General features: G+C 44.6%; 2 protein-coding genes and 1 long non-coding RNA gene across 6 annotated transcripts; 1 reads left to right on the top strand and 2 right to left on the bottom strand.

Annotated features, from left to right (window-relative positions):
- Positions 1-30460: 30460 nt before the first annotated feature.
- Positions 30461-83929, top strand: lamb1a (laminin, beta 1a). Of its 2 annotated transcripts, XM_061773017.1 has the most exons (33): positions 30461-30599; positions 30761-30963; positions 42110-42248; positions 43663-43736; positions 47220-47408; positions 47507-47570; positions 47642-47844; positions 48280-48400; positions 52572-52760; positions 54213-54389; positions 55168-55280; positions 55476-55555; positions 55915-56050; positions 59076-59234; positions 60255-60382; positions 60709-60829; positions 60990-61191; positions 61274-61417; positions 64363-64594; positions 65924-66087; positions 66314-66538; positions 66662-66879; positions 68090-68186; positions 70520-70889; positions 70993-71177; positions 71785-72026; positions 76082-76285; positions 76355-76499; positions 76665-76872; positions 78849-78990; positions 80003-80179; positions 80307-80466; positions 83352-83929. In XM_061773017.1, the coding sequence occupies exons 1-33, from the start codon at positions 30569-30571 to the stop codon at positions 83489-83491; spliced, it is 5382 nt and encodes a 1793-aa protein (XP_061629001.1). In that variant the 5' UTR covers positions 30461-30568; the 3' UTR covers positions 83492-83929. The 2 variants fall into 2 exon arrangements, with proteins under 2 accessions (XP_061629001.1, XP_061629002.1); XM_061773018.1 differs by lacking the exons at positions 30461-30599; positions 30761-30963 and adding an exon at positions 39238-40336.
- LOC133478281 (uncharacterized) lies at positions 44098-45378 on the bottom strand. Its single transcript, XR_009788646.1, has 3 exons — positions 45208-45378; positions 44962-45085; positions 44098-44819 (listed from the first exon to the last, which is right to left on the bottom strand). It is a non-coding gene; the product is annotated as an uncharacterized LOC133478281 (long non-coding RNA).
- Positions 83930-85566: 1637 nt separating the features above from the next.
- ska1 (spindle and kinetochore associated complex subunit 1) lies at positions 85567-99083 on the bottom strand. Of its 3 annotated transcripts, none has more exons than XM_061773020.1 (7): positions 98988-99083; positions 98014-98101; positions 97804-97919; positions 91048-91139; positions 90627-90758; positions 89606-89775; positions 85567-85781 (listed from the first exon to the last, which is right to left on the bottom strand). In XM_061773020.1, exons 2-7 carry the CDS (start codon positions 98093-98095, stop codon positions 85633-85635), a joined length of 741 nt encoding a protein of 246 aa, XP_061629004.1. In that variant the 5' UTR covers positions 98096-98101; positions 98988-99083; the 3' UTR covers positions 85567-85632. The 3 variants fall into 3 exon arrangements, with proteins under 3 accessions (XP_061629004.1, XP_061629005.1, XP_061629003.1); XM_061773021.1 differs by having other exon boundaries at positions 98967-99068; XM_061773019.1 differs by lacking the exon at positions 98988-99083 and adding an exon at positions 98714-98925.
- Positions 99084-126002: the final 26919 nt, after the last annotated feature.

Genomic DNA, 126002 nt, shown 5'->3' with positions numbered 1-126002 from the left:
CCACTAAAAAAAGGCTTTGACAAGACCAGCTGGGCAGCTGCAGAGCAAACTATATTCAGTGGTAGGATTCATTCACAAAAGATTAATGGCTAAGTACTTGTGTTTTGCACTGGTAACACATGCACACATATGTATACACACACACGTGCGTGCACACACAGACACACACACACACACACACACAGAGCATTGAGTGCTTTGGTCACTGCGAAGCACCTGCCTCTTTTCTTGTGAAACCTTGCTCACTACTTGAGCTGACTTGGGGTGCTTCTTTGTCAGTTGTGGTCATCACGAAGTCCAGGACCAAATTCAGCCTTTAAATGACTGTTTTATCACTAGTGGAGCACTCAAGGACTATTTCTTGCTTCTTATTTACAACCCCAATTCCAATGAAGTTGGGACGTTGTGTTAAACATAAATAAAAACAGAATACATCCATCCATCCATTTTCTGAGCCGCTTCTCCTCACTAGGGTCGCGGGCGTGCTTGGAGCCTATCCCAGCTGTCATCGGGCAGGAGGCGGGGTACACCCTGAACTGGTTGCCAGCCAATCGCAGGGCACATAGAAACTAACAACCATTCGCACTCACAGTCATGCCTACGGGCAATTTAGAGTCTCCAATTAATGCATGTTTTTGGGATGTGGGAGGAAACCGGAGTGCCCGGAGAAAACCCACGCAGGCACGGGGAGAACATGCAAACTCCACACAGGCGGGGACGGGGATTGATTTGCAAATCATGTTCAACCTATATTTAATTGAATACACTACAAAGACAATACATTTAATGTTCAAACTGATAAACTTGATTGTTTTTAGCAATTAATCATTAACTTGGAATTTTATGGCTGCAACACAGTCCAAAAAATCTGGGACAGGGTCATGTTTACCACTGTCTTACATCACCTTTTCTTTTCACAATATTCAATAAACGTTTGGGAACTGAGTACACTAATTGTTGAAGCTTTGAAGAAGAAGAAGAATCACCTTTTATTGTCATGAATATGCATGCATGCACACAAAATTTGTTCTCTACATTTAACCCATCACAGTGAACACATACACATGTTAGTGGAACACACTGGAGCAGGGGGCAGCTGAAGCGCTCGTTTAAAGTTTGCTGAACAACATTTGGACAAGCCAGTTAAATACTGGGAGAATATAGTCTGGTCAGATGAGAGCAAAACTTAACTGTTCGGATGCCATAATGCACACCACGTTTGAAGGAGAAATGGGACTGCACATCACCCTAAAAACACCACACCAACAGTGAAGTTCTGAAGAAGAAGAAGAAGAAGAAGAAGAAGAAGAAGAAGAAGAAGAAGAAGAAGAAGAAGAAGAAGAAGAAGAAGAAGAAGAACCATCTTTTATTGTCATGAACATGCATGCATGTACACGAAATTTGTTCTCTGCATTTAGAGGGAACATGATGGTGTAGGGCTGCTTTTCAGCAAATGGTACTGGTGAACTTCACATTATTGAAGGAAGGATGAATGGGAAAATGTACCGAGACATTCCTGACAAAAATCTGCTGCCATCTACAAGGATGATGAAAATGTAACAAAGCAGTAGGGTTAACCCGAACGAGTGACCAGGTTGGATAAAATTAGAAATGAGCCTATCAGAGGGACAGCCAAGGTTAGATGTTTTGGAGATCAATTTTGAGAGAGCAGACTTGGATGGTTTGGACACATCCAGAGGAGAGATAGTGAGTATATTGGTAGAAGGAGGATGAGGATGGCGCTGCCAGGCAAGAGCGCTAGAGGAAGACCAAAGAGAAGGTTGATGGATGTCGTGAGGGAAGACATAAGGGCAGTTGGTGTTAGAACGGAAGATGCAGGCGCTAGGCTTACATGGAAAAGGATGACGTGCTGTGGCGACACCTAACGGGACAAGCTGAAAGGAAAAGAAGATTCATTTATTTAAAAAAATGTATTTATTCAACTACCAAAACTCAAACAGTCGTGAAAAATAAACACGTTCATGTCTAAAAACGTGCCAATGCTTTTAGCCATGATTGCATTGTCTATTATAGTTTGTCTAAGAAATCCTGTCACTTTTCTGGCATTTAGCAAAAAATGATTTTGGTAATCCTAATTGACCTAAAAAAGGAAAAATTTAGTCTGATTTCATGTCAAAGTGAGGGAAAATAGTGTCTTTCTATATAGTCAATGACTATATCTGCTGTTCTTGCTGTGTGCGCCTTGGCCTCTTAGTGTAGTCAGTGTGGTGTGATGCATGCAGTTATTCATTTTATGTAAGATAAAAAAAAGAGTAGAATTGAAAGTTGCTAAAACATGAATAAACAAATTTTTCAAATATTATGAGGAATATACAGTATGCCCGTGAGTATTGCTCTATTACCCGTCTGTATACTGTATGTTACTATGGTGTTTGTGCGTGAATATTCGTTATTTGAAGGTAAATCCCTCCCGTGACCAATTGCTAATACTAGCTAGCCCGTCAATAGGATTTTCCATTGACTGTTAGCATTAATCTGGCAATTTCAAAATCAATGTGTCTTGTACTTAAATATAAAATGAGGGTGATCATTTTTGTTGTGCGCTTAGTTTTATGCAAGGGGGGTGTAAAGCAAAAAAATGAAAGAATATGGGTTTGGGCACCATATGGGCTGGAACAAATTGACAGGCAGATGGCAGCATGGTGGACGACTGGTTAGAGCATCTGCCTCACAGTTCTGAGGTCCGGGGTTCAATCCCTGGCCCCGCCTTTGTGGAGTTTGCATGTTCTCCCTGTGCCTGCGTGGCTTTTCTCAGGGCACTCTGGTTTCCTCCCACATCCCAGTGACTATTGATGTCACTAGAGTCTCTTGGTCAGCATTAAAATATGTTGAGCCACACTAATGCTAAAAGATGTGAGAAAATACAATTAAGATCCAATCAATTGTGCACATCAGTTTATCAAGATTAATTGAGCTTGTTTTTTTTATAGGTTTGAATTGATACTCAAATAGATTTTCACACATTCAGTTTCCATGTTCTTGTGTCCACTCTTTGATTGAGGTCACTGCCAGCAAGATACAGTTGCTTGTGCTTTTAATAGACTTTGGTGTAATTCAGTCCTGACTGAAAATACTTCTACTTCATCACTTGAATTGGATCCTTTTCAATTGGATTAGATAAAATGGCATCTGGGTCAGCTTTGGACACAGCCAGAAAGTACAGTACACCGCTGAGTAAAGAAGTTTATGTATCGTTCGAACATGCAAGCATGTTTGTTTGTCTTCTACTGTCCTGTCTTTTTGTTTTTCTTTCTGGACCCTCCTTTTTTTCTTTTCTGTCACTCACCCTTCAAAATCTTATTCTGCCTGACTGAAATCAATAAATGTCCATCATAACTACAGTGGCAGCACAAAAAAAAAAAAGTTGCGTAATGTTTTAGACTAAGGACTACAGCTCTGTTGCCACCACAGACCCTGCCTGCCTGACCACACAGCGGCCTTCTTTTTAATGCTGCTTCCCCAGCACACGACAGCACTTTTATAAAAAGTGCTTTTTTATGATAAAATCTATTGCAGGTGTTAAATGAGTGGAGTCTCCTCAGGAAGGAGGAAGGTCTGCGGTGCTCTGGTGTTGCTGACCACAGTGACAAATGTGCAGCCGCCCATTCTGACATACTGTCAGTGTTGCCACAGTTACGTTGAAAAAGTAACTTACTTTAGTTTTAAAGTAAATTACTTTACTGATTACTTGATGTCAAAAGTAACTAAGTTAGTTTTAGTTACTTGCAGTAGCTGCCGAGTGGCAGTATTATCCACAGTACAAAAAAGCATTAGCTTAACCGTATACATTATTGGGTAATCCACACAGTGATTCCTGAGTAACATCACAAATTAACAAAGTACAAAGTAACACATTACTCCAAAAAGCCGCCATTTTGAGCAACGAGCAAAGTAACGTGTTTCTTCTCCCAGGAAAACGATTTGACAGTTACTTCTTCAATCCAACAATAGTTACTTTTGCATCGTCAATGTCTCTCACCAAACAGTAATTTGGAGCTGGTGATTCAAACAATGATCAGTCCAAGTGTGCAGTAGCATTTAACCAAGACCACCCTTTTTTATTTCCCAACAAATGAAAGAAACCGGTGTGTTAAACGCGCAATGCATTGTGGGTTACTTATTCATACCGAGTGTGCGATCATCAATCGGTCATGGAGGGTAAGTACTGACTCACTGAAGGTCTTAGAATACTTAGCTTAAATAATATTTACGATGAAAAGTGAGAACTCTCAACTTCGTCTGTGAGCTGGTTGAACGCGCTGCACGGCTGACGTCACGGAGTAGGAAAAATGTTTTCTCCCTCTTCATATTCAAATTACTGTGGTGGGAGCAATAGTGTATGTGTGTGTATGTGTCACGCTTTCACGTTTACATGCACGCACGCGCACACACACACACACACACAGTTGCTTTCATGGACCACGATCGGCAGTGTACTGAGAATGGTTTCCGTTTAGGAATTTAAGGTATTGTGTTGACATGTCAAATCTGCCCTAAGTTGCTGATTTAATGTGGCTTCAACTACACTAATATTTAGGTTATTGCTTCATGTTGATGACATCATTCTGTAACTTGTGTGGCGTTTTTTGAACTGTGGAGAAGTGACATTCCTGCCACTTGGCAGCTGCCGAAAGTAATTAAAAAGTTACTTTTTTCAAACGTAGTTACTTTTGAAATCAAGTAATTGGCAAAGTAACGAAGTCAGTAAATTAGTTACTTTTTCAATGTAACACTTTTTTCAACACTGAATACACATCACACGAGTTACGAATGACGTCAACATGAATCAATACCTTAAATATTAGTGTGTAGCTTGAAGCCACATTAAATGACCTACGTACTGCAGACCTGATGTGCTAAATAAGTACTTAAACATGTAAATAAGCGCACCATTCTCAAGTAAACTTCTCTAAAGAAATACAGGGTTGAGAGGGTTATTTTACCTTTTACTTTCCCGTATTTTGGCTATTGAGACCTCGACAAAGTAACTCGCGAACATGGACTTTGGATAAAAGTGTCAATTTCATTTTAAAAAAATACCTTGGTTAAAAGTGTCAATTTCATTTAAAATAAAATACCTAGGTTTTGTCATATGAGTGTCCAGAAAAGTGACAGCTACTTTTGTTTGACCCAGTTTTGTATCCGCTTCGTCCATATTTGCCCAAGACTGCCCCCTTCACTCTGATTGGTTGCCTCCGTGGAGCACTGGCTCAGGAGGGGGAAAATGACGTAGATAAGCTCGTGAAATGCGAATGACCTGATTTCGGTCCTCTTGGCAAAAACCAAAAAACTTTTGGAACTCAGGAATTCAAGTGTGTTGATAGCCAATTGCTGTACCTGATTCCTTCCACCATCACACACAGACACACACACACATACACCCGCTCCCACCATCATAATTTTGATACATTAATGTAAACGACATCCGCAAACAAACTAGTAGTAGTAGTAGTGTGTGTGTGTGTGTGTGTGTGTGTGTGTCAGCGGCGCGTCATGAGTTAAACCAGCTTGCTAGCGTTTCTGTAGCAGTCCGAACAACGTTGAAAGCTCACGGTTTTCAGTATGAACATTCTTTAAGAGTGAGTTCAGTGCGAATAACCACAGTCAGTCCATCCCTCCTCCCGCTTTTGAATGAATAATTAACCCAGCATGACAGCATAACTACTGTTTGTTTGTAATGGCGTCACAGTGAAGCTGTGCATTTTCTTTTTATTAATTTTTTTGCACTTTAACATTTTTTGCACCTTCCCAGTGGACTGTATGATAAACAATAACCTCCCACTCATTTCCCTCTATGTTTAAGGTAGAAAGAGATCTGTCAATCTTGCAAATTACTGCTTGTCACGAGGGCTACTACTTCAAGCTATCAGCAACCTACGATTGCTGATTATGAGACATTGTTGACTCTATAGTAACTGCCATTGATTTGAGTAATCTGACGACTTTTCTGAAGACAGTAACAGGTTACATTGCTCGTTAGTCAAAATGGTGGCCATTTTGGAGTCACGCGTTACCGGCATCACTGCTTACTGTGGTGCCTGGAAAATCAGCGGTCAATCACAGAGCTTACACAAAGACATACAGTACATCCTTACATACATACAGTATGTTGTGTACTGTGGTGCCCCCCACCCAGGGTCGCCAGGAAATACTGAGGTATTATAGTGAAAGCTTAATATGATCAAATTTCCAGGAAGCTACCCAAATACAGTGCCTTGAAAAAGTATTGCCACTTTCTCAGTCTTTTTTTTTTTTGCATAGTTTCCCCACTATAATGTTTAAGATCTACATGCAAATGTAAATCTCAAAGATGATCCAAGTGAAAACAAAATGCATTTTTTTAAATTGTATTTTCATTTATTAAGGGAAAAACAATATTCAAAACTATCTGGCCTTGTGTGAAAAAGTAATTGTCTCCCTAAATTAAGCCCCCAACACTTCTACTATGGTTACCAGGTCCTCGACTGGCAACCATTGTCCCTGTACCATGATTGTGTGTGGTGGGGTGTCGTCGATTAAAATTGGGGAGACTGGTGGACGTGAGGCGAGACGTTCACGGGGCAATGATGACCTACAACCGTCACCCTCACCCAGGCCAACCAGATCCCCAAAGGATCTGTGAATGTATGTGGTGCATTAAAAATCCACGGGGGAAAGACATGGCGAGCCAGAGAACAGGCCAGAGTGCCAGAACACCTGGCCGAGTGTCTTCCCCAGCCCGACACTGCCCTCCCTCCACTGACGTGTGGATGATGGAGGACCAGCAGGGCAGGGAAGGTGGGTCGACCAGACCGGACACCAGCCATGCCCGGCATCCGCCTCAGTATGCCTCGTGCCAGCCCCCCAGGGGCAGTGCAGTGTGTGAAAGAGAAAAGAGGGGCAGCCCCTCCCCACCTTTCAGCTTTTAAAGCTTTTAAACAGACAAAGATTATGAGAAATTGGAATCCTACAAAGCGGCATGGAGGACGACTGGTTAGAGCGTCTGCCTCACAGTTCTGAGGACCTGGGTTCAATCCCCGGCCCCGCCTGTGTGGAGTTTGCGTGGCTTTTCTCCGGGCACTCCGGTTTCCTCCCACATCCCAAAACATGCGTGGTAGGTTAATTGACGACTCTAAATTGCCCGTAGGTGTGAATGTAAGTGCGAATGGTTGTTCGTTTATCTGTGCCCTGCGATTGGCTGGCACCCAGTTCAGGGTGTATCCCGCCTCCTGCCCGATGATAGCTGGGATAGGCTCAGAAAATGGATGGATGGATGGATCATCTGCCTATAGATTTATTTTGTGTTCTGACACAGGAGAGCAGATACCTTTAATACTCGTCTTCTGCTGTATCGCTATTGCCAGTCGTTCGAGAAATAGTGTCCCACCATGTTTTTTGTTCCCAGGTGAAGAAATCGGGTGGGATGGTTGTGTTTAAAATGGATTTTGTCACTTTGAGGTTTAAAGTTGTGTTGTCTTTGTTCGACTTCATCAACATACCAGCTCGTTGGTGTTCGCAGAATGGCAGAATTATTATTCCAAAACGTTCCCACATCGTCGCAGTGGTGTGAAGCTTTGGAACTAATTCCATTTATGCTGCTCATCTTTCTGTAACTGTGCAGCTACCGGCTCGCTGTCAGAAAACTTAGCTTTGAGTACGCAGGTGCCCGCATTTGAAAATCATGCATGCACGCGCGCAGGCACACAGGCGAACACACGGCCAATCAGAGGAAGGGTTGGAGGGGCCTGCCCCGCCCTTCATGATCTCTGATTGGCTTAGAGACCAGATAGATTTCATGTGTCTGCTTTTAAGTCACGGAATTTCTTTTTTGTTCCTCAAATGGCTGGGCGTACAGGTGGACACTGTTTTTTTTTTTTTTTTAGCTGCAATCTAGAGCCCTGTCTTGTCAAAAAAAAAAAATAATTTTAAATCATACGCTGATTTTCCAGCACCACGCCAGAATACTAATCCATAGCCAGTGTTGTTCAATGAATGAAAGTTAATGAACTAGTTCATATTTTGTGCGAACGTGAACTGAAATTAGTTAATTTTTGCCTGATGAACGTAATTGAGAATGCGCTCATTTTGACGTTTTTCGAACAGAAGTTCATTTTCATTCAAGAGTGACAGGTTGTCTGCGTGGGTTTTCTCTAGATACTCTGGTTTCCTCCCACATCCCAAAAACATGCATGGTAGGTTAATTGAAGACTGTAAATTGCCCGTAGGTATGAATGTGAGTGTGAATGTTTCTTTGTCTATATGTGCCCTGCGATTGGCTGGCGGCCGGTTCAGGGTCACGCTGGAGAGACTTCGTCCTTCGGCTGGCCTGGGAACGCCTCGGGATCCCCTCGGAAGAGATGGATGAAGTGGCTGGGGAGGGGGAAGTCTGGGCGTCCCTGCTAAAACTACTGCCCCCGCGACCCGACCTCGGCTAAGCGGTAGAAAATGGATGGATGGATGGATGGATGGGCGATTCAGGGTGTACCCCGCCTCTTGACCGAAGTCAGCTGAGATAGGCCCCAGCACACCTGCGACCCTAGTGAGGATAAGCAGTACGGAAAATGGATGGATATATAATTACTATTTGATTATTCGATCAATAATCAAAAGGAGAATCGATTCTAAAAAGATTCGATAGGGACAGCGCTACATATATACAGTATACACATGACAGAAGTCCAAACACCATCTGTTGTCATCCTTAGTGGCTCTGTGGTAACATCTTGTGTTTTAAAAAAGGCATTTTAGACATTTAAAGTTCCTGTGGGTGCATTGAAACAGTCCCCTTCCCCATTCACCCGAGCGAGGTGGAAATGCATTTACATCATTTGCCGAATGTGGAAGTTGTTTGCGCATATTACGGATTGAGGAAAGGTTTCTGAGGCTTTTTTGCTCCACAATTTATGCTCGATTAAAACAATGAAAAACTACGGTAACACTTACGGTCTTTCTGAAAGAATGACCAAATTAATTCCTTTTTAGAATTGCAATATCCAAAATGGGGTTTCAGTTCCATTAAGACGTAAAAACAAACTGATACCATGGATGGTAAGATTACTTTATAGCAAGTGCCTGAGCTCTTACTCTTAACTTAACTGCCCCTATTTTTCTAGTACTAATGGTTTTGTCTTCATTGTATGTTCGTATTGCGATAGGCAGTATGCCTTTGTAGTAGCGAGGCCTGGTGGAAAATGCTATTTTAACAATGTATGTCAAGACGTGTAGAGACTATCAATACAAGCTCATGTTACACACAGCTGATGGATAACTTTAGGAGCTGTTCTATGGGCTGTGTGGAGTCAGACTCACTATAAATCCAAGCTTCCACTCATACTTCAATTTGATATTATCTTTGGTGTGATGTTTCTGGACAAATGAGAGCGGTTTCATTCTTACTCAGAGACAAAAGCCAGTTCGATACTGCACAACTTTGAATGTCTGAGAAGAAAGATGCACAATTTTGAAGCTAATCTCACAGTGAGACAGTTGAACTATGTACCAAAAAAGATATCAACCTGTCAGATATATATTTTAAAAATCATCTCACAACTTGTCTGCCTCGTGCTGACGTGACACCCTCAAAATTTAAGGTACTGTCTTTGTAACCACCTTTAAACCAACAGAACTGGGACAAAGTGAAGACGTTACACAGTGCGGTACCTGAACGAGGTCAATGAACGAAAGTTCATAAACTACTTCATATTTTGGGCAAACGTTAACTGAACTTAGTTCATTTCTGCCTGATGAACATTCATGAGAATGCGCTCATTCTGGTCTCTGTGAACAGCTTAAGAACGTCAGTTCATTTTCATTCAAGAGTGCCAGTTTTTGTTAGGGACTTCCAGGAAAAAAACCCGACTGAACATACTATGTAGGAGTCTTCCTATGTCGGGGATGAATGGCGTCTTTGGCAGCGGATTCAGTGTGTCCGCCCTTCATGTTTACAAACCCACACATCGGCCTCACAGTTCTGAGGACCGGGGTTCAAATCTGGCATCCCCTGTGTGGAGTTTGCATGTTCTCCTTGTGCCTGCGTTGGTTTTCTCTGGGTACTCCAGTTTCCTCCCACATCGCAAAAACATGCATGGCAGGTTAATTGAAGACTCTAAATTCCTCATAGGTGTGAATGTTCCAGTTGAATGAACCAGTTCAGTGTGTACCCACCTCTCGCCCAAAGATAGCTGGGATAGGCTCCAGCACACCAGCGACCCTAGTGAGGATAAGCGGTATAGAAAATGGATGGATGGATAGTCAACCGGAGCTGCTAGGAATGCAGTTATTAACATCCTTTCAACATCATTCCTCTCCTTCTATGTTGCGTGTGTTGTTGTTGTTGTTTTGCCCATTAAAGACAAAAGTCCTGTTTTTGTTTTAAATCCTCATTTATCCATCCATCCATCCATTTTCTGAGCCGCTTCTCCTCACTAGGGTTGCGGGCGTGCTGGAGTCTATCCCAGCTGTCATCGGGCAGGAGGCGGGGTACACCCTGAACTGGTTGCCAGCCAATCACAGGGCACATAGAAACAAACAACCATTCGCACTCACAGTCATGCCTACGGGCAATTTAGAGTCTCCAATTAATGCATGTTTTTGGGATGTGGGAGGAAACCGGAGTGCCCGGAGAAAACCCAGGCAGGCACGGGGAGAACATGCAAACTCCACACAGGCGGGGACGGGGATTGAACCCCGCACCTCAGAACTGTGAGGCCGACGCTCTAACCAGTCGGCCACCGTGCCACAATCCTCATTTAAATAAAAATAAATAAATAAAAAAGACCCTCAAGTTTTTGAGATGTAGGGTGAAAGCTGCAGCTGGCTACTAGTGTGGACTGAATGGATGGCAACATTGGGGAAATTAAATGTCAGTATTTTGAGGGTAAAAGCCTGTCAGCAACATACAGTATTCAAAAAACAAAAACAAAAAACCTGCTAACGAGTTCATTTTTGGAACAGTGAATTTAGTTCAAAATATTTAATTATGAACTATGAATAGAACTATTTCATCTTTGGAATGGTGAACTGGACTTTGAAGTAGTTCACATAGAAAATGGACTTTCCGAACACTGAAAGGTACATATTTGTACAATTTCAATCCTAAGGGTCTGCACATAAAACATACAATATAGTTCATATTCCAACTTTAACAACAGTATAGCTATAATTAAGATATTTTGAGTTATTATCATTGTTAATTAAAATACAATATTATACAGGGGCTGAAATAACTATTTAACACTTCACCATTTTTCTCATTAAATACATTTCCCAAGATGCTATTGACATGAAAATGTCACCAGATGTTGGGAACAACACAAGTAATCCATACATACAAAGAAAGTAGAACGAATAAGCTCAGAAATTAAGTTGTGTTTCATAATGTGAAATGACATAGGGGAACAGTATTTATTTAACACTTTGTAAAAAAAAACTTTGTTTTCAATGAGGCGGCACAGTGGACGACTGGTTAGGGCGGCTGCCTCACAGTTCTGAGGACCGGGGTTCAATCCCCGGCCCCACCTGTTTGGAGTTTGCAAGTTCTCCCCGTGCCTGCGTGGTTTTTTTTCCGGGCACTCCCGTTTCCTCCCACATCCCAAAAACATGCATTAGGTTAATTGAAGACTCTAAAGGTGTGAATGTGAGTGCGAATGGTTGTTTGTTTGTATGTGCCCTACGATTGGCTGGCAACCAGTTCAGGGTGTACCCTGCCTCCTGCCCGATGATAACTGGGATAGGCTCCAGCACACCCGTGACCCTAGTGAGGAGAAGCGGCTCAGAAAATGCATGGATGGATGGATGTTTGCAATGACAGCTTCAAGACGCCTCCTGTATGGAGAAACTAGTCACAAGCATTGCTCTGGTGTGATCTTGGCCCATTCCTCCACACAAGCTGTCTTCAAATCTTCAAGGTTCCATGGGCTTCTTTTATGGACCTTGAGTTTCAGTTCTTTCCATAGATTTTCAATTGGATTCTAGTCAGGTGATTGGCTGGGCCATTCTAGCAGCTTGATTTTTTTTCTTTGAAAACAATTGAGAGTTTCCTTGGCAGTATCTTTTGGATCATTATCCTGCTGAAATGTCCACCCTCGTTTCATTTTCATCATCCTCATAAAGGGCAGCAGATTTTTGTCAAGAATGTCTCGGTACATTTGCCCATTCATTATTCCTTCAATAATGTGAAGTTTACGCCACCGGGGAGGCGTCCGGGAGGCATCCGAATCAGATGCCCCAGCCACCTCATCTGGCTCGTCTCAATGTGAAGGAGCAGCGGCTCTACTCTGAGATCCTCCCGGATGACCGAGCTTCTCACCCTATCTCTAAGGGAGAGCCCGGACACCCTGCGGAGGAAACTCATTTCGGCCGCTTGTATCCTGGATCTTGTTCTTTCGGTCACGACCCACAGCTCGTGACCATAGGTGAGGGTAGGAACGTAAATCGACCGGTAAATCGAGAGTTTCGCCTTTCGGCTTAGCTCCTTCTATACCACAACAGATCGATACGATCCGCCTCACTGCAGACGCTGCACCGATCCGCCTGTCAATCTCCCATTCCTTTCTTCCCTCACTCGTGAACAAGACCCCAAGATACTTGAACTCCTCCACTTGGGGCAGGATCTCATCCCCGACCTGGAGAGGGCACGCCACCCTTTTCCGACTGAGGACCATGGTCTCAGATTTGGAGGTGCTGATTCTCTTCCCAGCCGCTTCACACTCGGCTGCAAACTGCTCCAGTGAGAGTTGGAGGTCACGGCTTGATGAAGCCAACAGAACCACATCATCAGCAAAAAGCAGAGATGCAATACTGAGGCCACCAAACCGGACCCCCTCAACGCCTATAAATTTTGTCCATAAAAGTTATGAACAGAATCGGTGACAAAGGGCAGCCTTGGCGGAGTCCAACCCTCACCGGGAACGAGTCCGACTTACTGCCGGATATGCGGACCAAACTCTGACTCCGGTCGTACAGGGACCGAACAGCCCGTATCAGGGGGTTCGGTACCCCATACTCCCGAAGCACCCCCCACAAGACCCCCCGAGGGACACGGTCGAACGCCTTCTCCAAGTCCACAAAACACATGTAGACTGGTTGGGCGAACTCCCATGCACTCTGGAGGACCCTGCCGAGGGTGTAGAGCTGGTCCAGCTTCTGTAGCCGGGGATCGGATCGCCAAGGTGCCCGCCTTCGGCCACCGCCCAGCTCGCAATGCACCGACCCCTATGGCCCCTCCCACAGGTGGTGAGCCCATGGGAAGGGGGACCCGCGTTACCCTTTCGGGCTGTGCCCGGCCGGGCCCCATGGGTGCAGGCCCGGCCACCAGGCACTCGCCTTCGAGCCCCAGCTCCGGGCCTGGCTCCAGAGGGAGGCCCCGGTGACCCGCGTCCGGGCAAGGGAAACCTGAATCCATTTATTGTACTCATCATAGGGGTTTTTGGAGCCATGCTTTGTCTGGTCCCTCACCTAGGACCTGTTTGCCATGGGTGACAACTTAGCTCCTAGGATCATTGGGACGCACAAACCCCTCCACCACGATAAGGTGACGGCTCAAGGAGGGGCTGTGGGTTCCTGTTTTCGTTAATTTAAACCCAAATATGCACTAATCTTTACATTAGTAGACCGCAATTTGGACCTACATTGCGTGGAACACAATTTAGGCAGGCTGGTCAATCTCCCGAATGTTTGACCGGTCCGGTCCGCACGGAGAACAGGTGGATTTGGCGGAAAGGAGGAAGGAAAAAAAAGGACCATTAAAAAGACTTCCCAGTCCCAGGTGTCGCTCTTCGCAAGACGTTCGGAGCGGATGTAAGCGTCCACTTCCTTCCCAACGGAGTTTGCCCAGGCACCCAAAAGGGTAGCTTGGGGTGCGCTGGCAGGGTGCCCTGCACGGGGGAAAGGTCCGATGTGTCCTCGCCACCTCGTGGTGGCCAGTCTTCGGGAAGTTGGTCGAACGAGCGCCGCCATATAACAAAGGGGGCTCCGGCCTTTATGCCCAGCCAAAAAGGGGGTAAGTTTGGCATCCAGGAAAGACCGCCTCTTAATGTTACTTTTCCATCCTAGGATTATTTTGTGGTTTATATACATTGGGATCAAATATTAATTGTTGTATTTAAGATAACGAGACCATTTTCCAGCTTTGCATTGTCATACGCACATCCTCTTTAATCCCTGTAACGAATGTTTCAATTGTATGTGGTTGTTGAGAACACTGTAATATTGACAATGTGGCATTTGTGTTGTGTAGGGTGAAACATCTCATCCGGTTCAGTTGACAAACAGATTTGACATCAGACATGCAAATTTTCCGAAATACAATCACTAGTGGCGCTATTGTGATGGTAACACTGGGAACGTTCATGTAATGTTGTTAAAATAGCATACATCATTCAAATTCAGTGCAGAATGTGATTAGTTCCTCCGGAGTTGCAGTAGCTTTCCATCGCCTGTGGGTGTCGCTAGTGTCCCATCCATTGTCCCAGACAGAAGGAACAAATGTCACTGAAAACAGCAGGACAAATAAGTTTTTGTTGATGAGACTCTTCAGGCTGGCTGGGGGTGGAAGTTAATTAATTTAGTGTCCGAGTGAGAAACCAATGTCCGTGTCTCAGCTTTGATGAGCTCCTTCGGACTGGCTGGTAAATCATTCGGCATCATGTGTGCAAAGTTAATTCTCCCGTAGTAGACCAGGCTTTCTTTAGATGTCCTGTGTACGCAGACTGGCTCAACGGGGCAGCCGAAGCAGGTATGCAGAACAGCACGAGACTGGGGTTTGCTGGGTGTCATCTTTTATGGCGTGTCCGTAACAATACAGTGCCACCAAAACGTATTCACACCCATTCACGTTTTCCACATTTTGCTATGTTACAGACTTATTCTAAAACTGATTTGAGTATAGTTTTCTTTTTAAAAAAATCTACATAAAATATATCATAATGACAAAGTAAAAACATAGTTTCAGACAGTTTTATTTTTTATTTTTTTATTGAAAATGTAAACATTTAAACTACGGTTGGGAACGACTGGATATCTGTTCGTAAAGGCGAGAGATACGACTGTATCGGTAGCAGACTAGACTATCGATACAAAATCCGCCAGGAATCCTGATCTGTGCCTTGCCACAATTCTGTCTCTGAGCTCTTCAGGCAGTTCCTTTGACCTCATGATTCTCATTACCTCTGACATGCACTGTGAGCTGTAAGGTCTTATATGGACAGGTGTATGGCTTTCCTAATAAAGTCCAATCAGTATAATCAAACACAGCTGGACTCCAATGAAGGTGTAGCACCATCTCAAGGATGATCAGAAGAAATGGACAGTACCCGAGTTCAATATATGAGTGTCACAGCAAAGGCTCTGAATACTTATGGCTGTGTGATATTTGTTTTTCTTTTTTAATAAATCCGCAAAAATTTCAACAATTCCATTTTTTTCTGTCAATATGGGGTGCTATGTGTAAATTAATGAGGAAAAAATGAACTGAAATGATTTTAGCAAATGGCTGCAATATAACAAAGAGTGAAGGGGGTCTGAATACTTTCCGTACCAACTGTATATGTGTGCGTGTGTGTGTTTATATATATGTATATATATATATATATATATATATATATATATATATATATATAAAATCAGCAGCCAGTTTCTATCCACTGCAGGATGAAGGCCTCTTCTTCACATTTCCAATTACTATGGCAGTTTGCAATTTGTTGCCAGTGTATTCCGGTGTGTTTAATAATTGCATCTATCCATCTACCTTTAGACTTTTTTTTCTTCACCGTGGCCGCTTTGTGTCCAGTGGTATCCAATTGATAGTTTCTGTGCTCCACCTTATTTCAGCTCTTCGGGCAACGTGGCCAGCCCATTTCCAATTAAGGCTTTTTATTTTTTGAATCACGTTGGTAACTCGCGTCTGATGTCTTATCCAACTGCATCTTTTCTTGTTGCGAATGCTTATTTTCAACATTTGGTGTTCTATGTTCCTTTGGGTTACACAGAGCCTTTGTATAACTTTTGCATTCATAGTCCAAGTTTCACTACCGTAAGTGAGGACTGGTAAAATACATTGATAGAAAACTTTTCTTTTCAAGCAAAGGGAAAGATTGTTCTTGAATATAACACAAAGCCTTCCATAAGCCTGCCAGGCAAGCTTTATGCGGTTCAACTTCAACTTTCAACTTTCGTTCAACTTCTCTGCAGCCCTGAAGTGCTTGGACAGGCTCTTCCACAGACGGGGGCCGTAAAACTGGAACAATGCCTCACCATGACTATGTGTCTTGAATTTAGAGATGACTAAAAGGCCAGAGCCTGAGTATCATAGGTTAGGGGTACATCGGGTAAAGGCAACTCTGAAGGACAAGAAGGTTCCAGACCATGATGACACTTAAAAACCTGTATAAGAACCTTTAAGTCGTTCCTGAAACTCACAGGGATTGTGAGTGCACCGATTTTAAAATTGATGTAATATGCTCCAACCTTCTGGTCTTCATCGAGACATTGCTTAATTCTGTAATTGTAAAGCTGAAATACTCTTTTTATCTGTCTGGTTATAAAACCATGCATTTGCTTCTATGTATTAAATATTTTTGCTTTTGTTATATGAGTTTAGTGTCTAAAATAATACCTAGATTTTTCACCTGTGAGAAAGGATTGAGAGACAGCTTTTATAATTTAGTTCAAAGTTTCTCTCATCGGGCCTCATGACCAATTACTAAAATTCTGTTTTGCGTGAGTTGAGCTGCAGAAAGTTCTCTCCCATCCAGGACTCGATGTCTAAAATACAGTTAAAAAGAGCCTCCATTGGTGTGGTGTCATCAGGAGAATATTCATATGAAATGAAAAGGTCAATACACTAAAATAACCTCAAACATAATCAGACGCTAATGTCTTCTGTCTGAACGGGTATCTTTGTCAGTACATTGCCAAAGTGCCTAAACATGTGTCTCATAGTTCAACAATTTCCAAAGGCTTAACAGATTACAACAGTCAGCCACAGGATTTAAAACGATCATTCGTGGAAAGAAGACACTGGCTTCTTTTAGGTAAGCACTGTTGGGTCTATATGTGTGTTGCTTAAAATAAACAACCTTTCTTTTAATCCACTGTGCCTGTACTGATATATTCAGAGAATCTCAAGGGTTAAGAATAGAGATAAAAACACTTAATCTCGCAATGAGATAATTTCCTGTCATGAATGGATCCTTCGTGCTAAATAGATCACTTTGAAATTAGATCATCTTAAATAGCTAATGATTGCCTGGAATGAGCTCTCGTATTCTTCACAAGGAGTTGATCATTTCTCAGTCCTTAATTACTTGGGAGTCGGGACTATTCATAGTGGGCAAAACAACAAAATATATCCATTAATTAACTTCACAAATCCAAAACAAGTACCTGTCATGTTATAAAACACAATATTACATTAAATCTTAAATCTAATACACCAAGTGAGGGGCTATGATTTAGAAAGTACAGCACAACTGGTCTTTAGCCGCTTCGTATCACAGCTATGACTTCAGCACATTTTCAGTTTAGGGCTGTATTTAGAAATAACGATTGTCAAACTCTGACATATCATAACAGATGACAAAAAGGGGTTGGTGGATTGTTCTAGCATGATAAGTAGACATCCAAGCTTTCAACACCTCAATAACTCCAAACTCAGCACTATGGTCTAGTGCTTAGCATACCTGCCTCAAAGTCACAAGGCCCTGGATCTGAATCTCGCAAGTTGGCTGACCATATATGTGAATTTGAGTGTGAGTGGTCGGTTGTATGTGCCCTGTGATTCGCTGGCGACCAATCCAGTGTGTACCTTATTTTTGCCAAAAGTCAAGTGGATTGACTCACCACTATGAGGACAAGCTCTATAGAAAATTAATAAATCTTTCAGCCATAAAATCTCATTTTGTCGACTAAACAAAACTCTATATGTATTAATGTAGCAATTTAAGAACAACCGCAGCTAAAACAAAGATGTGTACATCAATACAAATGAACCATGAAACTATTTAACATAACAATTCAGAAACAATAAAACAATATCAAAGTTAAAACAATAAAAATAAATAAAACACTAAAAAAGAGCCAGATTCTCAAACTGCATTTAACGCTTCTTCTTTTCTTTTCGGTTTATCGCATTAGGGGTCGTCACAGTGTGTCAACCTTTCCCATGTATACCTATCTCCTGCATCCTCCTGTCCAACACCAACTGCCCTCATGTCTTCCCTCATGACGTCCATCAACCTTCTCTTTGGTCTTCCTCTCGCTCTCTTGCCTGGCAGCTCCATCCTCATCACCCTTCTACCAATATACTCACTCTTTCCCCTCTGGACATGTCCAAACCATCAAAATCAGCTCTCTCTAACTCTGTCTCCAAAACATCTAACCTTGGCTGTCCCTCTGATGAGCTCATTTCCAATCCTATCCAACCAGTTCACTCCTAGAGGGAACCTCAACATCTTCATTTCTGCCACCTTCAGCTATGTTTCCTGTTGTCTCGTCAGCGCCACTGTCTCTAATCATACTTTAGAGCAGGCCTCACCACTTTTATATAAACTTTGCCCTTCATCCTAACAGATACACTTCTGTCACACAACACACCTGACACCTTCCTCCACCCGGTCCAATCTGCTTGGACCCATTTCTTCACTTCCTTACCACGCTCACCATTGTTCTGGACTGTTGACTGTATTTTAATGTTGGTCATTATGGTGGTACTTAGAACTTACTTATGTACCGTAATTTCTCATGTATTGTCATGGTCTGTGTTTTGGTTTGGGTTGTTTAGTTTTGTTCCATGTTTCCCTGTGTTCCATGTTTGTCGTGTGCTCATTAGGTTGTTGTGTCCACCTGTTATCGTCTACTTTGTCGACCAATCAGCTCTCTCCAGCCACTCGTGTCTTGTCCAGGTGTTCCTCGTTGTCTCGTCAATTTGTTTGTATTTAGTTCCCTGGTTTCTTTCAGTTCTTGTCGGTTAATTGTCGTTGTCACATGTCTTGCCATGTCATAGTCGCCAGTTGTTTTTATCATTGTGATTAAATATTATTATTTTGAGATTCCCGCACTCCTGCCTTGCCTCCCTGCTTCCCTGCAATTGGGTCCACCATGTTCTTGCCTTGCGTTCCTCGCCTTCGCCCTAACCACGTACGTGACAGAATGAACCGACCAGAACAGGACCCAGCGGGAAGAACGTGGCATCACCCTGGACACCACCAAACTGCCTCCCACCGTCCTCAGCCTGCCATCCATACCTACCCTCCTCCAGTAAGCCCTATCGTTCAGTCTTTTCTGTCCTTTTCATCGGGTCCCCCCACTTGTCCTAGTTATTCACCATGCCCTACTATTTTACATCCACATGTTTCTTTAGATTCTGATTTTTCTGATGGTGAAGATGGCCCCGATTTAGTTAACCTCCTGTCTGATTCTGAATCTGACACAGATTTAGATTTTTCTGGTTCCTTCCCTAGTTTATCCCGTCCTCGTCATTTTTTGTCACGTCTCCCCGTTTCCAACCCCAGTGAGTCCAAATCCTTTCCCTCGGACCTTTTCTTGGGCACCCGTTTGGCCATCTACCCGGGACCGCCGCGTGGTGGCCAACGGAGGCGCCCAAGTAAAGGTCAAATTTTGCCCACTCGTTGTTTTTCCCCTGTTCACAAGTCACTTCATTTTTCACCTGTTCCCACACGTTGTTCCACGGCTCCAATTAAGTCACGTCTAGTCAAACCTGCCCCCAAGCCACCATGTTCAGTACCAGGCATTTTTCCTAGTTCACCTTCCCGAGACCTTGTGCACTCTTCCACTCCCGTACCCTCTACTCCCAAACCTCAATGGCGGCAGGCTGAGGAAGCGACTGCAGGCCCCGTTCCTGCTCCTCAGCAGCTGCGCCAGGCTCCCGTTCCTGCTCCTCGGCAGCTGCGCCAGGCTCCCGTTCCTGCTCCTCGGCAGCTGCGCCAGGCTCCCGTTCCTGCTCCTCGGCAGCTGCGGCAGGCTCCCGTTCCTGCTCCTCGGCAGCTGCGGCAGGCTCCCGTTCCTGCTCCTCGGCAGCTGCGGCAGGCTCCCGTTCCTGCTCCTCGGCAGCTGCGCCAGGCTCCCGTTCCTGCTCCTCGGCAGCTGCGGCAGGCTCCCGTTCCGGCTCCTCGGCAGCTGCGGCAGGCTCCCGTTCCGGCTCCTCGGCAGCTGCGGCAGGCTCCCGTTCCGGCTCCTCGGCAGCTGCGGCAGGCTCCCGTTCCGGCTCCTCGGCAGCTGCGCCAGGCTCCCGTTCCGGCTCCTCGGCAGCTGCGGCAGGCTCCCGTTCCGGCTCCTCGGCAGCTGCGGCAGGCTCCCGTTCCGGCTCCTCGGCAGCTGCGGCAGGCTCCCGTTCCGGCTCCTCGGCAGCTGCGGCAGGCTCCCGTTCCGGCTCCTCGGCAGCTGCGCCAGGCTCCCGTTCCGGCTCCTCGGCAGCTGCGCCTGGCTCCCGTTCCGGCTCCTCGGCAGCTGCGCCAGGCTCCCGCTCCGGCGGCGCTCGTCCAGCGGCCGCCACCCGTCCGTGCTCCGGCGGCGCTCGTCCAGCGGCCGCCACCCGTCCCCGCACCGGCGGCGCTCGTCCAGCGGCCGCCACCCATCCTTGCTCCGGCGGCGCTCGTCCAGCGGCCGCCACCCGTCCCCGCTCCGGCGGCGCTCATCCAGCGGCCGCCACCCGTCCTTGCACCCAACCCTATTGCCTGGCCCCTGCATTACCATTGGGTTCGGCACCGTGGCCGTCCGCCTGAATGGCCCTGTAAAGACCCTGGTGCTTGGCGTCCTGGACGACCTCCTGAACCGCTCAGCCAAGCACCTCACCTCGGGTGGCCTGGCCACCAGACTGACCTGAGGTTGGTGACCCAGTCACCCTGGGTTGGTGACTTTTTGGTTGTTGTTTGGGGAACGTCTGGGATCCGTTCCTTTAGAGGGGGGGTACTGTCATGGTATGTGTTTTGGTTTGGGTTGTTTAGTTTTGTTCCATGTTTTCCCTGTGTTCCATATGTCGTGTGATCATTAGGTTGTTGTGTCCACCTGTTATCGTCTACTTTGTCGACCAATCAGCTCTCTCAAGCCACTCGTGTCTTGTCCAGATGTTCCTCGTTGTCTCGTCAATTTGTTTCTATTTAGTTCCCTGGTTTCTTTCAGTTCTTGTCGGTTCATTGTCGTTGTCACATGTCTTGCCATGTCATAGTCGCCAGTTGTTTTTATCATTGTGATTAAATATTATTATTTTGAGATTCCCGCACTCCTGCCTTGCCTCCCTGCTTCCCTGCAATTGGGTCCCATGTTCTTGCCTTGCGTTCCTCGCCTTCGCCCTAACCACGTACGTGACATGTATAATGTGAACCCATATATAATACGCACCCCCTAAGTTGACCTCAAAATTCTGGAAAACCCTTCCACCTATGTATCATGCATTTTTACAATGCATGATTTTGCTTCTACCCATATGATGAAAACATGAAGTATTACCTGTATTTGGTTATTTTTTATATATTATTCTGAAGTTAAGCACTTTATTTGAACACATAATACTTACTTTTTATTTACTTGCTCTTATTTTGAAAGTCACAGCCCTACATTTTAGTAAATGAGAAAACATAATTGTGCTCATATGTTTGATTACCCAGCCAGAATTTGTAAGATGAGTACAATTCTTTAAAGAAAACATGAAGGGCCAGGTGAAACACATTTAATTTTATTTTAATGGGATTCAAATTAAATGGTCAAGCATTTCAGAAAAGCATTATCATTAAACAAAACATAACCATAAAGAAATTAATGATGGTTATTGTTGAGTTATCAGTCGTATTTAAAAAAATAAAAATAAAAATAAAAAATATTTCACAAATTCTGCCAGGATATGTAAACTTATGAGCACAACTGTACATATATGCAGTCATATGTAACTCTGTCATATTGGAATGAAAGTGTAGGCTATACCTTTTTAATAACCTCTAGGTAGCTGTGGCATATTGTAATGAAAGTGTATAGCCTTTTCATAACCTCTAGATGGCGGCAGACATTTATAAAATGTTTTTTTCTCCATTTTCCTCTATACCTATGTATAATGCGCACTATTGACTTGACAATTTTTTGGGGGGAAAATGGCATTGTATGCGAGAAATTACGGTACTTATTTTGGAGGTGGTATTGGGGTAAAATGTTTGAAAAGCACTGGCCTAGAGGCTTTTAAATACAAAAAGGTTGTAGCCAGTTATTTTACAGAACAGTCGTTGCACACTGCACTGCATACTGCATTTGGTGGGCAGGGGAAACGCTAATCTTAATTCGTGGTTAAAATGTCTAAGTGAAGTGATTAGGCCAAACAAGTGTCCTTTACAGTACTATAAGTTGTAATTGGCATTAGAGCCGCCATGGCAATGACGTCAACAAAAGTACAGCACAACACGGATCTTTAGCCATTTTATATCACAGCTAATAACTTCAGCACCTCATTAAAACATGGCAGCTCGCTATCAGAGATTTACGCAGATTTATGCTCGCTATCAGAGATTTATGCAGAAGCCAAAGCAATATTGTTGTTTTTAAAATGCTGTTTTATGAAAGTTAAACAACTAATTCCATAAATATTTGTAATAATGTGAACATTAATAGAGTTTCTGTCTGTTTCTGCAGCATTTATTGTGTTTTAACTTTTATTTTTTTCCAAATCTTGCACCATGAGTCAGAGGCGTATCTCGGCAGATGACTTCACAAGCATATTGACCAATGTAAACAAGTCAGCTAATATGACAATAGTCACATGGGAGGGAGAACAATGCCTTTTATAAGTTCCATCTATTTTGTGTACCACTTATCCTCACAAGGGTCGTGGGCGTGCTGGACCCTATCCCAGCTATCTTTGGATGAGAGCCAGGGTATACCCTGAACTGTTTGCCAGCCAATCGCAGGCCACATATAAACAAACAACCATTTGCACTCACATTCACAACTACAGGCAATTTAGAGTCTTCAATTAACCTACCGTGCATGTTTTTGGGATGTTGGAGGAAACCGGATCGCCGGACTAAAACCCACGCAGACACGGGGAGAACATGCAAACTCCACACAGGCAAGGAGTAGCTGGATCCAAGAGCAGGCGGAGGCAGATGCAAAATGATGAACAATTTATTGAGGAAAGGTAATGGCGGTGGTCCTAGGTGGGTTGGCAGGCGGTGCTGTGGACAGGTGGAAGGCAGTGGTGAGGACAGGTGGCTGGCTTGGCGGCAGAAATGACGTGGATCAGGAACACGGGGGGAAACACAGGAGTCAAAAGAGACCGCTCCTCCGGCCCATACCCTTTCCAGTCGACCAGGTACTGGAACCCCCTCCCCCTAGGCCTCACTTTGAGGATGAGTGACACCGTGAAGGCCAGATGGTCGTCAATAATCCGGGGGGGGGGGGGACAGGCTTAGGGCGCAGGTGGAGACAGGCTTGAGCAACGAGACATGGAAGGTTGGGTGAATCTTTAAGGACTGTGGAAGCTTCAACTGGACGGAAGTGGGATTGATGATTTTGGTAATTGGGAAAGGGCCAATGAAACGGAGAGTGAGTTTACGGGATTCAGTATGAGAAGTATGAGTATGAGAAGAAAGCCAGACAGATTGGCCCACCTTGTATTCGGGCGTTGTGGAGCGATGACGGTCCACGAGCTGTTTATTGGGTGCGGCGGACCGGGTCAACGCCGCACGGACGTCTTTCCTCACAGCCTGGATTCTCTGGAGATGATCCTTGACTGCGGGGACTGCCACTGCCTGCTCCTGTTCTTCAAATAATGGGGACATACCAGTACCGGAACTGGTGAGGGAATTGTGGGAATACTCAATCCACGGGAGGAATGGACTCCTGGAGGAGGGGTTGCATGTGGCAACACAACGGAGGGCTGATTCTAGGGATTGGTATGCCCGCTCCGTCTGGCCGTTGGTCTGCGAATGATATGCTGACGACAAGCTGGCTGCTGCGCCCACCGCTTTACAGAATTACTTCCTTACCAGGGATGAGAACTGAGGACCTCTGTCAGAGACAATATTGATGAGAATTCCGTGGAGTCTAAAGACATGCTGGACAAGGAGGTTAGCAGTTTCAAAGGCAGATGGTAGTTTGGGGAGGGGTACGTAATGGACAGATTTGGAAAAGCGATTGACAATAGTGAGAATGATAGAGTTACATTCAGAAGGAGGTAGACCGGTAACGAAGTCCAGAGCGATATGGGACCAAGGACGGCAAGGGATAGGCAATGGACGCAGCAGCCCAGCTGGGGGCAGGGGTGAAGACTTCCCTCGGGCACAGACGGAGCAGGCTTGGACGAACAAGGCACAAGGCTGGGACACAAGAAATGCTGCTGGATGAACTGTATGGTGCGGGTGATGCCAGGATGACAGGTGAGTTTGGAGTTGTGAGCCCACTGAAGAACGTCAGAGTGTGCAGAATCTGGTATGAACAGGTGGTTTGGAGGCCCAGTCTTGGGATCCGGGTGTGTCTTTTGGGCCTCCTTAACCACCTGTTCGATCTGCCAAGTGGCTGCTCCAACAAAGCACGAGGAAGGAAGAATGGGTTCCGGTTTGTCAGGGCTGGTGAGGGGTGAGTAAAGTTGAGACAGGGCATCTGGTTTGCTGTTTGTGGAGCCAGGACGGAAGGAGAGATTGAAATTAAACCTGCTCAACAAGAGAGCCCAGCGAGCTTGTCGAGGGTTAAGGCGTTTGGCGGAATGGCGGTAAGAGAGATTCTTGTGGTCTGTCCAAATGATGAATGGTAGTTCAGTCCCCTCCAGCCAGTGCCTCCACTCTTCAAAAGCCCATACAATGGCCAGTAGCTCTCGGTTGCCGACATCATAATTCCTCTCCACAGGGAACAGATGACGGGAAAAAAAGGCACGGGGTGAAGTTTCTGGGTCGTGGGGTCTCGCCTGCGACAGGACAGCCCCTGCCCCCGTGTCCAAGGCGTGCTGGTGGCTGTGAGGCTAGTGAGGGGGAATAGCGACCTTGCTGTAATTACGGATGAACCGACAGAAGAAATTGGCGAATCCAAGGAAACGTAGTTCTTTGCGGCTGGTGGGAGTGGGTCAGTTAACGACTGCTTGGATCTTGGTAGGGTCGGGTTGTAGTTGTCCTCTGGAGATGACGTAGCCCAGAAAGTGTACGGATGAGAGGTGCAATTCGCACTTTTCAGGTTTAACATACAGACGGTTTTCAAGGAGATGCTGAATGACTTAACATACATGGCTGCGGTGTTCTTCGGGGGAGCGGGAGTAAATGTCTGTCAAACTGCAGGGGCGTTGGTTAAACCGAATGGCATGATCAGATACTCGAAGTGTCCAAGAGGGGTATTGAAGGCGGTCTTCCATTCGTCCAACTCTTGGATACGAATGAGGTAGTAGGCGTTTCGTAGATCCAATTTCCCGTAGATCCTGGACGTCACAGAGGGGTTCAAACGAGGGGAAGCGGAGATTTATTCTTCACGGTGATATCATTGAGACCACGGTAGTCGATACATGGGCAGAGAGAGGTGTCTTTCTTTTCAACAAAAAGAAGGTGGCCCCAACTGGAGAAGAGGAAGGTCGAATGAGTCCGGAAGCCAGAGAGTCATGGATATAGTCCTCCATTGCCCTTTTCTCAGGTCGGGAAAGGTTGTAGAGACAGCTGGAGGGAATAGGGGCCCCCGGCAGCAGATTGCACAGTCATACGGGTGGTGAGGGGTAGAGAAATGGCCAGGTCTTTACGAAACACCGGCGAGAGATCATGATATTCTTCAGGGACAATGGGTGTGGAAGAGGGTGGCGGTTTATCAGAGGGCGGTATAGCTATGCGCAGGCAGTGTGAGTGGCAGTGAGGGCTCCATCCGGTGATGGGTAAGTGTGTCCAGTCTATCGTGGGGTTATGTTTTTTGACCCTAGTGAGGAAAAGCGGTACAGAAAATGGATGGATAGATGGATGAAACCAATTGAGAGTTTCCTTGCCAGTATGTCAGTCATTATCCTGCTGAAATGTCCACCCTCGTTTCATTTTCATCATCCTCGTAGATGGCAGCAGATTTTTGTCAAGAATGTCTCGGTACATTTGCCCATTCATTATTCCTTCAATAATGTGAAGTTTACCAGTACCATTTTCTGTAAAGCACCCCCACACCATCATGTTCCCACCTCCGAACTTCACTGTTGGTAAGGTGTTTTTAGCGTGATGTGCAGTGCCATTTCCCCTCTAAACGTGGTGTGCATCATGGCATCCAAAGAGTAAAATTTTGCTCTCATCAGACCGGACTATATTTTCCCAGTATTGAACTGGCTTGTCCAAATGTTGTTCAGCAAACTTTAAGCAAGCTTTGACATGTTTTTTTTTTTTTTCAGCAATGGACACAACCCAAAACAAACTTTGAGCAATCAATTTGAATTTATTAAACCAATAGTGGAAGTGAGCATGAAGTACGAAATCCAAATACAAAAACAAAAAACGGCGATGATGGAAGGTTGTCTTAAAAACTACTAGAGAGGTCACTTGGAACAAAAAGAGGTGAATGGCGCCACAACAGGGGGAACGACACAATGCCACTAAATCAAAAACAGAATTTAACCTACACAAGGCAGAAACCGGAAAAATAGGAGGCTCGGTTGCCAACACATTTTCCAGCATACTCCAGAACTTCGCCACATGATTAACACGTTAAAGCCGACTTCACCTAACAAAACACATCTCTAGTAATCTGTAGACAGTGCCGCCGACTGGTCAAATTTGAAGAGAACACTCCCTACCGTTGACGAGTATACTCGCCAATTACGTTTTTTAACGGGGTTGGGCGGATCAGAGTCTGGTGCAGCTGCACTGCAATTATCAAGCTGACATGCATTTGGTTTTCTACCGAAAATTGCCAGCAGATGGCAGCAGTGCCTTGGATAAGCCATCAGTCAATGTCAGCCAGCTGAAGAACAGAGTGGAAAGAGAAAGCATCAAGGAGAAATCTGGACAGCTGACGCTTGAATAGAATATGTTTAGAAACAAAACAAATAAAAATAAATCAAATAAATCGTCACCTTTGAATGATGATTGTGGATGGTATGGGCGCACACATGCACATGCACACATTCATAGTAGTTATATATACATATATATATTATAAGGTTCACACAAAAGGTTATATATACATATATATATTATAAGGTTCACACAACTAAATAGTTATATACTTGTCAATGTTTTTTTTATTTTGCCATCAAAGGTTCTTTCTCAGTGTTTTGTTATGTTGTTTTATAGAAGGAAAGCAGTGTTTATATGTTAGAGGTGCCACAAAAGCAAAAAATATATTGCCAAAATAGCAACATTTCTGCTTGAATTTTATCTTTGCCACCTCCAGAGGGTGGCCACGGTGACCCACGTCTGGGCAAGGGAAATCTAGAGCCATTTGTTTCTTTCTTCATAGGGGTTTTTGGAGCCTTGCTTTGTCTGGTCCCTCACGTAGGACCTGTTAACCATGGGTGACCCTACCAGGGGCGTGAAGCCCCAAACAACTTAGCTCCTAGGATCATTGGGTCACACAAACCCCTCCACCACGATAAGGTGACGGCTTCCAGGAGGGGGCGTCATGGAGATGTCGCCTGAAAGTAGCGCATATGTCTGCAATGTCTCCTCAATCTTCTTGTTCTCTGGGAGATTTCCCAGAGACGTAGCGGAGATGTCTCCCCTCTCGCGGAGAGAATTAGTTTCTGCGACGTCCCCAAGATGTCGTCGACACCTTTTGAAGACTTGAAAAAGTCTTTTGGAGACTTGAAAGAGTCTCCAAAAGGTCTCCGATTTTTCGATTTCAATGCAACTCCTTGGCGACACGACTAATCTCCAGGAGACTTCAGGAGACATCATGCAGATGTCTCCGCAACCAGCGGAGACTCAAGTCGCCATTAGGTCAGCAACTAGTCTCGAGGCCAGTGAGATAGGGGTCTTACATAGAACAGAAAAAAATATTGCAAAAGGCAAGTCACTCGGTGGGTTTAATAAACAAACAACCATACCGGCGGCACGACTGGTTAGCACATCTGCCTCACAGTTCCCAGGACCGGTGTGCAAATTGCATGTTCTCCCCTGTGTGGGTTTTCTCCAGGTACTCCGGTTTCCTCCCACATCCCCAAAACATGTACAGTAAAGTTAATTGAAGACTCTAAAATTGCCCGTAGGTGTAAATGTGAGTGCTGTTTATTTGTACTGTATGTGCCCTGCAGTTGGCTGGCAACCAGTTCAGGATTTTGCCCGCCTCTCGCCCAAAGATAGCTAGGATAGGATCCAGCACGCCTGCGACCCTAGTCAGGATAAGCGATACGGAAAATGGAGGGATGAATGAAATTCAACTGTAATTGTAATAAAAGTCATTTCTAAATACACTGGAAAATAGCTCTTGCCCTGCCCTCTTGATCACTAACTTACATATCAAATATGAAACACAAAATAAGTTTTAAAGGAGCTTTTTTAGGTATGATTTTGTTGATATTTCTTCCTTGTAATTGTTTGAGCATTTTGCTTTATAACAGACATACTGTATTTTAAATAGTTGGTTAGAGCGTCAGCCTCACCGTGCCTGCGTGGGTTTTCTCCGGGCACTCCGGTTTCCGCCCACATCCCAAAAACATGCATTAATTGGAGACTCTAAATTGCCCGTAGGTGTGAATGTGAGTATGAATGGTTGTTTGTTTGTATGTGCCCTGCGATTGGCTGGCAACCAGTTCAGGGTGTACCCTGCCTCCTGCCCGATGATAACTGGGATGGGCTCCAGCACGCCCGCGACCCTAGTGAGGAGAAGCGGCTCAGAAAATGGATGGATGGATGTTATTATGCTCTGAAGTTGTGTCTCTCAACATACACACAACCCAGTTACTAAAACCTTTCAGCCCTCTAGAGGAGGAGAAAAAAAGGTGCGCTCCGTGACTCAGCAAAAATTACACCAATCTATTCTATATTTCGTATTTTTTATGTGCGCTGTTGTGATGGAGTGTGTCACTCAAACCATCTTACAGTATGGTCAGAAAATACATTAATATCAAAGTTTTTCTTTTAGCTAAGTTTATTCTTGACCAGTTAGAGGCAGCGAGCAGAGCTTGCCTAAATTGTCCCCGAATTCTGGAATGACCCATATACTTTTTATGACATTTTTGTTTGGTGGCACATTGTGTGATTTTTCTATACCCTCCCATAAAGGGTACGGAAATGCTGCACTCGAACTTTTCTTTTTATATTGGGATTGTTCCGTATTGTGCTTTGAAAGAGTTGCAAACAAATGTATTTGAAAGAAAATAAAAGTTTAAGAGAGAATAAATGCTCTTTAACTGTTCAACATTGTCATGGTTTTCAAAACTTGTCTTGTCTCGGTCTCGACTCCCGAAAATCGCGGTCTCGTCACGGTCTCTGTGAGTTCTGGTCTCGGGCAAGTGTTGATCTCAGCTAGTGTGGTCTTGAGCAAAACATTACCATTCAGTGCTGAACATTATTTAGTGCTAAAAAAAATTTGCTGATTCCAGTTTGCTAACAGATAAGCTGCTCTCTGTCGCAAAGCTCCACTGTGCATGCCACTACAGGTTCCGAGTCATTATAATTACCTCCTACACAGCAAGGCAGCGGCCACTGAATGAGAGTCTTCAGATGTTCAGGTGGGGGGTCACATTCTCAAACATCCCCCACTCAGACAGACACTCTTCCTTTGTTCTTGTAGGTGAGATGACTGAGGGGAGGGAGACAAGGCATTGAGGAATGCAGTGGGGTGTTCTGAACTCAGTTGCACAACAAACACTGGGGAAACAAAACAAAAGGTGAAAAGATGCAAATATAGTGAAAGTTTCAGTTTCAGCAAAAAAACCCAATTGCATATTTACTTGTTTGTGGAGCGTCAATCACATTAGGATCACCAACACGAGCCGACCAAGAAGAAAACCTTACACCGGGAAAGCTAAACTGAAAATGGATGCAGCATTTTCATTCATTCATTCATTCATTCGAATGTGTGTGAAATAAACGATCACAGCAAACTGACATAAATGCCTGGCCTCATAAAGATGAGGCGGGAGCTCATGGGCAAATGGAGGGCTACTCATTAAATTAATGTAATAATCAAATCATTACTTCACACCTTCTTGTGCTTTCACAATACACACACACACACACGCACACACAGAAAGTGTGCTAAAGAAGCACTGGTAAAGTTAATACAATTGATGAACAAACACAAGCACTAAAACGTCAAACAAATTCGTTCTCTTTTCGTTTACGCTACATTTATACTGATTTCCGCATTACTCTTCTCCCATTTAAATTGAAAGAACCAGGTTGAAAGGTTTCAGTTGAAGAAGCAAGGGAAGAAGAGCTTGTGAAGTTACAGACATAAGTCTCAAAACAGCAATCGGAACTTTATCAGGTTAATAGCGATACGTTCCAGTGAACAGGAAGTACATTTATTTTTGAAGGCGCGACCGGATGCTTGCTTTCCGTGTTGATGTTAACTTGCCTCCATGTAGGCGGGGGAGGTTTGGAAGGCTCAGGTCTGAGGACTTGGCAGACTTTGGAGGCGAAGAAGTTCGTGTTCGGTCGGTTCACATGCGAATACGAAGATGCTGCGTGTTCAAGTCGTGCTGCTTCTCGGTAAGAAACTTCATCTTATTTTCACCAATTCTGAGCAAATCGGCTACTCTTCAACATGTTGTACTAAACAGGCTATACGCCGTAAATCATTTCAAGAAGTGAATCCTTCTCCTCGCCTTTGTTAGACTGACCAATGTCGGGGCGGGGCTATTGCTCTTCAGGTTTTCAGGTGTTCACCTCGGCCCAGCAAGTTAGACCTGGCCAGGATCACATCAGCCTCCCAGAGCTCAGTGACGTCTGCACTGAGGGCAGCTGTTACCCAGCAACGGGCGATCTTCTTATTGGCCGAGCGCACCAGCTCTCGGCGACCTCGACCTGTGGGCTAAACCGTCCCGAACCCTTCTGCATTGTCAGCCATCTGCAGGTCATCAAACACTCAGTCCGGTTGCGGTCGGCCAGGTTGATTGTCAGCCAGCCCTGTCCTATATCTAAGAGACTTTGAAGAATAAGACAAGATATCGAAATGTATTAAACACCACCGGCATGCAAATAGAAAGACTAATTCATATACAAGCCAACCTCAAACATTTCTCAAAATTTAGACAGAAGCCTATTTTGTACAGCGCTATGTGTTGGGGAGTGACTAATTACATCTAATGAGATTCTGTAATTTAATTGCAATATGCTTGTAATTGGAATCCATTGCATTACTGGGGGAATGTGAAATTGCATCACAGTTCCTTTTGGAAATTTCCATGGCTACAATTTTAGTCGCATTTAAAAAAAATTGCCACAACAGCCGACACTTGTGATTGGCTCTCCCTGGTCATGTGCCATTCCAAATATGACCTCGAAGCGCCACCCGGGGTTCGAGACGGCGTCCAAATCGTTCGCACATGCGGCTTTTTTTTCAGCTTGTGCGATTAAAAATGTCCTCTTTTCGCACTTGCGCGAAAGTCACCTTTTTTCCCACTTCAATCTCCTTCTCCTGCATGCTCTGCAGAGAGAGAGAGAGAGAGAGAGAAACATATCAATCATTGTTATGAATTCCATTTGAGCTCAAAGCGACCCGCAGCAATATTATTGGCTGCCTGCTGCAACATAATTGCCTGCTTCTTCCAGATAGGACACGCTATTATCAACAGCGTACATGCGCGTCACACACAGGCTAGTACGCCATTGTGTCTGGCCAGTGGCCACCACGTTCCTGTATTGACGCTGGCCCACGACTTTTTCATTTTAAATTTGCTGTCAACTGATCTGGACGACTGGTGAGCAAGCCAGTTATCCTGAACCCAGCTTGTAAACTCCCCCCGTCGCCCGCAGCTTTTCTTTTGTCACAAAAAGCAAACGTTTTTCCTCGAGCGACCTGATGATCGTACGTACAATATGCTGGCACGTGTGTGCTGACTCACATTTAACATGAGTTTGAATGAGATTGGTTAATTCTGAACACAGCTACAGTAGATCCCAGTTATAGAAGGGTGTGCACACTTCTGCAACCATTTTATTCCAGCCGTTTAGTTTTACTTCCCCTACTGAAAATGTTTTTTTTTTTAAATCATTTCAGTTGTACAGGTCATAGAACACATTAATAGTGGAAAATCTTTTGAAATGATTTTACATCACCAACACCTTTGGGTATGTAGACCTTTTACGTGCACTCACTGTACCTTTACTTCATTGTTTCCCCAACTGATGTTCATTGTTCTCGCTAGCTTTGTTGCAATGCCGATATATAAATGCTCTCTGGCGGCGGGTCACACATGATTGAAAGATCTCATCACGCCCATAACGTGCCATGTGCTGGTTACTCTGGCTGTGATAGTCTTTCTCAAGGAGGAATGTTGGCAGAGCAACTCAAGCCCCCCAATCAACGTCACAGTTCGGGGTAGCAAGCTTGAGAACAGGCTGGGGAAAGCAGGCTGATGTTAACATACTGCTTTGTAACTAAGTTCCTCCCTGCCCGCTTTTCCTTTTATTAGCATTGCACCTCTTAATTTGCAAAGATCAAATGAAGGATAAGACTCATTCCATAGAGCTTCATAGTCCAGTAAGTTAAAAAAGACTACCATAAGTAGACTTGCTACATTCGCTTTGTTAGAAGGGCCCCTGTCCACTGATGGAATGGAATGTTTGTAAGAAAATAAAACTCCCTGATGAGTCTTACTCTGTGTGTGACTCTCGGGGTGGGGTGGGGTGGGGGGGTTGTTATAGTCTGGAACACTTCCTGTGTTGACCATAACCACCCTCCCCAAAACACACACACACACACACACAGACACATGGAGGTGCTGATATAACAGGAGACTGATGTTTGTCCAGCTGCTTTAGGACACTGCAGCGGAGTTCTCTCACTAAAAGAAATCCATTGCTTTCCACCTGTCTCAGCTTATTTGCCGTCATTAGCCAGTTAAAAGTGTATCACTGAAAGAAAGGAAATAGCTTCAATAACATTACGTTGCTTCATCCATCCATCCATCAATTTTCTACCGCTTATCCGAGGTCGGGTCGCGGGGGCAGTAGCTTTAGCAGGGATGCCCAGACTTTCCTCTCCCCAGCCACTTCATCCAGCTCTTCCAGGGGGACCCCGAGGCGTTCCCAGGCCAGCCGAAGGACGTAGTCTCTCCAGCGTATCCTGGGTCATCCCCGGGAACACCTCACCTGGGAGGCGTCCGGGAGGCATCCGAATCAGATCCCCCAGCCACCTCATCTGGCTCCTCTCGATGTGAAGGAGCAGCGGCTCTACTCTGAGATCCTCCCGGATGACCGAGCTTCTCACCCTATCTCTAAGGGAGAGCCTGGACACCCTGCGGAGGAAAGTCATTTCGGCCGCTTGTATCCTGGATCTTGTTCTTTCGGTCACGACCCACAGCTCGTGACCGTAGGTGAGGGTAGGAACGTAGATCGACCGGTAAATCGAGAGCTTTGCCTTTTGGCTTAGCTCCTTCTTTACCACAACAGATCGATACAAAGTCCGCATCACTGCAGACGCTGCGCCTGTCGAGCTCCCGTTCCATTCTTCCCTCACTCGTGAACAAGACCCCAAGATACTTGAACTCCTCCACTTGGGGCAAGATCTCATCCCCGACCTGGAGAGGGCACGCCATCCTTTTCCGACTGAGGACCATGGTCTCAGATTTGGAGGTGCTCATTCTCATCCCAGCCGCTTCACACTCGGCTGCAAACTGCTCCAGTGAGAGTTGGAGGTCACGGCTTGATGAAGCCAACAGAACCACATCATCAGCAAAAAGCAGAGATGCAATACTGAGGCCACCAAACCGGACCCCCTCTACGCCTCGGCTGTGCCTAGAAATTCTGTCCATAAATGTTATGAACAGAATCGGTGACAAAGGGCAGCCTTGGCGGAGTCCAACCCTCACCGGAAACGAGTCCGACTTACTGCCGGATATGCGGACCAAACTCTGACTCCGGTCGTACAGGGACCGAACAGCCCATATCAGGAGGTTCGGTACCCCATACTCCCGAAGCACCCCCCTCAGGACCCCCCGAGGGACACGAACGCCTTCTCCAAGTCCACAAAACACATGGAGACTGGTTGGGCGAACTCACATGCACCCTCCAGGACCCTGCCAAGAGTGTAAAGCTGGTCCACTGTTCCACGGCCAGGACGAAAACCACACTGCTCCTCCTGAATCTGAGATTCAACTTCCTGACGGACCCTCCTCTCCAGCACCCTGAATAAACCTTACCAGGGAGGCTGAGGAGTGTGATCCCCCTGTAGTTGGAACACACCCTCCGGTCCCCCTTCTTAAAAAGGGAGACCACCACCCCAGTTTGCCAATCCAGAGGCACTGTCCCCGATGTCCACGCGATGTTGCAGAGGCGTGTCAACCAGGACAGCCCTACAACATCCAGAGCCTTGAGGAACTCCTGGCGAATCTCATCCATCCCCGGGGTCTTGACACCGAGGAGCTTTTTAACCACCTCGGTGGCCTCAACCCCAGAGATAGGAGAGCCTGCCTCAGACAACCCATACTCTGCTCCCTCATGGGAAGGCGTGTCGGAGGAATTGAGGAGGTCTTCAAAGTATTCTCCCCACCGGCTCACAACGTCCTGAGTCGAGGTCAGCAGCGCCCCATCCCCACTATACACAGTGTTGATGGTGCACTGCTTCCCCCTCCTGAGACGCCGGATGATGGACCAGAATTTCCTCGAAGCCGTACGGAAGTCTTTCTCCATGGCCTCACCGAACTCCTCCCATGCCAGAGTTTTTGCTTCAGCGACCACCAAAGGTGCATTCCGCTTGGCCAGCCGGTACCCATCAGCTGCCTCCGGAGTCCCACATGGCAAAAAGGCCCGATAGGACTCCTTCTTCAGCTTGACGGCATCCCTCACCGTTGGTGTCCACCAACGGGTTCGGGGATTGCCGCCACAACAGGCACCAACCACCTTACGGCCACAGCTCCGGTCGGCCGCCTCAGCAATGGAGGCGCGGAACATGGTCCACTCGGACTCGATGTCCCCCGCCTCCCCCGGAACATGAGCAAAGTTCTGTTGGAGGTGGGAGTTGAAACTCCTTCTGACAGGGGATTCCAGACATTCCAGACATTCCCAGCAGACCCTCACAATACATTTGGGCCTGCCACGTCGGACCGGCATCTTCCCCCACCATCGGAGCCAACTCACCACCAGGTGGTGATCAGTTGACAGCTCCGCCCCTCTCTTTACCCGAGGGTCCAAGACATGCGGCCGCAAGTCTGATGACACGACCACAAAGTCGATCATCGAACTGCGACCTAGGGTGTCCTGGTGCCAAGTGCACGTGTGGACACCCTTATGCTTGAACATAGTGTTCGTTATGGACAATCGGTGACGAGCAAGGAAGTCCAATAACAGAACACCGCTCGGGTTCTGATCGGGGGGGCTGTTCCTCCCAATCACGCCCTTCCAGGTCTCGCTGTCATTGCCCACGTGAGCATTGAAGTCCCACAGCAGAACGATGGAGTCCCCAGCGGGAGCGCTCTCCAGCACCCCCTCCAAGGACTCCAAAAAGGGTGGGTACTCTGAACTGCTGTTTGGTGCATAGGCACAAACAAAAGTCAGGACCCGTCCCCCCACCCGAAGGGGGAGGGAGGCTACCCTCTCGTCCACCGGGGTGAACCCCAACGTACAGGCGCCGAGCCGGGGAGCAATAAGTATACCCACACTTGCTCGGCGCCTCTCACCGTGGGCAACTCCAGAGTGGAAGAGAGTCCAACCCCTCTCGAGAGGACTGGTACCAGAGCCCAAGCTGTGCATGGGCGCCATGGGTGCAGGCACGCCTTCGAGCCCCACCTCCAGGCCTGGCTCCAGAAGGGGGCCCCGGTGACCCGCGTCCGGGCAAGGGAAACCTGAATCCATTTATTGTACTCGTCATAGGGGTTTTTGGAGCCGTGCTTTGTCTGGTCCCTCACCTAGGACCTGTTAGCCATGGGTGACCCTGCCAGGGGCATAAAGACCCAGACAACTTAGCTCCTAGGATCATTGGGACACAGAAAACCCCTCCACTACGATAAGGTGACGGCTCAAGGAGGGGCTTCATTACACTTCATTACCCTAATATTTAATTGGACTACTTTGTTGGACTGTAGCGGCTTAATTACGGTGGTCCTGAAGTGCAAAACACAACGTCAAATAACTAAGCACAACGGCAAGTTAAAAAACGCAACAACAAATAACGAAACACAACGGCAAGTAAAAAAGCACAGCAAATAACTAAACACAATGGCAAATAAAAAAACACAACAGCAAATTCCAAAACACAACAACATTAAGCTACCGGAAGAGGTAGGTACTAGTCGGGGATAAGACTCATCGCTGACACTTTGACCAGGAAGTTATTCCGCACCTGGCGGGGTCATTTTTAAATGAGCATTACCGGTGATTCAAACGTAGCTGGTGCTATCAAATAATATTAAATAGGACATATGTAACCAGTCTGATTTTGTGGCTCTGCGTTACATAACTACCACGACGCTTCCTGAGCGGTCGACCACACCGGGGTTAGAATCCACGCTTTCACCGTGTCATGTTTTGGGAGATGTGTGCTCGGAGCGCTAACTCAGCGGCCAGCAACCTCTTTTAAGGTTTGGGGAGTTGGGTTTCTAAATGTACATCTGCACCTGCTAGCTCGCTCCCGTTATACATATGAGGTGATAGTGGATAGATACTGTGCTCTGGACTAAATCACGACATTCAAATAAAGTCTGCGCTCACTGACAACGCATTTAAAAATGGTTGGGCTGCACAGATGGCGTCGTCCAATCAAGTCGTCCCTCTCATACAATCAGCGATGAATGAGTCTTAGCTCCTTCACAAGTCCCTACCTCTTCCTGTAGATTCGTCCAACCAGCGATGAGTCTTACACCCGACCAGTACCAACCTTTTCTGGTAGCTTAATGTCATGTTTTTTCATTTGCTGTTGTGTTTGGTTACTTGTTGTAATTCGTTATTTGCTGTTGTGTTTTTTGATTTGCTGTTGTTTCTAAGTTATTTGCAGCTGTGTTTTTTGATTTACTGTTGTCTTTTAATTTGGGGTTTGTTTAGTTATTTGCTGTTGTTTTTTGATTCGCTGTTGTGTTTATTATTTATGTGTTGTGCTTTTTTTATTAGCTGTTGTGTTTAGAAATTTGATGTTGTGTTTAGTTATTTGCTGTTGTGTTTAGTTACTCACTAGGGTGGCGAGGGTGCTGGAGTCTATCCCAGCTGACTCGGCGAGAGGCGGGGTACACCCTGAACATTCGGACTCACATTCACACCAACGGGCAATTTAGAGTCTTCAATTAACCTACCGTGCATGTTTTTGGAGAGGAAACTGGAGTACCTAGAGAAAACCCAAGCAGGCATGGAGAGAACATAAAAAGTCCACACAGGCGAGGCCGGCTTTGAACCCAGTCCTCAGAACTGTTGTCAGCTATTTAGCTATAATGGCTTATGTTTTAAGAACATTTCAGTGGTAAATTTACCCTGCTATATATTGATGATTTATTTATGTTTCCTAGTTTCATTTCTATAGTATTGTCCCTTGATGTGTTTGCTGAAATGTGAGGGGTGGACTCAAGTTTGTGATGCTGTTCGTGGCACAAAGGCAGTACTGACCAAGACATGACTTAGTGAAGTAAGCACAGATCATAACCTCTCTTGGCCTGTAGTTTGGTACTACGTATTGTGGGTGAATCATTCAATCTGCCTCTCTTATTACCTTGCTGCGCCCATTGTTCTAGAACTCGGTCAGTCTGGACAGCTGTTTTACCATTGCTGTGGAATTCAGTCGATGTTTATTAGCAGTATGAAGCCATCTTTGACCTCACTGAGAAGTTTTTTTAAGGCTCCACAGTGGGGGTGCAACGGATCAAACAATCACGGTTTGGATCAGATCACGGGTTTGAGTCACGGATCGGATCGTTTTTCGGATAAGCAAAAAAAAAAAAGGAAAAAAACTAAAGAAATTGAACTTTGTCCTCCATTCATTTTGTAAAACACTTGCTCTTGAAATAAAAACATTCAACTCAAAATGTCAAATATGGCCATTTAAATTATATGACAACAACTTAAAGTGCAATATAAGGCATGAGAACATCTTTTAAACATGGACAATGAATGAAAAACATCTCAAAGTGCAATTTAAGGACTATGCTCTTCCTTTAAACATGGATAATGAGTTAAACACTAGCCTATGTCCACATCATTAAAAAAGAAGACATTTAAGGAAGGAAAGTATATCCTACCAATAATTTTGCATTATCTGTGATGACTGGGATATTAGTATTTGATTGTGGTGGATTTCCAGCTGTTCGTGATGCGCCATACATCCGGATGAATGGGGCTTCCGTCGAGCAGCAACAAAGGAATACTTTGAGACGCAGGCTTTTAGGCTACATGAGGTTTATGAAGAAGAGTCAAATTAGCAAAAACCCCAACGGCAATTCTCGGTCACAAGCGTATAAAGTCTCGTATCTCTGGGCTTAAGGCTTCTTTATACTCGCGCTGACATTGCGGCTGTCCCGGGCGTAGTTTGCCTTTTATACTCGAGTGCAACCCACGTGCGCAGTTTTGAAAATGTACTGCAGTTCAGCTCCAAGTCGGCGGTGTCGCTACGGCTGGTATTGGCGAGGACAACACAGGGTTGAGTTTCCTCTGCATTTGTTTGGCCATTTCCGCTAGCCGTCTTTACTTACCTTTCAGTAACAAGGAACAAAGCAACAACAATGGCGACTGTGGAACAGTGTCTGCTAGAACAAATGTACCTAGATGACCAGATGATACGTTCAATTATGCTGCAAAATCGATCGAGAAGGAGGCGGCGTAGATTGTACGTAGAACCAAGGGTCACGCTGAGTACATCATTACAGCATGTGACTAAAACGGACCAATCACAAGAGATGATCTCCGCGGCGTTCGACGCGCAGCAACAATTTTTGCCGTGTGCACATCAAGCTACGCAGAGGGGCAATTCGTCAGTTACGTGATGCAATGCGGGCGTTGTCGGCCGCGCGACCGCGGCATTATAAAGAGGCCTTTACTCTCCAAGACCACCCCGAGGCTGCATTGGTTCGCCGGGTGGGTTTGAATGGCAGGGCTCCTCTTCTTACCGATAATTGGTGTCACCTCTGTCCACAGGGGTTCATGTGGTGCCAAAAAGACATCTCTGTCTCGACTGTCACGGCGATGCATGGTTTATCTCACACGGACGCTAAATGAATTACCAGCCAGTCTGAAGGAGCGCATCAAAAGCGGAGACCAGAGAACCTGGTTTCTCACCCGGACCTTAAATTAATTAACAGTTACCCCAGTCATCAGAAGACCCCCTGTGTGTGCAGGGCTCAAGATGCTGACCCAAAAAGTTTGAAAATCCCCTGGTCCCGCATGCCAAGATAAAAGTTCAAAGGCCCTTTTCCCTTTGAAATGCAACTCAAGACCTCTGGGACAATTGAAGGAGCCCAGCGACACCCCCTGGCGGTGGAGGGTTACTGCCAACAGCGACAACACTTCAGCTTCACTGAAAATGAATGTTGTGTGACATTTTAAGAACTTTGCATGAATGCTCCAAGTGTCTACCACCACACCAATGTCACTCGTGATTGTATTTCTCCGAATTTGAATGTCCGCTGGTTAAATTAGTTTGTCAACCGAATATGCTTGTGTTTATCTCAAAATGAACACAGAAATGTTATCCAAATAATCGGTAAGTGTTGTTAGCCACTACATAAGGTTGAAACATTCATTGCATAGATTAAAGGGTGCATGTAAACAGTGCATTAGTTGGGAATTAATGTTATGATATTCCACTGGTTTTAAACCACAAATCATCCTAAAATGAAATGAGATTCTAAAGGCGCAGTCTGCCTTCCGTTTGGGCCCGCCTCACTCTCTGAGGCACATAAAAGGCCGAAGCTCCTTTGTCATTTGCTCTGGTTTGGCACTCGTTCTCTGGCTCTTGTTTTTTCAACTGGCCGAAAATCTGGCTCAGCCCGGGAGCCCCACCTCTCACCACAAGGTGGCTGAGGCTGAGAGACACCAACTTCCCTGTGTGGACCGCAGGGAGCACCTGCCAACTCCCTGAAGCTACCCTTTTGGGTGTGGAGCAGTCTACGGACAAGTCTCAGTTGGGAAGTTTTTCCCTGAACGCTTGGCTAACAACGCCACTGCAAGCGCTCCGGCCATCCACTTTTTTTTGTTCTTTTCTTCCTTTTTCTTCAAACCATCCCTCGTGAGTGCGCTTGCCAACCACCCGGAAGCTTGACCCGCCTGCCTGAATTGGTCTACGCAACGGAAGTCCAACATGCTGTTGCTAGGTACAAATTAGTGCGTATTTGGGTCAAAGAAATAACAGTCACAGAGTTTCACAACTCTCGCACTGTCACCGCGCATGATCATTCCACCCTCGCATCACAAGTTCAGCCTCCTCTACCAATGTTCGTCTGTCCTTTGTTTTGCTTTTCTCTGCATTGTTCCCCTGGAGATTCCCCTGTTAGATTTCATAAAATTGTATATAAAACCCACTACCTGTATCGTTTGTGTTTGGATATGATAAGAGACCTCTGGGATCTAGAACTCTTATTTAGTTCCTGAAGCAACCTTCAGATTATGAGACAGGTTTTTCGTCACGTTTCCTAGTTTCACACATCTAAAGAGACGTGGTTCCCCTTTACGAGATAAAATAGTCTGATTTTAATGTTAAAACGTAAATCGGACTAACGCTGATGTGAACGCAGGCGTTCACCTTCGATGGATTTATTTACAGTGGGTACGGAAAGTATTCAGACCCCCTTAAATTGTTCACTCTTTATGTTGCAATTTGCTAAAACCATTTAAGTTAATTTTTTTCCTCATTAATGTACACACAGCACCCCATATTGACGGAAAAAAACGGAATGGTTGAAATTTTTGCAGATTTATTAAAGGGAAACTGAAATATCACACAGCCATAAGTATGTAAGACCCTTTGCTGTGACATATATTTAACTTGGGTGCTGTCCATTTCTTCTGATCATCCTTGAGATGGTTCTACACCTTAATTGGAGTCCCGCAGTTTGATTATACTGATTGGACTTGATTAGGAAAGCCACACACCTGTCTATGCAAGACCTTACAGCTCACAGTGCATGTCAGAGCAGACCTCAAGCTGAAGCACACTTTCTACAGCAGGATAACGATCCAAAACACAACACAAGTCAACCTCTGAATGGGTTAAAAAAAACAAAATGAAGGTTGTGGAGTGGCCTTGTCAAAGTACAGACTTGAATCCAATTGAAATGCACTGGCATGACTGTAAAAATGCCGTTCATGCTTGAAAACACTAAATTTTTGATGAATTCAAACAATTCTGCAAGGAAGAGTGGGCCAAAATATCTCCACAGAGATGTAAGAGACTGATTGCCAATTGCCAAGAAAATGCTTGATTTCATTGCTGCTGCTGAGGATGGCCCAACAAGTTGTTAGGTTTAGGGGGCCATTACTTTTTCACACAGGGTCGGGTAATAAATGCAATCACCATTTAAAAACAGCATTTTAAATTCCCTTGGGTTATATTTGTCTGATATTTACATTTGTTTGATGATGTTAAATATTAAAGTGGGGAAACTATGCAAAAATACAAGAATTTGAGGAAGGGGGCCAATACTTTTTTCACGGCACTGTATCTGCAAATGTAGAGATTAGCTCACATAAGATAACGTTAGCTAGTTGTGGGCTGTGGGATCTTTTCATGCTCATGCTTCCGAGAGGTTTGGAGGTGACACCACACTGCACGCAAATACTCTTGGACCAATCCACGGACCACGTGTGCCAAACTGGAGAGTGATCCGTACGAATCACGATCTGTTGCACCGCTACTCCACAGCTATTTTGTCAAGTTCTCCTGTATATGTGAAAACTCGTCTACTGTTGATTTATTTTTTGGGTTGGTTTCACAAAATGTTAATCTTTTAATCAAAATCATGTCTAATGCTTTCATCATCTCATCCAGACAAACAGCAGGAAGACAGGAATCTGTGGAATTCCACCCTTCATAAACCCCCATTTTTCCTTCTCTCTTTCTGTCTTTCTGTTCTGTTTTTTTATGTCAGGAGGAAAAAAAATGTTTCATGTGTGACTCAGCAACCCCCTACAGTGAACAATCCAATCAGACGGGCAGCCATCGTATTGAGAATGTTGTTACCACATTTGCTCCGAACAGACTGAAGACCTGGTGGCAATCTGAGAACGGTGAGGAAAAACAATGAAACAATGAAAACATCAACACCAGTCACACATATTGTTGCGTGTTTTAGCTGACTAAAGGCTATATATTTACCATCTATTAGCAGTTCCCAAATGGTTAAAGTGGATGTCCAGCGGTTGGAGTTTCTTGGTCAAGCCTCCCGGAATGATGGCAGGCTCCGAGTTATTGCCCTCAGTCGAATGGTGACTGTAGAGATGCTTCTCCCGGCTGTTCTTTGCTCATTAATCCATTGCTCGAGTTGGTCTTCCAACTCGGGGCACCTCGCCTTGGTTCCACGGAAACTCTTGACTTGGCGAGGCTCGTTTTCCTGCTTCCTCCACTTGCGAACCGTGGATTCGTTGCTCTTGAATTCTCTCGTGGCTGCTCGATTTCCATGTTCCTCCGCGTAACTGATAGCTTGCAGTTTAAACTGTGCTTCGTAAGCGTGAACCTTCGTAGGTGCCATTTTGGGGGTCCTTAGCCAAACCGATGCACATACTGGACCTATATACCTACTGGGGGCGTGTCTTTAGCGTCCTCCTTCACATGCACCCTTTACATCCGCATGCTGTCCTCAGTCACGTCCGCCTTCCTCTATATAAGCAGCGTGTCTGCAGGAAATGCTCCCAGTCAGTCAAGCGGAGCGCTCATTAAAGTCACACAACAACATTTAGAGATTTTGGAACTCGGTGCGCACATAATGTGCGCCGCATTATAAGGCCATTTTGGAGGGAATTTAAAACTTTTAAGTTCGCCTTATGGTCGTGAAAATACGGTATTTAAGTAAGTGTGATACAACCAGCCTGGCTCCAGTGCTGAAAAAAAGATATACAGTATATTGGGTAACTCAGACTGTAGCAGGGCTGTATTTTTGTGCTATTGAGATGTGACTAAATGTCTCTCCTAAATATAGTTAGAGTAAATAGGAATCTCTGGAATATATTTTGCCTATTGGTTTTGCAGGATGTTGGATGGATGACAGAAACACTTCGATGTTTCAATTAGTCACTTAGTGTAGTTAACTCTAGAGGGCAGACAGCATTGCACAATCTTTAGTAAGTTATATGTTTAAGTGGAGTGCAGAGGAGCCTTGGATTACATCTCTGCTTCCTGGTCTCAGTTCTCAATGGCATGTTTGGGACTTCCACAGCACTAGAAATAAAATCTCCTTTGCGCAAAAATGGTAGGATACAGTAATTTATATACTCCTATAAATCCCAATTATCTTTGAATCTGAGCACAAGGGGAACCAACAATGGAATCATGACATCCCATATGGAATGGAATCTCTGGTTAGATTTGGCTCAAAGCGACAGCGTCTGATGTTTTGCCAAAGATCATAAATCGGATGGTGATCATACAAACAAGATGTTGATCTAATGATGAAAATAGTTGAGATTATTGATCCTCTGTATACAGGTGTGGAAAATGTCAGAATCCAACTGAACCTGGAGGCGGAGTTCCACTTCACTCACCTCATCATGACGGTCAAAGTAAGTGATAGCAAATTGAAATATATCACACATTCAATAAATTGAACAGGTGTATATGTTTAAAGAGAGCCCTGGATCTTTAAAACCATGGGTTCTTGTGAAGAGTGTCTAGTTCAGTGTAACCTATATCATAAACAGTTTGAGGATTTATGTACTTAATGTCCAATTACAGTATGTACATAGGGAGGAAAAAGTATGTGAACCCTGTAGAATTTCTGCATAAATTGGTCAACAACTGTAGGCTGACCTTCATCTAAATAACAAGAATAAACAAAAACAGTATGCTAAAAGCTAACAACTCACAATTATGTTTTTATATTTTTATTGAAATCAAAATGTAAACATTCACAGGATAGGGAGGAAAAAGTCAATGAACCCTGGGATTTAACTACTGGTTGACCCTTTGGCAGCAATAACCTCAACCAAACGTTTCCTGTAGTTGCACAGCACAACAATCAGGATGACTTGTGGACCAAAACTCTTTACAAAACTGTTGCAGTTCAGCAAGATTCCTGGGATGTCTGGTGTGAATAGCTCTCTTGAGGTCATGCCACAGCATCTCAATCGAGTTGAGGTCAGGACTTTATATATAAACTTGTTGAAAGCTGAAAAAGGTTACCCAACCATCTATAAAAGTCTTGATGTTCATCAATCCACATTTAGACAACTTATCTATAAATGGAGAAAGCTCAGCACTTCTCTTTCAAGGAGATGCCGTCCTGTAAAAATGACTGCAGAGCACTGTGCAGAATAGTGATGGGATGATGATACCTCAAGGAGTGTATTGACACACTACACAAACTGTGTTGGCCTGTATTGACACTGTGTTGGTCACTCAATAGTGACCCCTGCAGTAGTTCTAAAATCTTTGCAGGTAAACAAAATGAAAATAAGATGGAAAGGCTTACATGCTCCAAACCCAACATCAGCCTGTGAAAATATTTAATCGCTAAGTCCTTTACTTAAAATATGATCTCACCATTGTATAATTTCATTTGCTCAATTTGTTCGCTGAGTTGTTTATGAGAAGAGTTTAAATTTTGCTTAAAACCTCAGCCTCATCCACTGCTTGCTTGTTTGGCACTGCAACCCAAAAGGAAATATTTTGTTAAAAGCTTATTAAAGGACTGTCATTTTTACAAACAATATTACAGTCACACAAAGCATTTGGTGTGTAATTAACTATTTTTGAAAATTAAATTTTTTTGTGAGAATTTCAACATACCTGGGGAACTTACACAAGTATTTCCCAATTGTTCATTGCCAGGCTTAGCTCTCTCATGCCTCAGCATTAATGAAGTGCTCTTATTGATGTAGGATAGCTCTGTGGAGCAGAGCCGACAATTCACCTACAATAAAATAAAAAGTTAATTTATCTGAAAACAATTCAAACCTCTTACCAGAAAAGAGTACAAACATATTTAATTAAAAAACTAACAGTAAACAATGCCCAAAGGAGAAAGATATTTACCTTATTTGGCGTCAAAAGATCAAAATTATTCCAGACTGGGGAAATCTTCTTTGAACGATCCATGAAGTCAGTGGAACAAGGTGAGGGCAAGCAAAAAGCAAAAATCCAAAATCCAAAAGCAAGAGCAAAACTCAAGCCAACAAATCCGCAACATGTCAATACAGTTCGTTTCCTTATGAACACAATTTGGCGCAGCACATCTAAACGACACACTTCCTGTATCGGTCACATGATTTTTTTTTTCTTGAAGCGATAGACGCACCAATACGGGGTATCGCTCTTGTGTGCTCGGCACAGTGCTGACGCACCAGTGTTGTTCGTCCCATCACTAGTGCAGAATGCTTAATGAGGTAGAAAAGAACCAGCTGAGTGTCAGGTCAAGATTTACAGAAATTGCTGGCACATGCCAAAAATCTCTGTTGACAAATCTACCACATGTAAAACATTAAGGGTCCCGTATTTTGGCTAGTTAGACCGCCATAGAGTGACTCTCTAACATGGACTTGAATTTCATAAAATGCATTGGTTTTGTCAAACGAATGTCCAGAAAAGGCCCCTCTGACAGCTACTTCTGTTTGACCCAGTTTTGTATCTACTATGTCCATATTTGGCTAAGACCCCCCCCCCCCCCCCCCCCCCCCCCTTCCTTTGATTGGTTGCATCAATGTAGAAGACCCACTTGTGAGAGCACACGTGTATGTTATGTTGACAGCGCTGGCTGGGGAGTGGAAAGCGAAGGCGGAGATCTTCGCTAGTGACGTAGATAAGCTCGAGAAATTCACGTGACCTGATTTCAGGCCTCTCGGCAGAAAAACGTCCTGAACTCAGGAATGCATGGAAGATTTTAATTCATATTTCACGTTTACTGAGGCACCATAGAGCCAATATTACATCCCAAATACTAGAAAAAGTTGGTTTGGCAAACTGCAATATGTCCCACTTAAACAACAATGGGGTTCATGGGAGAACACCAACAAGGAGGAAGCTGTTTCTTTCTAAAAAAAAAACAAAAAAACATCGCTGCACCTTTGAAGTTTGTTAAAGAGCACTTGGATGTTCCACAGCACTACTGGCAAAACATTCTGGAGAAAGATGAAACCAAAGTTGAATTATTGGGGAAGAACACACAATTCCATGTGTGGAGGAAAAATGGCACAGCACACGAACATCAAAACCACTTAGCGGGACTGAGTCGGCCAGCGGTGGAACTTGCCGCCGGGGCGGCAGCAGAGCCCGTTGCGGTGGCGGACGTCCCGGTGGCGGACTGAGCCATGGAGTTCGCCGCCGCGGCTCTTTGCCCAGCCTGCTCCTTGTCCCCCAAGTGCGACTCAGCGGGAAAACAAAGATTTGTGTTCGGAAGCCTCACGCCCCTCACCTCCGGCCGAGGAAGACGCACATACCTGCTTGGGCTCAGACCTCTGCTCTTTAGCGGTACAGAGTCAGCCAGTGGTGGACCTTGCCGCCGGGGAAGCGGCAGATCTCCCTGCGAGCCCATGGGGATCGATTGGTCGATTGCTCGATTGGTGATTCGAAGTTTTGCTCTTTCAATGTATTTTAATTCTCTTATTTCGAGCCTTGCATAACGCCGCATAATGGCGATTTTGTGAATTACAAAGTAAATGCCTACAGAGGTCTGTCAACCAATCATCATCATTCGTCAGCACAGCTCACCCCCTCAAAGAGTTGCTGGTAGCTCTCTGAAGACCCTACCCATCAGGAGGAATGAAATAATCCAGGGGGAAACTTCCGTACCCTTGGTCTTTTTTTTAGGTGGGGACACAGTGGGAAGTAAAGTTATCAGGGTAGCGAGGGAAGTTCCTGCAAAGTTTCCTGCGGTGGGTAAACCCCAAATGACAAATCTCATTTGGAGTCCGTCAGACTTCAAATGTTGGACATTGCTGTTCAAGAAGTTCCAATTGCTTTAATATGTTCATTTTGTTCGGATGATTCTGTGCTATTTGATAGATTTGGACGTATGAATGACTGTTTTTTACTGGCTCTCATCCCTGAAGACGTTTCGACCTGCTGCCATGGTAATTGAGCGCTCAGCAGACTTTGGGAAAACCTGGAATGTGTATCGCTACTTTGCCTATGACTGTGAAACGTCCTTCCCTGACGTTTCTGCGGGTCCCATGATGAAGGTTGATGATGTCATCTGTGACTCACGCTATTCCGACATTGAGCCATCGACTGAGGGAGAGGTAATGTAAATTAACTCAACTCACATCTATGATCACTTTCACAACGATCACAATTTTTGGTGTTCAGATCAAGTCAACAATCTGCTCAATCTTTTCAGGTAATTTTCAGAGTTTTGGACCCAGCTTTCCGGATCAACGACCCATATAGCCCTCGAATCCAGAGTATGCACCAACTGACTTTTTAGTTATTTGAGATCCGCTGGTTTTTAAATAGTCATGGATATCTTTTACAGATATGCTAAAGATCACAAATCTCAGGGTGACGTTCACAAAACTTCACACGCTTGGGGACAACCTGCTTGACTCGCGCATGGAGATTAAAGAGAAGTATTACTATGCTGTCTATGACATGGTGGTTCGAGGAAACTGCTTTTGCTATGGACATGCGTCAGAGTGTGCCCCAGTCCAGGCAACTGGCCCTGTTAGGGAGGGCATGGTAAGTTGTCAGGGGGGTTAATTTGGGGAGATTTATTGCAATTTCTTCTTGCACTTTAAAACAGGTTATCAACCCTCAAATAAATGATACAAATAACAACACAAATACCTACATTGCTGTAGGCCAAGTAACAAATACGATTATTATAAGTTATTATAAAGTATACACAAACATGAATGTCTTTTGGCATTAACTGCTAAACAAAAGAGCCAAACATTCCCTGCCGGCTGCCCATGTGAATGATACCTTTGTCTGAAATAAACAGTTTCACCCATTTAAATGTGGCATATGGCATTTAAATAAGTCCCAACAAACAAACTGGTTTCCCACCTAACTGAAACCTATAGAATATCAGATAAACCAAAGTCTCTCCACAGGTAATATTGAGACATTCTGTTAAGATTGATAATGTTTTTTATGGTTTCATTTTTCCAGGTTCATGGTCACTGCATGTGTAATCATAATACCAAAGGACTGAACTGTGAACAGTGTCAGGATTTCTATCATGACCTACCATGGAGACCAGCTGAGGGACGCAACACCAATGCCTGCAAGAGTGCGTATGTACTGGTTCACAGGACAGCATTCTTACTGGCAAGAAGCTGGTTCTTCAAATGAAATCAAACTTTATTTATAAAGCACTTTTCATACAATGACATGCAACTCAAAGTGCTTTACATAGTTAAAATCAATCCCCTCTCGCCACTCATCCATACAGACACACGTGCACACACACACACATGCAGGTAAAAATGAAAAAAAAACCTGATAATAATGTAATGCCCAACGGCTGACTTATGGCTGGGCACAGAGAATCCAGGTGAGGAAACATCATCTCAGGGAGCCATCTGCACCAAGTGCAGAGAACAGACCGTGGCCACAGGACACCGGCATGGAGCCCCAGTGTAGTGGTGTAAGAGGAGCCACACATGGTTACTAAGGAGCCCATGAGGGAGGACCTTGGCCACAGCCCTTACAGCTCCCATCACAGAGGGCTCCCTCTGAGGAAAAAAAAAACATAGGTACAGTAGAATCTCAATAAAACAGATATCGGATCAAACGGACCGTCGGACTGAACTGTGTTCAAAAATAGTTTACATTTGTCACTTAAACTGCCGTTGACAAAGTCTGTTAGTTCTTGCATTGGCCACTGTTGTTTACTGGCGCTGAAGTGTAATGCAGACAGAGAATGGGGGGAGAGAGAGAGAGAGAGAAAGAGAGAGAGAGCGGCATGGTGGCATTGTTAACTCTGAGAAATACAAAACACAAGTCTCATCTGGAACATACTATTTTTGGTACAGTAACATTTTTTTGCCAAGATGTTCGCCTTTGGCAACTGATTTGGAACTAGGAAGCACATGAATTCCTCGTGGCTCAAACAAACCCCCTACGATGAGTAGTGTATGTCATCATGACCAAGCACACTAGCGTGGTAGGTTTGGATAAAACGTGAAACTTTCAAACATCCATCCATCCATTTTCTTTACCGCTTATCCTCACTAAGGTCGTGGGCTGCAGGCGGTGTACACCTTGAACCGGTTGCCAACCAATCGCAGGGCACATATAAACAAACAACCATGCACACTCACATTCATACCTACGGACAATTTAGAGTCTTCAATTAACCTACCATGCATGTTTTTGGGATGTGGGAGGAAACCGGAGAACCCATAGAAAACCCACGCAGGCACGAGCAGAACATGGAAACTGCACACAGCCGAGGCTGGATTTGAACCCGGGTCCTCAGAACTGTGAGCCGGATGTGCTAACGTAGCGGATTACAATAGTCTTTAGATGATAGATAAAAAAAACTGTTAATATTTTTAATGTGTGGAATAAAAGTGAGCCCAGAGTCTAAAATAAGGCCCTGTTTTTTCACCACTGCGGAAGGTTTTAAGGACAATGCTTAAAACAACTCTTGTAATTTATTAAGTAAGTTTCTCTCTCAGGGCTGATGACTATAACTTTAGTTTTGTCCTGGTCAAGCTGAAGAAAGTTCTCTGCCATACAGGATTTGAGGTCTTAAATACCAGTTAAATGTGTTTGGACGAGTGTCATATTGTGACATGGCACATGACATGACATGTACAGCTGCATTTCATCAGCGTAGCTCTGGAAGTTCATTCCATGCCTCATGATGACACTACCAAAAGGGAGCACGTACAAATCGAATAAAGTAAAAATAAAAATGGATCCATGCTGCACAGAGGAAGCATAATTCCTCGTGTTGCCCCTGTATGAAGATACAGTACTAGATGAGCATATAAAGCTAAGTTTCCACTGTGCTGTATAATTCAGCTCAGTTCACCACTTTGAGTTTGAGAATCCCTATTGTCTGAACCAAATGCTCAGTGCCCTGAACCCACTCATTGAATTGGTCTAACTTTTTGTAGCACCCTAAGCACTTTTCACCTAGTTAGACACAACTTGCAAAAATATTTGTCACGGTTGGTAATTGTATAATATAGAACTGGACCCAAAAGCAGGCGAAGGAAGTAGCTCTGAATGGTTTATTAGGTAATTGCTCAGGGGGTAGGATATCTGAGGAGTAGTGGAGGTCCGTCAGAACAGGGAAGGTGCAGGCAGCGAAGCAGGAGACACGGAGGAGGTATAATTGTGGGTAGCCAAGTAATCAATATGAAATACATGAGAAGGAATCATGAGAGTCGGCCTGTGTACCACGAACAAGCGTTAATACTCTGGTGCTGGATTCCTGGATCTGGCAGGCTTATATACAGGCAGTGATGAGTGCTGATTGATAACAGGTGCGCGGCCGAGGTGGTGCTGATTGCTGGGGAGAGCGAGAGAGGGAGAGGCGAGGCACAAAGTGCCACGCAAGCTCCAAAGAGGGAACTGCAGGGCACAGACCATAACAGCACCCCCCCACCCCCCTCCAACAAACACCTCCTGGCGTCCTCCCAGACTTCTCAGGTTGCGCCTCATAAAAGTCCCTAATCAATGAGTCATCCAAAATAAGCTTGCGAGAGATCCAGGAGCGCGCCTCCGGACCCTACCCTTCCCAGTCAACCAGGAACTGGAAACCCCTGACCCTGGGTCTCACATCGAGGATGCATGACACCATGAAGGCAGGATGGTCGTCGATGACACAGGGAGGAGCGGGTATGGCCGGAGGGCTCAGGGTGCTGTTGGAGACAGGTTTGAGCAGAGACACATGAAATGTAGAGTGGATCTTGGGCTTACGTGATTCGGTCTAGAGAGGAAGGTCGCGGGAGGAGAGCCAAACCGACTGACCTACCTTGTACACAGGCGAAGGGGAGCGATGCAGATCCACAACCGCCTGTTCTTTTCAGTTGACCACACCAGGGCAGCCCTTTAACTTCCAAATGGAATCGACACGTAGGTGCTCCCTCACAGATGGTACCACCACAACGTGCTTCTTTTCCTTAAAGAGGAGTGGTTGGAAACCATAACATGCTATAAAGAGAGACATACCTGTGGCAGAGCTGGTGAGGGAGTTGTAGGCATATTCCACCCACGGGAGAAAGGTGCTCCAGAAGGTGGGGTTGCGTGCAACCACGCAGCACAGAGCAGACTGCAGATTTTGATTCGCCCGCTCCGTCTGGCCGTTAGACTGCGGATGGTAAACAGAGGAAAGACTGGCTGCTGCGCCCACCGCCTTACAGAACTCCTTCCATAACTGGGAGGAAAACTGAGGACCTCTGTCCGAGACGATGTCAACAGCGATGCCATGGAGCTTGAACACGTGAAGGACTAGGAGATTAGCAGTTTTAAAGGCAGAGGGTAACTTGGGAAGGGGTACGTAATCGACACACTTGGAGAAATGATCAATAATAGTAAGAATGATAGTGTTACCTTCAGAGGGAACTAGGCCGGTAACGAAGTCCAAGGCGACCAAGGGCAGCTTGGGATAGGTAAGGGGGCGCAGCAGACTAGCTGGGGGGAGATGTGAAGTCCTTCCTCTGGCTGATGAAGCAGGCTCGGACGAACACCCGGGTGTCTTTAACCAGGCTGGGCCACCAGAAGTGTTGTTGTTTTTACAGTATGACTCTATACAGTGCTGTACACGCAAAAAGGTGCCTCAATACATCAATTTTCCATTATACTTGTAGCCCTAGTAAATGTATTTTTTATTGCAAGTGTTTTGTACCCCTAGTACTTTTTTATTTTTTTTATTACGTTTTTTTTTTTTTTTTGTAAAATGTATTTCTATTTTGAACTATAAATATTATTGCTACAGCTTTATGATTAGATTACATTAGATTGTTTTCCTTTTTTTTATATAAAATAAGAATATTATTTAGTTATTATTATTTTATTTATAATATTAATTTGAGGGCGACAGGGTAGATGACTGGTTAGGACATCTGCCTCACAGTTATGAGGACCCGGTTTCAAATCCGGCCTGGCCTGTGTGGAGTTTGCATTTTCTCCCCGTGCCTCCATGGGTTTTCTCCGGGCACTCCGGTTTCCTCCCACATCCCCAAAACATGCATGGAAGGTTAATTGGAAGACTCTAAATTGCCCGTAGGTGTGAATGTGAGTGTGAATGGTTGTTTGTTTATACTGTATGTGCCCTGCGATTGGGTGGCAACCAGTTCAGGGTGTACCCCGCCTCTCGCCCAGAGTCAGCTGGGATGGGTTCCAGAACGCCCACGACCCTGGTGAGGATTGGCAGTACAGAAGATGAATGACTATTAATTTGAAGATATGTGTGTTTTGACTGTGGATTTCTCTCATGTTCTCAGAGTGTAACTGCAACCAGCACTCAGACTTATGTCACTTTGACGTGGCTGTCTACATGGCTTCAGGAAATGTAAGTGGCGGTGTTTGCGATAACTGTCAACACAATACAGCTGGATACCACTGTGAGCAGTGCAAACCATTCTACTTCCAACATCCTGAGAAAGATGTTAGAGATCCGAACATCTGCCAGCGTGAGTAATGAATAATCATCTTTGGTCATTTAAAATAAGCTTTAAAGCTCCAAATAGTTTGTCAGTTCCTGGAAACGGAACTAAAAATTAACTAATTACAGTAAATATTAAAGGAAACATACAGAAAAAGGCTTCAGTGTGAGAATTTTAAGTTGCAGCATTCTTTCTTAAACTACAGTAAATTACATTATTGTATATATATCCATTTTCTACCGCTTATCCGAGGTTGGGTCGCGGGGTCAGTGGCTTTAGCAGGGACGCCCAGAGTTCCCTCTCCCCAGCCACTTCATCCAGCTCTTCCGGGGGGGATCCTGAGGCGTTCCCAGGCCCACGTGAGCATTGAAGTCCCCCAGCAGAACGATGGAGTCCCCAGCGGGAGCGCTCTCCAGCACCCCCTCCAAGGACTCCAAAAAGCATGGGTACTCTGAACTGCTGTTTGGTGCATAGGCACAAACAACAGTCAGGACCCGTCCCCCCACCCGAAGGCGGAAGGAGGCTACCCTCTCATCCACCGGGGTGAACCCTAACGTACAGGCGCCGAGCCGGGGGGCAATAAGTATACCCACACCTGCTCGGCGCCTCTCAACGTGGGCAACTCCAGAGTGGAAGAGAATCCAACTCCTCTCGAGAGGACTGGTACCAGAGCCCAAGCTGTGTGTGGAGGCCAGCCTGACTATATCTAGTCGGAACATCTCAACCTCACACACCAGCTCAGGCTCCTTCCCTGCCAGAGAGGTGACATTCCACGTCCCTAGAGCCAGCTTCTGTATCTGGGTCGCCAAGGTCCCTGCCTTCCGCCCCCGCCCAGCTCGCACTTCACCCGACCCTTATGGCCACTCCCACAGGTGGTGAGCCCTTGGGAAGGGGGACCCACGTTACCCTTTCGGGCTGTGCCCGGCCGGGCCCCATGGGTGTAAGCCCGGCCACCAGACGCTCGCCGTCAAGCCCCAACCCCAGGCCTGGCTCCAGAGGGGGGCCCCAGTGACCCGCGTCCGGGCAAGGGAAACCTAGATCCATTAATAGTTTTCATCATAGGGGTCTTTTAGCCTTTCTTTGTCTGGTCGCTCACCTAGGACCTGTTTGCCATGGGTTACCCTACCAGCGGCGTGAAGCCCCAGACAACTTAGCTCCTAGGATCATTGGGACACACGAACCCCTCCACCACGATAAGGTGACGGCTTCCATGAGGGGAACACAGAACATTTTGAGAGATTTTTAAACAATATTGGAGAAGAAGAGGCCTTTTGCATACATAGAAAAAGGCTTAAGTCTGACTTCAACTCATGAAAAATAGGAACAAAAACAACGATGTTGTGTTTATTTATTGTTCAGTGCGGTAGGTTCAACAAAATGAAAACATCTCATTTAGCTGATTTTCCTTATTCTGCTTCATTGAAAACAATGTGAAGCCAGTTATTAAAGCAAAGTTATTTCTGCCTTTTATCTCTGTAGCATGCAGTTGTGACCCTTTGGGCTCTCTGAATGGAGGACTCTGTGATGGGAGGACAGACATTAGAGTAGGACTAATTTCTGGTCAATGTCGCTGCAAAGTCAATGTGGAGGGAGAACGCTGCGACAGCTGCAAACAGGCGTATTACGGGCTCACTGATATGCCAGAAGGCTGCAAAGGTATGTGACATGATATGTAACAGCATGGATGGATAGACAGACAGATGCATGCACTTGCTCAAGCTTTAACTGAAAAGATAATGCATGTCCAAACATTTGACAAGGTACTGAACATAGTCTAGTTTTTTTTTTTTTTTTTTTTAGTTTTTTTTTATATCAGAATCAGATTACTCAAGTCACAATGTAAATGTTTGGGAATACATGAGAGGTTTTAATTGTCCACTATAAACGTGTATAAATCATAAGAAGTACGGAATGTTAAAGAGCTGCCTCACAGTCAAGGGTTGTGGGTTTAAAATCTCTGTTCTGAACTTTGGATGTGGTGTTTGTTTGTCCTCCTGGGCTTCCGTTTCTCACACCACTTTCCTTCCACACTCCAAAAACATAGAATATGAAGATCTATCTTCGGGCAGGAGGCGGGGTACACCCTGAACTGGTCGCCAGCCAATCGCAGGCCACATATACAACAAACAACCATGCGCACTCACATTCACACCTAGAAGCAATTTAGACCATGCATGTTTTTGGAATGTACAAGTAGGAGGAAACCGGGGTACCCAGAGAAAACCCACGCAGGCACCTGGATAACATGCAAGCTCCACACAGGCGAGGCCGGATTTGAACCTGGGTCCTCAGACCTGTGCTAACCGTTATTATGCTCATATATTCTTACACCATGCGGTGTATGTAGGGACTGTCATAAAGAGAGTGCCCATTTGCAACTGAAATGTGAAACGAGAGTATACAATAATGGAAATACCTTTCCTTTCTTTTTTAGCATGCACTTGCAGCGTTCTGGGAACAGTTCCTGGTCGAAATCCTTGCGACAGTGAAACAGGAAACTGTTTTTGTAAACGATTGGTGACTGGAAAGGACTGTAACCTCTGTGTGGTGAGTTAGCCATGTACAAACAACACTCAACATACTAAAACCTGGGAAAATGAGGTAGTTGATTATACATATTGTAAAATATGATGGCGTGTGAAGAAATGAAAGCTTGGATTATGTCCTCTTTTATTTTTGCAAGTGACCAGGTGGGATGTCATAAAATGCTAACATCTGTTCTCTCTTTGTGTCTCTTAAAAGTCTGAACACTGGGGTCTCAGCAATGATATGGATGGCTGCCGACCATGTGACTGTGACTTGGGGGGAGCGATCAACAACCAGTGAGTTCATACACAGTATCTAACAACCCTGCAACTGTTGCATAAACTGCAATAACTAACTACGAGGTGCAGCTCCAGCTAAGTGCTCAATGTTAATTATGATTGTAATTTGATGATCTTATTCAATTACACAGTGTTCAGCCACTATTTTTGCTGCGATTCGAAATGTTAATCTCCAGTGAACAGCGTCGCAATGTTGAAGATGTAACAGCCAATCAAAAATGAGAATATTCACAGGCCTGTGGCTAGAAAGCAAAGCGATGCTCCACTTCAGCTGCGCTCGGCCATGTCACTTGGCGTGCGAGGTCTGATTGAATCAAAAGCAATTCACACTTTCATTCTTACTGCTGTTCACTTAGGTGCGATCAGCTGACCGGTCAGTGCGTCTGCAGAGATCACACGTTCGGCCGTCGCTGTGATCAAGTTGAGTCAGGATTTTACTTCATTGCTCTGGACCACTACACCTATGAGGCAGAGGATGCCAAGTTAGGACCTGTGAGTTACCTTTTAACATTTGTTCTCTGAACTTCTCAATTGACAAACCAATTGTAGATAGATATTTCATTCATCCAAAAGGGAAATTCTCTCGTAATTCACTCATAGTTGTGATCGTCATCAGCTTGATTCTTTTGGGTCATGCTCGAGCTCCACTCACCTGTCTGCAACCAGTGTGATCTGTTGCCACTCAGTCACTGTGTAAACGATAGTGTGAATGCTTGTTGTCTATACATGCTCAATGATTGACTGGCAAAAAAACAAATCCACTGCGGCCATTTTTAGTTCTAAAGTCAGCAGAGATAAGATCCAGCTCTTGAGTTGAAGTGGCAGAGTAAAAACATCTAACAAAATGTTTATCTTTTCAAAGTCCTTTTCTGTAGGCCACATACTGTACATGAAATATAACTAAAAAGCCACTTTGATACCGTATATTGTAACTTTAGTGTACCAAAACTCAGTAAACTAATCCAGTGTAAATTAAGCTCTGCTTTGCAATTGATATAACTAATAATAAGAACAATGTACATTTTTCTGAATCAGAACCATCTTTATTTTGCCAAGTGTGTCTAAAAAACACAAGGAATTTGTCTCCGGTAGTTGGAGCCGCTCTAGTACGACAACCGACAGTCAATTGACAGAGAACACTTTTGAGACATAAAGACATTGACAAAAAAAGAAAACAGTCACTTAGTAATAAAGGGTTGCTAGTTATCTAGTAATGCCGGTGCAAATTTATTTATTTATTTATTTTGACAATTGTGCAAAAAGTCCTCTAGCACTTAGAGCAGTTTGAATAGTCCGGTGCAATGACCATTGTGCAAAGGGCGCCAAGACTTCAAGGAATGTATGCAGTTTAAAGTGACGACGAGTAGCGCCATAATCTGGGACAATGTGAATTGTGCAAATGTTGCAGATACTCCTCAATCAGTGTGCAAATGGGGCAGATGCTACTCTGGCACATGAGTGGCCAGTATTGGTCAACAACAGATATGCAAATAGTGTAGCGTGGCGAGACTACGACAGTGAGTGCACGAGTAATGTATACAGTAATTGGCCCGACAGAAATGTGACAACAAACTCAAGACAAAAAGACAAAAAATTGGCAGCATGTGGCAATGGAATTGTAGGTTAGGTGTTTAAGAAGTTGATGGAAAGAGGGAAGAAGCTGTTGGAATGTCTGCTAGTTCTAGTTTGCATTGATCGGTAGCGGCTACCTGAGGGAATGAGCCGGAAGAGCCGGTGACCGGGATGTGGAGGGTCCGAGAGGATTTTCCACGCTCTTGTCTTAGTTCTGGCAGCGTGCAAGTCCTCAAGGGTGGGTAGGGGGGTACCGACAACCTTCTCAGCAGTTTTGATTGTCCGTTGCAGTCGGAGTTTGTCCTTTTTTGTAGTAGCACCAAACCAGACAGTGACGGAAGAACACAGGAGTGATTCGATGACCGCTGTGTAGAACTGCCTCAGCAGTTCCTGTGGCAGGCCGTGCTTCCTCAGAAGCCGCAGGAAGTACATCCTCTGCTGGGCCTCTTTGAGGACGGAGTTGATGTTGATCGGCCACTTAAGGTCCTGAGAGACTGTAATTCCCAGGAACTTGAATGTCTCGACGGTTGACACAAGGCAGTTGGACAGCGTGAGGGGCAGCTGTGGCGAAGGATGCCTCCTGAAGTCCACGATCATCTCTACAGTCTTGAGCGTGTTCAGCTCCAGGTTGTGTCGGCACGAGGCGTTCAAAGGACTTCGTGACGTACATTTCAGCTTTCCGTTAGTGGCTAAAAAGGTGTATTTTTAGAATTTTGGTGTGATCAGTCACCCAGGATGACACCTTGTCCATCAGCAGCACATCTGCATAGTTTAGAATTGTGAATTAGGGCCACAAAGAAAAACATATTTTAGGAATTAATACATGAGGAAAGGCTTGTAATATTATGATAATAAAGTCATGATTTTAATGAGTGACCTCAAAATTCTTCCAAACATAAATGCTCCTTAGACCAGTCTTAGACCTGTCTATCTCTATGAAATATTTGTTATTTTTGGTTAAATAAGTGAACAAAACTAACAAAATGTCCATGCAGTTATTTCTCAGATCACTTTAAAATGATCCCAGTAATGATGATGAATTACAGAACATTGGGTGTTTTACTTGTCTGAAAATTATACCAAATTATAGCCAGAGAAGAGCTTCATCAGTCCTCAGCAAAATAAACTTTACCCAAGATAACAAACTATAGAAGGTTTTATCAGTGTTTCAATAAATCATTCATTTGTGTTTCTGTTTTAAGCAGGGTCGGCACGGTGTACGAATTATGAATTAGAATTCAAATGAATAAATAAATCATGAGGACGACTGGTTAGCACATCGGCCTCACAGTTCTGAGGACCCGGGTTCAAATCCGGCCTCGCCTGTGTGGAATTTGCATGTTCTCCAAGTGCCTGCGTAGGTTTTCTCCGGGTACTCTGGTTTCCTCCGCCATCCCCAAAAATTGAAAAGATAAAATTGCCCGTACGTGTACATCTGAGTGTGAATGTTTATATGTGCCCTGCGATTGGCTGGCAACGGGTTCAGGGTGTACCCGGCTTCTGGGATAGGCTCCAGCTCGCCCGCGACCCCAGTGAGGATAAGTGGTACGGACAATAGATGGATGGTTTTAGGCAGGTCTCCAAATTTATCCTTAAAAGAAAATACATCAATAATATTAATATTTTTACTGGTTCTGGAAAATTTCTGCACTCGCGATTGATTCTGTCATGTTTTCATTATCACTATTTAAGAAAAACACTACAGTCAAACATAAGACTTGTTTTCTAATAATACAAGATTATCTTCACTTCAATATTCATATCGAAATCACACAGGTTGATTTGGAAAAAAAAAAAAAGAGATGTTTTGGGCAGAGTGAGCTACTGTTGGCCTGTAGGACATACGGCACATGCTCATACTACAGTATGTCATACAGTATATCAGACAGGGAAATATTAGCAATTGAAAAGATGGTTTAGCTGCTTTCCTGTTTGTTCCCTTTAGGGTGTAATGGTGGTTACAAGGCCCCACCCTCAGGACCACAGCCCCACCTGGACAGGTATGGGCCTGGTCAATGTCCCAGAGGGAGCCTTCCTTGAATTCACTGTTGACAACATTCCTCACTCAATGGAGTATGACATTCTCATCCGCTATGAGCCTCAGGTAGGACGCAGTATGAAAGGATTTCATTTTGTCTTTGTAAACCAGTTAATACCAGGACACATTTACCATGAAAACTAAAAAGCCTATTTCCACAAAAGTTTGGAGATGGTTGGTGTGAGTGTGAATGGTTGGCTGTCTCTACATGTGCCCTGCAATTGACTGCCGACCTGTGCAGTGTGTAGTCTTCCTTTTGTCCAAGTCGCAACCCGAAACAGTATAAGTGCATAGAAAATCAGGGGAAAGATGGCCCTGAGTCACATAGCCACGTTTCCTTTCGCTTTTAAAAAACAACTATTTTTCCATGAGGGATACTTTTGACGGCGGCACGGTGGGCGACTGGTTAGCGCGTCTGCCTCACAGTTCTGCGGACCGGGTTTCAATCCCCTGCCCCACCTGTGTGGAGTTTGCATGTTCTCCCCGTGCCTGCGTGGGTTTTCTCCGGGCACTCCGGTTTCCTCCCACATCCCAAAAACATGCATGGTAGGTTAATCTAAATTGCCCGTAGATGTGAATGTGAGTGCGAATGGTTGTTTGTTTGTATGTGCCCTGCGATTGGCTGGCAACCAGTTCAAGGCGTACCCCGCCTCCTGCCCGATGATAGCTGGGTGATTCCATTCAGTAAGTTGACTCAAAATATTTTTCCGTATGAAAAAGTAGTTTGTGAATAACCACACTACATAAGCCCTATCTACTGCTGCGTTCCCCCCCAACCCACCGTCCCAAAATAAATAACTAACAAAATAAAATGCTTGGTGGTACGCAAATACGCTCTGATTCAATCAAATCTGGTACACTTTTAATATTTTCACTGCGGATGTGCACCTGCGCACCGCTGATGTGCACACCTGATCATAGGGTTTTTTGTCTGGTCTCTCACCTAGGATCCGTTTGACCCTACTAGGGTCTTAAAGCCCTAACTTCGCCCCTAGGTTCATTGGGACACACAAGCCCCTCTGCCACGATAAGGTGACGGCTCAGGGAGGAATGTTTTATTTAACAAGGAATAACGTGTTCTTTCAGCTGCCTGACCAATGGGAGGAGGTTCTGATGACGGTGATGAGACTGAAACCTATCAGAGCAGATAGCCGTTGTATAAATACTGTGCCAGATGACGACCACCAAATGATTTCTCTCCACCCTGGGTCACGGTAATATTCGTTAACTATCTCTTTTTGTTTTTCACCGATACAACCACCTTTCGGCTATCTATCCAAAATGTTACTGAGTGTACCTCGTTACTACCCACCTCTAAACATCTTTTACATTTTTATGATCTCATTTAATCTCTGCATTTAGCAAACATAGGTTCTAAAACATGCATTCTGTACTTGGCATCGGTGACGATGTATTTTCCTGGGATTGTTTTCCCACATTATTCCAATGTGTTGGCATTATTTTTATTTTTTGGTCATGTGTTCAAAATAGCCTGGTTAAAACTTTGCAGATGTTTCACATTGCCTATGTGCTTTCTTAGACATGTGGCTCTTCCCAGACCAGTTTGTTTTGAATCTGGTCTGAACTATACCATCCGCCTCAGTCTGCCTTTGTATTCAGCCCTCAGTGACGTCCAGTCTCCATACACGCTCATTGATTCGGTGAGTGTGCATTTAAAGCGCTGATCCAATTTTAAAAGTAGAAGACAACACATGGACTCACAGCTGGAATGTGTTATTTGTAAATGTTTAGCTGAGTTTCTCAGGACAAACAAAGCTGTTTTTCATCCTAGAACTGGAAACATGTTCTTCTTATTATCAGATTGTGCTGATGCCTCACTGTAAGAACTTGGACCTCTTTACCACCTTACAAGGAGGGGAATCTGGTGAAAACCATGGATGGGAAACTTTTAAACATTATCGTTGTCTGGAAAATAGCCAGAGCGTTATTAAGACACCGATGACCGACATTTGCCAAAACTTCATCTTCAGCATTTCTGCTCTGCTCCACCAGGGAGCCAAAGGTACCACTATTGCAAGAAATTGATGTCAAGTTGAGAAAGAGAGAAACAATACACTCCCTTTGTCATGATCTGTTCCTTTCAGAATGCCAGTGTGACCCCCAAGGATCTCTGAGTACAGTCTGTAATGTGAGTGGAGGTCAGTGTCTGTGTCGACCTCATGTTGTTGGTAGAAACTGCGACAGATGTGCGCCAGCCACTTTCCAGTTTGGACCAAGTGGCTGCAAAGGTATAAACTCAAACTTCATGTTACAATAGAAATAACAGAACAACAGATCTATAAATCTCTGAATGCCAAAATGATTACCATTTTCTCTGTTTTGATTACGGGAAACTCGGACTGACTTTTCTCCCTGCCTTAAAACCCTGCATCTTATATGCAATTCCAGGAGTGTAATGTTCTCATTTATTCTTTAGTGTTTATCATTAATGAACTTTCAATCAGCTCCATTTGAAGTGTAAAGAGTTCAAGTTATCAAGTCAAATCCGCACGCATTGAAGCACTGAGATTGATATTCATATTGGCTCTCCTCAAGCCCACAGTCTCATCAGAAAACACAGTGGACCGCATTCGTTAACCATGCGTATGCACGAATTTGTGCCTCAGTCGTTCATACGCACCTTTGTCGCACAAATCTCTGGCTCATTGTTGGATTAATCTTACCCAACATTATAATAGACACAAAAGGAATACAATCCTGTCTTATAAATTCATACTTTTACACATACACACGATATTAATAACGTTTTTATAAACACACGAAAACACGGAAACACAGAAACACAGAAATACAAAAATACAGAAATACGGAATTTAAGTACGTACAGGACTCCGCCGTCCCCACGGATTTTATCGGATTCCGTCCTCCATCTAACTTGCCAGGGACTAGTATTACACAAGGTTTATTCTGCCGCAGACTTCTTCGTCGCGCAATTCATTCACTCTTTTATTCCTTTTTCCTAAAAAAATTTTTTTAAAATTTAACTCACCAAAGTCGTCTTCAATCCTTGGATTGTCGTCAACCTCCAGATCCCAGTTGAGAAGTCCGAAGACCAGTCCCGGAAAGGGTCTCAAATGCCGTGGCCACGGTCTCTTAACTGGATGTCAGCTCCACAACTGGAATCTTCGGGTGTGTTGACATCCGGCTCGAAGGACCAATTTATGTTGGATTAATCTTACCCAACATTATAATAGACACAAAAGGAATGAAGACGCTTGTTACTTTTTCTCATGAGGAGGGCGTATGGGAGATTGTTCAGATCACAGTCTCTCAACACGCTCTAAACAATCCCCCCCCCTCGCTCCTGCATTTATTTGAAATAGGAGGGATTTACAATCATAATGTTCTAAGCAATAAGACACAACACAGAATATTGGATCAACACCTGTCACGACCCGACCACATCCGATCACGTCCTTGGTCCAAGCGTCCTTCCATGGATGATGCTGAGTCTTCTTTTTGAAGGCGAAACATCTAAAATTGTCCATCATACTAATGCAAGCTAAGCAAATAAATGATAACTTCTATAATATATTTAACACTCATCAATATTTTCCTTATACTTTTTTTTTTGTTTGTACTCTGCAAACAAAGAACCTCGGACCTGGTGTATGCACAAATAGTGATCAGCTTTTGGAAAAAAAAAAACCCTCAAACACACATCTTTTATCCAAGATACACAATGTATTGATCCGACAATCATTCATAAAAACTATAATGAGAATTTTTATGATAATTTAAATCAGGAATTTGCTAATGGGTTGACTAATGTCCTAAATAACCATGAAAAGGAAACTTTTCATCACTTTTAGCTCGTTCCCTTCAAGTGCTTGTAAGTGCTGTATGTATGTGTATCCTCCGTTGTTTGTGTGTCGGCAGTTGTCACGCGACGAGCAGATGGCTCGAGTTCATGCTTTGATTGCGCAACCGGAAAAGCCATCGAAGCGCTTGCTTTAATCCAAGGCTTCAGCGTTTTCATATCGATCAAGTACACATGCACGGGACAAATCTCGAACAACATTTTTTTCCGAAATCTACAGTTGACAAACGACTGTCCAAAAGATCAGAGGCACACACGTCGGATGCGCTTGTGACGTAACTCCTGTCGGCATGGCTCATATAAAGTACTTTTTGTATCACTTCCAATGCTAATTTCATGACTACAAATGCCTCTTTGCTGTGCTGTGCTGTATTCATTCCTTGCTACCTATTTTAACAACTTGTGCTGTGTTTGTTCATTCTTAGCTCTTAATTTACTGCTTCTATGCAGGTTTTCTGTGCAGCATTCTTTAATTTAACTTCGGAATTAGTGAAAAATTGGCTGGCGTCCAGTTCAGGGTGTAACCCGCCTCTCGCCCGAAGATTGCTGCCATAGGCTCCAGCACGCCCGCGACCCTAGTGAGGAGAAGCGGAATGGAAGATGATGATGAAGATATCATTATTATATGTTGTCAGTTTCTGTGTTTTGAAAATAGGATACAAATCAAGAAAGTTATGAACGTTTTGTCTCGCAACTTTAAATCTTCACGCAACCTTTTACAGGAAAAATTGGAGATTGGAGTGCCCATCATTTAGAATGGATTCTGATTCATTAACATAAGCACAGCGGTGCGAAGAAAATTGGCTGGTATGCACGTGTCATGCATTCAATGGTGACTTGGCTTATACTCAACTTGTGCAGAGACTAAGAACATTTCTATGCATTTATTAGTGAATGAGGCCCAATTTAATCCCGATGATATCCCGCCTTTAAATTGAAGGCGATAGACGTAGCCTTTGCGAAGGCAATAGAGACACTGCCCATCGAGTAAATGAATCGATGATACAACTAAGGTTGGCAGATTTCTTTTAGCTCGTATTTGTATGTCTGATATGTGGAGGTTCTCAACCAATGTTATTTTTATACTGGTTAACTATGGACCAAAGTTTACTGTATTTTACACTGACGTGAAGAATCTTTATTTCGTTTTGGAAAAACAATTTGCTCACAGAAATGTTGCAAATCCCATTCTTTTATTGCGTTATAAAAAAAGGAAACAAATCAAATTTGAACAGACAACACTATGGTACATAATTTACTAATACAGTTATCTGGTATTTTGCAAGATAACCAATACGATCAGATAAATCATTTGTGATGAACAGATTAAACTGCATGTTTTTGTACCTGCAGAATGCAACTGCGATGCTCAGGGCTCACAGAGCCCTCTTTGCGACCAGGTCACTGGTCAGTGTGAGTGTGTTTCGGGGGCATATGGACGTCAGTGTCATCGCTGTCTGCCGGGCTACTGGGGTTTCCCTACATGCCGTCCATGCTCTTGTAATGGACACACAGAGGACTGTGATGCTCACACGGGACAGTGCCTCAACTGCAGGGACTACAGCACAGGGCACAACTGTGACAGGTGAATTAATTTAGAATTGATCTTTTAATAACACTGATACAAGCCAAAAGAGTTGCCAAGGTTGTGGTACTGGGTTTTATATTTTTAGGCTATTATAACCGGAAGAAGTTACATAATTTAGAGAGAAATTGCTGCAATACAGAAGAATTTGTAAATAGGTGGAAAGATTAGTCACAAAGATCGACAAGACAAAGAGGTCGTGGAACAAGTTGCAAAAGTACTCATGAAGAACTACAAGTATGTACAGTGGTATACAGACTAGGGGTTGTACCTGTACAGACCAGACGACGAGTTGACTTGTCGATTTTACTAATTCATAATGACATTAAGAGTGTGACGTCGACTAGTTGCTAATCACTTGTTGTTGGCTTGAAGATTAGGCATAGCTACTTGCAGCAATAGATGAGTGGGCTGAATGAAATGAGTCTGTCACCTCAATTAATTTAAATTGTCTTTTATTTTGAAATGGGAAGCTTTGTTTAAGTGAGGGAGAACCAGGAAAGGGGAAAAAAGTCAGGCTTGGAGCAGGATTTTCAACTTTTCGACTCACACTATCAAATTGGAAAAAGAGTGGGGAATTACTCCACTGCACACGGAAAGGTCTGTGATTTATTTATTATTTTTTTTTGCATCTGTCATGTCATTTTCTGTCATGCTTATCCTTGTGGGTGTGCTGGAGAAATTAATTACAGCATGAAGAACCCGCTGCTGTGGTGGGCCCAGAACGAGGAAAGGTTTCCCTGTTGGGTCAAGTTGTGCAAACGTTACCATTCCCCCTAACTATGATTTATTATTAGTATTATTTTTGTCGTTTAACTACTACACTGAAAAAAATAATGACGTCATCAGCGACAAGGCGAGGTCGACTGGACTTTTATCACAATAGTGTAGAAAAATCTCAAGCCATCCACCTAATACAGACTAGTATTGGGAATGCTTACAGATATAGAAAGGGTAGTACCGAAATTGTGCAAAACAAATGTAGTATAGCTAGTCACTCAGGTAAAGGTAGACCTAATTGTTAATGTCTCATCTGTACAATGATGATGAAACGACAAGGGGCTCACTATCATGTTGAAAGGTGCATTGACAGGACTGATGGAGGTGGTTGAACAAGCAATCTTACATTGCTATACAGCCGCAATTCCTCCTGAGCTATACTGCCTACCTGATACCTAAAGGGACCACTGACAAAAAGTAGAGATGCAAGTAATCTAGGTAAAGCGCAGCATCAAAGTCAGAGGGACATGTTACACAATGAGGAGGACAAGTTCAAGATATAATTTATATAATGGACAGAGAATCTCATGCTTTATCTTTTGTTTTCAGGTGCTTGGATGGCTACTATGGCAACCTCACATTGGGCTCTGGTGACCATTGTCACCCCTGTATGTGTCCCGATGGTCCTGGCAGCCTGCGGCAGTTTGCAGGAAGTTGTTTCCGTGGTGATGATTCCCAACAAGCTATCTGTGTCTGTAACACTGGATACAAGGGTATTACATTATTACGGTACCACTGATGCACAAAAACAGATTTTTTTTTTCATTCAGAAAATAATAATAGGAACCCAAAAGCTGAAGAAAAGTTTAAAAATGTTTAATTAAAAAAGAATTTCAGATAAAATCACAGTCAATGCTTGGTTACACATTAGATTTTCGACAGAAATATGGTATGATGGCAGAAAAGTAGTTGGAATCTGGTCCAATTTTTTTTCACCAGGTGCTCGCTGCAATGAGTGCTCACCTGGTTACTATGGAAACCCTCATGTGATGGGGGGGTCGTGCCAGCCCTGTCAGTGCAACAACAACATTGATATGTTGGATCCACAATCCTGCAACGCTCAAACTGGTCAATGCCTGCGCTGCCAATACCACAGCGAGGGGCATTCCTGCGAAAACTGCATGATGGGTTACTATGGCAATGCCTTACTCCAAGACTGCAGGGGTAAGTTTACTTAACTACTTACATGCAGCCCATCTAAAAAAACAACTCATAGTGAAATTCAAACATTGATTTAGGAATCCAAAAGCTTTGCAGTTACTGATGAGGTATTGCTGTGGTCCACAGAGTGCGTTTGTAACCAGCTGGGCAGTGACGGTGCCAGCTGTCAGTCGCCAGGTGACTGTCACTGTGACCGCAACAGTGGCCAGTGTCATTGTCTTCCGAATGTGATTGGCCAGCACTGTGATCGTTGTGCACCTGACACCTGGAACATGGCAAGCAGTAAGGGCTGTCAGGACTGTGATTGTGACACCAAACATTCGTATGGGACCTCGTGCAATGAGGTGAAGAGTTTTGGTATCTGTAATATGTAGTACAACCCCAATTCCAATGAAGTTGGAATGTTGTGTTAAACATAAATAAAAACAGAATACAATGATATTTGCAAATCATGTTCAACCTATATTTAATTTAATACACTACAAAGACATCCATCCATCCATCAATTTTCTGAGCCGCTTATCCTCACAAGGGTCGCGGGCGTGCTGGAGCCTATCCCAGCTATCATCGGGCAGGAGGCGGGGTACACCCTGAACTGGTTGCCAGCCAATCGCAGGGCACATACAAACAAACAACCATTCGCACTCACATTCACACCTACGGGAAATTTAGAGTCTCCAATTCATGCATGTTTTTGGGCTGTGGGAGGAAACCGGAGTGCCCGGAGAAAACCCACGCAGGCACGGGGAGAACATGCAAACTCCACACTTTTTTGGAACGTGTTGCAGTCATAAAATTCTAAGTTAATGATTATTTGCTAAAAACAATAAAGTTTATCAGTTTGAACATTAAATATCTTGTCTTTGTAGTTTCTTCAATTAAATATAAGTTGCACATGATTTGCAAATAATTGTATTCTGTTAGTTGGCACGGTGGCCGACTGGTTAGAGCGTCAGCCTAACAGTTCTGAGGAGCAGGTTCTGAGGAGCAATCCCCGGCCCCGCCTGTGTGGAGTTTGCATGTTCTCCCCGTGCCTGCATGTTCTCCCCGTGCCTGCATGGGTTTTCTCCAGGCACTCCGGTTTCCTCCCACGTCTCAAAAACATGCATTAATTGGAGACTCTAAATTGCCCGTAGTTGTGAATGTGAGTGCGAATGGTTGTTTGTTTGTATGTGCCCTGCGATTGGCTGGCAACCAGTTCAGGGTGTACCCCGCCTCCTGCCCGATGATAGCTGGGATAGGCTATCCACGCCTATAGTGAGGAGAAGCGGCTCAGAAATTGGATGGATGGATGTATTCCATTCCATGTATGTATTGTGTGATGGATGTATTCTGTTATTTATGTTTAACACAACGTCCCAACTTCCCTGGAATTGGGGTTGTATAATGTAACGTAAGTATAGCCAGATATTGTACAGTATTTCATAGCTTCACATCTCAGCATACCTTTTGTTTGCACTGTATTTTAACACCTATTTTTGCAACTATATGTGTTTAAGGGAAAGCATATTCACTGAAAAAAATTTCTTGATAGTGTATATGTTATTCCTACAGATCAGTGGTCAATGTTCATGTGCGCCAGGCTTTGGAGGCAGGACATGCAGAGAGTGTAGAGCACTCTTTTGGGGAGAACCAGAGGTCGAATGTCACGGTAGGGGATTTGTCTTTGTTGGTTGGTGAACATGTGGACTATATAAGAGCTGTCTTATTTTCAAGATCATTTTAGACAAGGACAGACACAGTTGTTGAACAAATTCTGGATATTGTCATGTCATTAAAATGTTTGTCACACAGACAATTATGGACTTTGTCAAGAAATACACTTATTCGGGTTGAGGGTGAGCTACATCCTATCCCAGCTGACTTTTGGCGAGAGGCAGGGTACACCCTGGATTAGTCGACACCCAATTGCATACAGACAATTAACCATTCGCACTCACATTCAGACCTGTGGAGAATTTAGTCTTGAACTACCCAGACCTGTTGGGAGTGTGGACGCCAGAGTATACAGGGAAAAAGAAGTAGAGGGAGATCATGCAAACTCCACACAGGAAGGCCGGAGCCGAGATTCAAACACAGAGACTCAGAACTGTGAGGCAGACGTTCATATCACTCACCACCATGGTGCCACAAATAAAATAAATGTACATTTTTATGTCTACCCATATTATTGGATGATTTTTTTTTAAATTTGTGATGGAAAAATAGGCGGCACGGTGGTCCCCTGCGGATTTCTGATGCACTACATACATTCGCACATCCTTTGGGGAGTTGGTTGGCCTGGGTGGGAGTGACGGTTGTGGGTCATCATTGCCCTGTGACTTTCTCGCCTGACCCCCACCGGTCTTCTCATTGTTAATACACGACACCCCATGACAGACTATCACGGTACAGACATAATGGTTGCCAGTTGGAGACCTGGTAACCATAGTAATAGGGCGGGTGGTGGGTATTCACATTTCTCTTGGCTTGAAGTCGCTCCCTCTCCCGGCGCCCTTTCCCATCATTGCTTGCGACAGGCACTTGACATGGGCTCACTTTTGGCGGGCTGTGACTTTTTTCGGGTGGCAGCTGGCTCCTGTGTTGGACCCTGTTGGTGGTTGGGGCCACCATGCTCTCTGGGGGTGGCAGGGGAGATGGTAGCGGTGGGGCGCTCTGGGAGGGGAGTGGGGTGTGGGTGTGTGGTTGTCCGGGACCCTTTCCCCTCCCTTTGGGACTGGTGTGGGCGCTTCTGTTGGGCTGGGGGGGACCACCCTTGGTCCTGGGGAGTGGGTGTCATCCCCCTGCCTGGGTCCCTGACCAGATGGGCTCGCTGGTTTGGCCCCCCATTGCAGGTGGAGTCAAATATATAAACTAACTATTGTTCTGCTGTGGTTCGCACCCCTATTTACCTTGTGCATTCTGTCCCTCTGTCTGTCCCCTAAAACCCCTTTCTGTCTGGCTGCATTTTCAATAAACAGCAGAATAATTAAAAAAATTGAAAACTAAGCAGAGGGAGTATTTCAAACTCCCCTGTTGCACAGCAAAACTGTTCCATCACAAAAGGCATATGGATCAACCATTTTGCATGGCCATGCAGCGGAACAGGACAGGTTGTAAAAAAAAAATATATCTTGGGGTCTTGGAGAGATTGACAGGCGGATCGGTGCAGCATCTGCAGTGATGCGCACTCTCTATCGGTCTGTCGTGGTTTAGAAGGAGTTGAGCCAAAAAGGCAAAGCTCTCAATTTACCGGTCAATCTACGTTCCTGCCCTCACCTATGGTCACGAACTGTGTGTGGTGACCAAAAGAACAAGATCGCGGATACAAGTGGCCAGAATGAGTATCCTCCGCAGGGTGTCTGGGCTCTCCGTTAGAGATAGGGTGAGAAGCTCGGTCATCCGGGAGGGCCTTAGAATCGAGCTGCTGCTCCTCCGCATTGAGAGGAGCCAGATGAGGTGGCTCGGGCATCTGTCTGCCTCCCGGATGCCTCCCTGGTGAGGTGTTCCGGGCACGTTCCGCCGGGAGGAGAAGGCCTAGGGGGGCGATCCAGGACAGGCTGGAGAGACTACGTCTCTCGGCTGGCCTAGGAACGCCACGGGATCCCTCCAGAAGACCTGGACATAATGACGAAGGAGAAGCAAGTCTGGGCTTCCCTGCTTTTAAGCTGCTGCTCCCGCGACCCGACCTCGGATAAGTGGAAGGAAATGACTGGATGGGTGGTTGAATGGATGGATGGATGAAACTGTCTTTCCTGTGTCACTATAATAAACCCTCAATGCATTCATGTGGGCAAATATCTATGTCGTTGAAAAATGAGCGCTGACATTTCAGTCTAATATATAAACTGTGATTGACTGGCGACCAGTCCAGGGTGTACGCCGCCTCTCACTCAAAGTCACCTGGGACATGCTCCAGCTTTCTTGCGACCCTAGTGAGGACAAGCTGTATAGAAAATGGATGGATGGACATCTGTCTAAATGTATATGTGCTTCTTCCATCAGAATGTGACTGTGAACCTTATGGTACCACTCAGCTGCAGTGCAACAAAGACAACGGTCACTGCGTTTGTATAGAAGGAGTGTCTGGTCCACGTTGTGATACCTGTGCCCGTGGGTTTTCTGGCACCTTCCCCAACTGCCACCGCTGCCACCAATGCTTCGCTGAGTGGGATGCTGTCATTGGGAAATTAACAAATCAGACACATCGCCTTGCAAACAAAGTAAATGCTATCAAAGCTAGTGGAGTTGGTGGGCCCTACAGAAAGTCTATTGACAGTCTGGAAAGGAGTGCATCAGACATCCATGCCATCCTAAACCAAAATCCAGCCTCACAACCTCTAAGTGAGATCCAACAGCTTTTACAAGAGGCCAGGTAAGATTGGATTTCATACATGTAGTGACAAGTGCTGTCTCTTAAATGGTGAGTTTAGATTTAATCTGTCAAATCTAACCAGTGACCTCTGTGTGTCCTTCAGTGACTTGATGGGGTCTCTGAGCCAGTCACTGAACCACACGGGAAATATTCTACTCAGCGTGCAAGAGGAGGAGAGCAGCATGGAGGGCAAACTAAAATTACTGATGGCAGATGCTCAGAAACTCGAGCAGACCGTTCAGGACATTATGGATCAGGTTGAGTTCATCAGGAACTCCGACGTCAGAGGTTAAGAGAGCTACGATCTACTGTATCTTGCTTGAGAGAGATGTTTAGCTGTTCGTTATGAGAAGGTTCTCATGGCGTTATATAGTTGTGTGTATTATTGTTATAACCTCAGCCAACAAGAGTTTTTAATTCATCGATGAAGATTTATCCCTTTCTATGAAACTCTTATGTACAATTACTTTCCTCAAGCTCATTTTATTATGGATAGTTCTTCTTGTTAATGGTGTCAATCCACATATTGATACAATAAACAATGATCTTTCAATACGGGCTAAAATCTAATGAAACACAGCTCTATCAAAGATAATCCAATTTGAATAAAACATTTATTGCAGGCTAGATGCTGTGATGTCAGACCAAGTTCCATCTTGAGATGATCCATTTTGTGCATTGAGCAGCAAGTTAGATTCCAATAAAATAGGTGGTGTGTTTTCATACCACTTCTTTTTTCGGGTCATCTAAACATTAAAGAAGAAAACTGAACAGTTACCCTGATCATTACAATATGTTATGTTAATTAATTGAACTTGAATTGTTTCACTTTGTAAATAATTTGGTTTATCAAATATAGATAAAACTGATAATTTTTTTATTACTGTGTTACCAGGGGCAGCTAACAGTGTTACTAAGTACTTCTTGCAGTCTCACGGAGCTGAAGAACGAGCAAATGCATCCACCATTGATGCAAACAGCCCTGTGGAGAACTCGGCTAACCTACGGAAACTCACAGAGGATAAGATGAACCTAACCAGAGATGAGTTCCTCAGAAGACACACTGAGCATGCACAGAAACTGGATGACCTGGCAGGTCAAATCCAGACTCTGGACCTGACAGAGCTCAGCCACAAGGTACAAATGTATGCTCGGGTTGTCTTCGACAAATATTTGTGAGAATAAAAGAAGTAACAGTATAGCAGACATTTCATCATACGTGTACAGCTTGTGGGACTCCAAAATCAACAAACAAGTCAAATTCAGGACAGTTTCATTTGGGCCAAAGAAAAAACACGGCATCCGAGAGTCCAGTGAGACCCTACAGCAGGGGCGACACTTGGTTTTATGGACAGGAGGCGGGCTAAACCCTTAGGATGTGATCGATTGTAGCAGGCGAGCACAAATTTCACAAACAACAAACTGAGAAATTGTTTTTTAATGTTTTAAACAGATTTAACAAAGCTACATCTATCCATCCAGTCTCATATTCTTCCGCTAATCCTGAGTCAGGTTGCAGGGGCAGCAACCTAAGCAGGGAAGCTCAGACTTCCTCTCCCCTCTCACTTCGCCTAGCTCTTTCTGGGGGATCTGAAGCATTCCCAGATCAGCCAAGAGAGATGGTCTATCCAGCATGTCCTGGGTACACCTCACCACGCAGGTATCCAAGAGACATGTTAACCAGATGCCCAACCCACCTCATTTGGATCCTCTCAATGCAGAGGATCAGCCTCTCTACTCTGAGTGCCTCCCGGATGACCAAGCTTCTCACACTATCTCTAAGGGAGCGCCACGAAACCTGTCGGAGGAAACTCATTTCATCCGCTTGTATCCGTGATCTTGTTCTTTCGGTCACAACCAACCGACCACATTTCCAACAACTTCTTCCCTCTTGCAATCAACTTCTTAAACAACTAACCTACAATTCCATTACAACATGCTGGCAATTTTTTGTCTTGAGTTTGTTGTCACATTTCTGTCGGGCCAGGTATACATTACTCGTGCACTCACTGTAGTAGTCTCGCCACGCTGCACTATTTGCATATCTCTTGTTGACCAATACTGGCCACTCATGCCAGAGTAGCATCTGCTCCATTTGCACACTGATTGAGGAGTATCTGCAACATTTGCACAATCAACATTGTCCCAGATTATTGCACTACTCGCTTGAAGTCTCGGCGCCCTTTGCACAATGGTCATTGCACCGGACTATTGCAATATTAGTCATACGAACTGCTCTAAGTGCTAGAGGACTCTGAATCTTTTTGCACAATTGTCAAAAAAGAGAAATCCCCCCCCCCCCCCCCCATTCATTCGGTTTTAAGCAAACGTGCCCATGCTGAGACCCAGGAGCGGAGTGAATGCTCTTTTCCTCCAGTCTCTTTGGAGGCAAGAGAAAAGGAAAACCACAACAATATATTGAGGTCGAGAAAATTAGGGTTGCAGGACATGTTCAATGTTATTGTTAGTAGATGCCGTAAGCCACAAAAAAAAAATGGCCGGCGGGGCGCACATGGCCCACTGACCGTACTTTGGATACCCCCGGTCTAAAGGGCAGCCTTGGCAGAATGCAAACCCCACTGGAAACAAATGTGACTTGCTGCCGGCCCAACATCTGTTGAACTGGGACTGAACTGCCTTATTAAGGGATACAGTACCCTATACTCCCGGAGCACCCCCACAATACCCTACAAGGGTCACAGCCTTCTCCAAGTTTAGTGTGTAAATAGGGTGGATGGCCTTGACACAAAAAACACACTGCTCCTCCTGAATCTGAGATTCTTCACCTCTACAGACTCTCCTCTCTGGGACCCTCAAAAATAGATCTTACCTGGGAGGCTGGGGAGTGTGACCGTTAGTAGTTGGAACACAGCCTCTGGGACCACATGATGTTGCAGAAGCATGTCAAGCAAGACAGCCCCATAACGTCCAGAGCCTTGAGGAACTCAGGGTGGATCTCATCCACACCCAGGGCCCTGCCACAGAGGAGCTTTTTAACCACCTTGGTGACCTCAACCCCAGAAATAGGAGAACCCACTTCACAGTCCCCAGACTGTGCTTCATCATAGGGAGGCCTGTTGGTGGAATTGAGGAGGTCTTCAAAATATTCTCCCTACCAACTCACAATGTCCCAAGGTCAGCAGAGCCGCATCACCACTACACACAGTGTTGATGGTGTACTGCTTCCCCTTCCTAACACACCAGATGGTGGACCAAAATTTTGTCACAGCAGTCGGGTGAAGTCGGTTTTGCCTCAGAAACCACTAATGCTTAATTCTGCTTGGCCTGCTGGTACCCATCAGTTGGCTCCGGAATCCCATAGCCCAAAAAGGCCTGAAGTCCTTCTTCAGTTTGAAAGCTTCCCTCATCGTCGGTGTCCGCCAACGGGTTCCGGGATCACTGTCACGACAGGCACCCCGCACTTTACGGCTACAGCTCTGATTGGTCACCCCGACAATGGAGGCATGAAACATGGCCCATTCAGACTCAAATGTCCCCTGCCCCATCTGGAAAGTTGTTGAAATTTTGCCGGAGGTGTGAGTTGAAATTCCTTCTGACAGGGGACTCAGCAAGATGTTTCCAACAGACTAGGGCTGCACAAATATTTTTATCAATATTGTAATCATGATTATTAATCACAAATATTGTTAGGGAGAATATCTGTACTTTTTATTGCGCTACAGTTTTCAGTGCAAAATACAAAGAAAGGCTCCATTGTTGTGCTTGAGTCATGGGTGCAAAGAACTCAACTGTCGTGATTTCCCTCTCTATTTAATCCCATGTGTGATATGAACAAAGTTGTATATCCCGATAACGATATATATCACAATATTGTAATTTTCCTGTACGCCCCTGTGCTTGGTGTAAGCATATTAATAAACGGAGGAAAATAAACTACAGGATTGCCTCGTAGCAGCGAAGCAAAACTAAAATCACAATATAAATGATAGAGGTTTCTATTGTATGCTGCTTGTTATTTAGGCAGCTTAATGAAGCCTGGTAATTGGCTAACTACTGATTAAGAAAGTGCTTCATATGCAGCAGAGCCCTTATTTGAAATGTAAAAATTGCCAACGATCAGGTTAATAGTAGCAGCCAAAATCATGGTAAAAATGTCATTAATTGTGCAGCCCTATAACAGACATCCACAATGCATTTAGGTCTGCCTGATCAGACACTATCTTCCCTTACTCAGAGCCAACAAACCAACAGGCGTTAACAGCCACTCCTCTCTCTTCACCCGAGTATCCAAGACAAGCATCTGCAAGTCTGATGACACGACCACAAACTCGATCGTTGAACTGCAGCCTCGGGTGTCCTGGTGCCAAGTGCACCTTTAGCTTGAACATGGTGTTTGTTATGGACAATCCGTGACCTGCAGTGAAGTCCAATAACAAAGCACCACTTGGGTTCATACATAGGGGGTGGGTTGTTTCTGCCTATCACGCCTTTCCAGATCTCACTGTATTCCTCCAAGTGAGCATTGAAGTCCCCTAGCAGAGGATGTTTGGTGCATAGGCACAAACAACAGTCAGGACCTGTCCCCCGGCCCAAAGACAGAGGGAGGATACCCTTTCGTCCACCGGGGGGAACCCCGGTAGACAACCGCCAAGCCATGGGGCAATAATTATGCCCCCGCCTGCTCAGCACCATTCATCGTGGTAAACTCCAGAGTGGAAGAGAGTCCAACCTGCTCAAGAAGACGCTATATGTCGAGGTGAGCCCGACTATATCGAATCAGAACTTCTCAACCTAGCCCACCAGCTCAGGCTCCTTCCCTGCCAGAGAGGTGACGCTCCACGTACCGAGAGCGAGCTTCTGTAACCGGGGATAGGACCGCCAATCTTCGGCTGCTGTCCAGCTCACGAAGCATTTGACCCCTTTGGCCCCTACCATAGGTGGTGAGCCCATGTGAAGAGGAATCCATGTTGTCCCTCCGTGCTGTGCCCTGCCGGGATCGTGCTCGCCATCGAGCCACACCTCCAGGCCTGGCACCGGCATCGGGACGAGGGAAAATGACATCCAACAATGTTTTTCTTCATAAGGCGTTCTGAGCCCTGCTCCCTCACATATGACCTGTTTGACGCTACCAAGGGTATAAATCCCCGATACCATCATAAAGTGAAGGCTCAAGAAGGGGTTAGTTTACTGTATGTTCATGGTAACGATTGTAATTTGATGTGTCTCTACAGACATGCGGGAATCCAGCAGGTCAGGACTCATGTTCGTCTTCCTGTGGGGGATTAGGATGCGTAAATGCGGAGGGTGGACCCATGTGTGGAGGGGACGAATGTGATGGTGTGTTGTCAAAGGTTCATTCCAGCTGGCAGAAAGCTCTTGACTCTGAACGGGAAATATTAAATGCCATAGAGGAAGTGGATAAACTCGCCAAGATGGTAAAACCTTCATCTTTGGGGATTCGGATTATCTTTTAAGACTCAGTCTAACCTGCACTGTCTGTTTAGGTGTCAGAGGCAAAACAAAAGGCCGATCAAGCAAAAATGAGCGCTCATGATGTTTTTATGAAGACTAACAGGACAAAACAGAATTTTGATCAGAGCAACGAGGAGCTAAGGACCCTTATCCGGGAGATTCGAGACTTCCTCACAGGTAACTCATCCTTTTTTGGTTTGTCTTCTGTCATATTTTAAAAGCCACAGATTGTAAAATATTCACCATACCTCTGAATGTTGTAATATAAGTGCTGTGGAAAACCGATGTGTCCTTTTCTAATCAAACTAAATATTTCAATCTGTAAATGTGTTTCTTTTTTAGAGGATGGGGCAGACTTGGAGAGTATCAAAAAAGTTGCTAATGAGGTGCTGGCCATGCAGATGCCAACCACACGAGAACAGCTTCAGAACCTCACTGATGAAATTCGCCAGAAGGTGGGGGAACTGGGCAACGTGGAGACGATCCTGCAGCAAAGCACAGATGACATTGAAAGAGCTGAAAGTCTACTTGAGCGGGCTCGCCAAGTTAGGTGTGTTACCTGTTGTGTTACCGTGTTAATTGATGTACTTTGATGGAGCAGCTCTTCCACTCACTGACACATACTCAATATTTCACACCAGCAATCACAAAACAAACTCCCTCATTAGGTCTGAACGATTTGAAGAAAAAAATAATAATAATAATCTAATCGAATCAAGTCTGCCCCATCCTCTAAAAAATGTAAAAATAAATAAATCATTTTTTTTTTTCCAATTCAAGTCACGATTTTCTTAAAATCAAGATCAAAAGCACATACATTATTTATCATCTAATATAGATGATAAATAATCTGTTATCAATATTAATTATTCAAACTATGTATTTGTAAGGGCTTAAAAGAAAAACAACATTGAGAAAAATTACTGACTATACTGACAATATGCGCACATCACATTAAATCCGTATACAGGAATCCCTCGCTAAATCGCAGATCATTTATTGCGGATTCAATGCATTGGAGATTTTTTTTTTTTTTATAGGTCGGTGTAATGCAGTTACTCACCTGCACATCTCTGACACTCAGCTTTATCAGAATCAGAATCAGAATCATCTTTATTTGCCAAGTATGTCCAAAACACACAAGGAATTTGTCTCCGGTAGTTGGAGCCGCTCTAGTACAACAGACAATTTACAGAACACTTTGGAGACATAAAGACATTGACAAAAAACAATTGTGCAAAAAGATGCAGTCCTCTAGTCCTTTATTGGTTGGTATATGATTTTAATGTGGCAGGAGTGACTCACGTAAGGTCAATCAGGCTATTTTTCTTAACAAAAAAAAAGACATCTTCCTAAGTAACCCTAACTCATACATCTGGTAAGTCACCAAATTGCTTGAGGATACAAAGAACATGACCACGACCAGAAAATCACTCTTTAAAATACAAGCCGCAGTTAAAGTTTTATGAAATAAATTCACAAATACCAACTTTAGCCTGACGAATAGCTAATGCACACACTCCTAATAATACAGACAGGAACAAATGCAAGAGCAACGTTTAGCTTGATTTTCTACAACTACAGTACTGTAGTTAAAAACTTAACCGCAATGAATTATGGGTTCCCATAATGCTATGAACTGACTACATTGCCATCAGTGTGAGTCACGGTGCAAAATGCTTAAGGCAGAAAATCACGTGTTCACACCAAGTTGAGTTGGGCTGTTGTTCAAGTCCCTGAAGCAGAGCACAAATACATTTGCTTGTGTAGAGTGTGTGGACGTTGACAAATAAAATACCTTCACCTCGATAAAGCGTCGCATATTTTCATCGGATTGCATGAAACCTCGGTGGGCGACTGGTTGGCGCATCTGCCTCGCAGTTCTGAGGACCGGGGTTCAAATCACGGCCCAGCCGGTGTGGAGTCTGGTCAACCCATTATGTTCCATGGCTATGATGATGTTTCTTGCATTGTCTCTTCTTTCGCTGGTGCACGTGTGTGACCTTAACCCGAAATACTCCTGAATGATCGATGTGCCGTTTCTCTTGGGGATTAAATCCCCTAAAACCGTTCAGCCCTACCTTCCGGATGGATGCTCACCGGTCGTCATAACGTTCATCTGTGCATCCAACACTGCAGCTGTGCTTTTCTTTTTGCTTGAAAATATAGTGTTTCCATATATGTATGCGTCTCTTGAAAATAGCAGCTCTTCAACCAGGCGAGCTGCCAAGATTTGGATGGAGAAACTCTGCGTATGGGCAGTATTGTTTAAATTAGGGTGATTGGACATCACCATCGGGCCAAAATCTGAACGACTCGCTTACAGACACATTTTCAGAAATGGGCACCTCATAAAATAGGTACTTGGTGGTGTACTTCCACACTTGGATGAGTGGCCCAAATATTTGTATACGTAAAAAGTCAGTTTCTCATATTGAAGTTGAAGATTTTGTGATACTTCTCATTCCCCTGGTGAAATAATGTCAAGACTGTGTAATCCTAAAATTAACTCGCTATATTCAACAGTCAGGAGGCAGTTGATGTGAAGGACTCTGCGGAGATGGTCAAAGAAGCTCTGGAAGAAGCTCAGAGAGCTCAGGCAGCTGCCGACAGTGCGATCCAGCAGGCCACAGACGATATCAAGAACACCAACAAGCTGCTGCTCTCAGTCAGTCCTCTGTGTTTAAATATTTCAAGCGCAAGTAAAGCCAAGCATGTTTTGTCTGCGACCCCGCTAGTCTAAACAAAGTATTCTGATTATGATGGTGTTTGTGGACTAATAATGAAACAGATAAATTCATAAATATTCACCTATTCCAGGAGGCATCCCTGTTGGGTTGACTCCAGTCAAAAAGTTGAAGTCGAGTCAGACACAACAAGATTGCTCCTATTAAAAACCACGGCAACTACGGAGGCCAACTTCAAAATAAAAGCCCCGCCATTGGGCATCAATGCCTGGTTAGCCTTTTGCGGGTAAATCTTCTCATTCATTCAGGTCATTCCATTCTCAGGGATTGGATGAAACGATCACAACTAAACAAACAGAGCAGTCCAGTTGCCATCGATTCAATTGCCTGAGATTTGATTTTGAAGTTGGTCTCCGCAGCGACGTTGCCACGCTGGCCGACCACGACTACTTGTCCCCCACCGCAGTTTATAATACCAACATATACTGTTCCCAGCAAAATCAACACAACACCATCCTGAAATCATGTTGAGTCGGTCATTTAAGATGCAAATATTATTACACTGTCATTGATTAAATGCTGTTAGCGTCTAGCAGCTAGCTACCCCAGTGCCCGCCCGGTAGGGTCGCGACAGCCGGCACAGTACTTTTCCGACGGTCGCAGGTCCTACTGATCTATTTTTTTAAATAAAAAAAAAACAACAACTATGCTTGCTCAAATGTAAGGGAACACGTTAGCTAGTAGCTACATTAGCTGTGACGTCACTTTCTCTCCTTCGCCCGAGGGAGGGACGTTGTTACATCACATTCTTGTGACTAAAAATGGCTGCTTGCGATGCGATGTTTTAAAATAAGTTTTGGCAGTAATTACTTACATAAAATAAAGATATGTACATTTCCAATTTAACAGGAAGTTTTGACCTCCTGATTTACCTTCGCGTTAATAGTGTGTACGTTTTTTAAATCACAAATGTGTTAACTGTGTTGTGTGCAGGTAAAGTCAGATACATCAGACGTAGAACTAAAACTGAACAACGCCACGAGACGGCTGCAGCAGCTTGATGAGGACGTGACACTGCTTAGAAACAGAACTCTGAATGCCACACTGATCAGTGAACGCACTATTCACGATGCAACAAGCATAAGACAAATGGTCAAAGAGGCGAAAAGGGTAAGTTGAACAGTTAGAAAGTTGACCTGAGCTTGGGTTCCTTGGAAAAATTGCTATCCTAGAATAAAAGGATCACAAGGTTACATCTGCAAATGGTCATTAATCCTCTTTTCTTAACATCACGAAGGACATCGACTCTGAACTTAAGGACAAGTACGCCACTGTAGAGCAACTCATTGATCAAAAGGGGGACGGTGTGGCCGATGCAAAGAAGAGGGCCGAATTACTGCAGCAAGAAGCCAAGGAGCTGCTGTTGCGAGCCAGTGACAAGCTGCAGGTTCTCAAAGGTGACATCGCTCTCCCGTTTACTTTTTAGCGATCGAACGCTCGTCAGTACACTTATCGCTACACGGTTCTTTTAGCATCGCATTAGCATTTATTGCAGTTCCTGTGCAGCAACAGGACTGCATTTGTTACCAGACACAATTAGTTATTCGGACTTGCACCCTAAACTGAACATTATTAGTGTGAGGCACAAGCGCTAATGACATTAGAGGATTGAACGACTACAATTATGTCGGCTTTGAAATTTCGAATGGTGGCACCACTTGAAGAGCATTGCAGGAAAATTGACCTCTCCATACAAAGCACGTAGCCACGCCCTGCCAGAGGTCATGACCTTTCGATTGCATCCCAAAAAGTATGTGAACCCTTAGGAATTTCTTAACTTTCTGCCTAAATTGGTCATAGAATGTGATCTGATCTTGATATAAATGACAAGAATAAACAAGAGTAAAAAATATTTTTTTTTTTAAAAATGCGCCAGTACACCAAAATGACTTCCAGTCTCCTGAAAAGTTAGAAAAAGCTTCTAAGCGTGGCATGAGGGACGAATGAGGGTTCTGTATATGCGCGCACCTGTGTGGGAACCGGGAGAATGAAATGACTTCAAAGTGCCAACTAGCTCCTGCCTCCCGCAGACACGTTAGCACGCATTAACGCCAGCCACGGGACGCAACCTCAGAGTCCGCGGCTCACGAGGCTCTGTGAGCAAAGTCGGATTTATATGCAGTGGATTTTCCCGTGCTGTTAGGCAAACTCGGCATCGATAGCACGGGATGGCACAGCACGGGTGCGTGCCGCACAGAAGCCCAGCTTGAACCGCTCCAACCCGGATACAGGCGACACCCACGCCGGAAATCGGGGAGTTCAAGAAAACGAAAAATCCACCCGAATGCAAAAGGAAAACCACTTAGTATCCAAGTGGAACCAAAACGTGAAGTTTTCGAGTCGAGTGGCTACGTACGTAATTAATAATAGCACGGCCGGCCACTGAGTGGCTGCACATGTACAGTATTGTTTACAATGGGAGAAATCAAATGCAGTGAAATACAAGAATAATGCACACCAAAAGCTTATACAGTATTACATATGAGTAAAATACCTGTAAATAGAAATAATGAATGTAGTCATGCAAAAAATATTAGACCCATTGTTAGTTTCATGTTCCGTTTTAAAAGTAGATTTGTTTGGACAAATATAATAATGACCACGAAAATAGCTCACGAGTTTAATATGAGAGGCTGATATCAAGCTCCAGCAATTTTCATTGGTTTTCTTGCTAATTACCAAAATCATATTTAATAATACAATTAAGCTCATGAATTGTTCAGATGAAATGCATTTAGTGGTACCAGGCATTAAAATGAACAGGAAATTGAAGAAGCAAGGGTGGTGTAATATTTTTCTATGACTGTATATATCATACATATACTGTATATAGTTATACAATTTTATATACATACAAACCCACATATTCGTCATATAATATATATACTTTACATGATCGTGCAGGCATTGCTCTGAGCTATAATGACTAATGTTAAGAATGGACTAATTCAATTATTACATAATATTAAGTTTATAAAAAAAAATGTAAGTATTTGAAGTTGTTTTGTCAGTTTTCATTCCAATGCTGCTACTAAGGTTTGGGATTCCCAGCACTAATGGCAAAGTGTTCTGTGGACTGATAAAACCAAAGATGAATTGTTTTGGAGGAATACACAACATCATGTGTGGAGGAAAAATGGCAGAACTCACCAACATCAAAACCTTATCCCAAATGTGAATCATGTTGGAGGGAGAATCATTGTATGGGCGTGCTTATTAACTCAGGGCCTGGACAGCTTACAGTCATCAATGGAAAAATTAATTCACAAGTTTATTAAGATATTTTGTAGAACTTGTGGCTATCTGTCCAACAGTTGAAGCGCAAAAGATGATGGGTGTTGGAACAGGACAATGATCCAAAACGGAAGCGAATCAACAACAGAATGGTTTCAGAAGAACACACCAGACGTAGTTTGCCTTTATACTCGAGTGTAACCCACGCGTGCTGTTTTGAAAGTGTGCTGCAGTTCTCCTCCAAGTCGGGGATGCCGCTACGGCTGGTATTGGCGAGGATGCCACAGGGCGGAGTTTCCTCTGCCTTTTTTGGGCCGTTTCCAGTAGCCGTTTTTACTTTCCTTTCAAGGGAAAAGCAACAACAATGGCGACCGCGGAACAGAGTCTGCTAGAACAAATTGACCTAGCTGACCAGATGACACGTTTAATTATGCTGCAAAATCAGTCGAGAAGGCGGCGGGCATAGGTGCTATGTGGAACCGGGAGGAACGCTGATTACATCATCACAGTATGTGACTAAAACGGACCCATCACGAGAGATGATCTCCGCGGCATTCTGTGTGTCGCAACAATTTTTGCCGTGTGCGCGTCAAGCTACGCAATTCGTCAGTCACGTGATGCAATGTGGCCGTTGTCAGCCGTGCGAGCGCGGGAGTATCAAGAGGCCTTTGGGGTGCCCGAAGGTGTGAAAATGACCTCTCCAAAATAAGGGGAGTCTCTAAATCTGACATAAGAAAAACTGCCTTTCACAGTCAAATAATTCTCATGGTAGACAACGCACCAACCGTGTGTGTGGCGCTGGCGCATCTTACAATATCTACATGGGTGGACTGCAGTATACGTCGAAACACCAATTCTTGAATCAGCAACTGAGGTTCAGGCACAAACTATACATGTATTCACAATGGATGTGAGACTTGGTCAAGTGATATCGAAGACTGAAAAAAAGCTATTCACGTTAAATAGCATTGAATATTTAGGAAAAAATACAAAAATTGCATATGCCTAATAATTTGAAGCTCACTAAAGCTATCGTTTCACATTTCAGAGCTAGAAAAGTCGTTTGAGGTCAACCATCGTGCCCTAGAGGTCAAGGCAGAACAGCTGGTGGAGCTGGAGGCCTCAGTGAAGGAGCTGCTGCAGCAGATAAGCCACAAAGTCACAGTGTACAGCACCTGTTTATTCTAAAATCAAAGGTCCCTGCTTGCAAAAGGAGGATCCCTTTTGTTTTTGGATTTCAAAATAAAGACCAAAAATGGAAATTCCAATTTCCAATTTGTATTTGTAACTACTGAATGTAATTGTTTTCTCTATGTTAATGTGTCAATATGGCTACTGTACAGGTCATGCAGTAGATCGTTTCTTTGTTTTCATAACAGCAAAGCCAAATAAGAATGTAATTGTAGTGTCATTGACTGTTTATTTCACTAATGTTTTAATTTGAATGTTAAATCATTGGACTGCAAGAATTGTTAAGTTCTTCACATATGGCCAAAAGTTAGGAATCAACATTACTGTTATTATAATGTTCTATTTGAAATATAGTATAGTATATTTCTTCTTCTTGATTTTGCCATCATATTAAATGATTTTGAAGAAAGCCTGTAATAAATACTTTGAACTTGAGGTTGTTATTGTTAGAACATTTACATGGCTGCACAGAGGTAGCTAACAATTTCCCGCGTTGAAAATAATATACAAACAGATACCTCCTTGGCTGCTGCATCAAAACAGGAAATTTAAATGTCTTGGAATCGGAAGTTGATTGTCCTTAGTGTCTTTTGCTGTCCCTTATCTACTGTAACTTAAAAGCTTTTCTACTAGTGATGTTACGCGTTGTACCGAGTGTTCGAGGCGTGTGTCGAGTAATGGAGGGGGCGTGTCCGCAAAGCGCGTATCGAGGCTTGCTTCCTTTAGGGGAGGATCCGTAAGTGATGACGAATGATGAAGCCTCCCTGCCCGGCCGTACCACGTGGTCTAATAGCCCAGCCGTTGGGGTATGGTGGTCGCCTGAGTTCGAGCCACAAACAGCGCCGCAAACATTATACAACTTGCCATACCAGTGTTGAGGAACATTTAAAGCACACAGAATATGTTCACAAATAATATATTTTATGTGATTATGCACATGGCCAGCAGGTGGTTTCGTGTGCAATGAAGCATCAATAAATGAACCAATAGCTGAAGCGTTACAATGCTTCATGAAGCTTCATCTCGCCATCATTATTTTCTAAGTTGCCAGAAATGACCGCGAAGTCAAGACAGCCGTCCGTCATCCTGTCGTGTTCAGGACTCATGTGCCTCTGCTGTGCCCAGTGTTGTTTCGTTCGTGAATGAATCTTTTGAGTGAATGAACTGAACTGAATCAGTTTATGAAATAATTCGTTCTTTTAGCTTGGCCGCCGTAAGGATGTTCGGTAGCTGAGCTCGCTGCATGCATGTTCACGAGTCACAACCGAAGCCGGGTGTTCTAGAGCTTGCTGACAGAGAGAAGTAGGTGATAATTTAACTTCAAAAGGTTCCGTTTTTAAAAAAAAAAATTTTTTTTTAAATAAATCTCCCCGCCTTTCCTAGTTTACGTGACAACAACAATGCGTAGTCCTTCAGAGATGGATAATTATCTGAATGAGGAAGTACTTGAATGATTTTGTGAAAAAGAACTGAACGATTTGGTGAATTATCTTTTTAAAGAACTGATTCGAATGATTCAGTAACACTCAAAAGAACTGCCGTGCCCATCACTAACTGTGCCAGTCTTATGCTTGCTACTTCAAAGAGACAACAGACAAAGGTCCCCACAACAACACAACACACTAATCACCCCAAAGGCACACAAACATAATGAACTATACAGCATCATGGATGCATTTAGGAAAGGCATGGTTCTTAAGGACCACAATGTATCCCACATTTCTCATGTAATCATTTTTTTAATTTATTAAAGGGTTTTACAAAATGTCATTACAATTGACCTTTTTGTTGTTGCTTTTGCATGTTCTTTATCTACTCGTGGCTCTCTTTATAAAAAGTCCAACAGCATGAATTAAAAAACTAAACTGTTGGCATGTGTAAATGGTCATGTCAATGGTTGCTGTCTGTGTCAGCTCTGCGACTGGTGATCAGGCCAGGCTGTACCCTACCACTCGCCTCAGCTGCCAAAGGCTTCAGCTGTGGAAGGTTTTTAAATGGATGGAACATTCGGACAGCTCACTAGTGTACAAAACCCTCCCAAAAACAGGCAGAAAATACAAATTCAAGGAATCTCAGGTAGACAGTATTGTTTATTCATAACAACAATTGAAAAAATCTCAAGCCTAGGTGTTGCTTATTCATAATAACATGTAACGGGTAATGCCTCCTCCTCGCAGCTCTCGCAGGCGCTGGCAGTGCCGCAACATGTTCAGAATTCCCTGCAGTCGCTTGTCCACTTTCATCTGAGTGAATTCGCGAAAATCGTCTTCCACCACAAAATATTCACCTGAAACAAAAACAACTGTGAGGCCATTCTCATTCAGATCTGGCAGAACAGCCAGTATCTCATCAGGAGCATGCAAGTAACTGTAGTGAGTGCATACAGGTACAACCCCAATTCCAATGAAGTTGGGACGTTGTGTTAAACATAAATAAAAAGAGAATACAATTATTTGCAAATCATGTTAAACCTATATTTAATTGAATACACTACAAAGACAAGATATTTAATGTTCAAAACTGATCAAATGTATTGTTTTTCAGCAAATAATCATTAACTTAGAATTTTATGGCTGCAACACGTTCCAAAAAAGCTGGGACAGGGTCATGTTTACCACTGTGTTACATCACCTTTTCTTTTAACAACATTCAATGAAGGTTTGGGAACTGAGGACACTAATTGAAGTTGAAGCTTTGTCGGTGGAATTCTTTCCCATTCTAGCTTGATGTACAGCTTCAGCTGTTCAACAGTCCGGGGTCTCCGTTGTCGTATTTTACGCTTCATAATGCGCCACACATTTTCAATGGGATACGGGTCTGGACTGCAGGCAGGCCAGTCTAGTACCCACACTCTTTTACTACGAAGCCACGCTGTTGTAACACGTGCAGAATGTGGTTTGGCATTGTCTTGCTGAAATAAGCAGGGACGTCCATGAAAAAGATGTTGCTTGGATGGCAGCATATGTTTATGATTTAAAAAACATACAATGTGATTTCCTGGATTTTTTTTCACATTCTGTCTCTCACAGTTGAAGTGGACCTATTATGAAAAGTACAGTTCTCTCTCATATTTTTAAGTGGGACTACTTCCACAATCAGTAGCTGTCCAAATACTCCCCCCAGCCCCGATGTATGAAATAAGGTCAATAACTGACTCACATTGTGGAGCTCACATCTCAGTAATCAGGTGATGAGGAACTGATGTGAATGTTAAGAGTGAGCTGAAGGATTTAAAGGGAAGAAATCAGGTTGAGGGGAGAGGAGAATGTGGCAGGGAAGGCATAAGAGGTCTTTGACCTCACAGGCTCACCAATTTACCAACTACCAACTCTTTGAAAACATAGTTTTGACTGTTGTGGCATAAATTGACAAAAAAACAACAACTGAAGAGAGTAATTTGTCTCAAGTTTTGTGGTTGAGTGCAGGTCAAGAGGATCCTGCTAAAACGGCCCAGTGTTTGGTAATTCATTAATTTATTTTAATCTGAGTGCAAAAAAAAGAGGTTTCTGCTTAATTGCTCAATTTTTTTTCACTTCACTGGAGCAGTAGAGGGTCTGAAGCATCGTAACTCAAATCCAATGATTTGAGCTACGATTGCAAAACAAGCCAAAAGTAATCAGCCGAGCAACAGCTTGTACTATATTTTGAAAAAGTCAAAAGTTGGCTCACTTATAAGTCGAGGTGCCACTCTATATGGTAATGAATAAGAAAGTGTTTCTTAACCTTGTCGGGGCGCTGAACCTGTAAGTTTCATATGCGCATTCACCAAACCCTTCATAATTGGATTTATTTATTTATTTATTATTATTTTTTTAAATTCAAAAGAGGTACTGTATATATTTTATATTTTAGCAGCAAACCAGGAAGGAGCCCTGGTGGTGGGGCTCGAAGGCGAGCGCCTGATGACCGGGCCTGCACCCATGGGGCCCGGCCGGGCACAGCCCGAAAGGGTAACGTGGGTCCCCCTTCCCATGGGCTCTGTGGGAGGGGCCATAGGGGTCGGGTGCAGTGTGAGCTGGGCGGTGGCCAAAGGCGGGGACCTTGGCGATCCGATCCCCGGCTACAGAAGCTGGCTCTAGGGACGTGGAATGTCACCTCTCTGGCAGGGAAGGAGCCCGAGCTGGTGTGTGAGGTCGAGAAGTTCCGACGAGATATAGTCGGACTCGCCTCCACACACAGCTTGGGCTCTGGTACCAGTCCTCTCGAGAGGGGTTGGACTCTCCTCCACTCTGGAGTTGCCCACGGTGAGAGGTGCCGAGCAGGTGTGGGTATACTTATTGCCCCCCGGCTCGGCGCCTGTACATTGGGGTTCACCCCGGTGGACGAGAGGGTAGCCTCCCTCCGCCTTCGGGTGGGGGGACGGGTCCTGACTGTTGTTTGTGCCTATGCACCAAACAGCAGTTCAGAGTACCCACCCTTTTTGGAGTCCTTGGATGGGGTGCTGGAGAGCGCTCCCGCTGGGGACTCCATTGTTCTGTTGGGGGACTTCAATGCTCACGTGGGCAATGACAGTGAGACCTGGAAGGGCGTGATTGGGAGGAACGGCCCCCCCGATCAGAACCCGAGCGGTGTTCTGTTATTGGACTTCTGTGCTCGTCACGGATTGTCCATAACGAACACCATGTTCAAGCATAAGGGTGTCCACACGTGCACTTGGCACCCTAGGTCGCAGTTCAATGATCGACTTTGTGGTCGTGTCATCGGACTTGCGGCCGCATGTCTTGGACACTCGGGTAAAGAGAGGGGCGGAGCTGTCAACTGATCACCACCTGGTGGTGAGTTGGCTCCGATGATGGGGGAAGATTCCGGTCCGACGTGGCAGGCCCAAACGTATTGTGAGGGTCTGCTGGGAACGTCTGGCAGAATCCCCTGTCAGAAGGAGTTTCAACTCCCACCTCCGACAGAACTTTGCTCATGTTCCGGGGGAGGCGGGGGACATCGAGTCCGAGTGGACCATGTTCCACGCCTCCATTGCTGAGGCGGCCGACCGGAGCTGTGGCCGTAAGGTGGTCGGTGCCTGTCGTGGCGGCAATCCCCGAACCCGTTGGTGGACACCAACGGTGAGGGATACCGTCAAGCTGAAGAAGGAGTCTTATTGGGCCTTTTTGGCCTGTGGGACTCCTGAGGCAGCTGATGGGAGGAATACATTCGCCCCCGAATCTCATCCACCCCCGGGGCCTTGCCACCGAGGAGCTTTTTAACTACCTCAGTGACCTCAACCCCAGAGATAGGAGAGCCCGCCTCAGAGAACCCACACTATGCTTCCTCATGGGAAGGCGTGTCGGTGGAATTGAGGAGGTCTTTGAAGTATTCTCCCCTCCGACTCACAGTGTCCCAAGTCAAGGTCAGCAGCGCCCCATCCCCACTATACACAGTGTTGATGGTGCACTGCTTCCCCCTCCTGAGACGCCGGATGGTGGACCAGAATTTCCTTGAAGCCGTCCGGAAGACTTTTTCCATGGCCTCTACGAACTCCTCCCATACCAGAGTTTTTCCTTCAGCGACCACCAAAGCTGCATTCCGCTTGGCCAGCCGGTACCCATCAGCTGCTTCAGGAGTCCCACAGGCCAAAAAGGCCCGATAGGACTCCTTCTTCAGCTTGACGGCATCCCTCACCGTTGGTGTCCACCAATGGGTTTGTGGATTACCGCCACGACAGGCACCGACCACTAGGCTTCACATGATCAGGATTTTTGGGGCCGATCAGAGTTTAAAAAACCAATAACCGATCCGATCACAAGATGGAGGAATGTGTGATATTTAAATGACCTCTTCATCAAACGCCCACCTTGAGCATCGCTTCACAACGCGACACGTTAGTCCATCGCACTTACACAATGAATGGGCTTGTCGACGGCACATTGCATCCTGCTAAGTGCGGTGTGAAAAAGCTTTTACGGACGGGCGCGTCCGTCTGACGCACGCACACGCAGACACACGACCCCAGTGTGTCATGACTTCGCCAAACTCCTGAGAGCGACTCACTGAACCCCTGAGATTCAACCGAACCCAGGTTAAGAACCACTTGAATAAGCATGTCATACATAAAAGACTCCTACAATAAAAGAGAGGCTTTTGCCCATGATGTCATTTACTTGGATAGTTTTGTACCTTTAGTGTCTTTAGTCTCCTGATTCTTGAAACGCTGGTACAGCTTGCGTGCATGGTTGTTGAGCGTTTTCACAGGCTGGTGGAAAATTTTATACTTGGCTCCAACAGCTGTATTAATGTTTTCCACTGCTTTGTTGAGTTGATCGTATGACAGCCGTCCTTTCATATACCTGAGTAAGGCAGAAGTTTAGTGATTCAGAATGTTTAAATATTATATGCACATATACATATATTAAGCTATTACCAGTGTTTTTTTATTTTTATGACAATGATATAAAAGACAAAATACTAACAATCTAGCATCCATCCATCCTCTGTACCGCTTATCCTCACTGGGATGTCAGGTGTCCTGGAACCTATCCCCACTGATTTTGGACAAGAGGCAGGGTACACCCTGAACTGGCGGCCAGCCAATCACAGTGCCCATAATAGACAAATATTTTAGTGGGATACAGGGTGAGAGGGAACCCCAAAACCTCAAAAAATCTTAAACTATTTGCTTTTATCACCTTTAACAGAAAGCAATGATCAAGCAGTTTTTCAAAATAACTATAAAACATACATAAATAATATATAATTGATGGATTGGTTTTGTGTTGAAATTAAAGTTGAAGTATTTCAAAGTGGCCCTTGTATCCTCCAATTCTTCTGTATGTGTATTATCAAAGAGTTTGGACACCCCTGCGTTTCGTGCAAGTAAAAATGTACTTAAACTGTACTTCACATTATGTGATGAACACCCCAAAACCTGCTAAATTCAAAGATATGTCCACATTTATCTCGAGTCTTTCATTGGGTGTGCCTCTGAGAAGGTGACCAACTCACAATTCAGTGACATGACATCACAAACCAAGTGAGCGAACGCTTCCTTGTGAGTGGTATGTGAATTGATCATAGTGTGCCAAGACCGTGAGAGAGCCTAATTAAAATGTTCATCACGACAAACGCTGTTTTGTTGTTTATTGTTTTGCCAATAATTTGAATACCCACAGCTCGTCAGCTAAATTAAAGGTATACTTACCGAGGGATACATTCAAACTCTGTCAGAGTGATAAACTCTATCTCTCTGACATGGCTCTTGATTTTGACAGTTTGGTGCTGGGTGGATTCCACATCTGGCACTTGGCTCTTGTGTGTTATTGGTTCATTTTCTCTAAAATAAGATGACAAAACATCCAAACCACATTACTTTAGTAATCTTGGCATCATTATTTTTGTAAAAAGATAGTAGTTAAATGTATGATAGCAAAAACCAAACACATATTCTTATTTAACTCGACTGCTTCATCACGAATAGTCTTGTGCCACTGATTTACATTAAGGCCACTTTAGCTAGGTAAAAGCAGCCTCTTCGTTCACAGTTGTGTGATGTATAATTGGCATGGCATTCAGAATGAGCAGTTTTCTGTTGAAAAAGGAAAATTAGCCAATGGTTTCCTCACTTATTGGGACATATGTTGGGCATATGAGCAGGTACGTTGTCTTTAAGGTGTTGAAGACTCTCCAGATTATTTTGGAATAACTCTTCAACAGCCTGAAAAAAAAACCAGAATGCACATTTCAAACAATAAAAACTGTTATTAATGCTCTCTGTGAATTGTGTATTATCATACCATTAATATCCTGAATAAATTGTGACATTTTACAGCCGTGTTTAAGAATGAAATACCCAACGATAAGGGTATTTGCAGGTTTAAGGAAAACAAAATGAGATTTTGCATGAAAAAGGTGACCAAAAGAATAATTAAAAAATAAATAAATAAATAAAACATTGTAGAGGGAGGGGGATCTTGGGGGGATCCCCGGGCCCCAGCAGAGATTTTTATTTTAACATAAATTAAGCAATCTGAGGGACTCTAGACCACAACCCGGGCCACGACCCGCAGCATCTCAACGCAAAAATACAAAAGACCAGTGCAACCAATGCAACACTGGCTGATCTGATGAGCAAAAATGTTGCTTAAACGTAAGCGTAGTAATAGAGGATGTCCGCTCCAGAGGTGGGTAGAGTAGCCAAATATTGTACTCAGTAAGAATTCCGTTAAATGACAACAATGTGACTCAAGTAAAGGTAAAAAGTAGTCCTCCAAAAAATTTCCCTAGTGCTTAAATTGGATTGGCGCAAACAGCGGCCATTGCGGAAGTTGAAGTCGTAGTCTCGCACATGAAATAGTTGATAAATAAGCAGTAATCGATCAATAAAAGTAGCGAGCGACATTTAGATAATTGTAACGGAGTAAAAGTACTGTTACTTCTTCACAGCAGAAGCGTTTTTTTCTGGTCTCGTCAACGCCTGTGACTTTTCCAAAGCAGGTCCCGAGCGCACAGGCGGAACCTCAGGCCAATGCGCATATTAGTCCGCCACGGAATAATGTGTGTGGATGGTGAATGTGTGAAATGGATCTAGCTGCCAGCGTTCAAGGAGTACGAAATGGCCTATGACTACAGCGACGGCTACTAGAGTACTACAAGGATAGACAACACAAACGTTGGTAAGCAACATTCTAGTTAAAAAAAAAAGTGACAGCAACAAAAGAAAGAAAATATGAACACATTTTGATTTTGTTGATGATTCAAAGGCAGAGTGGACCGCCTGCAAAAAAAAAAGATCTACAAGGCAGGCTTCATAATAACATACACAGGAATTAAAGACTGTCCAGCCATCAGTGCAATGGGAAGAAAAATAACAGGCAAATGAAACTTTCTAAAAAGAAGATGCCAGTGTTTCTGCTGGAGCTGTTGCTACTGATGCTGCAGTGGCTACAGCATCATGCGTTACACCACTCCAAGAAGAACAAAAACAAAAAGTTTAAAATCGTTAAATGTGCAATTGTAAATCATTTATATTTTGTTCCTGATCATTTCTTTTTGTAGTATTATCGTGAGTAAATAATTAAACATATTTACATAACAAACATACATAAATTAAAAAACCCAACATTTGTTTTTCTTTTGTTTGTTTTTTTTACATTAGTACCGTATTTTTCGCACCGGATTGTAAGGCGCAGTCTCAATTACGGAGTCTATTTCTGTACTTACGCCATACATAAGGCGCACCGTATTATTCGGCGCATGCTAAAACAAGGTAACGGAAGCAACACAGTGAGTTTGGTTGAAATGTATTCTACTATGTATTTAAAAATACACTCACATTCTTTTTTTATCAATCTTTTTTCACAAATCCATCTAAGTCCTCATCTTCTGTATCTGAATTGAACAGCTGGGCAATTTCACCATCAAAGTCCGTCTCGTTGCCGGGTGGCTGTTCAGCAATGATGCCGGCTTTTGCAAAAGCTCGGACAACAGTCAAAGCAGATACCTTAGCCCAGGCATCCACATATGGTGGTGTAACTCGCCTGGCGCTGCCTTCCAGTCTTAGTAAAGGTGTGTTCGCCGTCTCTCATCCATCGCTCCCACGCCGCTCGCAACTTCACTTCGAACGCCCTGTTTACACCAATGTCCAGCAGTTGGAGTTCGCTGGCAGTTGCTGCGCCACGGTAGTCCTTGCGCGGATGGCGAGATGGCGCCTTTTCATCAAACGAACGCACCAAGACGGACCTCCTTGAAAGTGTTCGTTCTTCATGTCTTGCGCTATAGTTATTGCCTTCAGTCGAATGGTGACTGTAGAGGCGCTTCTCCCGGCTGTTGTTGTGCTTGATTTTGAATTTTTTTGCAGCTGCTCTATTCCCATTTACAACTGCGTAACTAATATCCTGGAGTTTGAATTGTGCCTCGTAAGCATGTCTCTTCGCTGATGCCCTTTTCGGGTGTCCTTAGCCAAACAAATGTTGATTAGCAGCATACCGGTAGTACAGTATATCTACCGGAGGCGTGGCGGAGGTAAGTGTACGTACTGTACGTAGCTTCACGTAATGTTCTTGTCATGAAGGGAACAAAGGACAGGACCCAAAATGCCTGACTCCAATTCAAATGGACAGTTTCAAAAAGAGAGGTTTAATAAACGAGCAGAGGTCGGTACACAGGCAGGGAATCCGAAAAGGCAACAGTATCCAAAAAACATGACGCAAAAATGCAAAGTCAAGTCAGAACAGGGTCTAGGTCTACTATGAGTCAGTGACGTGGAAACAAAGAATGCTGGAACGTTACAAGGTACAACAAATTGGCGACCAGAAAGAATGAGACATGGTTAAATGCATGGGCTAATTAGGGTAAACGAGGCACAGGCGGGGAAGATGCTGTCAGGAGCAGGTGTGTACGAGACAAGGGGAAGACAACAACCATAACACACACCCATGACAGTACCCCCCCCCCCCCCCCCTTAACGGCCGGCCCCAGGATGCGCAATGAGGAAGTCCCGAATGAGTGAGTCATCCAAATCCAGACGGCACCCATGAACGTTCCTCAGGCCCGTAGCCCTCCCAGTCCACCAGATATTGAAACCCCCTTCCGACGAGACGATAACAGCCGTCTCACTGTGAAGACAGTGCCCCTGTCCTCTCATCTCCACCGCCTTTGAGTTCCTGGAGGGAGCCAAGGTTTTCACCAAACTAGACTTAAGAAATGCGTATCATCCAGTCAGGATAAGGGAGGGGGTGAATGGAAAACAGCATTCAACACACCAACGGGAAATTATGAGTATTTGGTGATGCCTTTTGGACTCACTAACGCTCCAGCTGTTTTCTAAAACTTTGTCAATGATGTCTTGCGTGACATGTTGAATGTGTATGTTTTTGTCTATTTGGACGATATCTTGATATTCTCCCCGGATGAGGAGACTCACATCATTCATGTCCGCTCTGTGTTGCAGCAGTTACTGCAGAACGAACTTTATGTCAAGGCTGAGGAATGTGAGTTCCACAAGGCGTCCGTTTCTTTTCTGGGGTTCGTGCTGGCTCAAGGTGAAATCAAAATGAACCCTTGCAAAGTTGATGCCATGACTATTTGGCCCACTCCCACGTCACGCAAGGATGTACAAAGGTTCTTAGGGTTCGCAAATTTCTACAGAAAGTCCATTAGAAATTTCAGTTCAATAACCTCACCTTTGCATGATCTTACCTCGCCACACAGACCCTTTGTGTGGAACCCGGTTTGTTAGTAAGCTTAACAGAAACTAAAATCGAGCTTTACCTCCGCTCCAGTCCTCACTTTGCCAGATCCCAAACAGCAGTTTGTTGTAGAAGTTGATGCGTCTGATGCCGGAATAGGAGCAGTGCTTTCCCAGAAATGTCTCAAGGATGGTAAGTTACATCCTTGTGCTTATCTTTCTAAAAAACTGACTCCAGCCGAGAGAAATTATGACATAGGTGACCGTGAACTGCTGGCGGTCAAGGTGGCTTTGTTGGAGTGGAGGCACTGGCTTGAGGGGGCACAGACTCCGTTTTTAGTATGGACAGATCACAAGAACCTTGAGTATCTTAAGTCTGCTAAAATATTAAATGCTAGGCAGGCTAGATGGGCTCTATTCTTCACGAGATTCAATTTCATGTTATCCTACCGACCTGGTTCTAAAAATGGTAAACCAGATGCTTTATCACGTATTTTCTGCGAAGAGAATTCTTTGTCCGACCCTAAAACCATTTTGCTCAAGTCATGTTTTATTTCTGCCTTTGTTTGGGACATTGAAACTGTGGTAAAAGAGGCTCTGAATAACACTCTTAGCCCCGAAGATTGCCCTGAAAACAGGCTCTATGTGGTCCCGACCTTAAGGGGAAGAGTCATCCACTAGGCTCACACTAACCGGACTGTATGTCACCCAGGCATTGCCAAAACGCAATCTGTGGTCGAACAGCGCTTTTGGTGGCCTAATGTTAGAAGGGATGTTATCAATTACATCAATGCTTGCCAGGTATGCGCTGCTAACAAGCCCTCTCGTCAGCGTCCTTCTGGGGAGTTGCGACCCCTGCCAATACCACAACGTCCTTGGTCAGACATTTCCGTAGACTTTGTGACAGGATTACCAGCCTCTGAAGGAAATACCACCATTCTCATAGTTGTTGACAGGTTCTCTAAGATGGCACACTTCATTGCATTGCCGAAACTCCCCTCAGCTAAAGAAACTGCCGAATTGATGACAAACCAGGTATTCAAGTTTCATGGTTTTCCCAAGAATGTGGTATCTGATAGGGGCCCCCAATTCGTTTCACAATTTTGGAAGGAGTTTGGCAATTTAATAGGTGCTACTGTCAGTCTGTCATCTGGGTTTCATCCTGAAACCAACGGACAAACTGAGAGGCTGAACCACGACCTGGAGACTGGGCTCCGTTGTCTCGCTTCACGGGAGCCACAATCCTGGACTCAGAAGCTGGTTTGGGTCGAGTTCTCTCACAATTCCCTCCCCTCTGCATCCACTGGTCTATCGCCTTTTCACATTGTGCATGGTTACCAACCATCTCTGTTTCCTGCCATAGCCCCCAAGTCTACGGTTCCATCTGCATTGACCTTGGTGAGACGCTGCAGGAGGACCTGGGAGCGAGCGCGCCAAATGCTGCTACGCCAAGGACGGTCCTACAAGACCGAAGCTGACTGTAGGAGGACACCGGCGCCGAACTACAAAGTGGGTCAGCAAGTTTGGCTCTCCACGAAGCATATTCCACTCCGGGTGGAGTTCCAGAAGCTCACTCCCAGGTTCGTTGGACCCTTCCCCGTCACAAAGGTCATCAACCCTGTCACCGTGAAGCTTAGGCTTCCAAGGTCGATGCGGGTCCACCCTACATTTCACGTCAGCCTGCTCAAGCCTGCTCGGGAGTCCCCTCTGGTCCCGCCTTCCAGGCCCCCTCCTCCCCTCCGTATCGTGGACGGGGGCCCTGTCTTCACAGTGAGGCGGCTATTGTTGTCTCATCGGAGGGGGAGGGGGTTTCTATATCTGGTGGACTGGGAGGGCTACGGGCCTGAGGAACGTTTATGGGTTGCCGTCTGGGTTTATTGTTGATGACTCACTCATTCCGGACTTCCACATTGCGCATCCTGAGCCTCCGAGGCCGTCTGGGGCCGACCGTTAAGGGGGCGGGGGTACTGTCATGGGTGTGTGTTCTGGTTGTTGTCTTCCCCGTCTCGTACACACCTGCTCCTGAGAGCATCTTCCCCACCTGTGCCTCGTTTACCCTAATTACCCCTTGCATTTAACCTCGTGTCTCATTCTTTCTGGTCGCCAGTTCGTTTTACCTTGTTGTCACATTGCAGCATTCCTTGTTTCCACGTCACTGACTCACAGTAAGCCTAGACCCTGTTCTGATTGTTGACCTTGCCATTTTGCCTCACATTTTTTGGATACTGTTGCCTTTTCAGATTTCCTGCCTGTGTACAGACCTCTGCCCGTTTATTAAACCTATCTTTTTGAAACTGTCCATCCTGCGCTGGGAAATGTTTTTCTTGCTTTTTCCTTTTTCTCTTCTTCCTTTTTCCGTCAAATCCACCTGTTCCCCGTACGGACCGGACCGGCCAAACATTCTGGATATCGGCCAGCCTACCTAAATTGTGTTCCACGCAACTTAAGTCCAATTTGCAGTCTACTAAAGTACAGACTGGTGCATATTTGGGTTTAAATTAATGAGAAGAGGAACCCCCAGCTCTATGCATTGTCATCGCATGCTCATTCTACCCTCACATCACAAGTTCAGCCTGCCTCTACCAATGTTTGTCTGTCCTTTGTTTTGCTTTTTCTCTGCATTGTTCCCCTGTAGATTCCCCTGCTAGAGCTCATTAAATTTTCTATAAAAATCCACTACCTGTATCATTTGTGTGTTTGGATTTGACAAAAGACCTCTGGTTATTGACTCTTATCTAACTCTTATCTAATTCCTGTAGCAACCTTCAGATTACGAGACATAGATGTTTTTCGTCACTTTTATCTAAAAAGAGATGTGGTGCCCCTTTTACGAGATAAAATAATATGATTTTAACGCTTAAACTTAAAATCACGCTAGACCGAAGTAACGCAGGCGTCGCTTCCGGCTTATTCTTTTCTCCTAAACTAGTTTTTATCCAAACCAATATACGCTACACTGTATATGATGGCGACGAGGAGTAAATGTCTTTTGCAGAGCCGAACAATGACGCCATTGATCGGATCGGCGAATGACGACATTAAAGCCGATCAGCATAAAATGTTAATTATCCGCTGATACCGATCAAGCCGATCAGATCGGTGTAAAGTCTAGTACATGCATTTACGTATTTTTTACTTGTATTTTGCTGAGAAGAGTAACATTAGCTGAGCCAATTACACAACTCCAGTTTACCTTCAAATGCTGGAGCTGGTCTTTCTGTTGACCAACATTTTTTTCAAACTCCATTAGAAGTCTCTCAAGTGCATCAAGTTCTTGTTTAAGTTTTTTCATCTTATTTTGAGGTACTTCTAGATGTGAAGAGAGAGAAGCGAAACAATTATTACTATAGACTTAAGTATAGACTACTTAAGGACAACAAATGTCTCAAATAAACAATCTTACCTGCAATTGACAAATCCAATAAGCACTGGATGGATGAAATCCTGTCATTAATATGACAGCTGATTGTCTCCAGGTCACCCATTTTTTTCTGACAAAAAGGAGTGGACAAAATAGATCGGCAGTTTATTCATTCTATCTATTGATTACCTAAAAAAATCTCAAACTCAATTAGAGATTGTCATAAAAAAAAGACTGACACCAAAACTAGGTATTACACACAAATAAGCATCTATCAATTATTTTGTCATACACTATGGTAAAAGCTTTATTGAAAACAAAAGTGCATATGGGCCATTCCACCCAATTGGTGTCATTTGCTTGCCGTAACTCTCCTAAGATAAACTTTTTCAACTCTAAATCTGATAATATTCTCTAAATATTGAACTGCTGTTGAATGAACGCAAAATGCTTCCCATGCTCTCATGGGAAGAATTTGGGGTTAATGTCACTGTTTTTTGTTTCGTTATGCAAAACTCTTTCCTGCTTTCTTGGTTTGCTTCTTAAGCAGACCGTGCGGTGCTTGAATTTGTTTTCTTAAGTTTCTGTCAATAAAGTTAATTTAATCTCCGCGCTACGTCATATTGACCAAAACACACATGCACAGCTCAATGAATAACACATTGCAGGAGTTAAAATGCACTGTAACATTGCTAGATTTTATTGGTTTATCGTGCATTGGAATATGCTTATTTTAATGTACCTGTATTTTATTAGTCCAGTAGTAGCTAAAAGGCTTTCTAATTCTTAGTACAGTATGTTCATTCAAATATGAAGAAACAAAACGCTCAGGAATGAAGGCGATCATTTTACTCGTTACTTTAATGTCGACTAGCCGTGAATTGGTTAAAAAAAACAAAACTTTACGCTAGCCGGTGGGATCGATCAGTGTGAGCACCGCCCTTGCATTGTCTACAAACGACAGCCAAGCCAATAAAGCCGACGGGTTTTCATACTTTGTAGAATCATGTTCTTACTTCGTGCTGTTTCGCTGTTCCTGACGGGGAACTTTGGCGCGCTAAACTGCAACTTCTTCGTTGGTGTTTTCTTCTTCGAATCGGATTCCCACGGGCGGTAACTTGGCGAAAGTAAAATGCTGCCCCCCGCAGGCAATATGTCCCCTGCGCTGTCTATTTTCTTGCAATTCAATGGATTGAAAATACTGCCTGTACATTATTTCAAACTGCCGCCTTTCAAATGAAGTTGTTGTTTAGTCATCTATCAAATGGAATGATATAATATTTACTCATGAGATATACATTATTATAAACTGCACGGTAAATAAACAAATTATGGACTGACAAAAATATAACTATAATGGTGTGTTTTCCTGAATGGTAATAAAAAATACAATCCTTATTCGCAGTCCGGCCCTGTCCCTGTCCACTGTTTTGGTGCGTAAAAAATAAAAAGTTGACTCATCCCTGACCTGACACCTTTGAAAAAAATTCTCTCCTGTAATAACATTAATAGCCTTAAGATGGCAGCCACGTAGTTTTCCCAACATTGCTATACAAGCTCTTGTTATTTACTCATCTATTTCTGTTTTGCACCATTGACCGGTTCCCAGTAAAACAATATTTTGACGGACTGGCATCGAAGCAAATAAAAACAAGTAATTAAAAACACAACGCTGAATGTAATTGTAATTAGTGCTCATTGTTTCTTTTGAATGAGCTGGTCTAATCTTGGGATAATAGGAGTCAATGACCCGAAGTGTGTTACTTCATGTGCAGTCTTTTGGTCCATGTCGTTGCACAACGATAGGATGTTTTAAATGGAAATGGAAGGTATTCGGTGCTTTTTTGGGGTTGGGTAATTTTAAAGGCTTCACTGCCTCATTTGTGAGCCTATCGCCACATAATAGGCAAGGCTTTGTACATAAGAATCACCTGTGGCAATAATAGGACTGCTGATATTGTCTCTTAAATGCTGCTTTCTTTTTCTTGGAAGTTGGAGGCTTGTAATTTATCTCATCATTCGGCCTTTTCCCCAGTGGCGGTTGTTGGGAGGGTGGCCAGAGACCCCCTCACACTGGGTCGATCAGCATATTTACGTCAGATGAACTTCCCGATGCAACCGCCCCGTTTATCAGAACTTGAAAACAGCACTTAAAGATTATCCAGTGACTGGATGTCGCGGTATTGTTCTGCAACCGAATGCATCGAGCTGGCTGACAGGCAGCAACATGTACCACCACAATACCTGCACAATCTAGACATTCATAAAGGGCCGTATTCTCCCGAATGTTTAAGTCAGAAAAGACGTGCAGTTCCATGCTTTTCTGACGTCCCCCTTTACGCCATCCACTTAGTTCTATCATTTGCACACCTTCAAATCATATGCACACTTTGGGTGGAGTAACCCTGAAGTGTGGCTGTTCCTGCTCATAGCTGGTCAAGCGCGTTTTCTCATCTACACTCCATAGACTGTAGTAAGTGTAGTGCCCCAGGAAGGTAAAAGGTAAAACATCATATTGCACCTTTTGATACAGTCAACTGCTCTCTTGCTACAGTGATAGTCTTGGTGGAAAAACTTCTGGAACTCAGGAATGCGTGGACAATTTTAAATCATATTTTACATGTTTACTGAGGCACCACAGAGCCAATATTGCATCCCAAATACTAGAAAAAAGTTGGTTTGGTAAAATATGGCACCTTTAAGTGACGCTAGCATGGTTGCTGGGTAACGCTGATCAACAACTTGCTTTTCTGCCGACGGGCCGGCTCGAAACATGCATTCAGTCATGAGCACACTATTCTGATTTATGATTCAATTACTTTTATTGGATTTATTAAATACAGAATACAAAATCACATGATCCTTCTAAATAGCCTGTTACATGAGCGGCGCACGCGTCTCACTGGTGACGATTAACTTCAGTATCTGCTGCAGGAGTTAAATTCCCATTTAAAGTGGTACATATTTCCCAAATGGATTTCAATGACATTTATGCGTCTCAAGAAAACTCCACTATTCAGGAATTCCAGCGATACTCAGATTTCAATGAGTCACGCCTTTTGTGTCGTTACGCACATATTGGCCTGATACACGCGGTGGGTGTGTTCGAGTCCTTACAGGAGAATTGGGGCACCTTGACCACACACAAGCCAGGCGTGTATAATACAGATTTACGCACCAGCGGCAGACTATGGCCCAAAGTGAGTCCACTCAGTTATAGGACTAACTCATCGGTTTTCCTCTCTGATCGGCCACATCCCATTTATTACTGTTCCACCTATGTATGACATGTACATCTGTTTCAATTTTCTATTTATATAACTAGCATAGTGCAACTTCTGACTCTTTTACAAGAACTTTTTGCAAACCATTGTACACTGAAACACGCAACTTGGCGTCATTTTCCATTTGCCAATCGAAAGGTCCCAAGTTAGAATTCTAGTATCTTAGTTCCAATCCTATAACGTGATAATGAACATCACACTTAAAGTGGGGCTAACGTTTTTTTTTTTACGAGAATCAATAAAAAGTGGTGCAGTTATTGCACAGAATATAAACTTCAATCCTCATTCTAGCGTATTGTCATAAATATACAGCAGTATTAGAGGAACAACTGGAAATATTGTTTTTTTGTTGTTGTTTTTTTAGCCCTTGGTAAACACTGAAGAAAACAATAAACAGCACAGAAGGAAATGCACCACACCTGCTCATTCAATCACCCATCATCGCAGGACGTTCATCGCTGCATCTCTCTTGTTAGTTTTGTTTGTTTGTTCTCAGCCTTATTTGGGTTCTTCTCATTATTTGTATTGTTATTGTATTGTTCATCAGAGAGTGATCAGATGACAGTATTTGTTGGCACTCCGCCTTGCAACAAAATGCTTCAAGGCACCTTTTCAAATCCATAACAGCTCTAATCTACCCCTGGCAAACAAACACACATATTGACATCATAATTACACTGTAGAGCCACACAAACACAAATACACATATTTTCACATGAGGATGGAAAAGGGTCAGAGGTGCACTTGGAGACATCAGGTCTTTGATTGGATGTTTACAAAGAAGTGGGAGTCACCATCTGTCACCTCGCTAAATATCGACCTAAGAAGCCGCCATCACAAATGGACAGACGTGGACCAGATGTGAGAATACGGCAATGCGAAGAAAGTGACACAAAGTCAGACCAGTAGAAGATGCAGTATTATATCCAAAACCTTTCAATCATACAAGTGTTCTGTAAATTGACTGTCTGTTGTCGCACTAGAGCGGCTCCAACTACCGGAGACAAATTCCTTGTGTGTTTTTGGACATACTTGGCAAATAAAGATGATTCTGATTCTGATTCTGATGCTTTATATCTTTATATGTGTATGTGTACATGCATTCCCAGATGAAAAAAGTTATTATTGGTAGGCACTTAGCTGTTAAAGTCATTTAAAAAACAATCACTATTGTGCTATTTATTATGAAAGTAATCAATTAAGATGTGAAGACGTGTTTCAGTGTTGTGTGGTCAAGGGAGGATGGTGATTCGTTATTCTGCTTGGGCACCACTTTAAAGATGTCACTCTTATTGGAGGGAAAACCCATCGATTTACAAACCCGAATTCCAATGACGTTGAGGCATTGTGTAAAGTGTAAATAAAAACAGAATACAATTATTTGCAAAACCTTTTCAACCTACAGTATATTCAATTGAATACACCACAAAGTGATTTAATGTTCAAACTGATGGAAGTTATTTTTTTGTTGTTGCAAATATTCACTAATTTTGAATTTGATACCTGCAACACATTCTACAAAAAGCTAGGACAAAGCATCATGTTCTCGTCTATTTTTAGCTTCTCTTTAACTCACCAAAATCGTGGTTTCACCTGTGCGCACGCCAGTACGCACCAAAACAGTGGACAGGGACAGGGCCGGACTGCGAATAACAAAATTCAAAGGATAATTGACCCCCACTATAATATATAGATTTTTTTAAACCCAAATATTCTACCAATAAGCGTTTTCGGTATTGATTCCCTCCCAAAGAAAAAAAATATAATAAAATAGACGAGAAAATCTGCGAATAAGTGATTCCGCGGGTACCAAATGCGGGGGCCTACGCAAGGATCCCGTTCGTGGACTGCAGCTCTGCGTTCAACACCATCATGCCCAAACTCCTCTCGTCTACGCCAGCTCAGCCTCTCACCTTCCATCTGCCGGTGGATTCACAGCTTCCTGACGGGCAGGACACAGCAGGTGAGGCTCACCCACACACACCATCAGCACTGGGGCGCCGCAAGGATGTGTTCTCTCTCCGCTGCTCTTCTCTCTCTACATGAACGACTGCACCTCAACGCGCCCAGCTGTCAAGCTCTTGAAGTTTGCAGACGACACCACAGTCATCGGCCTCGTCAACGACGGCGATGAGTCTGCATATCGACAGGAAGTGGAGGGGCTGGAGCTTTGGTGCGGCCGACACAACAGACTAGAGAAATGTTCGTGGACTTCACGAAGCATCCTTCGCCACAACTGCCCTTCACGCTGTCCAACTGCCTGTGTCAACCAAAACCTTCAAGTTCCTGGGAATTACAGTCTCTCAGGACCTGAAGTGGGTGTTCAAGGCCACCGCTCTCAATTCTGCCAATTGTGCTGATTGCTTCCCTTCCATCTTCTCTGTTTCCTTCACCTCAACTTGACCGCTAGCATCTTTCTGCACCACTGCATATGGTGCCTGGAGGCTTCTCTCCGGATCCCTGAAACAACAACCATCTGTATACATGGTTGGCATCAGGGTAGGGCCTACCTTGCAAATCCTGTCTGATTCGAGATTGCGCCACTGTCCATGCAGCACATTCATGGGGTTCCCCCTCCTGGATGGTATCTGCGATGCTAATTCCTGCATGTGTATATGTGATTTGTAGTGCATTCAGGATGTTCTCCAAGCGGGTCTGTCTTCAAGATGAATGCTGACGAACTCACATATGCCATTACAGCATATGTAGTGAGTATTGTCAAGGGGTGTGACATCACAACGTGTGCGGTTTTCTGCAGTATCTTGGCCATTCCGGCCATGTACCGAGTACATGGTGGATGTCGTTTTTCAGTTTGGTCCAATGTCACGGAGTTTCTCAGCCAATGGCAGACAAATGAAAGCATTGGCTAAATCAATAACAGTGAAATATTTGTGTGTATGATCAATCACACACAAGCAGTAAACGGATTTGGGACCGGAATGTTGTACGTTGTAACAATTGAATTAATGCATCAGAGATTGTGTGCCATGCGGTACATCCCCACAACTTTCCCCACTGGCAAGATCGGTGTGTTCCTAGATGACGACGAGGGTTCCAAGACCCCCGACTCCTTGAGACCTGCAATGGTGTCGTGGATGCCATTCTCATCCTCCACACTGCTTCGATAGTGGTTCTGCCAGATGGTGTTTGGGGAGGAGACAGAGAAGGTAATGGAACAGAAGGGAACATCCGCTGGGTCCTGAGTCCACAGTGCCTCAGGCAACTGACTGAGAACCATCTCAGCCTCAGGGTGATCCATTCTCTCTACTGTGATCTCGAGAAATTTGGTGATGTTCTAGAATCGAGGAATTTGTAAAGTGGGCCAAAATGTGATATCCTAACATAGCAGATAAAAATTCAACATCAGGAATGGCGGTCTGGACAGTGGCTTCTACACACTGTTTAATCATGTGACCCAGATCCTTCGCCTGATGCTGTGCTCCAATAGCCAATGTGATGTGGGGCACGGCCGTCTCGACCATCTCGTACCAGTCCCACTGCTCCTGCGTAAGACAAACATGTGAGGCAATGCCAGTTGAAGTGACATACAAATAGTAAGGTAATAGTGACCAATGGTGACCTTCAATTTGAGCTGAAAAGTGGTCCTGCTCGACCAAATCATGGGATCGATCATAACACCTTGTACAATGCAACGGGTCAATTGGCGGAGTGTAAGGGTGCAGGCTAGTAAGCCATGGAGAGCAGAGTTGACAGAGGGTGTGCACACCGTGAGGAGGAGGGAGACTCAGGGTTCAGAGCTGCCCAATAGATGTCAGCATATTGATCTTGATCTGCTGTGGGGGCAGTCGAGAGCACAACGTGTGGTGCCCCTGGTGTACATTCACAGTCAATTTCAGTCCCATCCCGGAAGCTCAGTTGGAGCCCATCTGTCCCACAAAAGATGCTGGCCCCGCCCTTGATGAGCATGTTTTGCCCATGAAGTTCACTGGGCAGTTAGGGGAGCAAATGGATGAATGAGTTGACGCCTATTTTCCATCCTGCACGGGAGTGGGATGAGACATCGGCAGAGCCTCTGGCACCCTGGAGAAGCCGACCAAGGTTACTTTTCTCTCGCTCACTGGAACACGTGGAGGCGATTTGCTGAGAGTGGCGTAGCGAGCACCAGTGTCAACCATCATGGAAAGATGATGTCCATCTACAGTCACAAGAATGCAGCAGTCTGCCAAGCCCTGCACGTCAATGCTCTCTGGGCACCCCTATTGGCGAGCGGGTTACTGGCCCGGAGGTGGTGGCGCCAAGTTGGCGTTCGGAGCCATGTGCAGTGGTGGCTGGGGTAGTCGTTGAAGATGCAGAAGCTGTAGAGGTTGCGATGTGCCAGGCCACTGTGGCGTTGTCGGCACGGCATCACAGGAACACCCAGGCCAAGTCATTCCCTTGTGCAGATAATTATTTGCCCAGTGCCCCCATAGTGAAAACACAATCCATCTGACACCCCCGGTCTCACTCCAACCCTACCTCTCGCTCTATGTCCATGCCCCCGCTGGCTGGTCTGGTGTGGTGGTTCCGATTGGTAATACTGCGCCTCACAGGGAGTCTGATCCGGAGCAGGTGGAGTGGCGGTTGTGAGTTACTCCTGCACAAGTTGTTTCTCCTTCTTGACAGACTGCGAATTTGCCCTTTTTCCCTCCAAAACCCATAGATGTAACAGTCCTTTTTTAGAACAGCATTTTCATCCGTATTAATCTTTTCTTTCTCTATATGTCTGGCAAAGTAATGCAAAAAGTGTGTTTCCCAATCAGCAGGTGTCGCTGTTGTCTCTCATGGTGTCTGCCACTAGTTGGGGTGCTCCTCTAAGCACCGCGTCACGATAAAGTTAAGACATTACTGGACCAATTGACGGATCCCCCCCTGAGGCCTCGGTCCAGTCTCGGCGCGTGCGTGACAAGTAAGCAAGGCCTGTCTCCTCCTCGCCGATCTGAAAGACAAGACAAAGGCCCCAATGGGGCAGGAAACATTTCATGCATTGCAACTCTGTTCTCACCCAAAATACGGCCATCCAATGGATGGTCATGCCGACATTCTGCAGTGCCAGCAATTCCTTCCAGCGTTTGCAACCCCTGAGAGGTGAGTTTTGGCTCTCAAGTCGCCCATGGCGAGTGCCATCCACTGTGTGGTGTCAGTGAAACGTTGAACGTTGAATCGCACCTCCCCCATAGGGGGTGGTAGTTTCTCACTCAAACATGCATGGTCGGAAAGAGTAAAGGGAGTGTACACGAGTTGCTGTGGTCGGGCAGGATTAACCAGGAGGGGCCTCTGAAACTTCCTGTTTCTGTTCTCTTATGCTTTGTCTTATCAGACCTCTTCACCTCCATCTGGGGAGTCCCCTCGGGGCACTCATCTGCCTTCTCCTCACCATCTGCCGCCTCATTCAACTGCTCACAGTTCCCCTCTGAGCGCTGTGCTTCCTCCAGCAACAGCTGCACTTCCTTTAAGTGATGCTGAAACCAGGTTAACTTCAGCCTCGCTCTTCTTGCGTTCCTCCTCTATCCTCAACTGGGTCACACTCAACTGCATACGTAAATCATCCAAGTCTGAAATATCATTACCAGATCTGACTTTGTCCAACTCCCTTTTCACAGAGTCATACACTGAGGTTGACTCCTTTGGCAAGCTGCGTGTTCTCCTTTTGTCACAGAAAGACACCATGTTGGCTTCCTGTGTTGTCAATCCAGTCGTGTTCCCATGGTTCTCCTTCCCCGCGCCTGAGGAAGAAGCCATGCAAACTCCACACAGGCGGGGCCGGGGATTGAACCCAAGTCCTCAGAACTGTAAGGCAGACGCTCTAACCAGTCGGCCATGTCCGCCATGTTTTCACCTTTCCACATGAAATTCCTTTTCACATACAATGTCAAAACACAAGTCCAAGGTAAAATGTTTTTCTTTTATTTTATCCAGTTTTTATAGAGATATATATTTTTCTCTGTTTTTTGCAGGGTTCCAAACCCTGTTCAACCTGGCGGTCCAACAGCCCCAGTCCTTAATACGGAGTATTGCTTTCAACGTGCGCCGAGACGAGATTCAACCCACATGGACTAACTCAACGTGAGGGAGTCACGATTCGATGTGTCACGGAATCACAAACTGCCACGTGCCCCAGGCACCTACGATTGGGGTGGACTCGGCAGTCGGCTGTCCCACTGCGTCCCTTTGTGCCCCTTGCACGAGGTCCCGGACCTCCAAGGTCATTGTTGGCCTACAATGAAACCTCCACGTGTTCGCCGACACGTTCAAACTCAACGGATGCCAAATCCGCCGTGATCCAAGACACGCTTTTACACAATTACTGAAGTCCGGATTAATCTTAAGAAAATTCGGACCACTCTTCATTCCCCAATATTCCAATTTGAATCAACAACAAATCAGAAGAATTTGAATAAACAGGTTTCTCCTTTACCTTGTTGAGATGGCCGGCCTGGATATTGAGGAGAAGTGTGGGCCATGGATTGTCCAGAAAACACCCTTTCCTGGAGAGCATGACAGGGTCACCAAGTTTGTTGGAGAATTTGCGCCAGTTGCCTGTCACCCAAGGCCAGAGGCCCAAATTAATAAACCTTGGCCAAACTCACCACTGCGTGTTCATTTTTCTTCAAAAGGGTCACCAAAAAAGAAACTCACACAAGAGTTGCCATTTGTTCAGTCTTTTTATCTCAGGAGTCCAGTCAGATTCCAGAGTCACAGAATTCTGGGCTGTTTCTCTCTCCCTGAAACCAACCTCGCACCCGCACTGCAGATGGAGAGAAAAAAAGCACCTTTCCCTTGCAGCCCTCACAACTTATAGATAACAGTAAAGGTACGGGATGGGCGAGTCACCCTCGCGTGGCTCCATCTCGTCCTTGTTCTGCGGCCTTCGCCCTATCTGGTTCCTGTTGATGGTGCCAGGTGATGGTGATAAACAAGTTACACAAGCACACAGCTACCAGCGGCCAAGGTTACTTTCAGGCCACATCTAGTTTTAAGCAAAGCAGCACCAATTAAAAAAATATATGGACAATATGACAGGACTGCAGAATTGTCAAAAAAATAAAAAAATTGTACCGGCATTACCACATTACTGGTAACCTTTTATTGCTCAGTGACTGTGTTTTTATGTTTCAAACGTATTCTCTGTCAATCGACTGTCTCTTGTCATACTAGAGCGGCTCCAACTACCGGAGGCAAATTCCTCGTGTGTTTTTGACATACTTGGCAAATAAAGATGATTCCGATTCCGATTCTGAAGTGACATCAGTGGTTGTGCATTGTCAGGAATGAAAGATTAGTTTGCATGAAGAGGCTGTCTCTATACTGTATAAGCATGACTAAACATTAGTTTAATAAACAAGCAAATCCTGCCTATCAGTAGATATCACTCTTAGTTCTTTATCATCTGACAGAACATTTGTGAGAATTACAATTTCTTTTCCATTTCTACAGACAATGTTATTGTGGCTGAACCATGTCCCATCTGTGGCTTTGATGGGATTGTGACGACAGTGATGAAGAAGATGATGATTACGATGGAGGGGAATTAGTTTTCGATCAGCAGCGCTGTCAGGTCATTGTGCTGCATCTCACCTCTATGTCTGTGTGCCTGATCAATACCAACAGCTCACAGTCCATTAGCAACTTTTCCTCTCCTCCCTCTCTGTGTCCTTCTCTCTCTTGCCATAAAAAACAGTTATCAATACTAGTGCCCTCTTACAACTACAAAACTACTATACATCTCTTTGATACCTCACTTTTATTTCAGTATTTGCCCTCATTTTTGGCACACAGTATTGTAAATAGCTTAAATCTGTTGGTATACTTATTCTGCATGGTTCCTTTTTTCAGACAGACATTAAGTAAGCTCCTTTCACGTTGTTTTTCTATCAACACAGTCATTTCCACACTCCTTAAGTGTATTCTATTCACAAATAATGATGTTGTGATATTACGATTGTTATGTCCACAGATATGAATAAGGAGATACAACAGACCTTTTCATGCCTACAGTGACGCTAAACTAGGAAGGGCAAAGTCGTCAGCGCTTCCCATGTATGTGGATGGCAAGAAAACCAAAAGAACAATGAGGCCAGCACATTGTGCTGCATACGGTTGTACACAATGCTGTACAATCACAAGGGAACTGGTAAAAACTTTTATTTGTTTTATTTTATTTTTTTAAATGTACTGTATTGATGGAACATGCTTTGACGTTGACAAAAAAAAGTAAACCTTGTGAAAATCGGTTTAGAAATAAACAAGTTAACGGTTATTTTCAATATCCATGCTTTGCCTTTGAGGGGAACATTAACACGAAGGCACGCTAGTTAGCCAAGCTAACTAGTCTTCATATTTATGGTTATTTATGCCTGTCTGCGTTGAAATTTACTCTTCAAGGACAGGACATAAGTCAAAACCTTGACACAGGAAGTTGCAGAACACTGCGGAAACAATCGCAGTACACATGATTGAATTGGCATTATAAAATATATTTTTAAAACATTTTTCACACAAATACTGTGAGTCAAAAAATTCACTTACCTAATGTTGTCTTTGTTGTTTTTCAGGCTAAAAAACAAACAACTTATTTTTAATGTCAAATATATCATATGGTGGAAAAGCGAAGAAATAAACCCAAAACACTATAGTTTACTGAAGACTTGCGAAGGCAAAAATGGGTGGCTTGCTCATAGTAGGGATGGGCAAGTACGACCAGCCTTATTTCAAGGTGTGGAGTTGAAGGCTGCTGATAGCGGCCACCAGCACTTAAAGCAAAACAAATCTGACATCAGGTAAGTCCTCCTTGCCAGTATTTGGTGCTACACTGTGGCGGTTTGACACATCGGCGAATAATCATGTGTGTCAGAAAGGAAGAAATGTCTCTCGTCACAATTCTATCTCATTGTGTTAATTGAAAATGTATCTATCAAAAGTGCTAGTAGTATTGGTACTCAGTATAAGTATCGGTGAGTACTCGAGTACTCATACTGGTATCGGTCTGAAAAAAAGTGTCTAAAAAGTGTTCTATTTGAGTAAAACATGTTGAGTATGCCATGTTCAAGAAAAGTTTGCTTTTTGTGTATTTGAACAATACAGAACTTCATTAAATTAAAAGACATTTTTAACATGACAACTAAGTATCGGTACTTAGTATTCGTGAGTACTCGAATGTAAGTACTTATTCTTGTACAAAGTCTGAAATAAATCCCTACCAGTAACTAAAAATATTCAGACATATTGTCTATTCGGCCACTCGAAGCCAGTCACAAGAAGGAGTCATGCCATATCACCTCTGAAAAAAAAAATCCTTTTAACTATGCATTTCATTGCGCCTGCATGGGTCATTACCACATTAAAAGGCGCAGTCTCAGTTACGGGGCCTATTTCTGTATTTAACACATATATAAGGCGCACCATATTATAGGGCACAGGCATGTTGTAAAACATATGCTATCTTAAAACATGATACGAGGCATTTCAAATAAACCTTTAACCAGCCCAAAGCCAGTGTTTCTGTCACCGTTTGCAACCAAACGGTATTGGACTGGACAGACTGAGATGGATGAAGCAGTCGGTTAGGGTTTTATTAGGGAAAGCACGAGGTCTAGAATTCCAAGGCATGATGGTGGTACGTAGGAGCAGGGAGCGTGCTGGAGGCGGGAGCGTGAGCAAGTGAGGGAGCTTGGTGGGGTGGTTGGGGCTGGCGGTGGAGCAGGAGACGTGACGGCACTGGAGGAGGAGGAGAACACAAGAGGATAAGTATGTACGCAGGGAACCAAGTAATCTATTTTCACAAGCAAGAGTTGGATCAAAAAGAGTCAGCCGGTGTACCATGGAGGTGCACGAATACTCTGGTGTGGGAACACTGCAACTGCCAGGCTTAAATGCAGATAGTGATGAGTGCTGATTGAACCCAGGTGCGCAGGCGAGGAGCTGATCAGTGCTGGAGAGGGAGGGAAAGGAGATTCCGCAAAGGAGATTCAGATCATGATCATGACAGTTTCAAAGTCTTCATTTGTTCCTCTTCAATGGAGGCTGCTGTCTACCGGGAAGAATGGCTGCCCAAAACTTCAAAACACAGTCACTGAGCACAATTTTCCCTCGTTTGCCGCTGTTGAAACTCAGCGGACATTTGGTGGAATCATAGTTACCCTTGGTGTACCGTGAGGCAGCCACAGAAGCGCGATGAACCGATCTCCTGAATTGTTTGTTTCTCCTCCTCCTCGCCCCACGATGTCCCGACCGGCTAACAAGTACTCTGAGGCTGATGGCCCTAACCCCATTGCGCCGCTACTAACGGCTACTAACTCTAGCCGCTGGTGGGCTGGATTGGGGCGTCTGAGCCATCCGGGTGGCCACTGTCTCACAATGTGTGCCACGTGGGTGCACATGGCAGACACTGGAGCACAAAACACATAACACTTAAGCGAAGTGAAGATCTATTTTTTCAGGTTGTAGGCATTGCTTCATGGCTAACTGCACGCAGTAGTGGTAGAAATGGGCCAAGTTATTATTACGAAGGAAGTGGCCCTTGCGCCGAATAGCCACTGTTGGAATAAAAGGCGTTCGATACTTATTTAGTAGAGGGAAGCTTACTGATGCCAGAAGCCCAAGTGCATAACTGGGAATTCATTTTAGCCCCGCCCAAAAAATCCATACAACTGAGATGGTGAAATAGAGTTTGCACGTTGTCAGCACTTATCTTCAAACATATTTATATTTAGAAATAAATCACGAAAATGACTCTCTTGTTCTTAAATAAATTATCACTTTTAAGTTGCATCCATCCATCCATTTTCTGAGCCGCTTATGCTCACATGGGTCGCGGGCGTGCCGGATCCTATCCCAGCTATCATCGGGCAGGAGGCGGTGTACACACTGAACTAGTTGCTAGCCAATCGTAGGGCACATATAAACAAATAACAATTTGCATCCACATCTATGGGCAATATTAGAATCTTCAATTAACCTAATGCATGTTTTTGGGATATGGGAGGAAACCAGAGTGCCCGGAGAAACCGCACCTAGCCACGGGGAGAACATGCAAACTCCACACAGGCGGAGCCGGGGATTGAACCCCGGTCCTCAGAACTGTGAGGCAGACGCTCTGTAACCAGTCGCCCACCGTGCCGCCACTTTTAAGTTGATTGGAAAAATAATTCAACATCAGTCTTCTTGTCTGCATGTTTCGAACAGAGACCTCATTAGAGAGACAAATACAATGTAATGTTAAATGACATGGAAACTGAATCATCTAACAATACATGCCCACACATACGGTGCAGCTGGTAAGTGTGTGATGGAGGGGTTTGGGGGTATGTCTGTGTGCGCGTGTGAGATGGTGAAATAGAGTTTGCACGTTTTCAGCAATTATCTTCAAACATATTTATATTTAGAAATAAATCATGAAAATGACTCTCTTGTTCTTAAAGAAATGATCACTTTTAAGTTGCAATGGAATTGTAAATTAACTGTTAAAGAAGTTAATGGCAAGAGGTAAGCAGCTGTTGGAATGTCTGCTTGTTTTAGTTTGCTTTGATCGATAGTGCCGACCTGAAGAAAGGGAAGCTGGAAGCCAGAATGTAAAGGGTCCAAGAGGATTTTGCATGCTCTTGCCATAGTTCTGGCAACATGTAAGTCCTCAAGGGTAGATAGGCAGGTACCGACAATTTTTTCAGCAGTTTTCATTGCCCGTTGCAGTCAGAGTTTGTCCTTTTTTGTAGCAGCACCAAACCAGATTGTGATGGAAGAACAGGACTGATTCAATGGCCGCTGTGTAGAACTTCCTCAACAGCTCCTGTGGCAGGCCGTGCTTCCTCACAAACCGCAGGAAGTACATCCTCTGCTGGGCCTTTTAGAGGATGGAGTTGATGTTGGTATCTACCAGTGCAGTGTTATCAAGAATCAGTCTTGTATTATGTTTTGAACTTTATTTACCGAGCAGCACATAGCTAGGCTCTATTTGACATGGTTACATTCTTCTTCGGGTCATGTTCTTCTTCCTCGCCTCTTTTTGACTTGATATTTTTACGCAGTGCCCCCTAGTTTTCCGACTGAGATACCACATTTGGAAAATTGTGCATTTATAACAAGATGACAAACTTGTGTTCCTCTTTTTTTTCAATTCGTACCTTATGTTTTTGATAGGCAGCACAGTAGTCGACTGTTTAGAGCATCTGCCTCACAGTTCTGAGGACCTGGGTTCAATCCCCGGCCTCGCCTGTGTGGAGTTTGCATGTTCTCCCCGTGCCTGCGTGGGTTTTCTCCGGGCACTCCGGTTTCCTCCCACATCCCAAAAACATGCGTGGTAGGTTAATTGAAGACTCTAAATTGCCCGTAGGTGTGAATGTGAGTGCGAATGGTTGTTTGTTACGATGTGCCCTGCGATTGGCTGGCAACCAATTTAGGGTGTACCACCCGCCTCCTGCCCAATGATAGCTGGGATAGGCTCCAGCACGCCCGCGACCCTAGTGAGGACAAGCGGCTCAGAAAATGAATGGATGGATGGATGGACTTGCAAAGCTATTACTTGGTCCCACCTGTGTTAAAAACCCAATTCAAGAGTTTATGGGAATACCTTGTTTTAACATATTGATGGGGTATTTTTTTCCGATTTTGTGGCACTCCCTGGAGGCCACGGCATGAGCTGGCCATGGTTGCACCTGTCACTGCTGTCTTTTAGTTCTGATACAGTATACAGCACAATGACCACTATCAGGTAGTGTGAAAGAATTTATAGTTATCATGTTTAAAGCATATTCACATGTTGTAGAAATTCGCCCACGCAGATTTGTGGACGAGACAAAGAAGCTGTCTGGTTCACACTTTCTCAAGCAGATGTGTAACTATGCTGACTGTTAAAAAACTGTTAAAATAACAGGAAACGATCTAAGCATTTTTCCGGTGCACCTGCACATTTCGGTAAAGTTCCACTGTGTTGCATAATGCTTTGCTTGAAATAAATAGCAGACGAGGCCAGCAATTCGTTGACAGTCTTGGTGAGCGCTCAGCCAGTGAGTTGCTCTGCTGTCCCTCGCGAGCAGAAAGGACAATCTTGGTTGGTGTGAGTTCACTTCGATACAGTCCTCAGGCTTGTCTCAGTTGTTTTAAAGAAACTTCTCTGACAGGTAGTATACTTAGTAAAATAGTATTAAATACACAATTGTGGTCTAATACAGATAATTTGTGTTATGCAGTAAGTATTTCAGCGCATTATGGAGCAGCAGCTGGACTACTGTATCTTCTGTCAACCAATTCTAACCCTTACATAAACTGGGGTTGTCCAGTGAGGCAGTTATGGTATTTTGGCTGAACTCTCCAAACAGTGTGGAAGATGGGTAAAATAATTAGCTAAATTGCTTTCTCTCACCTCCTGCCGTGGTATGATGGTTTGTATGTGTCCAAGGGCCTTAATTCACGACAAAGACAAAACACCATGTATCTGGGCAGGCAAATAAAAAGCGCACACACATACACACACACACGCACACACACACACATGCAAACACACTAACACACACACGCGCACACAGACATACCCCCAAACCCCTCCATCACACACTTACCAGCTGCACCGTATGTGTGGGCATGTATTGTTAGATGATTCAGTTTCCATGTCATTTAACATTACATTGTATTTGTCTCTCTAATGAGGTCTCTGTTCGAAACATGCAGACAAGAAGACTGATGTTGAATTATTTTTCCAATCATCTTAAAAGTGGCGGCACGGTGGGCGACTGGTTACAGAGCGTCTGCCTCACAGTTCTGAGGACCGGGGTTCAATCCCCGGCTCCGCCTGTGTGGAGTTTGCATGTTCTCCCCGTGGCTAGGTGCGGTTTCTCCGGGCACTCTGGTTTCCTCCCATATCCCAAAAACATGCATTAGGTTAATTGAAGATTCTAATATTGCCCATAGATGTGGATGCAAATTGTTATTTGTTTATATGTGCCCTACGATTGGCTAGCAACTAGTTCAGTGTGTACCCCGCCTCCTGCCCGATGATAGCTGGGATAGGATCCGGCACGCCCGCGACCCATGTGAGCATAAGCGGCTCAGAAAATGGATGGATGGATGCAACTTAAAAGTGATAATTTATTTAAGAACAAGAGAGTCATTTTCGTGATTTATTTCTAAATATAAATATGTTTGAAGATAAGTGCTGACAACGTGCAAACTCTATTTCACCATCTCAGTTGTATGGATTTTTTGGGCGGTGCTAAAACGAATTCCCTGTTATGCACTTGGGCTTCTGGCATCAGTAAGCTTCCCTCTACTAAATAAGTATCGAACGCCTTTTATTCCAACAGTGGCTATTCGGCGCAAGGGCCACTTCCTTCGTAATAATAACTTGGCCCATTTCTACCACTAGAGCGTGCAGTTAGCCATGAAGCAATGCCTACAACCTGGAAAAATACATCTTCACTTGGTTTTATCAGTTTATCAGTTTATTTTTGAAAGGGGACAATGCAATTTCATAAAACACATGAAGTACACATGGTTAAAAAAGCCAGAATTAGCCAGAAGGCTAGTTTTCATCTGTAGTCCCCTGGCCATGATGTAAAAAAGCAGTAAAATACATCTACAAGACAATATAATACAGGATACATAATCAAACTATACTATTAAGAGAGAATAAAACCATAATTTTTTTGATCATAACAAAAAGACAACATAACATACTTGTCTTTTAGTGTTGGCAGCTATAGGTGTTAACTAGCCACATTTTCAGTTTTTTTGTGAAGGCCTTGTATGTTGTAAGCAGTTTAACCTCCTCAGGTACTGAGTTCCACTCACCAGCGCTCCTCACTGACTTCGCTTAAGTGTTATGTGTTTTGTGTTATTTGGGCTCCAGTCTCTGCCATGTGCACCCACGTGGCGCACATTGTGAGACAGTGGCCACCCGGATGGCTCAGACGCCCCACGCCAGCCCACCAGCGGCTAGAGTTAGTAGCCGTTAGTAGCGGCGCAATGGCGTTAGGGCCATCAGCCTCAGAGTGCTTTTTGGCCGGTCGGGACGTCGTGGGGCGAGGAGGAGGAGAAAGAAACAATTCAGGGGATCGGTTCATCGAGCTTCTGTGGCCGCCTCAGAGTACACCAAGGGTGACTATGATTCCACCAAATGTACACTGGGTTTCAACGGCGGCAAATTCTGCCAGTGCCACTGCCTGGCCACCACAGAGTGGCAGTATGTGGCCCGTGAGAACATGTACATCGCTGGGGAGGAGCCTGGAGAGAACGCGCATATTTGATTGACATCAGAAAGTTCTTCGGGGCGGCATTTTCAGAGCATTCAGCAACACGCCCACAGCCTCTGAAAGCTGAGAGAACGTTTCAGTTCTTCACCTTTCTGAAGCTTGATTTTACCAATATGTGGCCAATTTTCAACTTATTCAAATATGGCCGGCTTGTAAACAATACTCTTCTCTGTAGTGTGTCAGATTTGTGACATTTTTTTTACTTTACAGGCTCTTTAAATAAAGTTCAATGTCAACAGGGCTGGATTTATTTCACTCAATAAAAGTTACAGATGAGATCTATTTGGTTATATTCAAGGCCAAGTAGACATTTGATGACATTTGAAGTCCCCCAATCCCTCCTCAAACTGACTGTATCTTGTGTAACACCAACATTAAAATCAGATAAATAATAAGTAAAACATTGACCATTAAGTTCTATTTATTACACTACAGGAAAATTTTTAATTTCATTGTCAAGTCGCTTCACTTAGCATAGTGACGATTAATAAGTAAAAACGTGAGCCATGTATACTCTATTTGCAATTGCAATTGTTGTATAGCAAAACGCTCAAATTGAAGGGCAGATGATCTTTGATTGCTGAAGGCATTTTTTTGTTTGTTTTACCATTTTAAAATGACTGCTTTGAAAAAGGACATGAACACATTAAAGCTCATGGTGAATTAAGAATCCATAATGCATTCAATTTCTGAAAATGTTCAGTTTTTAAATTGTACTTGTTTAAGTTTACAGGCACTCTTGCACTGCATGAATGCACATGCACATACAATTAATACAGTCCATGCTTCAACACACACACACTTAGCATTAATTCAGTGCATGCATGAATTCATGACACACATCCTAGGTCTCAACATACACACACACACAAGCACACAACCAAGCATGCACACACGCACACAAACACAGAAAAAGTATTGGCTTCAGTGGATATAGGCCATTGCTGGCATTTTGTACATGAATGTAAATGATACAGTCACTGATGGTGTAGTGGTACACTCGTCTGACTTTGGTGGGGGCAGCGTGGGTTCAGTTCCCACTCAGGAACGTTGTGAATGTGAGTGCCAATGGTTGTCCGTGTCTATATGTGCCCTGCGACTGACTAGCGACCAGTTCAGGGTGTAGTCCGCCTTTTGCCCAAAGTCAGCCGGGATAGGCTCCAGTGCCCCTAACCAGGATAAGTGGTGTTGAAAATGGATGGATGGATGTAAATGATACAAATATTGGATGTAAATGATACAGAAATGCATTTATACTTCCATCTGTCTGATTAATGCTGTGATATTTATTGTTTGCTGTATTATTTTTGAGTGTTCTCTATCAATATACCTGTACTGCAGACACACACATACACACACACACACACGCACACACGCGTGCGCACACACACACACAAACACACAAACACACACGCACACACTCCAATGTGGTTTGCAGACAGTTTTGGTATATGTTACAGTTTCTAATAATATGGTTAAATGGATTACTAATAGGTGGAACGGTGGGCGACTCGTTAGAGCGTTAGCCTCACAGTTCTGAGGACCGGGGTTCAATCCCCAGCCCCGCCTGTGTGGAGTTTGCATGTTCTCCCCGTCCCTGCGTGGCTTTTCTCCGGGCACTCCGGTTTCCTCCCACATCCCAAAAACATTCATGGTAGGTTAATTGAAAACTCTAAATTGCCCGTAGGTGTGAATGTGAGTGCGAATGATTGTTTGTTTGTATGTGCCCTGCGATTGGCTGGCAACCAGTTCAGGGTGTACCCCGCCTCCTGTCCGATGATAGCTGGCATAGGCTCCAGCATGCCCGCGACCCTAGTGAGGACAAGCGGATCAGAAAATGGATGGATGGATGGATGGATGGATGGATTACTAATAGACCAGATACAAATGGACAAACGCACGCAAAAAATGAGTGTCACAGTCATATGCTCCAATACCTTGTACAAGAACAAAACTATATCCGGGTTGGGTTGCGGGGCCAGTAGCTTAAGCAGGGAAGCCCAGACTTCCCTCTCCCCAGCTATTCCGGGGGGATCCCAAGGTATTCCCAGGCCAACCAAGTGACAGTCTTTCCAACATGTCCTGGTTACCTATCCAGATGCCTGAGATCCACTCCCTCTCGATGCGGAAGAGGAGCGGCTCTATTTTGAGCCCCTCCTGATTTACCATGCTTTTCAGCCTATCAATAAGGGAGAGCCCAGTCACCCTGCAGAGGAAATTAATCTCGGCCGCTTGTATCCGCAATCTACTTTCATTCATGACCCACAGCTTGTGATCATAGCTGAGAATGGGAACATCGCTCAACCAATAAATCGAGAGCTTCCCCTTTTGGCTCAGCTCCTTCTTCACTATGACAGATCGATGCAGAGTCCGCATCATTGCAGACGTTTCACCAATCTAAATGTGAATCTCCCATTTCATTCTCTCCTCACTTGTCAACAAGACCCCAAGACTTCTGCACTCCGCCCTTTTCCAACTGAGGACAATGGCCTCATATTTGGATTTGCTGATTGTTATCCCAATTGTTTCACACTCAGGTGAGAACCTGTCCAGTGAGAGTTGAAGATTAAGTCTTCATGAACTCAACAGAATCACATAATCTGCAAAAAGAAGAGCTGTAATACTGAGGCCAGCGAACTGGACCCACTCAACACTTCAGCTGCGTCTAGAAATTCTGTCCATAAAGGTTATGAACAGAATCACTGACAAAACGCAGTCTGTCTTCTTTTCTTACTAGGGTGGCTGAGGAGTGTGTTCATTCTGTAGGTCGAACACAGCGCCGGGTCCCCCTTATGAAAAAGGAGGATCATCACCCTGGTCTGTTCAAACCCAGGGTTGGCTGGCCCATGCAGGATACCACTGTTACTCATGAACATAGTGCTTGCTTGCTTTTCGGCACATACAGTATATTAAATGAGGTTTCAAACTTGTGTCTGAGTGTGTCTGCTAAATGTGCTGAAACCATGCTCTGCTCAACTGTCAACTGTCAATTAAATGCCACTACTATGACCTGAAAAATGGATGCTACTTAATCTAGCAACTTTCTTATGCCTACACATCCCTACATGTTTGAGGCACGAGATCAATTTCTGAGCCAAAAGACGCTGCCCTACCTGAGAATCAACCTCATTGTCATGAGCTGCCCTGCAGTACTATTGTTGGAGCCTGGGTGGTGCTTTGCACCCTCTCCCCTCTCTCTTTCCAGCACCTTCCTCGACTGCGCACCTATCACCAATCAGCCCTCGTTATCACCTGCATTTAAGCCTGCCTGATCCTGGAAATCCTCGCCAGAGTATTGAAGCTTCTCCAGCCGTACAACGGCTCCCCAGACTCCACGTAAACTACGCAATTCCTTGTCATCATTCCTCCGTGTTTTTCCTTGTCCTCAGTGTTTCATCCGTGTCCCTCGCCAGGTGGATTTCTGCCACCACGCCGCCAAGCCAGGCGCCTGTCCTCGTCACTGCCTGCCACGCATTCTCTGCCTCAAAAACCCGCCAGCGCATCTCAAGGACCATCTCTATTTCCCTTTTCAATAAACTGTTCTTCACAACCTCTCCACCTCCGCCTGCTCTTGGGTCCATTCTCCATCCCTTCATGACAGAATACTCTGGCCAATCATGGACCCAGACACCCCAGAGGTGCTAAAACATGCACTCACCCTCCAAGGCGCCCACATAGGGCGAGAGGATAAAGCTCTTCAAGAAATCATGGGAGTCTGAGCGCGTAAAATTATTTCCACCGTGAGCACCGCACCGTCAGCATCTCACCTGCCTTGTGCACCACCTACTGCCCCTTTGTCACCCCCCACTGCACCTGACGAGCCCATGCAAATTGGTAACACACGAGATCCCCAGGAACGTCAGCGTCGCATCATCCAGCGGCTGTGGATTTATTGCGGTCAATCAGGTCACACTTCCTTAACACATGCCCCCTGCAACCAAAAGACCAGCTGCACCACGATCCGAGAGCGCCGTGGTGAGCCCAACCACCAGCACTGAAAGAAACCAGTGAACTAAATACAAACAAAATGACGAGACAAGGAATACCTGGACAAGACACGAGTGGCTGGAGGGAATTGATTGGTTGACACAAGGTAGAAGGTTGACAAGAACAAGACTAAATGAGCACTTTAGAGATGAACAACATAGGACACCGGAAAACATGAAACAAAACCAAACACTATCCAAACCGAAACATAGACCATGACAAATAGCCGTCTTAAAGTGAAGGCTAAATAATGTTTTATTTACCATTTGTAACTAATGTTCTGTGGCACATTGGTTGAGAATCACTGTACCACAGTGTGTGTTTATGGAGTCAGTGGGGGTTGGTTTAGGGTGGGGTTGGGGGCCATTAGGAGGCTTCTGTATGGGGGCCCAGAATTTGGTGCTATGCCCCTGCTTGCAAACAAAGCCCCACCTGGGCGGTCAGGTTCATATGGAGTTAGCAACTCATAAATATACTGTAGACAGGAAGCCTGACCGTTTATTGCATTAAAACTGTCACGATACAGTTGTATCAGGGTTGCATGGACCCAGAAGCAGACGGAGGAGGAAGAAGTCTAGGAGAATGGTTTTGAATAGATGATCTCCAAGGCGTGATGGTGGACCGTCAGGAGTAGGAATGTCCGGGAAGCGGTGGCGTGAGGAAGTGAAAGAGCTTGGTGCGTGGCTTGAGAGTACAGCGAGGCGGGGAGCACGGAAGGAGCACTGAGGATGAAGAAGAACACGGAGGTAAGTACGATGGTGGGGAGTAGCGTAGCCTACATGCGAGGAGAAAGCCGGTGTACCATGGATGAACGTTAATACTCTGGCGGTGGAATCCTGGATCTGGCAGGCTTAAATGCAGGCAATGATGAATGCTGATTGACAACAGATGCGCGGCCAAGACGGTGCTGATTACTGGGAAGAGAGAGAGAGGGAGAGGGGAGGGAGAGAGGGGCGGAAAGCGCCACCCACAACAAACCAGCTGGGGGCAGATGTGAAGTCTTTCGTCGGACACAGACAGAGCAGGCTCCGACAAACTCCCGGGTGTCTTTCACCAGGCTGGGCCACCAGAAGTGCTGTTGTATGAATTGGATGGTGCGGGTGGCTCTGGGATGACAGTTAAGTTTTGAATTGTGTGCCCACTGGAGAACATCAGAACCTGCCAAACTGGGTACAGGAGGGCCAGTCTTGGGATCCGGTGGGTTTTTTGAGCATTTTTAACCACCTGTTCGATCTTCCAAGTGGCTGCCCCAAGCTCTTGGTGGGAATAGGGCCCACCGAGCTTGTCGGGAGTTTAGACGTTTGGTGGAACGGAGATAGAAGAGATTTTTATGATCGGTCCATATAATAAACAGAGAATCGGTCCCCTCCAGCCAATGCCTCCACTCCACCAACACCCAGATGATGGCCACCAGCTCACGATTTCCTACGTCATTATTTTGCTCGGCTGGGGACATATGTCGGGGGAAAAAAAGCACAAGGATGTAGTTTCTGGGATTCGAGGTCCTGCTGAGAGAGAACGGACCCCCTCCAGTGTCAGAGGTGTCGGGGTGTCTCAGGATGGGGGCACTGGTGAATAATTCTTTGAAGTGCTCATAGGCTTGGGACGCTGCCGGGGTCCACTGAAAGGGAGAGTTGGTGGAGGTGAGACTGGTGAGAGCGACTGCCACTTTACTGTAATTGCGGATGAAGCAGCGGTAAAAATTGACGAAGCCTAGGAAACTTTGTAGTTCTTTGCAGATGGAGGGAATGGGCCAGTTGACGACTGCTTGGATCTTTGCCAGGTCTGGTTGTAATTGTCCTTTGGGAATAATATAGCCCAGGAAGTGTACGGAGGAGAGGTGGATTTCGGATTTTTCATGTTTGATAAAGAGGCGGTTCTCAAGGAGACGCTGGAGGACTTGGTGGACATGATGGCGATGTTCTTCAGGAGAAAGGTAGAAAATGAGGATGTTGTCTAAATAGACAAAAAACGAACCAGTTCAGCATATCACGGAGGACGTCATTAATGAAGGTTTGGGAAACGGCGGGGGCGTTGGTTAATCCAAATGGCATGACCAGGTATTCGAAGTGTCCAAGGGTGGTATTGAAAGCAGTTTTCCATTCATCCCCTTCTCTAATGCGGATGAGATGGTATGCATTGCGTAGATCCAATTTAGTGAATACCTGGGGGTCGCAGAGGGGTTCAAATGAGGGGTCAATAAGGGGTTGTGGAGATTTATTTTTTACGGTGATGTCATTGAGTCCAAGGTAATCGATGCAGGGGCGGAGAGTGGTGTTTTTCTTCTCAACGAAGAAAAAGCCGGCCCCCACGGGGGAAGAAGAGGGCTGGATGAGTCCAGAAGCCAGGGAGTCACGGCTATAATCCTCCAAAGCCTTTTTCTCAGGGCGGGAAAGGTTGGAGAGACGGCTGGAGGGGCGAGGGGCTCCCGACAGGAGATCGATCGCACAGTCATAAGGGCAGTGAGGGGGGAGTGAAATGGCAAGATCTTTACTGAAAACAGGAGAGAGGTCGTGATATTCTTCCAGCACTCGGGAGAGGTCGACCGGTGTGGCAGGTGGTTGAAGTTTGCTGGAGGGCGGCATATCAGAAAGCAGACAATGCGAATGGCAGTGAGAACTCCACCCGGTGATTGATAGGTGGGTACAGTCGATGGCAGGGTTGTACTTCATAAGCCAGGGGATTCCGAGGCGTAACGGAGTCTCAGGGGAGGAAATACCAAAAAGCTGGATGGTTTCACGATGATTACCTGAGATGAGTAGAGTAAACGGAACTGTTTGGTGGGTGACAGGGGAGATGAGTCGCCCATCCAGGGCTGTGACCTTTTTCGGCAAAGGGAGGGGTTTAAAAGGGAGTTGGAGCTGACGTGCTAAACCCTCATGAATAAAACTATCATCGACGCCCCTTAGCGCAGCAGCATCCCAGCCACACTCATCCGCAAGAATTTTGAATTCAACAGAATAGGATGCCACGGAACTAGAGCCCTGAGTGACCTTAAAGAGGCGTTGAGTGGTTTCCCTGCTCTGAACGGGGAGGTCGAAGACCTTTTTAATTTCGGAGGAAAATGATTCAAATGACGCGAGCACCATAGCACGGGTTCCCATTTAGCAGCTTTTCCGCATAGGAGGTTGGTGACAAATGTGACCTTGGATTGTTCGGTAGGGTAGTTCAACGGTTGCCGATTGAATACTAGGGCGCAAATTAAGAGGAATTGGCTGCATGAATCTAAGTTCCCAGAGTAGGGCTAGGGCGGAGGAACGTGAGTCTCTTTGTACAGGAGGTGGGATTGATCGGAGGCTGCGGACTCGGAAGGAATACTCACGGGAGGGTGGCTGGCGTGCATTTGGGAAGATACTTGTTGAGAGAGGGTGCTTAACTTTGTCCTGTCTACCAATGTGGGCGCCTTAACACCTCCGGGGTTGCTGGGTTCATGATGGCCAGAATATTCTGTCACGATACAATCATATCAGGGTTGACGGAAGAAGTCTTGGAGAACGTGCGGGAAGCGGTGGCGTGAGCAGGTGGAAGAGCTTGGCGGCGTGGCTGGTGAGAACAGTGAGGCGGGGAGCATGGAAGGAGCACTGAGGATGAAGAAGAACACGGAGTTAAGTACGCTTGCGGGGAGTAGCGTACCTTACATGCGAGGAGAAAGTCAGTGTACCACGTTGAACGTTAATACTCTGGCAGTGGAATCCTGTTTCTGGCAGACTTAAATGCAGGCAATGATGAATGCTGATTGACAACAGCTGCGCGGCCGAGGTGGTGATGATTACTCGGAAGAGAGAGAGGGAGGGAGAGAGAGGGCGAGAGGGGCGTAAAGCGCCACCCAAGCTCCAACAAAGGAACTGCAGGGACAGACCATGACAAAAACAATCTGATGTATCTTAAATTCAATTATAAATGTCACAGCTAGCCAGTTAGGGGGAGTAAGACTGGTTTGATGTGCACATAACTTGTGCCAAAGCATTACTAAATGACTTTGGTTACCTGCGAGTCAAAGAAAAGGTCAGTAAAAAAATAACACCTGTTATGGGCATCCTTGCAAACATTTTTAGATAAGACACCTAGGTGGGTAGATGGGTTGTTTCGAATGAAGATGAATATTTTGATTTGACTGTTTATTCATAGTGGTTTAGCTGAAGATTTTCATTTTCATGACTTCCATGTTCATGTATTAGGAAAGTTAACATGAGCCTACAGTAAAAGATCTATCTACGAACATATGAACATACATACAGTACAGTACATACTACATTTCAACCAAAAGGGGCCTTCCCTCTAATACATGCCGTGCATGCGCTCATACTGGGTATTTCATCCTCCTAAGGTAAACAAATGTCTTCCTCAAACAGATGCCACCACTTTTTTAATTGCATCAGTTCGTTGATCCTTAGGTTGTTACCTGCTGAGCCTTTTTAAATTATGTTACTTACCCTAACAGCAGCATCAAAGAAAGAATGTTAACAGTAACAATTAAACGCAACAATTATTACATGGTTTAATAATATTTTAAAAAGGTGCTTGTACAAATAAAGCTTAGTCACCTGATAGACAACTTCCCCTCTCTGCAGGTGAGTAATTAAATGCCCAAGTCCACTATGAGGAAATGCAGCACAGTACAGTTTATACTGGTGACAAAAGGAAAATAATTTAAAAAGATTTTTGGGTTGTTGCTCTTGCGGTAGAAATAAGAGTGTTTGTGTGAATTGGTAAAACATTCTCACTGGGTTAAGTAGAGGTTCAGATGAAGTAGATTTTTGAACTGGTTCCATCTAGGCAAATAAGTCAGTCATGCATTGTCTAAAGAGTCGTTACTGTGTTTAGTTGATCTTTCCTGTCTCTAATGAACCAGAGCTTGTTGTTATTATAAAGTGTGTTATTTTTTCAAATCACACTTATCTAATGAACATCTGTTCCATTTGCCTCAGTGGTAACCTGCACACACAGACAATTTTTTTAATTGGTTAAAAACAAAAACAGCCCGTTTTAAATGTTCTGACTACAGTGGAACCTCCAAAGTCGAAATCTGCTGTAATCAAAAACATACAAACACTCTCATTGAGTTAACTCACTAAAACATTTTGTTAACATACAAATCAGCGCAATAAAAGTCATGTTGTAACACATCACAGTTCGGTTTTTTTCACTTAAACTGTTAGTAAAATGTGTAAAAGTATTAAATCATCCTGTTACGTAATGTAAAACATTAAATCAGCAATGAAAACGCTACCTTTTGATAACAATTTACAAGCTTCCAATTGGTGGCTAACTAGCTGGCATGGGTAGCTAATGTAGGAGCTCACATGTTCACTCACAGCTCCTTCTTGTCACATGGAACACAAAAACTTAACTGGACTCAAATACGTGACACCAGTCACAAGAGCCAATCAAAATCCTTTACTCACAAAAAAACTTTACTAATCTTGTTCAATTGTCAACCAAGCAGTGTCGAACAAGCTTTGTAATGTTTGTTATATTGCTTGTTTGACAATGACATTGTTGATCTGGAACTGTGCAAAAT

Source organism: Phyllopteryx taeniolatus, chromosome 5 (assembly GCF_024500385.1).
Source record: "Phyllopteryx taeniolatus isolate TA_2022b chromosome 5, UOR_Ptae_1.2, whole genome shotgun sequence".
Classification (NCBI taxonomy): domain Eukaryota; kingdom Metazoa; phylum Chordata; class Actinopteri; order Syngnathiformes; family Syngnathidae; genus Phyllopteryx; species Phyllopteryx taeniolatus.
Note: the sequence above shows the minus strand (reverse complement) of the source record. Positions and strands in the feature narration are given on the sequence as shown.

What these genes read in the sequence shown, in the direction of transcription:
- ska1 (XM_061773019.1), bottom strand. Translation starts at nt 98,818, where the DNA reads ATGATCGCCTTCATTCCTGAGCGTTTTGTTTCTTCATATTTGAATGAA. An exon ending in ATTGGATTTGTCAATTGCAG is followed by an intron (nt 97,920 to 98,013) that starts GTAAGATTGTTT and finishes CTTCACATCTAG; the next exon opens with AAGTACCTCAAAATAAGATG. An exon ending in GAGTTTGAATGTATCCCTCG is followed by an intron (nt 89,776 to 90,626) that starts GTAAGTATACCT and finishes TGCCTTACTCAG; the next exon opens with GTATATGAAAGGACGGCTGT.
- lamb1a (XM_061773017.1), top strand. Translation starts at nt 30,569, where the DNA reads ATGCTGCGTGTTCAAGTCGTGCTGCTTCTCG. An exon ending in TATGCCAGAAGGCTGCAAAG is followed by an intron (nt 54,390 to 55,167) that starts GTATGTGACATG and finishes TTTCTTTTTTAG; the next exon opens with CATGCACTTGCAGCGTTCTG. An exon ending in CATACACGCTCATTGATTCG is followed by an intron (nt 60,830 to 60,989) that starts GTGAGTGTGCAT and finishes TCTTATTATCAG; the next exon opens with ATTGTGCTGATGCCTCACTG.